Source organism: Euleptes europaea, chromosome 2 (assembly GCF_029931775.1).
Source record: "Euleptes europaea isolate rEulEur1 chromosome 2, rEulEur1.hap1, whole genome shotgun sequence".
In the NCBI taxonomy this organism is placed as follows: domain Eukaryota; kingdom Metazoa; phylum Chordata; class Lepidosauria; order Squamata; family Sphaerodactylidae; genus Euleptes; species Euleptes europaea.
The window spans coordinates 118,263,592-118,406,250 of record NC_079313.1 but is presented as its reverse complement, the minus strand read 5'-3'; the positions used below and the strand labels follow the sequence as shown (position 1 = coordinate 118,406,250).

At 43.9% G+C, this 142,659-nt stretch overlaps 1 protein-coding gene and 1 non-coding gene across 2 annotated transcripts; both read left to right on the top strand.

Moving 5' to 3' along the window:
- Positions 1-62,026: 62,026 nt before the first annotated feature.
- On the top strand, positions 62,027-128,008 carry B4GALT5 (beta-1,4-galactosyltransferase 5). The gene is made up of 9 exons (XM_056844338.1): positions 62,027-62,160; positions 110,288-110,422; positions 114,851-114,964; positions 116,264-116,388; positions 117,844-117,960; positions 121,471-121,658; positions 121,895-122,017; positions 122,701-122,802; positions 127,690-128,008. Exons 1-9 carry the CDS (start codon positions 62,037-62,039, stop codon positions 127,835-127,837), a joined length of 1,176 nt encoding a protein of 391 aa, XP_056700316.1. The 5' UTR covers positions 62,027-62,036; the 3' UTR covers positions 127,838-128,008.
- Positions 128,009-138,037: 10,029 nt separating this feature from the next.
- On the top strand, positions 138,038-138,109 carry TRNAS-UGA (transfer RNA serine (anticodon UGA)). The gene has a single exon. It is a non-coding gene; the product is annotated as a tRNA-Ser (tRNA).
- Positions 138,110-142,659: the final 4,550 nt, after the last annotated feature.

Genomic DNA, 142,659 nt, shown 5'->3' with positions numbered 1-142,659 from the left:
TAAAGTAAATGCTCTCCTCTGGCTTCCTCCTTCCAACTGAAACAGATAGGATGAGGGGGCTACTTTGTACCTATTATTCTCTGTTGATATGAAGGCAGGACACCTCCCCACATCCTCCTGTCTTTCTATGTCCCAGATCCTCTGTTTAATTAGACTTTTGGCCTGTTCGTATCCCATCTGAGACACAACCTGTGGGTCCAGTCCTATTCTGACCAGCTTTCTAAAGACTGCCTGAAGCCATGATGATTTGAAATTATCCTTTAGAATCAGGGCGGAAAATCCCATTGGGTTGGTGATCATTTTAAGCCACATTAAGATAGATGCCAGGCTCACTCTGGCCTCCACCCTCACCATCCCTGTCTCCAGGCGGAAGTTAGCGTTTGACACAGAACTAGGGACTTGAAGGACTGTTCTTAGAAATTTAGATTGTACCCTTTCTAGAGGTACAAATTGTGATGAAGGGGCACCCACCCATACAGGAGTTGTGTCTGGGATTTCGCCCTAAACAGTTTGAGAGCTGCGGGGACGTAATGACCACCTTTTACTGATCAGTTACCAGGTTCAGCTGAATTTTCTGGTAATCACCTACAAAACCTTTCATGGCCTTGGGACCCACATACTTACAGGGCCGCTGTCCTACTGTGCCTTTGCAAGGACAGCTTCATTTACTTGAGCAGAGTTTGCTAAAGGTGCATCCCTGCAAATGGGTAAAACCAGCAACTGTTCATTCACGGACATTCTCTATGATAGCTTCCACCTGGAACTGCCTGAGGAGGTCAGGAAGGCTCCCACACTTCTCACAGAATATGCAAACCAGAGATGTTCAAGAGGGCATTTTCGTAAGGTGATTAGAACTTTAGCACAATGGTATAACTCCAGAGGTTGCTTTTATAAGGGAATAGGGTTATAGTCTCTTGTAATGTGTGTTATCACCTTCATTTCACTGCATTTTCTTCTTCTTTGTACCTCCCTTTTTGCATTTTGGCATGGTATGCCTTAAGACAATTTTTGTTTGCATTGTTTTCCGCTCATGTAACCCTAGTTCTGTTGCATTGTTTATTGGCTATCTTATGCTGTGTGTTTGAATTGGTTTCTACATTTTGTAATCCACCATGAGTCTCAGCAATGGAAATAAATAATCAAGCAGAAAATAAAGGGCAGGATTTGCAGAGACAAGTTCTGCCAAAGGTGACTTATTTTCAAATAGATTTATTGTAGTATCTCATTCAATAAATGCTGAGATTGTTTCCTCGGTCTCTCTGTTCTTCTGCTAGTCTGGGAATCCCTGTCTTATTATTCTTTTTAGGCTCCTTCCTAACAGGGTACAAGAGGGCAGCAATGGGTGTTCCACCACAGTGCCCCATCTGGGGTGATCTTCTGCCTTCATAAAGTGTCAAAAGGGGCCATAGAGGTCCCACTCAATGCAGGAGCAGCTTACATAGGATTCCTCTGTAGGCTCCCGTCCAAATCAAGACCTACTTAATTTCAGCAAGGTTGCTGCATCATCCAGCCAATGTTTTCCTGGGATCCGATACTTAAAATATAAGTACAGGGGAACAGTGTGGTGTCATGGTGCGACTTTCTAGACTAGGATCTGGGAGACCCAGGTTTGAATCCCTACTTTGCCATGGAAGGTTGCTTGGTATCTGAATCTGTAAAACTCAGACACCCAATGGCAATAGCATTTAAATGACATTAGCAGGTGTGATTGGATCAGGTGTGATATGTAGAAGAGGAGTAGGTGTAGAGAAATCAGCATTGGTAATAAGACATGAATACCAGGTGTTTATTCAGTCCAGGAGAATGCATTGTCTTGAGTTTCATTATTAGTTGCAGTTCAGCATGCTCTTTTTCTAATCTCCCTTTTAAAGGGACAACTATATGGACTAGTGTAAAAGTTGGCAACTTTACTGGTGTTGCTAAGGCAGGGATCCTCAACCTTTTTGAACCTGTGAGCACCTTTGCAGTTCTAACAGAGGGTGGTGGGCACAACCATACAATGACTGCTGTAGGAGATGGAGCCATCCACAAAATGGAGGAGGTAGAGCCAAGCACAAACTGTCAGGGAGTAAGTCCATGCATAACTCTAATACTAACTCTTCAGTATTTCAGGCAGAGGCTCTGTTTAACAGGATGTCTTTTAAAATGAACATGTTATTTAAAAATATTTTCTGGCATGTACACAACTTGCCTTCAGTAACACAGTGAAGATCCTTGTGCCTTGGGGTAGCTGCTGCCCAAGCAACTTTTCAAAAATCTGTACAGCCAATCAAATATCCAGGGGCCATTGAGAAGCCCCGCTGAGCAAAAGCCCCACCTGCCCCCCCTTTCTAAAAATATTTGGCTGACACCAAGTATTCACAAGGGACCTCTGTTAGAATCGTAGAATAACAGAATCATGGAGTTGGAAGGGACCACCAGGGTCATCTAGTCCAACCCCCTGCACAATGCAGGAAATTCACAACTACCTCCCCCACACACACACACAAACCCCTAGTGACCCCTACTCCATGCCCAGAAGATGGCCAAGATGCCCTCCCTCTCATCATCTGCTTAAGGTCATAGAATCAGCATTGCTGACAGATGGCCACCTAGCCTCTGCATAAGGGAAGGAGAGCTCCCCACCTCCCAAGAAAGCCTGTTCCACTGAGGAACCGCTCTAACTGTTATAAAATCCTTCCTAATGTCTGTACAACCAATCAAATATCCAGGGGCCAATGAGAAGCCCCGCTGAGCAAAAGCGCCTCCCGGACCCACCCCCTTTCTAAAAATACTTGGCAGGCACCAAGTATTCGCGAGGGACCTTTGTGCCAGGGAGACCAGTCACTGTAACTTCCTTGCTTATGTTTGAATTTGTAAAGTTGTTACACCTTGAACATTTTGCATTTCATGGCCTTTTAAGCCTGCTATTGTGAACTTCTCTCTCCCTATAGTATACCAACATACATATGTATACTAAAGACCAGAGAGAGAGGGACTGCCAACTAAGGATCTGCATCATGAGTCTGAGGAATTGAGTTCTAGTACAACAACAAAAACTGCTTAACGCTAGAACAAAAATTGGCACCACAAGATTCCTGTTTGTTTTTGCTGCAACAGACTAACAGGGCTACCCCTCCAGAATTTGCAGTACCGGAGGTGTGAAAGATGGAGCATGATTAACTGGAGCAGCGGGGAGTTGTCTTGAAAAGTGTTTATTATGCTTCTGGCTGAAAGGAGTCTCGTGCAACCTTAAAGAAACAGAAATGAATGTGGCTATTCCCATCCCCCCCCCCCAATTTACGCCACTAGTGACTGCTAGAGAGCCAGTGTGTTGTAGCGGTTAAGAGCGTTGGAGTCTAATCTGGAGAACCAGGTTCGATGCCCCACTCCTCCACATGAAGCCTGCTGGGTGACCTTGGGCCAGTCACAGTTCTCTCAGAACTCTCTCAGCACACACAGAGGCAGGCAGTGGCAAACCACCTCCAAACATCTCTCACCTCGAAAACCCTACAGGGTCGCCATAAGTCAGCTATGACTTGATGGCACACACACAAACACACACACACACACAGTGACTGCTAGGAGCATTGGGCGGGATAGGGAAGACTTTCCGAGCCCCCCTCCGGCTGTCCCAGGCAGGCAGCTGTTCAGCCCTCCAACAAACGGGAACGTTTTAATGTTTGATTCTTACAATGTTTCAAGAATGTTGGAATCCTATTAATTCATAATATGGTAAAAAGTGGGGAGTCTTCCCATTCGTGCAATAACTCCTCATACACATTCAGTTTATCTTCCGGGCTAACCGCAGATGAGGAAGCTGCGGTTTGCTACATTTGAAAGAAGAGATCATACCAGTTCGTGTAAAAAAAAAATACTTTACTATATAAAGCAATTACAAACCAATTTTTCCTTGAAGGCAAGCTTTCCAGTGCTTAAATCTAATTAGCAACAACAGAGGAAGACTTAAATCATGCCAAATTTGTGTAGCATGTTATTGCAAAGCACCAGTACAACTACTGAGTTGTTTTTTACACTGGCTGACCATCTAGCCTCTTTTTCATTTCCCCGCATTGTTTTATTGCCACTTAGGAAATATTCAGTCTCGAAACAACATCATGTTGGGGTTAGGGTTGCCAACCTCCAGGTGGTTAGCAAACAAAGAAACAGCTTCAAACTGCAAAACAATACAAGTTTGTATTAAACAACAAATAATCATGCACCATACATATGGTACAACAAACATGGACAATGTCCAGCCAAGTAAATTCTATATACAATTGAAGCCACCGCAGGGAATATTTACAGTCCTTGGCTTGAGAGCATCTCTTCTCTTCAAGAGGTAAGGTAATAAGTCAATGCTACAGAAGTCCAGTTTACTTTCTGTTTCGGCTTATGTCAGCCTTCCTCAGGGGCTCACTAAATATAAGGCAAAAATAAACATGCAGTACAGAACGGCATAAACAAAGAATCAACAATATCATATATACAATCATATACTCACACGCTAGCTGTATTCACACTGCTTATGCGTTGTGCCCAACCTCCAGGTGGTGGCTGGAGATCTCCCGCTATTACAACTGATCTCCAAGAGATTGAAATGAGTTCCCCTGGAGAAAATGGCCACGTTGGCAATTGGACTCGATGGCATTGAGGTCCCTCCCCTTTCCAAACCCCGCCCTCCTCAGACTCCACCCCCAAAGTCTCCAGGTATTTCCCAACCTGGAGCTGGCAACCCTAGTTGGGGTGGAGCTCTAGGAGTCACCCAGAATTTGCATGTTGGTGCATTCCCCCCCCACACACTTTGTACATGTTGGCCTGTAAAGCAGCAGCGGGAAATGGTTATAGCAAGAAACTTGACACACACATGAAAATGTTCCACCAAAGGGCTGTCAACCCTACAGTTATTCTGGTCCTCTTGTAGCATGGCTGGCATAGGAGGGGGTGGGGAGGATCCTGCTAGCTGGCTAGCAGCAGCTGAGGGAGATCTGGCTGAGTTTGTCTCTCCCCAGCACTTAGGCATGGCCAACAATGTGAGGTAAAGGGGTCTTGGTCTGAGAGTCCTAGCTTAGAGCTGGTAGGAAAAGCTGGCTGCAGAAACCTGCTTTGCAGTTAGAAGCTATTTGCCCCCCATCTCACCTGTCTTGTCTGTTTCTGGCTTTGTGTGTCTGTTTTGCAATTTGTTTTTTATCGTTCGCTGCTTTGGGTTCCCATTGGGGAGAACAGTGGGCTAATGAAGGGTGGGGGGAAGATTCACAACAGTTGTTGTCTTCCAGGCTGCCCTGATCCCCTTGCTAAAAAGGTTGGGTTTCAACTTCCAACAGGATCACATTGGATATAGGCAGGGTTTAGGGTTGCCAGGCCCCCCCTCCTGGCCACCAGTGGGGGATGGGGTGGGTAGGATTGCCTGATCCAGGTTGGGAAACTCCTGGAGATTTGGGGATGGAGCCTGGGGAGGAGAGAGCCCTCAGTGGGCTACAATGCCAGAGTCCACCCTCCAAAGCAGCCATTTTAACCAGGGGAGTCTGTAGTCTGGAGATGAGCTATAATTGCGGGGGATTTCCAGGTCCCACCCTGGAAGCTGGCATCCCTAGTAGGGTTACCAATTCTGGTTTGAGGAGGGGAGAGAGTTTAGCAGGGATATGATGTTTTAAAACCTCATCCAGGTCAGGCTTGGTGGTACTGATGGGTGACAGAACCCCCCCACCCAATTAATGTGCAATGCCCTTTTTAAGTTCTTGGGATCACCTTGGCCTTCATATTACTGTTCAATTAAAAAGGAGAAAGATCAAAAGGGATTCCACACTGTGAAAAAAGTACACCGAAGCTTGTTAACAATAGCTTGAGACATACAGTGCATTTAGCTATGGCCAGGAAATAGGGTTGCCAGGTCCCTTTTTGCCACTGGCGGGAGGTTTTTGGGGCAGAGCCTGCTGAAGTGGGGAGGGACTTCAACACCATAGAGTTCCATTGCCAAAGCGGCCATTTTCTTCAGGTGAAGTGATCTCTATCGGCTGGAGATCACTTGTAATAGCAGGAGATCTCTAGCTAGTACCTGGAGATTGGCAGCCTTACCAGGAAAGTGTTTTGCAGTGCCATCTGCACCAGACTGAACACTCTTCTAAATACGCTGATTTCGATTGACTTAGAAAAGTGTAACTGTGTTTAGATTGCACTGCAAACCACATAATCAGTCTATATACTCAGTGAGCCAGAGACCAGTCCTGAGCAGGTCGTCTCAGAATCCAGTCAAGTTTATTCAGTGCTGCTTACTCCCAGGAAAATGTTCTTTGGATGGCACTGATTGTCACATGTAATGTATGTATGCAACCTTTTGTCACTAGGGATGCCAACCACCAGGTACTAGCTGGAGATCTGCTTTTTACAACTGATCTCCAGCCGACAGAGATAAGTTCACATGGAGAAAATGGCCGTGTTGGCAATTGGACTCTATGGCACCGAAGTCCCTCCCCTCCTCAAACCCCGCCCTCTGCAGGCTCCATCCCAAAAACCTCCCCGCCAGTGGCAAAGAGGGACCTGACAACCCTATTTGTCACACTGCCCAGACACATGATAAAAAGTAGGAGTACAAGGAATGCTCAGTGTCTGATTCGTGCATGAGCCTTGATGCAGAAGGTCAGCTGAAGAACATTATCTGCAGGCCTGACTCCCATCAGCAAATGATATTTTTATGGCCATGTGTTTGGGTTGGCTTGAGCATTGCTCATAAATTGAGTGTATTTATGCTGATAACTCTCAGCTGCTCTTTGGGAGAGTCGTTACAAACCCACCCAGACATGCATCACAATTTGGCTGCGGTAGGGTAACATGGCGGAAGTTATCACAATACCTACACATCGTGGTTTTGAATGTCCTTCCTTTTTAAAGAATTTTTCCCCCAAGTGGAAACTTTAATTAAGTGCACATGCTTCTGCATCTCTGTATGCGTGCATGGCTTTGCATGCCTGAGCATTATTCATGGTCTTTGGACCAGAGGTTTTCTTCAGAAGTTGTATTTCTAACATTGCAATCCTATGCAGAGTTACTCCCGTCTAAGCCCGTTGAAATCAATGAGCTTAGAATGGAGGGATTCATTTTAGGATTGCACTGTAAGCGACATAAATTAATACTGTACAGTTATGACTCCTCCTTCCAGTCATATTTGTCTGTGGTCCCCTTCCCCCCTTATGCTTTTCAGTTGGCTCCCTCTGTTCAAATACCATCTGCTTGATAACTCTATTGATTCAGAACCCATTCCAGTTTAATGAGCTATCATCTATCTACCTAGTACATTTTAACCATGCCCTTCCTTCCAGAAGCACAGGCTGGCACACCTGGTTTTCCCCATTTTATCTTTGCAACAACTCTGTGTAGTGGGTTAGGCTCCAAGATGTCATCAGGCCAAGATCATCCACTGAGCTTCATGGAAGAGTGGGGATTAGAACCTGGGTATCCCAGAGCCTACTCTGGCATTCTAGCCACTACACCACACTGTTATAAGTCTTGCTTCCATTTCTTTTTTTACTTTGGTCTTCCTTTAAAAAAAAACCCATTCCATGCAAGCAAAAAAAAGAGCAGTGGTCAGTAGCGATATAGTGGTTTTCACCTGGGATCAGGCTTGTGAGGCTTCCCTGTTGCTAGTTCAGCTGCTGATAAAGGGCCAATGGGGTTTCCACATGGCAGGTTTCAGTGCAGTTTCCCTACCCCAGTTCCCCAGCAGCGGCCAACCTACCTCCTAGGGTTGCCAGTCAACAGCTGGCAACTAGCAGAAATCCAGAGGGTCAGGGACAGGGCGGGGGCATCAGGCAAAAGCAGTATGACACTTCCAGGGAAAACCTGGAAGTGATGTCACACCTTTCTAGGAATTGTTGGATACTCTATGGTAAAACAAAAGAGTTTCCCAACTGTTCCTAGAAGGGTGTGATGTCACTTCCAGATTCCCCCCAGAAGTGATGCAGTTCTGTCTCCTGATGGGAATTATTTTCCCTCCCACTGGTTGCTGACTGCTGCAGGGCAATGGGAACTGGGGGGTGGGAAATCTCCAACCCCCAGTAGGCAAATGGCAAGCCTGCTGCCTCTCTTGGGCCACCAGGGCTTTTGCAGTTTTTTAACCTCAGCATTAGAATATCGTTATATCGAGATACATTTTTAACAGTAGGTGTAAGAGGTTCTGTGACTCAAGTCTTTAGCCCCTTATGTTGCCTTTTGCTGAAGTTGTCATAAGCCGGCTGCGTCTTTGCAGCTCTTTACACACACACACATGAACCTGCCTTATTTTGAATCAGACCCTTGGTCCATCAGAGTCACTCAGACTGGCAGTGGCTCTCCAGGGTCTCAGGCAGGGTTCTTTCACATCACCTACTTGCCTAGTCCCTTTAACTGGAGATGCTGGGGATTGAATCTGGGACCTTCTGCATGCCAAGCAGATGCTCTACCACTGAGCCATGCCCCCTCCTCCCCCCACACAAAGAGTTCTGAGAAACTTGTTTCATGGGTACAGTGATGTAATGTCCTAGCCCAGCTTAGCCCAAGCTAGTCGGAACTTGGGTGCTAAGCAAGGTTGGCCATGGTCATTACTGGGATGGGAGACCACCAAGGACAAGTAAGTTGTTATGCAGAGGAAGGCAACAGCAAACCACCTCTGCTTGTATCTTGCCTGGAACACCCTGTGGATGAGTCGCCGTGATCTGAGTGCAACTTGACAGCACATTCTTCTGCTCGCAAAGGCATTTTGGTCTGTGCACAGTGTTATGCCAGTGAGTGCAAACTTCTTGCTTTAGCTTGTGTTCTGGCATCCTCTTCACTGGATCCTCATTTTATTTGCTTAATCGATACCCTGCCTTTCTCCACAACGGGGACCCAAAGCAGCTTAAGAACATAAGAAGAGCCATGCTGGATCAGACCAAAGGCCCATCTAGTCCAGCATTCTGTTCATACAGCGACCAACCAGCTACCTCTAGGGAGCCCACAAACTGGAAGACAGCAACAGCATTATCCTGCCGTGCTCCCCAGAGGCATTTAAAGAGGCACACTACCTCTGGTACTAGGGGGAGTAGATATCAATCATGATTAGTGGCCAGTGACAGCCCAGGCCTCCATGAATTATTCCACCCCCCTTTTAAAGCCTTCCATACCACATCCTGTGGCAGTGAGTTCCACAAATAAACTATACGCTGTGTGAATAAATATTTCCTTTTGTCTGTCCTGAATCTCCCACCTTTCAGCTTCAGTGGCTGATTCTGGGTTCTAGCTTGCATTGTTGCCCTCTCCTCCATTTTATCCTCACAACAACCCAAGAGGTAGGCTAAGCTGAGAGTGTGTGACTGGCCCAGAGTCACCCAGTGAGCTTCTATATCAGAGTGGGGATTCGAATCCAGATCTCCCAGATCCTAATCTGACACACTGGCCACTGCACCTCACTGTCATGCTCAAGTGGGCGTGTATTGCATATGCTGACTCAAGTGCTTCTTTGATAAGAGAGCACAGTACACTGAAACTGTGCCGTGCATGGGACATGGCTCAGCTCACTTTCGCGGACAGCCTTTAGACAGCTTGGCCTGTGGTAGATAGTCATGCTTTCTCAATGCAGCCCCAAAGGCCCCAGCAACTCATCAACCACTCATCCAAGGCGATGCCCAACACTCCTAGAAGAGCATTCCTTATCAAAGGGAGGAATTCAGTGTGTCATTTTTCTTTTAATAGATCCATCCTCACATGACTCACAGACCTGTCACACCGTCTGCAGAAACCTTGCTTGACCACAGGTCCATGTTTCACTTGTAAAAATTCATTACAGTGGCTACTGTGAGCCACAATGCTTCTTTGGTGTTTCTTACAAGAGCAAGAACAGCTGCCTGTGAGAAATAATGGTGGGAATCTTCCACCTAGGAATTAGTTCTGCACAAAGCAATCTATGCTCTACGACGCAGCAGGGCACTATTGAATAAGCGACTCAATGAGCAACACGGCAGCTGAAGTATGGCATTTTTTGGTCTCAGGAGGCTGCCTGTGTTCTCCTATGTCCATTAGCAGCGAAGTGGGTAGAGGACAGATTCTTTCTTTGTGAACAGGAGAATCAGATGATGTTCAGTGTGAACTGGATTTCCATGTGCTGTGCTTGCCCACTGACTTGAAGGTTTAGCTGTCCCCTTTATTGGAGATAAGCAATGCTTGGTGGCACTGCATGTGGTGTAGTGGTTAAGAGCGGCGGTTTGGAACGGTGGACTCTAATCTGAAGAAGCTGGTTTGATTCCCCACTCCGCCACATGAGCAGCAGACGCTAATCTGGTGAACTGGATTTGTTCCCCACTCCTACACACGAAGCCAGCTAAGTGACCTTGAGCAAGTTGCAGCTCTCTTAGAGCTCTCTCAGCCCCACCTACCTCACAGGTAGGGTTGCCAACCTCCAGGTACTAGCTGGAGATCTGCTATTACAACTAATCTCCAGCCGATAGAGATCAGTTCCCCTGGAGAAAATGGCCGCTTTGGCAATTGAACTCTATGGCATTGAAGTCCCTCCCCTCCCCAAATTCCCCCCTCCTCAGGCTCCACCCCAAAAACATCCCAACAGTGGTGAAGAGGGACTTGGCAATTCTATTCGCAGGGTGTCTGTTGTGGGGAGGAGAAGGGAAGGTGATTGTAAGCCAGTTTGATTCTTCCTTAAGTGGTAGAGAAAGCTGACATATAAAAACCAACTCCTCCTCCTCTTCTATGCTTATGCATTGCTGATGGGCTGAGCCTCTGGCCTTCATCCTCCTTCCTACGCCATACTGTGCTAAGGTATCACCACACTGTCCATACACAAGGCAACTTTCTTACTGAACTTTGTGTATCATTTGCATTCAAGAGGGGGAGAATCAGGCAGAATACTGAGAGCGCCGTATGCCTCCTCTAAAGGACATGTTCCACTATTATCAAATTTATCTTTCTCAAGAACAAATCTGGTCATGGTTGATGATCTTTGGGACATAACTTTGTCTACTCAAAACTGCAACTCACGCTGGAAATTACCAAATAACATCCTACGTAGGGTACTGAAACGCCTGTTTCCTGTAGCAGGAGGGAAGGCGGCATGATATAGCCTCATCCTGGAAGTGAATCAGGGACAGAACTTGGAAGGGAGACCATCAAGAAAGTCTTTGCAGAGGAAGGCAATGGCAAATCCCCCCCCCCTTCTTCCCATATTCCTTGAAAGACCCTTGCTGGGGTCACCACATGCCGGCTATGACTTGACGACACTTTACACACACACAGTTCCGGCAGCCTTGTGGTTTGCAAGTGCAGGAGGTCCAGTATTTGCTACCACATCCTTTTTAGCAAGGACTGAGGTTTTCTGTCTGTAAATGATTCACTTAAGCCATATTCCATCATCTCCTCTGCAATGTGAAATCTTTAGAACCTTCGTCTTTTTTACTTCCCTTTTTACATTTGGATTGGAAATTTGAGCTAAGGACACTACTGTTTGCCTGGTCACCTGTGCTTAGTTTTCTGCCGAGACACACAAAGCTACGTTGTCTACTGTGACTGGAGCAACTGTCCAGCATTTCAGATTGAGATCTTTCACATCACCTCCTACCACCTCCTACCACCTGATCACTTTAACCAGAGATGCTGGTAGAGTTGCCAACCAACAGGTACTAGCTGGAGATCTCCTGCTATTACAACTCATCTCCCACCAATAGAGATCAGTTCACCAGGAGAAAATGGCCACTTTGGCCATTGGACTCTATGGCATTGAAGTCTCTCTGCTCCCCAAACCCCACCCTCCTCAGGCTCCACCCCAAAAACCTCCCGGGACCTGGCAACCCTAGATGCTGGAGGGTCGTACTAGAGACCTTCTGCATGCAAAGCTGAGGCTCTGTCACTGAGGTACAGCCCCTTAGGGATATATTTTCTCAAATTTCTCTGGTGTGCATGTTGTTCTGCCACATCCAAAAGAGAACTGTGCTGTAGGGATGAAGAATAACTTGCCACCCACATTTCCCTTTCTAATAATTACATTTGCGTTTGTCAATTCAAAACATAACAGCACTTGCAATTCACCATGACCACAGTACACTTCAATATTACGTGTTATTTAGAAAATGTATAAGCCGCCTCTCTAGAGTCCTGCTAAAGGTGGCTAACAAAAAAAAAATCACGAATAAAACAAAGCCATAAAACTAGTGGGTAAAAAAGCAGCACAAAACACCATTCAGCAGCCCAAAATGATGTCCATAATATAGGTCTCAGAATAGAAGCAGACCCCAGAAACAGTAAAAAACATGGAACCACTCAGTTAAAGCTTGAGTAAAAACCAGGGTTGCCAACCTCCAGGTGGCACCTGGAGATCTCCTGCTATTACAATTGATCTCCAGATGACCAAAGTCAGTTCCCCTGGAGAAAATGGTTGCTTTGGAGGGTGGATTCTATGGCATTATATCCTGCTTCCTTCCCCAAAGACCCTCCCCTTGCCACACCACCCAAATCTCCAGGTATTTCCCAACCCAGAGCTGGCAACCCTCATAAAAACAAATGTTTTGGGCTAGGACCTAACATATAGTAAATCAGATGCCAGATAAGACTCGAGGAAATCATTCCACAGGCAAGGTACCATCGCCAAAAAACGTCCAGTCTCTGGTTGCCATTCGCCTTGCTCTGGCCGGTCATATTTGGCTTATTTGTTTAATTTATACCCCAGTTTTGTCCCCAACGGTTACGCAAAGCCTCTTACAATGATCTCCTCTCCTCTTTTTTTCTCTTCAAAGCAATTGTGTGAGGTAGGTTAGCCTGAGAATGTGTGACTGGCCCAAGGTGTTCAGAGTGGGTATTCAGACCTGGGTCTCCCAGATCTAGGCCTGACCCTCAAACTATAATTGACATAAAGCCACACAGAATAAAAGGCTTTTAAAATCTTGAACAATGTTTGTGTATATGTCAGGATGTGTATTGTGAAATTGTGTATGTATGATCACTGAGGAAGGCTCTAGAAGTCCAAAATGCATCCGGTCAGATTTTGGTCATTATATGTATAAGCATCAACTGTGTGTTTGTAATATTTGTAAACATTTATTCTTTGTGCTTTTTAGGAAGCCTGCATTTTAGGCCCTGTGTTTTTAAATACAATTGTGCACTATACAATAAAAGTTTATCTATTTGTTGTTACATTAGATAGTCTTTAGTTCAACCCCTTTGGTTTCCCCCTACTTAGGGTTGCCAACCTGCAGGTAATCTCAAAAACTCACAGAAATGGACTCACATGCAAATAACCCAAAATATAATGGGAATCAAAATACAAAAGTGCCATAGGTTCAACATCAGAATTCCAAAAATGGTGTTTCACTGTTACAATCAAATATGTTGACAAGGTAAGTATACATTCAATCATAGGTTCTTATATTAATGTCATTAAACAACTTTTAACTTTTTTAAAACTTTTTTTACAGGAACAACATTCCTTGTATTCAACACATGTCAGGTTGAAGGGAAAACATGTCAGGTTGAAGGGGAAGACAGCCGTTTCTATTCTTATGTCTTCATCAGTTCCTCTCCAATTACATATATTCATGGACTATCATCAATGGCCTGCAGCCTATAGGTTGGTACAGTCTCCTATTAGGTAGGTACTGATCCTACTGCCTCAAAAGGCTAGTTTCATGCAATATACACCATACTGGTTCCTAGCCCTCTGGTCCCTCTTCACCACTGGCGGGAGGTTTTTGGGGCGGAGCCTGAGGAGGGCAGGGTTTGGAGAGGGGAGACACTTCAGTGCCATAGAGTCCAATTGCCAAAGCAGCCATTTTCTCCAGGTGAACAGATCTCTATCGACTGGAGATCAGTTGTAACAGCAGGAGATCTCCAGCTAGTACCTGGAGGTTGGCAACCCTAGCCCTGGCAAGTGTTTAGATGGGGGACCTCCAAGGAATACCAGGGTTGTGACAGGTAACAGCAAGCCACTTCTGTTTGTCTCTTGCCTGGAAAACCCTATAGAGTCACCTTAAGTTGGCTGCCACTTGATGGTGGTTTCCACTGTCAGACAATTGGAAACAACATCAGAACTAAAAAGAGGAAGGAGGAAGTGTGTAAAGAAGAAAGTTGAGCCAGCTGGGTGGAAAGGGGGGAGGAATCTGAGAAGGTGGCAGTGAGGAGTGGAGGAAAGGGGGGCATTACAAGGACAGGGTGAAGGTAAAACCAGAAAGGGAACAAAACAGGTCACAGGACAAGGAGGTAGGCAAGCTGGAGGAAGGAGTTAGATCTATGTGGGAAAGGAGTAGGACAGGCAAAAAGACTGGGCTGGAGATAGGGTTGCCAACCTCCAGGTAGTAGCTGGAGATCTCCTGCTATTACAACTGACCTCCAGCCGATAGAGAGCAGTTCACCTGGAGAAAATGGCCACTTTTGCAATTGGACTCTATGGCATTGAAGTCCCTCCCCTCCTCAAACCCCACCCTCCTCAGGCTCCGCTAGGGTTGCCAGGACCCTCTTCACCACTGGTGGGAGGTTTTTGGGGCAGAGCCTGAGGAGGGCAGGGTTTGTGGAGGGGAGGGACTTCAATGCCATAGAGTCCAATTGCCAAAGCGGCCATTTTCTCCAGATGAACTGATCTCTATCGGCTGGAGATGAGTTGTAATAGCAGGAGATCTCCAGCTAGTATCTGGAGGGTGGCAACCCAACCTATGTAGGAAAGGAGTAGGACAGGCAAAAAGACTGGGTTGGGGATAGGGCTGCCAACCTCCAGGTACTAACTGGAGATCTCCTGATATTACAACTGATCTCCAGCCAATCGAGATCAGTTCGCCTGGAGAAAATGGCCGCTTTGGCCATTGGACTCTATGGCATTGAAGTCCCTCCCGTCCCCAAACCCTGCCCTCCTAGGCTCCACCCCAAAAATCTCCCGCCGTTTGTCAAGAGGGACCTGGCAACCCTAGCTAGGGACCGAGTGAAGCATGGGGAAAGGGGGGGGGAGAATAGGGGGAGCTGGCAGCAGGAGGACAATGGGAGTTCCCTCCCAAACAGGTTTGCTTCTTTTAAAATATGGAAGTCAAAACCACAGGTTTTTTTCCACCTAGTCGGGAAGTGGGAAAGATTCAGATGACTGGCAGTTTTACAGCCCCTGCCGGGTTGGCATGGGGTCACATCAGTCCCACATCACAGGAATGCGTCCCTGAGGTAAATGTCTGGCCTGTCTGTGCGTGTGGGAGGAGGAAGCCTGAAACCCGTAGGCTGGGCTGGAAAAAACCTGACACTTTTTCAGTGGTTAAATCCTGCATGGGAAACGAAACCCTCAACCGACTTTCAATGGAGCGAGAACAGAAAGTCAAGAGAGGAAAAGGCAATGTGACGGCGCCTGCATAGGCAGACTTTTCATGTTCGGTGCACAGAGGCACGGCAGGAAGAAAGCTGCTTCTCTCTCTCTCTCCCTCCCCAGAAGGACTCCACAAAGCTTTCATTTGTGGGTTTCTGATGCTTGACTAATAAGCATCTCTTTGTGAATGTGTTTATTGATTGTTTCCTTGAATATAGCTTACGAATTTCATCATGACCTTAAAACTCCCCAGCTGTTCACCAGCGATGTGGCACTAAAGGCCCCTCTGTTTTTGCTTAAGGTTTTCTGCAGGTTACAGGATAATTCTAGACAGACGATATTTTTTCTGACCCAATAAAGTGGTGAACAAGGAGCTGAAGATACGTACTGGGGGGGAAACACGGACAATTGTCAGTCTGCTTTTGTATATTTCATATATATTTGGGGGGTGAAGCCTGGGGAGGGCGGGGTTTGGAGAGGGGAGGGACTTCAATGCCATAGAGTCCAGTTGCCAAAGCGGCCATTTTCTCCAGGGGAACTGATCTCTGTAATCTAGAGATGAATTGTAACAGCGGGCGATCTCTAGGTGCCACCTGGAAATTGGCAACCCTAGCAAGGACTGAAGTGTTACCTTGAGAGCTAGGACAGATGGAGGGTTTTAGACTTAAGGGGCATTCTGACAAAAGCCAAGCGATGAAAACTAGGGGCTGCCTTTCAATGAGGGTGATCTTGGCCAAATAACTGGTAACTGCTGTCCCACAAACTCAGAGTTGCCATTTTTTTACAAATCATGACCAGTTGGAGGAGCAATGACTCCCCTCTGTCTTGGGTTATGCTTCTCTTAACTGCTGTTTTGAGCAGTTGATGTGGGGGGAGATTTGGAGCACCTCCTTAGCAGGGGGGGATCAGTGGGTTCTAGGCATCCTTCGAGGTTCCCTACTTTCCCTCCCCATCACCTAAGCACTAATGAGGAAGACAACAGGTACAAAATGCCAAACGGTGCACTCATTCATTATAAAGGGAAGGTAGCCCACCATTCTTTACATTACACAATCAGATTTTTGTATGAATCCTTGTGTATAGGGTTGCCAACTTCCAGGTACTAGCTGGAGATCTCCTGCTCTTACAACTGATCTCCAGCCGATAGAGATCAGTTCACCTGGAGAAAATGGCCACTTTGGCAGTTGGACTCTATGGCATTGAAGTCCCACCCCTCCTTAAACCCCACCCTCCTCAGGCTCTGCCCCAAAAACCTCCCACCAGTGGCAAAGAGGGACCTGGCAACCCTACATGTGTGCCATATGATACCTCCACTGAAATGGGCTTTTTACAAGAATGGGTGGCTTTATATAATGAGGAAATGCTTATTTCTCTATCAGATTTATGTCCATGTACTTCCTTCAGGGTTGTTCTGTTTGACCAAAGTGGATTGCCTATGAACATTTTAGGCAAGAACTTTTATACAGGGGATAAGCCCTGGATGTGATGGATGACTCCTTGTGGTCTTGTAACTAGGCTACATTTTGATTATGCACCTGAGTCTCTGTTGCAGGGGCTGGTTCTTTGGTACAGGTGTGTTAGTATTACTGTGTGCTTATAGTTCCCACTGCCAGGACCTGGATGGCCCAGGCTAGCCTGATCTCATCAGAGGGAGAGGCTGTGGCTCAGTGGAAGAGCCTCTGCTTGGCATGCAGAAGATCCCAGGTTCAATCCCCAGCATCTCCAACTAGAAGGACCAGGCAGTAGTCGATGGGGAACATCTCTGCCTGAGACCCTGGAGAGCCGCTGCCAGCCTGAGTAGACAGTACTGACCTTGATGGACCAATGGTCTGGTTCAGCATCAGGCAGCTTACAAGTGTGTCCATCAGATCTCAGAAGCTAAGCAGGGTCGGCCCTGGCTAGTACTTGGATGGGAGACCACCAAGGAATACCGGGGTCACTATGGAGAGGAAGCCAATGGCAAACCACCTCTGTTGGTCTCTTGCCTTGAAAATCCTACTGGGTTGCCGTAAGTCAGCTGCCTCTCAACAGCACTGTACACACACATAGTTCCTATTGTCGAGTCCCTGCTTACTGCTGTGTCTTGATCATATGATAGGATCAGGCAGTCATGCAGGGTGACAAAATTGCAGGGTCATCAACACACATATGTGATGCTACTTTAGGGTTGCCAGGTTCCCCTTAGCCACCAGCGGGGGATTGGGGGGGGGTAGGGCTGCCAGATCCAGGTTGTGAAATTCCTGGATATTTGGGGGTGGAGCCTGGAGAGGACAGTAGGGTACAATGCCATAGAGTTCACCCTCCAAAGCATCCATTTTCTCCATTGGAAGTGATCTCTGCAGTCTGGAGATGATCCCCAGGTCCCACCTGGAGGCTGGAATTCCTATGCCTGTGAGTCTGGAAATTTGAGCTGCTTCTAGTATGGCCATCACACTGTGTCCCCCAAGCACAAGTCTCAGAATCTTCTGTAACATCACTGTCAGAAAAGAAACTAATCTGTCATGTTTCTGTGCCTCCCCAGAAGGTGTGATGTGCAGAAAGTTCTGAATGCATGGAATGAAACTTTGCAAATAGGTGTTGCTCAAACTGTCCTTACAAAGGCAGCCCGGGGGGGGGGGGGAGCCCAGAAGTGGGTCACTCCAACTGGCCCAACCTGCCTGCCCCTTGAAAAGCCGGTGTGAAGTTCTCAGTAGCAGCAACGGGGTTCCTCTCAGCTTGGAAAAAAGGCGGCCGAGGGGAGACATGATAGAGGTCTATAAAATTATACATGGTTTGGAGAGAGTGGACAGGGAGATGTTTTTCTCCCTCTCCCATAATACTAGAACGTAAGGTCATCTGTTGAAGCTGGAGGGTGAGAGATTCAAAACAGATAAAAGGAAGTATTTTTTCACACAACATATAGTTAAATTGTGGAACTCCCTGCCCCAAAATGTGGTGATGGCTGCCAACTTGGAAGGCTTTAAGAGGGGAGTGGACATGTTCATGGAGGAAAGGGGTATTCATGGCTACTAGTTAAAATGGATACTGTTCATGATGCATGCCTATTCTCTCCAGGATCAGAGGAGCATGCCTATTATCTTGGGTGCTGTGGAACACAGGCAGGATGGTGCTGCTGCAGTCGTCTTGTTTGGGGGCTATCTAGAGGCACCTGGTTGGCCACTGTGTGAACAGACTGCTGGACTTGATGGGCCTTGGTCTGATCCAGCAGGGCTTTTCTTATGTTCTTATGTTCTTCACACCCCTCTCTCCTTTGTGCATCGAGGCGCAGAAAAGAACCTTCCCAGCTCCGTCGTGAACCAGTGAGCAGTTCACATGAGAAGGATTACCGTGTGTGTATATTTCCTACAAATGTGTTTGCTTAAGGGATGTGCACCACACCCTTCTCCAGGCAGTGCTGAGTGACTAAGGTAACATACATAAAAAGTAAAACCATAGCCCATAATCATACAATAGAACCGCAGAACTGAGACAGCAATGCAGAACTTGTCGCTTTGCAGACTACTTGTTCTCCCACATGCCTTTTCTTTGTTTGAGTTTCCTTAGCTCCAGTCTTAAGAACATTTACCTGAGGGTAAGCTCCTTGGAATAAAATGAGACTGATCTTCTGAGTAGGCCTGCATAGGATTGCTTCTTCATGTGCCCTGGCAAGCCCTACAGCTGGGCGGTTTCAGAAAGTCTAAGAGCACTTCCCTTTCTAGTGAATCAGCCCTAGGCCAGGTTTCATGTCACAGGAATTGCTGTGCTTCTTCAGAAGAACTTCTTCACAGCGTCAAAGCATTCACTGGAACTATGACAAAAAATGTAAGCTCAGCCAGGCTGGATAAGACAAACATTAGGGTTGCCAACCTCCAGGTGGTACCTGGAGATTTCCCACTATTACAATTTACCTCCAGGCACCCAAGATCAGTTCCTCTGGAGAAAATGGCTGCTTTGGAGGGTAGACTCTATGGCATTATACCCCGCTGAGTAGGGTTGCCAGACCTCTGTGGGGGGTGGGAGATCCCCCATCTTGGGGCCCCTCCCCCGATGCCATTCAGCCAGCAGGGTGGACTCTATGGCACTGTACCCCACTGAGGTCCCTGTCCTCCCCAGTGGGGGATGGGGGGGGAGGATTGCCAGATCCAGGTTGGGAAACTCCTGGAAATTTGGGGCTGGAGCCTGGGGACGACACGGGCCTCTGTGGGGTACAATGCCAGAGAGTCCACCCTCCAAAGCATCCACTTCTCCACAGGAATTAGGGTTTCCAGGTCCCTCTTCGTCATCAGCAGGATGTTTTTGGGGCTGAGATTGAGGAAGGCAGGGTTTGGGGGGGGGACTTCAATGCCATGGAGTCCAATTGCCGAAGTGGCCATTTTCTCCAGGTGAACTGTTCTCTATTGGCTGGAGATGAGTTGTAATAGCAGGAGATTTCCAGCTAGTACCTGGAGGTTGGCAACCCTAGCAGGAACTGATTTCTGTAGTCTGGAGTTGTGCTGCAATTCCGGGGGGATCCCCAGGTCCCACCTGGAGGCTGGCATCCCTAGTTAGAAAATGGGGAAATTCTCTCTGCCTTTTCTTTGCACTATGCATGGTTTTGTATGCTTGTGCCACACCCCCTCTTTCATTCTTTTAGGAGCACAGGTAAGCCAAATAGTATATGTGCTTTCAGACAATTTTCCATTAGCCCAGATCTGCCGTCCCCACTTTAAATCATTCATGCCCATTTCCTTTAAGTGAATTTTTGGATTAGATAAGGTGCTGTATAAAATTCTTTTAAAACTTTTTTTAAAGATTAATGTAACTGATAGGGTTGCCACCTCTATGTTGGGAAATTCCTGGAGATTTTGGGGGTGGCGTTTAGGGAGGTTGGAAAGGGGAGGGACTTCAGTGACGTATAACGGCATAGAGTCCATCTTCCAAAGCAGCCATGTTCTCCAGGGGAATGGATCTCGCTCACCTGGAGACCAGTTGTAATTCCGGGAGAGCTCCAGCCACCTGGAGGTTGGCAACCCTAGGTACCAGGATGTTTTCAGACACAGAAAGAGAAGTAAATCAAGTTTATTTTTCAGAAACTTGATTGTCATGTTTAATAAGAGGAAGTAGAGGCTAAACTACCTCAAAGAGTTCTTGTGTCCTAGGAATCCTACGTAAGCCTCTTGAGTTCCATGACGGAAGAAAGGCAGGACAGAAATAAAATAAATGCATAAAAATAATTGGCAGTCCCTGTTCACTCTTCACCATCTGCCTTAAGTTAAGAGGTAGGAGTTATTTATCACTTCTGTTTTTTGGGAGGAGCCAAGGACTTGATTTTTTTTCTTTACTGGCAAAGCCATTGCTGTTTTTTTTAATGTTGTGATTTAACATTTGGATTTGTGTGTGTGTGTGTGATTGAACTGACTTCAGGACTAAAGGCAGTATTTTAGCCTTACCCCCCCCCCACACCCGCACACGGAAAAAGAACAGATATTTCTCTAAATGCCACAGCCACCCAGGATGTAAGTAATTAAGCTTTAGCTCCAGGCTAGCTTGAGCTCCTCAGATCTCAGAAGATATGCAGGGCCGGCCCTAGTTAGAATTTGGATGGACAACCTCCAGGGACTACAAGTGTTCTGACGCAGAGGCAGGCAATGGCAAAACACCTCCGAATGTGTCTTACCTTGAAAACCCTACAGGGTCACCATAAATCAGGTATGACTTGATGGCACACACACACACAAGGCCAAAAGGGAATCTGCAGGGACACTTTTGCCAAATAGTTACTTCCAAGTGTATGTGTACTTCCAAGTGTATCTGTACTGGGATCTTGCCAGTGTTGCTGGGAATTCATAGGGGAGTGTAGCACTTTATTAAGTGCTGTGTCAAACCACAATGGCAGTTCTACTTTTGCTTATTACAGAAAAGGAATTACCAAGCTAAGCAGCACCAAAGTGCCCAGGCATGGAAGCAGCCCTGGAAAACATGCGGTACTCAAAAAGATAGGAGGCTGAAGTTGGTTCCCAGTTCGTTCCCAGCTCATTCACATTTCCTAGTTCCTGAATGATATTGAGGACAATTTGTAGGCTTACCAAATGCCCAGTGGGGGCGGGCAAAAGCCCGCCAATCCACCAGGCTGCGTTCCAACCAGCTGAGGGTCAATGGGCAAAAGAGAGCTAGGTAGAGGGGGAGGTGTGCAATGTGCATGTGCACAACCCCTGTGCTGCACCGACATTGCTTCCAGGTTTACCCGGAAGCGACACGGACACTCTAGCAACCTCTGGCGAAACTCATAGAGTTTTGGTGGAGATTGCTTGAGCGTCAGTGTCACTTCTGGGTAAACCCGGAAGTGACGTTGGCACATCATGTAGGGTGTGCGTGCCCATTGGGCAGGGTGTATGCACATATCATGCTCCCCCAGCCATGCCCCTGCAAAGCTCCCACAGGTGGAGGAAAGGGACCTGGCAACCCCAACAATTTTGGGTGCCGCTGAACCTCAGTGTCTGTATGTGCATTTGTCCTGAGGGCACCCCACTTGGGAGCAGCTGGCACAAGAACGGTCTTTGGACCAGGACCCAGCATGCACCCCCTCGGAGGGCACAGTCCCTGAATGTGGGGGTGTATATGTGGTGGTCCAAACTTTATTTTGGGATGCAGAGCTTTTAAATTGTCCTCAATATCATTCATGAACTAGGAAATGTGAATAAGGAACTGGGAACCAACTTCAGCCTCCTCAAAATGATGTTGTTTTATCCAGTTGGAGGATTTGACAGGTTGGAACTACTAGGAGCCGCAGGGCAACTCTGAAGTTTATTACTATGAGTCCATTGCAAGGCAAAGTGTCCTTGTTTCAGGGCAACCTGCTGGGTAGCCTCCAGCTTTTAGTGCAGCTCATAGCTGTGAGTGCAAATTGGTGTTGCATAATGCTGCAAGCTGTGATTCAGTGGGTGTTGGCTTTTCCTACCCAAAGGATGGAACTATTGTTATTAATAGAATGGCAGAAAGGAGTTGGCTCCCAGGTCTCGATTCTAAAGTAATGGTTTTTTAAATAACAGTCATGGCTTTGTTCTGGGCCATCAAGAGAGAAGCCACCTTAAAGGAATTTTCCAGCTTAGTTGACTATTCCCCCACTCTCTGAAGGTGTTAGCTGCCCCCACACTTTCATAAGTATAGGAATTGTTCTGCATAGATAGCATTCATTTGTACACAATGAATAATAATAATTGTTGTTGTTGTTTTGAATGTGAGGACTGTTATATATGTGTGTGTGTAAAGTGCCGTCAAGTCGCAGCCGACCTATGGCGACCCCTTTTGGGGTTTTCATGGCAAGAGACTAACAGAGGTGGTTTGCCAGTGCCTTCCTCTGGACAGCAACCCTGGTATTCCTTGGTGGTCTCCCATCCAAATACTAACCAGGGCTAACCCTGCTTATCTTCTGAGATCTGACGAGATCAGGCTAGCCTGGGCCAACCAGGTCAGGGCCTGTTACATATAGCTGGCGAATATGTAAAGGCTGACAAAGCCATGATATGGTGAATACGCTGAACAATTCCGGAAGACGTGTTTAAAACTGACTGATTGGACAAAGTTCTTTTGCCTTCAAGCTTCAATTGAATGAGATTTATTTGCACATCTACAAACGGACTATACTATATTTTATTTCTTCACCTTAAGCTGACTGCTTGGCTTAGACTGTTTGGTACTACACTACAGCAGCGTGAAGCGCAATAGAAGTGATATAGGATATAGGGGCTTTTTGTATTTTGTATTGAAATTATAGGATAGAAGGATTATTTTGTCCTGTATATTGTTATCTTGTATTATTGTATAGTAGATGATAGTATTTGTGTTAAGGTATAAGTTTTCACTCCACTGGTGTAAAGTTCACACTGTGCACTGAGCAATTACATTGTGGTTTTATTTCTCACTAAGTGAGTGGTTGCTTATTTTTGATTCAGACTTGAGCTTAGGTGCTGCTTATTTGTTTTTTTCTTATCTGCCCCCACACTGGTGGCTACTCCTCAGGGACATCTTCTCAGGCCTGTTCATTAGCACACACAATTCAGCTGTGAACCTGGTAGGGGAGTAGGGATGCCAGCCTCCAGGTGGGACCTGGGGATCCCCTGGAATCACAGCCCATCTCCAGACTACAGAGATCAGTTCCTCTGGAGAAAATGGATGGACACCACCCTCTATGGAGAGTGGACTTTATGGCACTGTATGCCACTGAGGTCCCTGTCCTCTCCAGGCTTCATCCCCAAATCTCCAGGAGTTTTCCAACCTGGATCTGGCAACCCTACCCCTCCATCACCCACCAGTGGTCGGGGAGACCTGGCAACCCTGATGGGAGGGGGAACTCACTCTTGCCTTGGAAAGTTCCATGGATACTGCCTAATGATTGGTTGAAGAGGTCAGGAGATTATGGTCAAGAATTTTCTGTAAGTGTAGCTAGAGAAAAGAATCCTTATCCCTTTACCCTTTCCTTCCTACCCCTCCTTGCTGCCAAGAAGATATTTGTACTGTGCTCTGGAATCTCTTTGCCTTAACAATCAGCTGCACTTTGTTAGGATTCCAGTAAGTAAGATATTGGCAAGCTTTGTTATTTCTGTGCATTTCACTGCCACTGAACTCTATGTCTTTGTTTTAATCTCTTTCCTTAAATTTCTTCAATAAAGCCTTTGTTTCCTTTATGGTGTGTGTTACTCAGAGAGTTACTGGAACCAAACCCAGGTAAACATGGTGACGTTACTGCACCAAGGCAGGGTCAGCCTTGACATGAGTGTCAAGACCAAACCCCAGTTCCAGTCATTGCATGTTCACAAGTTACCACCCTATTTGACAGTTAAGGAGTTTATCATTAACTGTCATTATCCCAGTGGGGTGGGCTAATCTAAGCACTTCCAAAAAATATGAAACCAGGTCTGCAAAAGTTAAAGAGACTAAAGGCAAAGGCAGGAGGTGTTGCCCCTGTACCTTTAATGTGGCATACATTTAATTCAGAGCTCCCCACGCTTTTCCCTTCACGTGCTCCAAGGCCCTTACCTTCAGAACACATTTGAGGGATGAATTAAGAGGAGTTAGTTTTTTATAGGCCAACTTTCTCTACCACTTAAGGCAGAATCAAACTGGCTTACAATCACCTTCCCTTTCCTTCCCCACAACAGACACCCTGTGAGGTAGGTGAGGCTGAGAGTGTGTGACTAGCCCAAGGTCACCCAGCTGGCTTCATGTGTAGGAGTGGGGAAACAAATCCAGTTCACCAGATTAGTGTCCGCCGCTCATGTGGAGGAGTGGGGAATCAAACCCGGTTCTCCAGATCAGACTCCACTGTTCCAAACCACTGCTCTTAACCACTACACCACGCTGGCTCTCCTGTCCCTCCTTACTTCATATGGGTTGTTTGGGGAGCAGCTGTGGCTCAGTGGTAGAGCATCTGCTTGGTATGCAGAAGTTCCCAGATTCAATCCCCGGCATCGCCAGTTAAAGACTAGGCAAGTAGGTGATGTGAAAGACCTCTGCCGGAGACCCTGGAGAGCCATTGCTAGTCTGAGTAGACAATACTGACTTTGATGGACTGAGGGTCTGATTCAGTATAAGGCAACTTCATGTGTTCATGTACGTGTAGGGTTTCTAGTTGGTGTGGAGAGAAATGTCCTCTTCCATTAATACCAACTTTATGTGTGGAAATGGACAGCTGAAGCTTTTCACGGCATGGAGGTAAATAACATCATCTGGTAAATGACATCCTATTAAAAGTCTATTAAAGGGATAGGAAATTTTTCTCCAGCTGTGTTGGCAACCTTGTTCTTAATCTGGATAGCCCAGGCTAGCCTGATTTCATCCGATCTCAGAAGCTGAGCAGGGTCAGCCCTGGTCAGTATTTGGATAGGAGACTACCAAGGAAGGCTAGGGTTGCGATGCAGAGGCAAGCAATGACAAACCCCCTCTGAACACTTTTGCCTTGAAAACTCTATGGCAGGGGTGTCAAACATAAGGCCCAAGGGGCAGGTTCGGTCCCTTGAGAGCTTTTATCTGGCCCACGAGCCATCCAAGGCAGCAACTTCCACCCCCCCACACACTCTAAATCTGGGATGGCGAGTCATGGCCCGGCCAGACCAAGTGACATTTATGCCATATCCAGCTAGGGTTGCCAGCTCCGAGTTGGGAAATACCTGGAGATTTTTGGGGCAGAGCCTGAGGAGGGTGGGGTTTGGGTTCACCTGGAGAAAATGGCTGCTTTGGCAATTGGACTCTACGGCATTGATCTCGATTGGCTGGAGATCAGTTGTAATAGCGGGAGATCTCCAACTAGTACCTGGAGGTTGGCAACCCTAACTTCAGTGCTTAAGATACGTTTAAAGCTAGAGAGAAACTGTTGGAGTAAAAGATCTAATCATATCACAAGTAGGGTTGCCAACCTCCAGGTATTAGCTGGAGATCTCCTGCTATTACAACTGATCTCCAGCTGATAGAGATGAGTGAAAAATGGCCTCTCTGGCCATTGGACGTTATAGCACTGAAGTCCCTCCCCTCCCCAAACCCAGGGACTTCAGTGCTAAAACGTCCAATGGCAGAGAGGGCCATTTCACACATCTCTATCAGCTGGAGGATCATTGTAGATAGCAGAGATCTCCAGCTAATACCTGGAGGTTGGCAACCCTATATACTAGAAACTCGACCTTTTTACAAAGGTCTCATGAGTTCTCACTAAAATCTTAGACTCTGGGATCATTGCTTTCAGACTTTTATGTACTGTTTCTCCTCCAAACTGGGGATACCTTTAAAGAAAGGTAAGCCCTAGACCCGGTTCTGTGATCCAATCACCCAGTCTCCTGACCTTCTTAGGCCAACATTTAAAGCAAAGAAAGTGTGTTCTTGGTGGTCAATACAGAGAGACTGAAGCACCACAAACACAGGCAACTTAGAAAAGAAATATAACTTCTTGTTGGAAACTTGCTGAGCCAACCTTAGAAATTTACTAGGCTAATATCTGTAATACTCAGATTTCACTGTTATAACCAACTTTTCACCAAGGTAAAGGAGTTCCACCATTGTCTTGTCTTTTTTCTCAAAAACTCCTTTTGGAGACAGGATTTACTTTCAGACTCTTGGCTAAATGAAGGTGCAAGGTGTGGTTTGTAGACCTGGGTCCAAACAATGGGGACATTTCCTTTGAAGCTAGCCCCTTCCAAGTGCTTTCTTAATTACAAAAGGTAAACAGGATGGAAATAGAATAACTTCCCTTAATAATCAATCACCACTTAGCTGGGAATGTATCAGATGGGTATGGCATGTACTGCACTTGAAGAGGCGATGTAATGATAGCTGAGAACTTATTGGGTGGATAGGACATGCTCTCCTTTGCAAGACACAAAGAGTGTGAGACAGCTCCTGAGGGTGCCCTCGTTTTATGAGAATCCATCATCTTTTCATTAGACGTTTTGGGGCTGGTTTATTCACAGATAGTAGGGCTACCAAAATGAAATCCTGAAGATGTTTCTTCACAACAGTTTGTGAGAAGGAAGTAAAAGCTTCACTTGCTGAGAATGATGAAGGAGCCAGAGCCCTTTCTTCCTTTGCATCTGGAAACTAGGGTTGCCAACACAGCTGGCGAAAAAATCTCTTCTCCCTTTACTGGAGGCTTAATGGAATGTCATTTTCCAGATGAGGTTGTTACCTCCAGACCACAAAAACCTTCAGCTGTCCATTTCCACACATGAAGCCTGTATTAAGAGGACATTTCTCTCCACCCCAACTGGAAACCCTACCTGAAACCCTACCAAGATCTCATCTCTTGGCTTGCGGGCACCCTGAAATTGTGGTGATCAGTGGCTGTACCGCTTCCATTTCCGCCAGCAACCCAGGTCCATGTGTCAGTTGGCTCAGAGAAAAAAAGATTGTGTGTGTGTTTGGGGTGTTGCCCAGTGGCCTGTTTAATTTTGACTGTTGACCAAAGTTATTGTGGGGTCAGAGGCAGTCCCAGGTTAACAAGAGCCCATCTGAAATTAACCATTGATGCTGAAGCGTTGGGTCTGTTGCTCAGTGCAACAGCATCTGCTTAGCGTGAAGAAGGCCCCAGAGGTCTAGTGATGGGCTACTTTTCTGGTGCTCTATGATGCAGAGTGGTGGTGGAAAGTGCTGTCAAGTCACAGCTGACTTTTGGCGACCCCATAAGGTTTTCAAAGCAAGAGACACTTGGAGGTGGTTTGCCATCGCCTGCTTCTGCATGGGCTGAGGGAGTTCTGAGTGACTGGCCCAAGGTCACTCAGCAGGCTTCAAGTGGAGGAGTGGGGAACTGAACCCGATTCTCCAGATTAGAGTCTGCCACTATTAACCACTTACACCACACTGGCTCTGATGCAGAGTGGTTTTTTCTAAATCCAGGGCGGGTTCCAAAGGCATGGTGTATTTTCACTATCTAGAATCTGGAGGAATGCAGGTTGAGATTCTTCTGGAAGTGGCGCAAAGGACTCAGACATGTGACTGTAAAGCAGCCTGTTTCTCTAAGAGGATCCCCAACACCCAGAACACAGCGGTGCACTGTAAAGTGAGGAAGTGGGACTGTGCTGGCGTGATGAAAACCGATAGGATGATATGGAGCTTCCCTTCATACAGACTATTTCTCCCAAGGAGCATCCAATGCATGTTTGTGACCAGCGGTCTGCCACACAGCTCCCATGCATGTGCAAAAGTTCTTCATAGTCTGTTCCCATGGCCTCTGTGTATGTGAGCTCATACATAAATCCTATCTCATGGCCTCTATTTACGTGAGCAATTCGTAAGATCTCTGACCAGATAAAATAAAGCACTGGTCTACAGTGGGGCAAGGTATATTAGAGTACGATGCAATGACCCACCCTTTTCCACATGTGACCAGGCACATGCATCAGGCATTTCTGTTGCATATGATTGTATTATCCCTAGGATTGCCAACCTCCAGGTACTAGCTGGAGATCTCCTGCTATTACAACTGATCTCCAGCCGATAGAGACTAGTTCCCCTGGAGAAAATGGCTGCTTTGGTAATTGGACTCTCGTCCCCAAACTCCACCCTCCTCAGGCTCCACCCCAAAAACCTCCCACCAATGGTGAAGAGAGACCTGGCAACCCTATCCCTTAATGTGGTGCAAGAGAGCTCATTTGACCAGTCTGTGTGAGGGAGGGGCTGCAGAGGTCCATATCCTTAATACTGGTCAGTTCTAAACTACTAATGCAGCTTCTGAGAGCCAGTGTGGTGTAGTGATTGGTTAAGGTGTTGGACTAGAATCTGGGAAACCCAGGTTCAAATCCCCACTCTGCAATGGAAACTTGCTGGGTGACGTTGGGCCAGTCACACACTCTCACCCTCGACCCTGGCAAGTATTTGGATGGGAGGCCTCCAAGGAATACCAGGGGTGTGATGCAGAGGCAGGCAATGGCAAACCACCTCTGAACGTCTTTTGCCTTGAAAACCCTATGGGGTTGCCATAAATTAGCTGTGATTTGATGACAAAAAATGCAGCTTCTAAGGTAACAGCAACCGAAACAATGGGGCTCCAGCCCCATGACAAGTATAGAAGAGGATGCCCTACATTTTTATTGATGTAATACATACATACATTAAACTGAGCCAGAGTGGTGTAGTGGTTAAGAGTGGTGGTTTGGAGATGTGGACTCTGATCTGTAGAACCAGGTTTGATTCCCCCACTCCTCCACATGAGCAGCGGAGGTTAATCTGGTGAACTGGATTTGTTTCCCCACTCCTACACACAAAGCCAACTGGATGACCTTGGGCAAGTTACAGCTCTGTTAGAGATCTCTCAACCCCACTTACCTCACAGGGTGTCTGTTGTGGGGAGGGGAAAGGAAGGTGATTGTAAGCTGGTTTGATTCTCCCTTAAGTGGTAGAGAATGTCAGCATATAAAAACCTCCTTCTCCTCTTCTTCTTCTTCTGTCAGCTCACTATCATCTACTCTGATTGGCGGCAGCTCTTCATGATCTCAGGCAGAGGTCTTTCTATCCACCAACTATCTGATCCTTTTTTTTTCTTCAGCTGGAGATTCCATGGACTGAACCTGTGGGGTTCTGCCTGCAAAGCAGATGCCCTACCACTGAGCCATGGCCACAACCCTAGGAACTCTCCCAGGATCTCAGGGGGAGGTCAGCTATTACCTGCCATTGGATCTTTTTCTTGACTGGAGATGCCATAGATTTCAGCCCGGGACTTTCTGCATGCAAAGCGGATGCTGACCATGGCAAGCGGTGTTCCATCTTGGGGTTGTGTGAGGACACTCGGTTGCGTTGCTCAGGGGTTCTGTATTTTTATTGAGCTACATCGCCCACTGTGTGGGTTTTTTTTCCTGCTGGTTAATTTTCTTCGGCGTAATGTGGTGCCAAGGAATCCAATGGATGAGCATCAGTCTACTTAAGTATAGACCTGGGGAGGGAGAAGAGTTGCTTGTTTTATTTTCCTGAAAACGTATGCAAATAGCTCTCCAAAAACATTGTTTTCTCCATCCAGATTAAAAGCAATTAACTTCTTCCGTGTTACGTGTCCCTGCAAAGAAGGCTGCCTTGCCAAATCCAAATGCAGCCAAATAAATCATAAGCGGCTGCAACTCCACTCTGCCCTGTTGTTCTCTAGACAAGGTATAAATCACTGGCAATGGAAGCTGCTGCAGCAGCTGTGCTCAGACAAGGCCTCTCCAGTTAATTTTTACTTTTCATACAGAACTTGGATACAATTTAAAGCTTTTAGACTGGGTCAGATAGCTAGAGAAGACGGGGTTGCCAGTAAGCCTGGAGGGTGAAAAAAGTCTTGTCCCTTCAACAGAGGCTTAATAGGATGTTGTTTACCAGGTGATCCTATTTCGCTCTATGCCATGAAAAACTTCAGCTGCCCATTTCCACCTTAAGCCACGACTGGGGGCAGGACTGTTTTTTTCTCCAGGCCTGTTGCCAAACCTAATAGATAAGGTTACCAGGTCCCTCTTTGCTACTGGTGGGAGGTTTTGGGGGTGGAGTCTGAGGAGGGCGGGGTTTGGGGAGGGTGGACTTCAGTGCTATAGAGCTAGGGTTGCCAACCTCCAGGTACTGGAGGAGAAAATAGACACCACTGTACTAGTATCAAAGGATAAGAAATTCAGTACAGGAGCGAAGAATACTTATAAGTGCAAACAAATATTTATATGCCACCGTGTCTAATACAATACGCACTTCATAAATATACAAAAAGAACCATTCATACAGTTGTAACACACATACACAAAATCATCTCTAGGATGGTGGTGAATGGAAAAAGTTCAATAAAAGGTGCAGTTTCTCTCAAGATATGCTCAACAGTCTTCTGTATTCATCCCATGCAGGTAAGTAGAGGTAATAAATATTAATTCAGGAGGAATAACTTCATGGAGGATACGGCCGTTTCAAATTCTTGACAATTTGAATTCTTCATCAGTCCTTCAAGCATTTTCCTCTTATATTGCACATCTTGATAATAAATTACAAGGTGCTGGATATAGTTCAATTCCCACGAAGGGTAACATTCACAAGTGTAACATTCTCTTGAGAGAAACTGCACCTTTTATTGAACTTTTTCCATTCACCACCATATGAAGTGCGTATTGTATTAGACACGGTAGCATATAAATATTTGTTTGCACTTATAAGTATTCTTCGCTCCTGTACTGAACCTCCAGGTACTAGCTGGAGATCTGCTATTATAACTGATCTCCAGCCGATAGAGATCAGTTCACCTGAAGAAAATGGCCGCTTTTGGCAATTGGAGTCTATGGCATTGAAGTCCCTCCCCAAGCCACGCCCTCCTCAGGCTCCACCCCAAAAAGAGACTTGGCAGCCCTACATAGAGCCCAATTGCCAAAGTGGCCATTTTGTCCAGGGGAACGGCTCCCTATCGGCTGGAGATCAGTTGTAATAGCAGGAGATCTCCAGCTAGTACCTGGAGGTTACAATAAGTGAAAACACCTGTGCCAGAATTAACGGTTAAAGAAAATGGCGGCACGGAGGCTCAAAAACACAACACCACACTGGAGAATCACAAAAATCAATATATAATAATACCAGGCATTAATTCATGCCAAATCAGAAAGTACAAGCATCTTACAAACATAATAATATACACACATCTCAAATAAACCGAACAAATATTGCTGAATCGGGCGGGATACACCCGTCCCAGAGAATCAAATAGTCTACTACTTGACTATGAGAGATTGATAATTGTATTTATGAAAACAATGCACACATAGTCATAAAGATTTTTTAATATATCTGTGTATATCTTTGAGTCTGGAATGTTGATTGCTTAGACCACCAAAGAAGGCTGTATGGCCGAAATGCATATGGTCAGAGTCTAATGGTATGATTTTATGTCTGATTGTTTTATATGAGCATGTCAATTTGGTAGGCTTTTGCAGGGCCCTATATGTGATATTAGATTTAATTCTGAAATCAATATATACATATTTTGTACTTACATAATTTTTAGATTGTATAACCTTTGCCCTTGGATGTTTGTTTATTTTTCTTGACATTTTGGGTACTTAATTCATTTTGGGTACAATTCATACAGCAACTCCAACATTTGCCTAACAATTTTGATTATCCAAATCACTGTGAGGAAGAAGAAAGAGAAAGAAGGTTTGCCATATAATGCTACTGCCCCTCCTCTTAATCCTGCCTCCTCTCAAACTGATACCAAACAAGATGAATTCAAGCCTACCTCCAACTGAACCACATGAACAAAAAAAACCACGTAACAAGATACTATACTAAACATACAAGCAGGGACAAGTTTTTAAGACGTGAGGTATGAGGAAGAAACATTTCTCCTTCACCATCTCATCCTCAGAGGTGAAATATGTCAAACCCAGAGAAAACTCCCCAGAGCATGTACAGCTATAATATAAACCCACCCTCCCTACGACTTAAGGCCTTTACACACATTCCTTTAGAGATTCATTCATCTAGGATAGTGTAGAAGATCCTCCTAGAACTACTGAAACACTGTTTGTTTGCATAACTAGATTTTAGGACAGCAGCCTTCAATTGCCATAGAGGGCATAATGTTATTGCGGCGGGACCAGCTTTGCCACCACGTAAATGCGAGGGCACATTCTCCCCAGCCTTCCCCTGCCAGCTCACAGCCCAGTCAGAAGGTGGGGCAGGCAGCATCCCAGGTGAAAATCAGTCTCTCTCTCTCTCTCTCTCTCTCTCTCTCTCTCTCTCTCTCTCTCTCTCTCTCTCTCTCTCTCTCTCTCTCTCTCTCTCGGTGTCACTTGAAGTCGACACCACAGGGGGTATGTTTCTTTAGCCAGCTGAGTGACAAGGCAGTCAGTAAGGACATGAGTAGACTCTTCAGGTAAACTTTATTCCTACAAGGCACAAAGTCAGGGATTGACTCTAGCCTAAGGGCTGAGCTATAGAACTATTAAGCCGTCCACCAATGAAGGATTCGAGGATCCAGCTGCCAAAATATAGGCTATGAATAGATTCTGGCAAGCTCAGCGAGCCCATACTGCTGGGGGTTCGGGCACTGCAAGCCACCACGAAAAATCTGAAATTTGACCAATTACAGGGACATTTTGAGGCCATATGAAATGGGTATTAGAGCATATTCTAAGGTCAATGTTAAGTACTTCAATCCATTATCTTATAATTCTATTACTGAAATAGCCTTATTTTAATAACAAACACTTAAAAAAACTGCATCAATTTTGTTGGAAAATTCACTCATTAAAAAAAAAGTTGCTTCAGGTTGCTGGGTGACGCTGGATTAGTTGCTTTAGGATTAGGGCCCCTGAAGCTTAAGCTTCATTAGTTTCATAGTGGATCTGCCACTGACTGGCTAGGTACTCTGGCCCATGTTGGTTGCGTGGTGCTGCACTCCAGGTGCACCTGCAAGAATCTTCTAGCGGCATTCCTCTTTTTCATCCTTCATCACAGCATGGACACAATTAAGTGTGCTGCTCTTAACAATAGCCAAAAACGCAATGACATTTTCTCACAAAAGACCCCAAACACTCCCCTTTCCAGATCCTTTCCCATGCGGACCTTAGCCAAGCAGGCAGCCAGGTCCTGCGGCTCGAGCCCGCCAGAACATGGACCCTCCAATTGAGAGGTATTAACCCATTAAAGAGCTAGCATGTTTCCCCTTTAGGTTGTAAATGGTGCTTTCTGTCTGGAGAAGTGCAGCTTTCTCAAATTCTGCCCATCACAGGGGTGCCAGTGCCCCTTTCCTTCATGGCATATCTTGCCCATCTGCCCCTCATCCCACAACAGTTACTTGACTAAAAGTCAACATCATTAAAAAAAAAAATCACAGAAGGCTTTTGTTCCTGAAGATTCAACCTTGGTTCATGGATAAATGCATTTACTTCAATTCAATTCAAAAACCTTTATTGGCATATAAGATCGTTCCAGAATTAGTCAAAAGCCATTTACTTGTAAGAGGATATGTTTCTTTTTGTATGGGTGCTGCCTGTAATGAGATTGTACAATGTAGGCTTTAACATTCCAGCCAGCTAAAATATCTTCTGCATTCTCTTGGGCATTAGTCTGTGTATACGATGCAAACAGCTCGAGACATGCTCAACGGTCTGTCTCACATGGAAACACTATTGTGTTGTTTGAAAGAGAGAAAGATAATCCGGAGTTACCATGTTACTATACTTTGCACATTCTGTAGGGGTAGTGCTATTTAAATATTGTCTTCATTTGTGTGTGTTAAGTGCCATCAAGTCACTTTCAGCTTATGGCGGCCCTGTGAATGAATGACCACCAAAAAGTCCTATAGTTAACAGCCTTGCTCAGGTCTTGCAAACTGAGAACCGTAGCTTCTTTTACTGAGTCAATCTCATGTTGGGTCTCTTTTCCTGCTGCCTTCAATCTCTTTTCCTGTTGCCTTCAACTTTACCTACCATTATTGTCTTTTCCAATGACTCTTGTCTTCTCATAATGTGAAAGCGAAGAAACAATTAGTGCAAGGGAAATAATATTTTTTAATAAGTCCTGTAACCCCAACGCATTTCGCATAAGCTTCTTCAAGGGGGGTCTTTTTCTACTTCAGCATCCTATGCAAGCAATAAAGAAAATGTATTGCATGCTTTATTGCTTGCACAGGATGCTGAAGTAGAAAAAGATTCCCCCTGAATAAGCTTACACATAATGTGTCAGGGGCCAGGGCTACAGAACTTATTAAAATATTATTTCCCTTGCACCAGTTGTTTCTTTGCTTTCATTTTGTTTGGTGCGGCCCCCTCTTTTTCTTGAACACTTTGGCGCGGCCCCCTCTTTTTCTTGAACGCTTTGGTAATTGGACTCTATGGCATTGAAGTTCCTCCCCTCCCACATTGGGGACCCCTGTGCAATAAGAAGGAGGAGGAGGAGTTGGTTTTTATATGCTGACTTTCTCTACCTTTTAAGGAGAATCAAACTGGCTTACAATCTCCTTCCCTTCCTCTCCCCACAACAGACACCTTGTGAGGTAGGTGGGGCTGAGACAGTTCTGAGAGATCTGTGGCTAGCCCAGGGTCTCCCAGCTGGCTTCATGTATAGGAGTGGGGAAACCAACCCAGTTTACCAGATTGCCGCTTCTAACTACTACACCATGCTGGCCCAGTGTTCCAAAAGAGTAGTGGTGGTGGAAATATGAGAGGGGAGCATATTTAAGGACTATTCTCTTGTTCCTTTCCTCATTCCATTGAAAGAAGCATGGTCCTTCCCTCATCCCCAAAGACTGATTAGCTGCTTTGCATTGGTGGCAGCCTCTTTTAAATGCTGCCAACACATGAAGCTGCCTTATACTGAATCAGAACCTTGGTCCACCAAAGTCTGTATTGTCTACTCAGTCTGGCAGCGGTTCTCCAAGGTCAAAGGCAGAGGTCTTTCACATCACCTACTTGCCTAGTCCCTTTAACTGGAAATGCCGGGGATTGAACTTGGGACCTTCTGCATGCCAAGCAAATGCTCTGAGCCATAGCCCCTCCCCAAAACTGCTCTTGGAACTGAGAGAGAAGTCTCCCTGGTGGGTGGGTAAGCAATTGGCACCATGAACACATGAAGCTGACTTATACTGAATCAGACCCTTGGGTCCATCAAATTCAGCATAGTGTACTTTAACTGGAGATGCCAGATGGGACCTTCTGCATGCCAAGCAGATGCTCTACCACTGAGCCACAGTCCCTTCCTTCTCATAATGTGGCAGAGTGGTCACTCCACTTTTGTGAGGTTTCCCAGCCAGAATAAAGGTAAATAACTTCCATTTAAAAATAAAAATAGGAAAATTGCCTTTAGCGAGGCTACACCAGCAAAATAGCTGGCATAGCAATACCGCAGTGTGAGAGGCATTCCTGGGGCGAAAGGGATTACAAAGCTGCCTAAAGGCAGCTCCACCCCAGGAACACCCCCCATGGCACCGGTGCAGGGAGATATACCAGGGAAATGCCAACGAGAGCCCGCTTGGCATCCAAGAGCCGCTGCTGCCACGGTCCTGGTGGGATGGCGTAAGTCGACCTACACTGGGATCCATGCCAGTTTGCACGGTGCAAGTGGCACGGATGCAGGCATAGGGGTCACACCGGCTCCTACAGGCATTCACTTCAGGATTGCATGGGTTAATCTCCTTCTGATATCTTCCTTAAAGTCTCCATTTTGTTTGATGATGGAGCCAAGGAACATTTTTTTAACCATTTTAATTTATCCATTGTGAACCTTGTGGTGGTGGTGGTGGAAAGTCACAACCAATTTATGGCGACCCCTTGGGGTTTTCAAGGCAAGAGACATTTTGAGGTGGTTTGTCATTGCCTTCCTCTGGTTTTTTTTTTTTTTTTTTTTTTGGTCTTCGTTACTTTTGTCTTCTTGATCTTCAGCTGTAATCCTTCTTTGGCACTTTCTGCTTTAACCTTGATCAGTAGTCTTTTCATGTCTTTCATTTAGGCATGGGAAATTTTTACTTTCTTTTATCTTTGTCATTTCTTTTGGGATCTTTGTAATTCAGGTATACATTTGTGGTCCATTAAACTATAGCCCTCCAGCCAGTGCAAAAAAAAAAAAAAATGGAGAAAAACACATTGAACAAAATTTTGAGTTGCAATATCCCTCCTGATCACTGTGGATAAACCCCTTGCACTAAAAAAAATTGTTGCTGCTGTCTGGAGAAAACCAGATCTTCTGTCCATCTCTGGTTCAACTGTATATGACAAAACGGCTGTATTAACTAAGCTAACTTATTTTTTAAGAGTCAAAACAATTCTTCCTCTTATACAGATCAGTAGAAAGGTGGATATTGTTTACTGTATTCCAGAATAACAAAGTAAGTGATGCATAGGGTTGCCAACCTACAGGTAGTAGCTGGAGATCTCCTGCTATTGCAACTGATCTCCAGCCGATAGAGATCAGTTCACCTGGAGAAAATGGCCGCTTTGGTAATTGGACTCTATGGCATTGAAGTTCCTCCCCTCCCCAAACCCCGCCCTCTGCAGGCTCCACCCCAAAAAACTCCCATCGGTGGTGAAGAGGGTCCTGGAAACCCCAGTGATGTACTTGGTAGTTTTCTGGACTCTGTAAAAAATGTCATTTCCGGGCGCACAGGGAGTGACATCCATGCAGCTCTGGCAACATCATTACTAGGGTTGCCAACCTCCAGGTAGTAGCCTGCTATTACAACTGACCTCCAGCTGATAGAGATCAGTTCACCTGGAGAAAATGGCAGCTTTGGCAATTGGACTGTATGGCATTGAAGACCCTCCCCTCCCCAAACCCTGCCCTCCTCAGGCTCTGCCCCAAAAATCTCCAGGTATTTTCCAAACTGGAGCTGGGAACCCTAATCATTACATCGCCAGCAAGGGCCCCCTCTGGCAGTAAGTCCCCCCACCGGTTGCCAGGCCCTGTCTGGAAACCCTAAGCTGTTCTGCATCATGCTAGTGTTTTATTCTCAATAGAATATTGAGTTACACAAACACAACCTTCTGCATGTGTTGCTGAGTTTGTTATATGATTATCAGCAAATAACTCACATCTTGGCAACAGAGTGGCTCATGTTTTCAAGAACTGGCTTTTGTGAATCAGTCACAAACACCATCAAGAGGAGACTCAAATTAATGCTTTCGAAATAATCTTTTTACCTGCTGAGAAGCAGCCAGTGGCCGCAAGGTAAATAATTAAGAGGTTATTGTTAGTTTTACCCCTTTAAAGACTGAGGTCATCTCTGGGCTTCTGATGATGTGTTCCTCTTTCAAGCTCTTTTGCCAGAGAGGACAACCTAGCATTCATTCAAGAATGCCTCTGAGACTCAAAGTTTCCTTGCTGTAGAAGGGGCCAGATGCCAGGTGCTTTCCTGAAATTTCCCCTGGGAAGGAGCTCACAAAAGAAAAACTGGCAGCTATAAAGGGTCTTATCCACAACCTTTTGTTTTTCACTGTAGTTGCTTTTTGCCTTCTGTCAAAGTCCCTGGCAGGAGGCAATTATGGAAACTAAGTAGATATGTAAATGATAACGCTATCACGGATTGGTTACTGGTTAATTCCAGGAAAAGCCATGGGGAAAACAGTCAGTATAAAGGGTAGCATGAAGCAGCTGAGACAAGAAGGCATTAGTGGCCCCAGTATGGGAGGGGGCTTAATCCATCCTCTCACATGACTCTTGGACCCAAGAGCTGGTGCAGTAGTGGATTGCAAAGTGAAAATGTCAACAGGTTTTGTCAAGCCGGGGGAAGAAAAGACGGCCTCTCCTCTGCAATTTATTAACCAGAAAGACAAGAACAATGCCGCTTTGCACTGCCTTTGGGACAGCAAGGAGCATGTGATCTTTTCAGCACGCTTGAGTTACCCTTGATTTCAATCCACAAGCGTCGGATTAGGTTTGGGCAGGGTCTGCTCTGCCCCTTGGGCTCCAGAGCCCAAACTAATATGTGCCCTGTGCCAGCTGAGGTTGATCCATAGGACCAAATTCTCTGGCCCTTTTGGGTATCCCCCTGATTTGCTGTAGTGTCATGGGAACTCAATCACGCAGCATTTTTGAAGGAAGCAGGGTTAGTTTTAGAAGAAGAGTTGGTTTTTATATGCCAACTTTTTCTACCTTTGAAGGAAAATCAAATCAGCCTTCCCTTCCTCTCCCCACAACAGACACCTTGTGAGGTAGGTGGGGCTGAGAGAGTTCAGAGAGAACTGTGGCTAGCCCAAGGTCACCCAGGTCCTGCATGTGGAGGAGTGGGGAAACCAACCCAGTTCACCAAATTAGAGTCTGCCGCTCATGTGGAGGAGTGGGGAATCAACCCTGGTTCTCCAGATTAGAGTCCATCGCTCTTAACCACTACACCATGCTGGCTTTTAGATCTTGTCATAGTCCTTGGGGGCCCTATTTTGGTAGAAAGGTGGCATATAAATATTTTAAATAAATAAACAGAAGAAAGCCTCCCCATTGAATAGCAACATATCCTTTAAGGCACATAAATTAAACTCCTATTCATTCATTGCATTTTCCTCTCCTTGGGTACTGTTTGTAGTTCTCTCCCCTCCCCTCTTACCCTAACTGCAACCTGTGAATGCATACACACATGAAGCTATCTTCTGGTGAGCCAGACTCGTGGGTTTTCAAGGTCGGTCTTATCTACTCTGCTTAGCAGCAGCTCCCCAGGGTCTCAGGTAGGGGGTCCTTCTCCTCACCTACTTCCTGGAGATTCCAGAGACTGAACCCAAGCACCTGTGGCATACCAGGGAGAAGAGCCACAGCCCCACCCCCTGTGTCATAAAATTTGGCTGACAAAGGGACTCCCTCAAGCTTCCTGGATCCTGGTTCAGAAACTAACCTTGACGCCGCAACGTTCAGTTTTCATTAGCGTTCCTTATCAGATGGTGTGATGGACAGGAGGCTGTCCTGCCCTTGAAGGGAAAAATCAGCCATTTAGAGGAGCCCATAGGAGTGCCAATCCAGCCTCCAATCGCCTTTCAGGAGGGAAGGTTGGAATGTCGGACGGAAGGACAGGAGAAGGAGTTCTGCCTTCGGAGAGAGAAGGCAGTGAAGGCTCAGGTCTGGCTCAGGAAGAAAGGAGCAGAAAGGGAGGGGATAGTCCTGCCTGGTAGAGTGGCAGAGTGGTTCAGCTCTATCTGTAGCCTTTGTTAGTCTGGAGGTTTTTCAGGGCAGGAAGCCAAGCCTTGAATAACCTCCAGACTAACAAAGGCTACAGTCAACAATAGCCATGCAGATTTCACACATTACCAGATCATTTCAGGATACAATGCTTCCATATTAACATACCACACTCTCATTAGTACATTATCTTGATACTTACAGGACAATGATTAGCACATTATGTCTGCAGGACAGTACTCAGCTCAAACCCAACCCCTCTCTGACTCTTCCTACACACTTGACACTGAGAGACACTGTCCTTCAGTGTTACTACTCTGAAGATGCCTGCCACAGCTGCTGGCGGAACGTCAGGAAAGAAAATTCCAAGACCACGGTTACACAGCCCGGATAACCTACAAGAACCAATCATTTCTAAGTTTCAGGATTACATTATATACTTAATTTTTATACCTTCTTCATTGTTAGAACAATACGCATTAAATGAGACTACTTAGAAGTCTGTAGCACAATATTTAACTGTGTAACTCATAAAACACAATTATTGCTTACATTGCCACTTTGTAATCATTTAGTTACTGATAGTTGGTCAGTACATAGCTTTGAGCAAGGTTTACAGAAAGCAAGAAAGGACTGCAGGTATCCTTCAAGGTTCAGCTGGCAGTTGACATGTAATTGTAATTACATCATACTGAATATGGTAAATAAATGTGCACTGCTTGTTTTCTTCAAGGACAAATTAATTTAAGTTAGTGCTGCTGTTGAAGAATTCTAATCTTGAGAGAATACTGTCAGCAGTTTGCAAGCTGTTCTGAGGACATTTACACAGGCTTTTATTACAAACCTCTGTAGTTTTGTAATATGTTCAAGCTTTACATATGGAATTATATGGAATTAATTCTGCACATGTACACAAAATACCATAATTATGTCAGAGACCGTGACAATGTGTGAGAGGATCCAACCTAGTGGCTAATCAGTAATAGCTTGTTTGTGTCTGAAAGCACTAAAGAGGATTCTAACTACTCTCTAAAGCCATAACTTGATTTAAGTTTATGTCCCTCGGCCAGGTTTCTCCTTTGTCTGCCTGGAGACCTGTGCTGCTGATCTGTTCCTTGAGACTAACCTGTAAATGCCATTGTATTCCCTATTACTATGTGTGGGTGTGAAAGCTGGACAATGAAGAAAGCTGATAGGAAGAAAGTAGATTCCTTTGAAATGTGGTGCTGGAGGAGAGTGTTACGGACACCGTGGACTGCCAAAAAACAAGTCAGTGGGTTAAAGATCAAATTAAGCTTGAACTAACCCTAGAAGCTAAAATGAATAAACTGAGGCTGTTGTCCTTTGGTCACATTATGAGAAGACAAGAGTCACTGGAGAATACAATCATGCTAGGAAAAGTTGAAAGCATCAGGAAAAGAGGAAGACCCAACAAGAGATGGATTGACTATAAAAGAAGCCATGGCTCTCAGTTTGCAAGACCTGAGCAAGGCTATTAAAACATAGGACATTTGAGAGGACATTGATTCATAGGGTCACCATGAGTCGGAAGCGACTTGACGGCACTTAACAGACACTCAAACCTGACAATAAATAAATCTTCTTTGTTGTTTCTATTCATATCCTGCCTCAGTGATCTTCATAAACAACTTGTGCACTACAATACCTCAACTAGGTTCAAACAACCCTAGATCTCAAAAAATCTTAGGAGGCTTTGTGCATCCCCTCAGTAGGGAAATAGACTTGTCACAGTTGGTTTCTCAGCCCAACTCATAGAACTGATTTTGGGCCGATAGGCTAGCAGTACTTGTCCTTTTGGTGATCTCAATTAGCTGGAGGCAGAGTTGGACCCTAATTTGGGGCATCTTTGCTTTTGCCATCCTCTGCAAAAGCATGACCATTAATTCCCCGCACATCTATTATGTTTGGTTCCTTTTCATTTTCTGCAATTTCCAGCCTCACAATTACTCTAATAACACTGGGAGGTGCTTGACTGTTGTTTGGTCTTTGCCTCTACCACCACCACCCTGCTCTATTTTCTTTAAAAAACTTCACTGTGTATTCTATAAAAGAGGTCTGTGCAACCCTGAAGCAGCAGCAACAGCTATTGTTACCAACCGTAATAAACCTGGAACAAAAATGCAGCCAAACAATGGAACATAAGCATACCAAAAGAGAATGCACTGAACCATAGCAACACTGTAAACAATTAAGCACAAGTGATCTGCATGCATGCTTGAGGGCAAAAGGAAATGGTTTAAAAATAAGTAAAATGGGGCTGATGGTTAAATCAGGCAAGGACAAAGGGGCAGGTTATAGAGAGAGACAGCGTTTCACACTTTCACCTATCATGTTGTGCAGAGGTTGGACTAGATGACCTTTGAGGTATCTTCCAGCTCTGTGTTTCTATGTGGTCAACTACATATAGCAACCAAGAAGTACAATAGCAGTCCATCAGTCCTCAGATCAGAGTGCAACAACAGAAGTTCCAACACTGCTAATACAACAGCAACTACAACAACAAAACAGGAATAGCATAAACCATGTCCTCCAACATTTCACAGGCCATTTATGCAGGGTCGATTTTGATGTTCACTCAAAGCTGCTTTTTAAATTCGCCCTTTAAAATGATGGTTCACGGTCACGATGCAAGAGGAGAAAGTCAAACAAATTCCACCCCCCACTCCTTTGTTCCTTTATTTGCATAGCCATTAGCAATGGTCATTTGTATAGCTAAGCCCGGCTGTGATTTTTCATGGTTCCTTCAGTAAATGCTTTGATGCAGGGGCGGAGCAAAAACAAAAGGTTGCGTTAAAGGGGCTCTTAAGAAATGCAAAACAGGAATGCACCGGCTTGGCTTCGCAGTGATGGCTGGAATGAACACATGAAGCTGCCTTATACTGAACCAGACCCTTGGTCCATCAAAGTCAGTATTGTTTACTCAGACCGGCAGTGGCTCTCCAGGGTCTCAGGCAGACGTCTTTCACATCACCTACCTAATAAAATATGGAATAAAATATGCAGGGCACTTCAGCCTGGAACGCGCTGCTAATGACCAAGCAGAAATGGCCACAGATTAACAGTACCATCCTAAACAGACTTACACCCTTCCAAGCCCACTGACTTCAGTGGGCTGAGAAGGGTATAACTTTGCTTAGGCTGACACGATTCACTAGGGACAGGCTCACAACTGAAGGATCATTGCCTGAGCATTTTCCCATCCCCTATTAAACAGTGCAGAAGGCTTTTCGCTGTCTGTTATGCAAGAGCATGTCCTGCAGTGATAAGACTTTCCGGGGGTGTCTGTTTTTGGTACGAGATAATATAATTGTCCTCCATTAAGTAATCACCCATTCAAAATACATTTTGTCAGCTGCAGCAACAGAACGGTAGGCTGTGCACTGTATGATGCCTTAGTGTTCATGCACGAGCATTTCCATGGCTATGCACTAGAGACAAGAGGCATCCATTTGCTACACCTGGGATTGATTTCTGGGGTTCCTGGGGAGGAGGGGAGAAATAAAACAATACTAGCAACTCATGCTCATGAAATTTTAACATGGCATTCCCAAAAGACGAAAATGTGAACAAAATAAGGACAGTGATTTAGTGAGGACGTGGACCAAGTAATAGGGATTGTCCCTAGTAAACAGAGACAGCTGGAGCATATGAAAAACTAGGACAGTGCTTGCAAAAAATTAGGATGCCAATTATTACAATGGCCGTGGAGAAAGTTAAATAGGTAGACAGGCAGACACAAATAACATCTGGCACTTTAATAGTCAATTGTCTTGTAGTGCAATCCCAAGCAGAGTTATCTGAATGCTGGCAACCAGTGGGAACATCTGGTGGGCGGGGAATGATGTTGTGTGATGAAGTGTGACATCATGACGCCACTTCTGGTGTGTACTGGAAGTGACGTCAACACTCTAGAAATTTGCTCAACTCTATATTGTTGATTTCTAAACCTGGTTCTTAGAGCATTGTGATATCATTTCTGGGTTCAACCCATAAGTGACACCTCAGTGTTGCGCGTCATTGCGTGACGTCACTCCCTGCTAGGACTCCTAGAATTACAACTGATCTCCAGACTGCAGAGATCAGTTCCCTAGAGAAAATGGTGGCTTTGGAGAGTGGACTGTATGGGATTATGGCCCACTGAGGTCTCACTCATCCTCAGACCCTGCCTTCCCCATCCACCCCCAAATTCCAAGGAATTTCCCAACTCAAAGTTGGCCACCCTATTCTGCCCTAGTGCTGCAACCCAGTCCAAAGTATGACCCCCTCCCCAAGTAGTCAAATTTTTAAAGAAAACATCAGTAGATCCAGTCACAGACTTCTCACATAAGGTCATTCGATCCTCCTAAACATATATGGATTACCTAAAGCAGGGTGGTCAGCTGATGGCCCGTAGGCAGAATCTGGCCCTCCTGTTCCCTTGGAAGCAGGGGCCACATCTTCTTAGTTCGCTGTGGAACTGTTAAAAAATACCATTGTGGTCTCTGGATTGCAGCATGGCAATCCTCCTTGTTGGGGTTGCCAACCTCCAGGTGGGGCCTGGAGTTCTCCCTTCTTTGGAGGTCTCACCTTCTTTGGAGGTTTTTAAGCAGAGGCTAGATGGCCATCTGACAGCAGTGTTGATTCTGTTGACTTAGGCAGATCATGAGAGGGAGGGTAGGAAGGGATGAGCCAGTGTTCGGCTCTCATGACCCTTTCTTACATGCCCAGGGTAATGCAGATAGCCACTTAGGGGTCAGGAAGGAATTTTCCTCCAGGCCAGATTGGCCAAGGATCCTGGACATTGTTTTATTTTTTTTGCCTTCCTCTGGGCATAGAGCAGGGGGTCACTGGGGGAATGAGGGGGAGGTAATTGTGAACTTCCTGCGTTGTGGAGGGGGTAGGACTACATGACCCTTGAGGTCCCTTCCAGCTCTGTTTCTTCCAGAATTACAACTGATCTCCAGATTACAAAGATCAGTTCCCCTGGAGAAAATGACAGCTTTTGCAGGTGGACTTATGGCATCGCATCTCTACTGAGTTCACTCCCCTCCCCAAACTCCACCCTCCCCAGGCTCCAACCCCAAAATCTCCAGGAGTTTTCCAACCCATAGGTAGCTACTCCTTATTCACACGGGTATTGTCCTCATTCATTTAACAGGGGAGTGGGGAGTATTCCTGTTTTCTTGGGTCAAACATTGGAAGTTCAAATATTGGAGATCAAATATTTGGAGACCAAATACAATATCGGAGCTGTCTGACTGGTCAGACCCTTTATTTTCTGGTGTGGCCTGGCCTGGCCTGTTGCATGTTCATGAGCCAAGGACTTGCTTCTGGTTTTAGTTCTTTCTCACCCACGTAACTGTTATCAATCCAATTTATGCCTGTTGTCTGTCCAGCCTTCCAGTTCCTGGAATTCTTCTGTCGCTGTCAGTTCTTACTTCCTGTTCCCCATCTTGCATCATTCCTGGCTTTCACCCTGATAGTGCTGGCTAATGGCTTCACAGGACTGAGTTCCTGGATTAATCACCAGCCTAGATTCTTCTCAACTCTTTCACCCCTTAAGTTTGGCCCAGGCCAATCTTCTGGTTTCTGCCTTCACCATCATCACCTATGGGCCTTTACATCATAAACTAATGGTGTTGATGGAGATATTTATATGCTTAGTTTAACTCTTTGTCATGTTGTCAGTAATAAAGTACTCAAAGGTTAATTATTTCCAGTTGATTCTGATTTTTCTTAAAGTTCACCAAACAGAGTTTCAAGGTATCTTTGAGTCATTCTGTTAGAACAGTAGCACATGGGCTTCAGGTTGCCATCTATGGGTTGGGAAACTACTGGAGATTTGGGGGTGGAGCCTGGGGAAGGGAGGATATAATGCTATATAGTCCACCCTTTAAAGTAGCCATTTTCTTAATGGGAAGTGATCTCTATAGTGAGTAGATCAGTTGTTATTCCAGGAGATCACTAGGTACCACCTGGAGGTTGGCAACCCTATGATGAGCTGTTGCACCTCCGATGTCCAGTCCATACCCATATTTAATATATCCAATTGCCAAAGCAGCCATTTTCTCCAGGGGAACTGATCTCTATTGGCTGGAGATCAGTTATAATCCCAGGAGATCTCCAGCTACTAACTGAAGGTTGGCAACCCTACCTGGGCCATCCAGGTCAGGGCTATGAGAACGATACCCATTTCCATTTCACAGTGGACACTGCTTAGCTTCTGAGATCTGATAAGATCAGGTTGCTAAGCAGAAGCGATGGCAAACTGCCTCCGTTCGTCTCTTGCCTTGAAGGCTATAACTTGGCAACACTTTCCACTGCCACAGATGCCCGTTTGCTGGCAGTTCTTTTTTGCTTTGCTGTTCTTCTTTGCGTGCAGTTCTGTGTTGGTGCAGCACTTCCTCGCCCTTGGCCATATCCGTCCCTTTTGGACACAGCGCTTGGCATTTGCCCCTCATTAGAGCCCTCTATTTAACAAGGCTACCAGAGGCATTCAACGTTTGTTCAGGGCTATTAGCACTGAGTCACGGCTACCTTCACTTCACTTGTGGGAAGGGGGCATGCAGTAAAAGAAGGTTATTACACCCATAGGCTATTGAGGTTGATGAAGGAGGACTGCATGGTTCTCTTGTTTTAATTCTCTGTTCAGAGGCAGATGGGAAGGCCGTGAGTGTCACGGCGACCAAGGCTGGCAGCTTGCTCTTAGAGAGAGCACAATGAACAATTATACTAAACAGCTCTGGAAAAGCCGTGTTCCTTTCCCTGCACTGCGCACTTTTGAAAAGGGAAGTGCCAAGACCATCTGGGAATCACGTCCTCAGCCCTGCAAACCTTACCCGCTAGTGCGGTTTATTTATTTCCAGCATGATTGTCTCCACACTGGGGACTCAAAAGTGGCTTACAGAGAAACACAAAAATATAACTTAGTCAAACAAAAAATATCTACACAACTTAGGGTTGCCACTGCATTAATTGGGCTTAGAGGCTCCCCCTCCCTTCCCCACCTCCTGGGATTCCCTCCCTGCCCTTCTATTTGGTTTATTGATTTATTACTTCATTAATTTCCTGCCTTTCCGCCACTGTAGACCCAAGGCACTTTAAAACACCATTCTTCCCTCCTCTGTTTTATTCCCACTACCATCTTGTGAGGGAGGTTAGGCTGAAAGTGTGTGACTGGCCCAAGGTCACCCACCAAACTTCCATGGCAGAGTGGGGATTCGAACCTGGGCCTCCCAGATCCTGCTCCAACACTCTAACCACTACATTTAGATATGAACTGGGCAGGCTGTGGTCAGTGCAAATTATATTCTGTTTAGAAACAAGAATGGTAAAACCATGGATTTGACCATGGGTTGCTGCTCTGGTCGATAGACAAGGTATGGTTCGTTTGTGTAAACTTTACTTTGCCTGGTTTGTTTATATCCATAGTTGATGCCAAGAAAGAAGGGAAGGAGGAATCTGTAAGGAAAGAGGGAGGAAAGGGGGAGGAAAGGAGAGAATACACGAGCCAGTAGCACATTCCTGATTCTTAATTCTCTTGATCCTCTAAATAAACCATAGGTTAAAGCAGGGCTTCTTAAACTTTTTCCACTCATGACCTCTTTTTCCTGAGAAATTTTTATGCAACCCCAGGTTTATAGGTATACAAAATAGGTCCAAGGTGTTTCTGGCAGTGTTCATTGGAGTTGCGTGGTGTGAAGGCATGCGCAGTGCAAAGTGTGCGTGATGTGTGTTCAGAACCAAGGCTGCAGTGAAGTTGTGTGATGCAACACAGGCAAGCACTGCCAGAAACACCTCGGATTCATTACACGTTTGAATTAATGTTCAGAAACCATTCATTGTTGCCAAATTTTTCGTGGCCTCTACATTCAGTTATGCAAGTTATGCAACCCCATATAGGGTCACGACCCACAGTATAAGAAGCTTTGGGTTAGAGGATCCCCAAAAGCAAACCCATATTTCCCACTGAATGTACACTCAGCTGCATGCAGCTATTGTGCTCTCAGTGTGCTATAGCAATCATTTGCACATGGATTTCCGCATGTGGATAGACCTATCTGAGTGCAAATGAATTGCTAAAGTACAATGGCTGTGGAATACCCAAGGAAGTGTGGATGCTACAACGAGCGGCAACCAATCCAGAGTGTTAGCCTTTTTCATATGTTCTATTTCATAACACAGAATGGGGGGAGGGAGCCCTCAGTATCAGCAAGGTGGCCCCCGAAACTCAAGCCTTTCTTCCTTTCTCTATAGGCTTCCACTGGCTTCATCAAATTCTGAGATGTCAGCTAAAGCGAGCATGTAGTTTCCCATTGCCATCTAATAAAGAGGACTTCTATGGATGCTCAACAAGAATGGCACAGAGGGCAAGGAAGAAGAAAAGTTGGTTTTTATACCCCACTTTTCTCTACCTTTAAGGAGTCTCAAAGTGGCTTACTGTCGCCTTCCCTTCCCCTCCCCAGAACAGGCACCTTGTGAGGTAGGTGGGGCTGAGAGCATTGTGAGAGCTGTGACTGGCCTAAGGTCACCCATCAGGCATCATGTGGAGGAGTGGGGAATTGAACCCGGTTCTCCAGATTAGAGTCTGTTGCTCTTAACCACTATACCAAGCTGGCTCTTACTGGAAACCATGCTGGAAACCAAATCATAGTGCTGAAAGCATTAAAGGTGAGTAGAGTAAAAAGGAAACCAGGGAAAGTCCACGGTCTCTACCAATATTAATGTGTGTGTGAAGTGCCATCAAGTTACAGCTGACTTATGGTGACCCCATAGGGTTTTCAAGGCAAGTGATTAAGCAAAGGTAATTTGCCACTCCCTTCCTTTACAAAGCCTTCCTTGGTGGTCTCCCATCCTAATACCAACCTTGCTTAGCTTCTGAGATCTGACAAGATCAGGCTGTACTATACCATTCCACATCCCCACCAATACTAATATGCCCTTCCACTTGCTTCATTTTCCAGCCTTGCTGCATCTGCATTTCTGTCTTTTCTACTGGCTTTCTGTTTTTCCACCTCTCAGACAGCCACTACACATTTAAAAAACAGGGCATGTTGAAATTGGTAAGAGGGATGTGCACCATTTTTTTCAGATTCAGGTATATCGGACCTGAAAATTCTCAGAAAAGTCTAAAAGAGCCAAATACCGTACTTGTAAACGGATTTTTCAGCTTTTTTCGAATATCCGAAAACATTTGGCTTTATTAAAGTCTACTGGGAATTTGGGGGGGAGGGCTCTGGAGGGCTGTTTTTCAAGGTAGAGGCACCAATTGTGCAGCATAGCTGCAGTTGACTCTCCTTAGAAGAACCCCCAAATTTAGTGAAGTTTGGGTTGTGGGGGGTTCCAATTTTATGGGCCCTCAAAGGGGTGCCCCGTCTATCCAATGCAGTTTTCAATTGTTTCCAATGTCAGCAGCTAAGAAATGCATGACAGAGACTCTTACGACTACCTGCAGAACAATTCCGGTGCACCCAGCTCTGAGCCAAGAAGAGAGAGAGAAAATAAAGCAAAACACAGCACTGGCAAGGCAGGGAGCGTTGCATCCCAGATGGAGGCTTGGCAGCTGACGCCGACCTCCTTCAGGGTAAGCGATCACTGCAAGAGCAGATCTGAGTCCTCAGCATTTTCAAAAAGCTTGTTGGCGGCCTCATAGTTTGTTTTTGCTTATTTCCTCTAAAAAGTGATGTGCAGCTTGAGTCGGGTTGCCAGCCTCCAGGTACTAGCTGGAGATCTCCTGCTATTACAACTGATCTCCAGCCGATAGAGATCAGTTCACCTGGAGAAAATGGCCACTTTGGCAATTGGACTCTAGGGCACTGAAGTCTCTCCCCTCCCCAAACCCTGCCCTCCTCAGGCTCTGCTCCAAAAACCTCCCGCCGGTGGCAAAGAGGGACCTCGCAACCCTAAACTTGAGCCCAGCCTGTTTACCAAATATCTTATTGAGTTCAGTGGACTTAATCCCAGTTAACGGTGCCTAATAACCCTGACCTGGATGATTGAGGCTAGCCCAATCTTGTCAGATCTCTGAAGCTAAGTAATGTCGGCCATGGTTAGTACTTGAATGGGAGACCACCAAGGAAGTCCAGGGTTGCTATGCGGAAGCAGGCAATGACAAAACACATCTGTTTGTCTCTTGCTTTGAAAACCCTACAAGGTCACCATAAGCGGGATGCGACTTGATGGCATTTTCTACCAGCAGCTCTGTGGAGGATTGCTCCCTTTAGGTACTCTGAGTTTGGCCTGAAAAAGAGAACCAATTGCAATGTTTTGGGGCTGGTCAACAGAAGCTGCAGCTCTGCTGCGGTTGCTTCGGTGCTGACGTTGCTGCGATTCTCGTATACTCAGCTGTGTGTTTTGCTTCTGCACCTCCCAACCCCAATATTTGTTCACCTGTACATTTTTTTAAAAAAATGCCACAGGTTTCCAATACTTTGTAACATTGCTCTGGAACTTGCTGCTGTGGAAGGCATTGAGCTAGCATGGAGTAGTGGTTAGAGTATCTAACTAGTATCTGGAAGTCCCAAGTTCAAATCTCCTCTTAGCTATAGAAGCTTTCTGGCTGACCTTGGGCCAATCACACACTCTCAGCCTAACCTACTTGACAGGATTGTTGTGAGCATTAAGGAAAGGGAAAACCATACACATTAGTTTTGTGAATTTTGTTTCTTAACACAATTCATTGCATTAATTGCAGGAAGTGTGGGATAATTATGTGCTTAGACAAATAAATGTAAAACCATATATTGCAAATTTGTTTACTTCATTTATACCCCGTCTTTCTCTCCAATGGAGTCCCAAAATGGTTTGCATTGTTTTCCTCTCCTCTGTTTTATCCTCGCAACAATCCTGTGGGGTAGGTTAGGCTAAGAATGTATGACTGGCCCAAGGTCATCCAGCAAGTTTCCCTGGCAGAGTAGGGATTTGAACCTGGGTCTCTCATAGGGTTGCCAACCTCCTGGTACTAGCTGGAGTGCTATTACAACTGATCTCCAGCCGATAGAGATCAGTTCACCTGGAGAAAATGGCCGCTTTGGAAATTGGGCTCAATGGCATTGAAGTCCCTCCCCTCCCCAACCCCTGCCCTCCTCAGGCTCTACCCCAAAAACCTCTGTGGCAAAGAGGGACCTGGCAACCCTAGTTTCACAGATCTTTGTTTGACACTCTAATCACTACATTTGAATTGTTATGAAAATGAAATAGCCCCTATTCCACTAAGAAGTAAATAAAGGAATCCCCCTCCTTGAGGGAAAATCCTTAGTTTCTTTGCTGCATGTTTTTGCTAGATAAGCTGATCATCTCAAAAGGCTCTAACACAAGCCATGCATCCAGGCTTGTAGAGAAAATGGCCTTTAAGTAAGGTTGGGGGTTACTGCGTGTGGGTGTGTTGAGGTGTTAACCATAGCAAAATAGTTATGTAAATTTTATTTCTTAACATGATTCATTATATACTTTCCCTCCTCCTGTCACGTTCCACTTGAAAGCAAGCTGAAATCTCTGAAGCTCTTGGTTGAATAAGGTCACAGTGAACCAAGTATGAAAGCAAGACTTCAGAGATTCACAGTTTTCAATTCAGGTCAAAACAGGATGTGAACTGAAATCTTTGCCTGTTTTTATTTCCACAGCTCTTATGACAAACACTGGCTGGATTTATTACCTTGAAGAAAACACACTCACACATAACTTTGTTTTGTTTAGAGGCAGTCACTGCATCCACCACTCTGGATCTTGAACCTATCTGAACACATTATGAAGTTTTATAAGGGTGTGAACGTTGGACAATGAAGAAAGCTGACAGGAAGAAAGTTGATTCCTTTGAAATGTGGTGTTGGAGGAGAGTTTTACGGATACCACGGGCTGCCAAAAAGACCAAGAAGTGGGTTCTAGATCAAATCAAGCATGAATTCTCCCTAGAAGCTAAAACGACTAAACTTTGGTCATATAACAAAAAGACAAGAGACACTGGAAAAGATAATAATGCTAGGAAAAATGAAGGCAACAGTAAAAGAGGAAGACCCAACATGAGATGGATTGACTCAGTCAAGGAAACACAGCCCTCAGTTTGCAAGACCTGATCAAGGCTGTTCACGATAGGAAATTTAGAGGTCATTAATTGATAGGATTGTCATAAGTCAGAAGCGACTTGACGGCACTGCACACACACACATTAATATATTTGAGCCTTTTTTTCAAGAAATATAAACCAAGGAAAGAAGGGGCATGATAGGAGTACGTACATTTCTTTGGCAAGCTAACAGATCCTTCCTAATTACACCCGCATCGCTAGACAATCTGATTAGTTAAGCTCTTGAGAGTATTACACAGAGTTCCAAGGCTACTCCCTTGACTCCTTTACTGTTCTCCAAGTCACAGAAATAAACAAGAGCACAAGGTTGAGAAAGAGGCCTGATCTACAGGCATTGTAGTTACTTTTATTTTTGGCTTCAGCCAAATTCAAGCCTCCGCAGAATCCCTTCATCCTTTTCCAACCAAGGGAAACTAGCCCAACTTAGAAGCTACTGATGCGATGATCTGATATGTGTGTGGGTGTATGAGAACATGAGGCAACTGTGCCAGCCAACAGTCATGTGACACATGGCTACTTTCTGGTCAAAGTGGGTCATTTCCAATGCTTTCTTAATTTGTACAAAGGGCATCCATAAGGCAAGGAGTCGCCATAAGTGACTTGACAGCACTTAACACACATACACACACACACACACACATCATAAGTGTCCAGCTAATCCAGATGCATGTGTGTGGATGAGTATGTGTCTGCGCATGTCCCTAGCATGGTCTCACGGGAGAGAGCTGTAGAAACATCTTGCCTATTGTAAGACCAAGAGGAAAGAGAAAACACAAAAGACACAAGAAGAGTAGGAGTCAAAGGCCATTTATGCTTAGCAATTAGCAGCGCAAGCCAGGCTGAAGTGCCCTGTATATTTTTTTTATTTATCCAAACTGAACCGTCATTCCAGACGTCACTGCAAAGCCGGCGCATCCCTGCTTCACATTTCTTAAGAGCCCCTTTAACGCGACCTTTTGTATTTGCTCCACCCCTGCATTGAAGCATTCACTGAAGGAAGCATGCAGAATCACAGCTGGGGCTTAGCTATGCAAATGACTATTGCTAATAGCTATGCAAATGAAGGAACAAAGGAGCAGGCAAGTGTGTGTGTGGGTGAAATTTGTTTGACTTTCTCCTCTTGCATCGGGACCATAAATAGTCACTTTAAAGGTCGGATTTAAAAAATCAGCATTGAGCAAGGAGCAGAATCGACCCTGCATAAATGGCCAGAGAGAAGCTCCCAGCTCAGACAAGGAGAGGCATCCTATTCAGTAAGATGAGAACACATACTAGGGTTGCAACCTCCAGGTGGTGGCTGGAGATCTCCTGCTATTATAACTGATGGCCAGGTGAAAGAGATCAGGTCACCTGGAGAAAATGGCTGCTTTGCAAGGTGGACTCTATGGCATTATATCCCAATGAAGTCCCTCCCCTCCCCAAACCCCTCCCTCCTCAGGCTCCAAGTATTTTCCAACCTGGAGCTGGCAACCCTAACACATTCACACAGTCTGTAACACCCCTGCCCCCAGTGTCCAGGCATGCCGAGTCACCTTTTATTCCAACACAATGTCACATCTGTCTGAGTGCTAGTGCAATGTATACATTGCATTTACCATACAGAAGCCTCTGAAAACAATGTCTTCCTGGCCAATCTTGTTGTGCAAGACTTGCAGTGGAGAAGCTGCTAAAGATGGCCTCCCTGTTGTACCAGCTTCAGCATCCACGGGGCTTTGCTACTTGCTCTGTCTCTCTATACTGCTGCCATATGCCTAAACTTGTGTCTTCATTCTCAGGTTTTACAGTGAATGAAAAACTAATCATGATGCCAAGAACCCCGTCCAGTCTGGAAGGCAGCCACTGTGAACGCTGCTAATGTAGGATGGAAGGCGGTGGAGTGTCATGTTTATATGGAATGTAAATTTAGATGGAATGTAAGTATCAGTTTAATAGTTGCATTAATGAGAAGTAACAAGAATATGAAGCCTGTGCTGTGATGGAGCCAAGGACTGGGCAGGGAAGGCAGGATTGAGCACACAGTCTAGCAACAAAAGCAAGTGAAGCAATACGCATGGGGCAATAGTAACTACAGCAGCTTGCACTGCCACGTGGCTCCCCTGAGCCAACATCTATACCAGTTTGAACGGCGTAAGTAGCACTTATCCCACTGTACGGCTCACGCCGCCTCTTCGTCCATTTTGTTCCCCCCCCACTTTCAGGATTGCATATTTACTGACTGACTGGTCAAATGTTGTGAAGAATTTTAGACTAATTTACATACGTACAAGCTGCCAAGTCACAATCAACATATGGCAACTGCAGCAAAGAGCTTTCAAGGCAAGTAAAAAGCAGAGGTGGCTTGCCATTGCCTTCCTTCACAGAGTCTCCCTTGGTGGTCTCCCATCCAAGTACTGACTCTGCTTAAGTTCTGAGATTGAGCTATACCATACTCCTTTCCCTTCCGGATGTTCACTTTACTGTGTGTGTTAAGTGTCGTCATGTTGCTTCCAAATCATGACAACCCCATGAATCAACGTCCTCCAAAATGTCCTACTGTTAACAGCCTTGCTCAGGTCTTGTAAAGTGAGGGCCAAGGCTTCCTTTAAAGAGTCAATCCATCTCATGTTGGGTCTTCCTCTTTTTCTTCTGCCTTCCACTTTTCCTAGTATTATTGTCTTTTTCAGTGACTTGTCTTCTCATAATTTGACGAAAGTACAATAGCCTCAGTTTAGTTATTTTAGCTTCTAGAGAGAGTCATTTAGTCATTTTAGCTTCTAGGGAGAGTTCAGGCATGATTTGATCTCGAATCTGCTGATTTGTCTTTTTGGCACTCCCCAGTATCTGTAAAATTCTCCTCCAACACCACATTTCAAAGGAATCAACTTTCTTCCTGTTAGCTTCCTGTTTACTCTACTAGCTCAGCAAATAAAGTCAACAGGCTTATCAACACACCCGGAAGAAAACTTATTATCCCTTAAATAAATGCTTAATATATGGTAATAGACATTGAACCTTCTTATGGCATAAGCAGGGGTGGGGAACGTCAGGCCCGGGGGCGGTTTAAGGCCCACGAAATCATGGGTCCTGGCAGATCTCTAGCTCAGAAGGATCTAAGACTGGTGATACACCCCCTCCTGCGGACAGGAATAGCCTCTATAATAGCAGATGACACCAAGTTAGGAGGGGTAGTTAATACCCCAGAGGATAGGGTCAGAGTTCAGAATGACCTTGATAGACTGGAGAGCTGGGCCATAAGTAATAAAATGGATTTCAGTAGGGAGAAGTGTAAGGTACTTCACCTAGGCAGAAACAACGTAAGGCACAGGTACAGGATGGGAGAGAGTTGGCTTGACAACAGCACATGTGAAAGAGATCTGGGAGTCTTAGTGGACCACAAACTGAACATGAGTCAACAGTGTAATATGGCGGCTAAGAAGGCCAATGCAATTCTGGGCTGCATCAACAGGAGTATTGTGTCTAGATCAAGGGAAGTAATACTACCACTGTATTCTGCATTGGTCAGACCTCACTTGGAATACTGTGTCCAGTTTTGGGCTCCACAATTTAAGAAGGATGTTGACAAGTTGGAGCGTGTCCAGAGGAGGGCAACCAGAATGGTCAAAGGTCTGGAATCCATGCCCTATGAGGAGAGACTTAGGGAGTTGGGTTTGTTTAGTTTGGAGAAGAGAAGGTTGAGGAGAGACATGATAGCCATGTTTAAATATTTGAAGGGATGTCATGTTGATGAGGGAACTAGCTTGTTCTCTGTTGCTCCAGAGACTAGGGCATGGAGTAATGGATTTAAACTAATAGAAAAGTGATTCCACCAAAACATTAGGAAGAGCTTCCTGACGGTGAGGGCTGTTCGATGGTGGAATGCGCTGCCTCGGAGGGTGGTGGAGTCCCCGTCTTTGGAGGTCTTTAAGCAGAGGCTGGATGGCCAACTGTCAGGAGTGCTTTGATTGTGGGATCCTGCATGGTGGGAGGAAGGTTGGTGTCACTGGGGATGTGGTGGGGAGGTAGTTGTTAATTTCCTGCATTGGGCAGGGGGTTGGACTAGATGACCCTGGTGGTCCCTTCCAACTCTATGATTCTATGATTCTATTCAAGGCAGATGTGAGTTTGTTTTGATCTTGGTGGCCAATGACACATCCTTACACTTAAGAAACATTTCTAGCTCTTTCATGGCTGCCCTTCCCAGTCTCAATTTCCTTCTGATTTCTTGGCCGCAGTCTCCCTTTTGGTTGATGATGGAGCCAAGGAATAGAAAGTCTTCAACAATTTCAATGTCCTCATTGTCAATCTTAAAGTTGTGTAAGTCTCCTGTAGTCATTACTTTTGTCTTCTTGATGTTCAGCTGTAGTCCTGCTATCCCCAATGAGGACCCAAAGCTTTCCCCATCATTCTCCTCTCTTCTATTTTATCCTCACAACAACTCTGTGATATAGGCTGAGACTGTGTGACTGGCTCGAAGTCACCCAACAAACTTCCATGGCTAAGAAGGGATTCAAATCTGTGTCCCCAAATCCTAGTCCAGCACTCTAAACACTATACCATACTGGTTTTATTTATTTTAAATGTTTTTATGCTGCCTTTCCACCCAATCAGGGTCTACAAGGCAGTGAACATAAAAATAATAAAAATACATTTAAAATTTAAAATTCAATGTAAAAAAATCATTCTGGGTCTGCAGCACCAATGTACAGGTCATGGTCATAATATTACACCCCTTCATGCAATTAATGCCAAGAATAGGATCCAGCCCTTCAAGGCATCTCCACACTGAATCCTATGTACACTTGCTCAGAATTAGAATTATGTTAATTGAAGCCAGCATGGTATAATAGTTGAGAGCAGCAGACTCTAATCTGGAGAACCAGGTTCGATTCCCCCCTCCTCCACATGAAGCCTGCTGGGTGACCTTGGGCCAGTCATAGTTCTCTCAGAACTCTCTCAGCCCACACAGAGGCATGAAATAGCAAACCATCTGAATGTCTCTTGCTTTGAAAACGCTACAGGGTCACCATAAGTCAACTGTGACTTGACAGCACTTTCTACCACCAAATAGGCTGTAAGTATGGTTGCCAACCTCCAGGTGAAGCCTGACGTTCTCCCAGAATTACTGATCTCCAGACAACTGAGATCAATCCCCATAGAGAAAATGGCTGCTTTGGTGGGTGAACCCCATTGAGCTCCCTCCCCTACCAAAACTCCATCCTCCAGGTCCCAAGTTCCACCTCTAAAATCTCCAGGAATTTCCCAATCTGGAGTTGGCAACCCTAGCTGAAACCCAAGCCCTATGGAGTAACATGCACATGATTCTGCACAAGAACCTTTGTAATTCTCTGTCCCTGTTTGAGTGCATGCCTAAATGCCTCTACTATACAATCTAGCCAACAAACAAAACAGTCTTGTGTCAACATGTGTGTGTGAAAAGTGCCATCAAGTTACAGCTGACTTATGGCAATCCCTTATGGGGTTTTCAATGCAAGAGAATGTCAGAGGTGGTTTGACAGAGCCTGTTTCTGCATAGCAACCCTGATATTCCTTGGTGGTGTCCCATACAAATATTAACCAGGGCTGACCCTGTTTAGCTTCCGAGATCTGACAAGATTGGGCTATACCATGTTGTCTTCCCTCCTCGTGTCAACATAAAGCATAACAAATTATAGCTAATGGTTTCTTTCTACATAGTTTGTAGGAATTATGGAGTCAGTGGAATTTACTTCTTGAGGAAACAGGTTTAGGCTGATGCTGCATGAGGTCACCTTGCTTAGCCTAGTAATAATTAGGGCTATAATGTTTACCTAGTTAATCTATTAAATTGAACAGCTGACAACATTTTGATGAACTAAAACAGTACAACATTTTGATGAACTAAAGGAGCCCCGTGGCGCAGAGTGTTAAACTGCAGTACTGCAGTCAAAAGCTCTGCTCACGACCTGAGTTCGATCCCAACGGAAGTTGGTTTCAGGTAGCCGGCTCAAGGTTGACTCAGCCTTCCATCCTTCCGAGGTCGGTGAAATGAGTACCCAGCTTGCTGGGGGTAAAGGGAAGATGACTGGGGAAGGCACTGGCAAACCACCCCGCAAACAAAGTCTGCCTTGGAAACGTCGGGATGTGACGTCACCCCATGGGTCAGGAATGACCCGGTGCTTGCACAGGGGACCTTTACCTTTTATAAAACAGTGCTTCATGTTGTATTTAATTAAGCAGCAATAAAAAAAAAACACTTATAGAAACTGCAGATGGCAAGTGCCATATTAATTCCCTCCTGTGCATGAGAAAAGAGGGGGTGCTGATTTAATGTCTGCTGCATTACTTATACAAGCCATCTTAAAACACACACACACTTCTTTAGGATGACTGCTTTTGCCAATGTTTGCAAATAACAATCACAATACAATGTTGCAACCAACCAACCAACCCCCCCCAACAAACCTAGGTTAACTGGAGATGAGAACACAAAAGATTTATGGGGAGTGGCATGTATGCATGGAAACATTAACTTACAGGTAAGCCCAAAAACGAAATCCTAAGGACACGTAAACCATGGATTCTGATGTCTCTACACTAATGCACAGAGTATGGGAAACCAGCAGGAGGAACTTGAAGTCCTTATATTGGAAGGGGACTATGACTTAATAGGCATTACTGAAACTTGGTGGGATGACACTCACAATTGGAATATTAGGACTGAGGGGATACAACTTGTTTTAAAAAGATAGACAAATAAGGAAGGGGGGAGGAGTAACATTATATGTCAAGGACGTTTATACTTGTGAGGAGATACATGAATCTGAGTTTGGAAGTTCAGTCAAGAGTCTCTGGGTAAAAATAAAAGGAGTAAGAAATAATAGTGATATTATGGAGTGGGTCTGCTATAGACTACCAACCCAGGCAGAGGGCTTGGATGAGACACTCCTAGACCAGTTACAAAGTTCTCAAAGAGATAGGGCACTGTGGTCATGGGAGATTTCAATTACTTGGACATCTGCTGGATGTCCAACTCTGCTAAAAGTGGAAAGTCAAATAAATTCCTGACTTGTCTTGCTGACAACTTCATTTTCCAGAAAGTGGAGAGGGAAACCTGATTCTCATCAACAGGGAAGAACTGGTTGACCAGGTGAAAGTAGTGGGCACCCTGGGTATAGTGACCATGTAATTTTGGAATTTACAATCTTAGGCAAGGGAAAAGCTGTACATAGTCAGACATATAGGTTGGACTTTAGGAAAGCAAATTTTAACAAATTTGAAGTCATGCTGGGTAGAATCCCATGGTCACAAATACTTAAGGAGAAGGGAATTCAAGAGTTTCTTAAAAGTGAAATATTGAAGGCACAATCGCAAACGATTCTTATGAGAAGAAAAACTGGGAGGAGCCTAAAGAAGACAGGATGGCTCCATAAACATCTTTCTAAAGATTTGAAAAATAAAAAAGAATAATTTAGGAAATGGAAGGGGCTTTATATCCAAGGATGAATATAAACAAATAACCAGTGCTTGTCGGGAGAGTGTTATAAAAGCTAAAGCTCAGTATGATCTCAGGCTAGCGAGAGATGCTAAACATGATTAAAAAGGCTTATTTTGTTATGTTCAGAGTAAGAAAAAGAACAAGGACATGGTAGACCCATTGTGGGGACAGGATAGAATTGTAACAGATGATGAATAGAGGCCAGAACTCCCCAATTCCTACTTTTCCTCAGTCTTCTCTTGCAAGGAAAATGGTGGTCAACATGGTAAAAACAGATACTAAATTGGGAGGGGTAACAAATACAGTAGAAGACAGAGCCAGGATGCAGGGTCATCTTGACAGGTTGTAAATCTATAAAGCCCCATAAAGCTGACCGCTCACCTCGCTGTGGCCCCGCCCAATGCTCCCTGGTGGCTGTGAAATCTGACCAAGTGCTTGGCCAATGGGAATGGGCCAGAAACGGCCATGCTCCCAAGGAGGAAGCCCTAGGCTGGCTGGGTAATCCTGCATAAGCACCACTTCACTCAAGCACCACTTCTGACAGGTAATGCCTAAGCAGCTCGGGATGCTGCAGGAAAGCTCTTTGGAGGTTTTAAAGCAGAGGCTAGATGGTCACCCATCAGCAATGCTGATTCTATGACCTTGGGCAGTTCATGGGAGGGAGGGCAGGAAGTGTTGTGTCAGTGTTTGGCTCTCATGGCCCCTTCTGGGTCAGGAAGCAATTTCGCCCCAGGCCAGATTGCCAGGGATCCTGGAGGGTTTTTGTTGCCATCATGTGAATTTCCTGCATTGTGCAGGGTGTGGGACTAGATAATCCTGGTGGCCCCTTCCGACTGTATGATTCTAGTGTAGTGGTTAGCGTCTACTGGGGAAAGCAGGGTGCAATCCTGAACTGGCTTTTTTGTGAAAGCACCAGCAACTTTTGGGGGGCTCTCCTAAGTCCTGGTCCTCATGTGCCAGCCAACCCAACTCAGCCAGTGGACAACAGAGTGGACCCTCAGGAACATCCTAGTGAGGATCTGCAGAGGGAGGTGAAAAATGGTGGCAATCGGCACAGTCTTATATATGGCTTCTGGCCACTAATTTTTAACCAAAAAAGAACAGATCCTAAGCATGTTTAGGTCTATTCTGTTCAATGGGGCATACCAGCTAGTAAGTATGCTTAGGCTTGCAGCCTAGGTGACCCTGGACCAATCACTTTCTCTCAGGCTATCCTACCTCATAGGGTTATTGTGAATGCAGGAAGCCACTATGAGCCCAACCTTTGGGTTGGGGAGGGCAGGGCAAAAATGCAACAAATAAATAAAACTGTACATCCTGTTGGTTCTTGTAGGTTATCCGGGCGAAACGTCAGGAAAGAAAATACCAAGACCACGGTTACACAGCCCGGATAACCTACAAGAACCAATGAACTCTGACCGTGAAAGCCTTCGACAACACTGTACATCCTGTCATGAGCATTTTGGAGGAAGCATAAGATAAAAATTAAGACAGGAGTCCAGCAGCACCTTAAAGCCTAACAAAATTTATTCCAGCAAAGAGCTTACTTGATTAGATTAGAATAATAGAATCACAGAGTTGGAAGGGGCCATACAGGCCATCTAGTCCAACCCCCCTGCTTAATGTAGGATCAGCCAAGAGCAGTGGTTCTCAACCATTTTTTGCACCATTCCCCCTTTCACCATTGTTCAGAATATAATTCCCCCTTCCCAAGATAGTCATAAACTTTATTGAATGTCGCAGATTAAATTAAAAAACAAACTACAATTTTACAGATTGTACATAATCTACAGGACATCACACTTGGCTGAATAGTGGTCCCAATTCCCCCCCCCCCATGAACCCTAAAATTCCCCCCCCGGGGGGATTCCTGTTGTTGAGAACCTCTGGCCTAGAGCATCCCTGACAAGTGTTTGTCCAGCCGCTGGCTGAAGACTGCCAGTGAGGAGGACCTCGGCACCTCCCTAGGCAGCCGATTCCGCTGCTGAACTACTCTCACATTAAAAGACATAATAAATCCTAATATCCATCCGGTACCTTTCTGCCCGTAATTTAAACCCGTTATTGTGAGTCCTCTGCTGCTAAGAAGAGCAGCTGTTTGAGGCCTCTGTTTGATTTTGGGGCTAACAGATTCCCAGGGCTCCCTTGTTAGAACTAGGATTTTTTTTTTAATGACTATTAATGACAGAGGAAGACCCAACAAGCGATGGATGGACTCAATAAAGGAAGCCACAGCCTTCAATTGGCAAGATCTGAGCAAGGATGTCAAAGATAGGACATAAGTCAAAAAGGGCAAGAGTCCAGTAGCACCTTAAAGACTAACAAAAATATTTTCTGGTAGGGTATGAGCTTTCGTGAGCCACAGCTCACTTCTTCAGATACAGCTAGAATGTGAATCCATCGGTCTTTAAGTAGAGGAACAGTATGTAAATGTGAATAGCAGGCTTGATGGAATTAGGTGTGATATGCAGAAGAGTCTGTGATGTCCAGGGGAGAGATGGGTGTGGAGAAATCAGCATTGGTAATGGGCCATGAATGCAAGGTCTTTATTCAGCCCAGGTAAGCTCATACCCTACCAGAAAATATTTTTGTTAGTCTTTAAGGTGCTACTGGACTCTTGCCCTTTTTGACTACTGCAAACAGACTAACACGGCTACCCACTGTGAAAAGATAGGACATGTTGGAGGACTTTCATTCATAGGGTCGCCATGAGTCGGAAGCGACTTGACGGCACTTAACACACACTAACACACACACACAATGACAGAGGATTAAAAAAAAAAAAGGCGAGGTGCAGAACGAGGAGTTGTCCGACGGTCCCTTATTGCCAGCCCCCGAGCATGCGCGCTGGAGACACCGCACGCTGACGGCTGCGGCGAGGAGAGTTTGGAGACAGACCCCTCCTCTGGCCCCGCCCCCCGGCGGCCCCGCCCCCTCGCCGCTCCGCCGGCGTTTGCAGGGCGGAGGGAAAAGATAAGGGGAGGGGGGGGGGAGAGGAGGATCCTCCTCCAGCAGCGCCGGCCTCTCATTCATGCGGCGGCGGGGCCGGCGACGGGACCTGAGGGAAAGTGGGAGGCGGCAGCGGCGCTGAGCGAGGCGCCCACAGCGGCAGGGGGAGGAGCCGCCGCCGCCTCAGCCGACTTCCCTCTGTCGGATCACCTCAGAATCGTCGTCGTCCCCAGCAGCAGAGGAGGGGCCGGACCATGCGGTGGCCGCGGAGCCCTCGGAGGCCCTGGCGGCTTCCCCGGCGCTCGCTGCTGGCCGCCCTTTTCTTCTTCTCGCTCTCCTCCTCCTTCCTCTACTTCGTCTATGTGGCGCCCGGCATCGGTGAGCGGAGGGAGGGAGGGGCGGCTGACTGACTGACTGAGGCGAGGGAAGAACTGGTATATGAAGCGAGGGAAAGCGGGGGGGGGGCGTTTGCCGCCGCCGCTCCCAGCATGACGAGGGGGCGCGCGGGCCGTGTGCGCGCGCAGCCCTTCTGAGGGGGAGCGCGTGCCGCGCTCCCCCTCAGAAGGGCTGCGCGCGCACACGGCCCGCGCGCCTAACGGTCGGCGGTGGGGGGAGGGGGAAGCCCCCTCCTCAGTTTTTGGCTCCCGCTGGGGCTGAAGGGAAAGAGGCGGCCGAGCCGCGCGTGTCTCTCCCCCCCCTCCTTCTCGTCCTCCTCCTCCGCCCATCTCCCGCCAGCCCTCATTGCCGCAGCCTCGGCTCCCCTTTCCACACACACACGCTCGCCTCTTCCTCCTCCCTCCTCCTCCTCCAAGGCTGCGTCGGGAGGCTCTCTCCTACGCCTTCCCCCCCCCCACCCCGTCCTCTCCCCGTAATGTTTATCAATGGGGACTCTTCCAGAGAGGCCTCCCCCCTCTGCTGCTTCCCTTCTCCCCCCCCCCCCCAGAGAATATACTGTTATACTGACATATATGCTGACATATGGCCCTGACCTGGACGGCCCAGGCTAGCCTGATCTCGTCAGATCTCAGAAGGTAAGCAGGGTCAGCCCTGGTTAGTATTTGGATGGGAGACCCCCAAGGAAGACCAGGGCTGCTGTCCAGAGGAAGGCACTGGCAAACCACCTCTCTTAGTCTCTTGCCATGAAAACCCCAAAAAGGGGTCGCCGTAAGTCGGCTGCGACTTGACGGCACTTGACACACATACTGACATATATACTGTCATACTGTTGACATTTACCTACTAATGCTTGTCTGAATCCACTCTCTACTTAAAGACAGATGGAGTCACATTCTAAGCTCTATCTGAAGAAGTGAGCTGTGGTTCGCGAAAGCTCATCCCCCTACCAGAAAATATTCTTGTTAAGTCTTTAAGGTGCTACTGGACTCTTGCCCTTTTCTGCAGACAGACTAACACGGCTACCCGCTGTGAATTATCTTCATGGAAGGGGCCACATTTAGCCGTACAGAATGGAAATCCATCAACCTTGTGACATACTAATGCTTGTCTGAATTCGCTCTCCTCTACTTAAAGGCAGATGGAGTCACATTCTAAGCTGTCTCTGAAGAAGTGAGCTGTGGCTCACGAAAGCTCATACCCTGCCAGAAAATATTCTTGTTAGTCTTTAAGGTGCTACTGGACTCTTGCCCTTTTCTACCACCCCGCAGAGAAGATTGTCTTCTCTCTCTCCCCCACCCCAGCCTTGGATGATAGGGGCACAGAGTAGCATAGCCTTGAATTACGAACAGGTACTTATAGTTATTTGCTGTGTCTCCAATGTCCGCTTTTCTTCTTCTTCAGTACCCCCCCCTCGAAAAGTCCCATTGGTGCACGTCTGAATTTTATTTTATTTTTTGGTCATCTGTTATCCCCCTTTGAAAAATTGCTGTGTGTCTCCATTATAATTTTTCTTCCTTCTGTGCCCCTCTAAAACATGGGTTCTCAACAAGGGGGGGATTCCCCCCTGGGGGGGTTAGGGTTGGGGGTGTAAATAGGGACCGCTATTCAGCAAAGTGTGACGTCCTGTAGATTATGTACAATCTGTAAAATTGTAGTTTGTTTTTAATAACTTAGACTATCTTGGGAAGGGGGGAATTATATTCTGAACAATGGTGAAGGAGAATGGAGCAAAAAAGTTGAGAACCACTGCTCTAAAAAATTGCTGTATGTCTCAACTGTAATTTTCTTCTTTCTGTGTCTTACCTGCATATGGTTACCTGCAGATACTTGATTTTTTAAAGCTATTCTTCAAATGTATGCGCCCTGTTTGGATGAAGTGGGGGGGAATCTTATGTGTTGGGGGTTCTGTAGAGCTGTATGGTTTTTAATCTTTGCATCTGCAGGGCTCAGTACTCCAAGGCTTGATTTCTCTTTTCTCCATCTTTTCTGTGTTGTCTCCCACACCCTATGTGTCCGTGACCTTGACTGACACACCACTTTACCCTCGCTGTTTCTGCTCCAAAGCTGAAGGGAAAGATTAGTTGTGTGCATGAGGTGAAGGGGAAGACGCATGAGGGTGTAAATTCTCCTGGCAGTAGTTGGGCAATGGTGCTTCTTTCACAAAGGCCTGAAAGAAGGAGATTTTTCTGCACTGGCTGTTCTTGTAACTTATGCTAGTTAGGGGTGATAGTAGGGGACGAAGTAATTTTCAAGTGTGCACTTGAGGAAGGCCATTGGTTGCCAGTTATTGGCAAAAAGGAGTCAGAGGAAATTTGATGGTGAAGGTATGGTGCAAATACACACTCATCACATGCCAGTATTTTATAGTTAACTGGGATGTTCTGTTGCTTGTTACATTTCTTTCGCAAGGCGCATTTTTTTCTCCAAGATGCGATCCTCTGACAGGTGGTAATTGCTGTGCTTTCACTTTACATATCGTTGAGTGTGAAATCTCTTGATATGCTTTCTCGTTTTCACATGCTGTGTTAGTGTTATTCAGGGTGGTTTAGGGCTGCAGACTTCTAGATGAGAATAGCAGCATTCAGTGGTTTTGGAAGTTGAAAATGCTTTGGGTTATTCACAGAGGGCCTTCATTCAGGAGATCAGCAATTGTCATGGCGACTTGAGTATGTGGCTGAGGCTGTAAAATAGGATAAAAATTGGTATTTTTTTTCTAGACTAGTATCTCCAGGCAGCTACATAAGTCCTTGCTCAATACCTTTTGAACTTTGGTTGGTAAAAAGCATATCTCGGTAGGGAAGTTGACTAAAAATGATTTCTAATTCTGGTAATATGCTTTTTAATGCCTTTTCATTCTGTTAAAATAGTGCTTCTCCAGGAATAGGTAGGTGTTATCCTTAGAACAGTGGGTACAAGCTTCGCCAACGTAGAATTGTTGCACTCAAAGTAGCACTTAATACCATGTGCTATTTAATGCTAATATCAGTGCCTTCCTTGCAGTACCCAGCCTGCATTTATAACATGCAATATTGATTATTTGACTTACCTCGTGTTGGAGCATTTTAGCCATAAAATCCATTAAATCTAGTCATTAAACCTAAAGCCTTGGATGATAGGGACATAGGGTAATGCCACACAGAGTAGCATGGACTTGAATTGCAAACAGGTACTGTAGTTATTTGCTGTGTTTGCACATGTAATATTACTGCAGTGGTAAAATTAAAGATGTGTTCATTTCCCAAAATTACACAAGAATAGCTGTCAGTGCAACATGAACCCATTAATATCATACTTTGTTTCCTTGGTCTGTCATATGGTACACTGTGGCAAGCAGTGTAACTTGGCAAGGTCATGGAATGTGTTTTCAGTTTGTCTGGCTACATACTATTTTCCAATTATATGAAACAAACTATCTGTTTTGTATTAAAAGTTACTGAAGAGGTTTGCTTCTCATTCAGCTAAATTCTCAATGCAGAGAGCAATCCGAATACTATGGCAAGGCATTTCCCAAGTGCTGGGCCGCAAGGGTTAGTATGTGGAAGCTAATCGAACCTCTGAGAGAGAGGTATCATATGCAATAGGATGTTATCACTATCCTTCAGTGAGGAGGATTATAGATACTTGCAGAAGCACTCCTTCAATCTTGCATGTTTGCAGGTTGCTGCATTTTCCTCTGAGTTCTTAAGTCTTGTTGGGCCTTGGTCATCTGTCTGTGGCCATATGCTCACTGGGAAAAAGCAAAACTTGGTTCTGAGAGAGGCTGTTATGCAAAGGATATCTCCAAATATGTAATGTATCTATACTCTTATGACAGGGTGACTTCTTTAATAGTGCTAGTGCATTATACTCATTAATTACTTGGTCTTTATTGGAGTAATTTCATTCACTTTTCTTGGGAAATAAGGTAAAATGCAGAAGTAGCACTTGTTTTGACTCCACTGTTCACTGGTTTCTCATTTCCCATCTGAATATTGCTTTCTAACATTTGCTGAATGAATGAAAGTATGGAGGACACTGTGATGTGTGTGTTGAATGCTTTTAGGAGCATTCAGATCTTGGAACCTTCTGTATTGTCTGTCTGAAAAACACCATCCTTTCCACTTTTCATTTATGCAAAAAGGTCTCTAGTAGTTGCAAGATCTTAATGGCATTTGTGTAAAGACTGGCTGTACATTTTCATTTTTTTTTAAATTGGTTCTGCTTGTGTTGAATATATTCTGCTTTGAGCTCTTTGGAGAAAAGGCACAATAAAAATGTACTAAATGCAAGTGTACAAATGTGAAATGGATAGTGTAGATTTTTCTGTGATTAAAGCCAGGGTGCAGCAAGGTAAAGCAAAAACATCTCAATGGTTCTTGTACTGTTGCTGGTATTTGAGTCCTGAACTGGATAGGCAAGAAACACCAAAAATTTAAAATCTCTCACTGCATCTAAAGCTAGGGGTTATAATATGAATTTTCATGTGGTAAATTCATAATTCCCTTATAGATGTATTGTTTGAAAGAAGCAAAGCAGACATAAAGTTCAATCATTTTCTCTAAGGCAGGGTATGCTAACAGTGGGCCTGCATAGTCTGACTCATCAAACCTAATACTGTTTACCAACCACCTATTGTAACATACTAAGTGCGTGAAATCACTCTTTGTACTTTCTTGGATATTGGGAAAAGTGGAAACTTCATAGGTGCCTTAGTGGGCTGTGTATAGCTGGGTAGGTCATCAAAGTTGCTGTAGTATTGTTGGGAGTACATTCTATTTCTGTGGCTTTAGTGGATAATCCCTGGCAGGTAGAGTCAGCTCGAAGTGGCACATCAAAGACACTTGCTGGTTTGAAATGGGTACCAGGAATTAGAAGAAACAGAGAATGTCCAAGGGTTACTGTTAACAAGCCAAAAGATCACAGATGGATAATCTGTGGCATGTCACAGGTGACCATGGGGATTGAGGGAAAGCAGATTCTTATTGTTATAAAACCCTGACTCCCACCTAGACTGCTTCTTCATGCCACTATTGGGACAGGTACCAAGGTGGTTAAGTGGTTAAGAACCACTGTTGTAAGAGTCAGCACCTTGAATTGAACCCAGAAACTAATCAATAACCAGCGGAGTGACTGCAGAATTTGTGTAAAATGTATACTCCACCTACTTCCAGGTAGCAGTTGAGCATTTGGTATCAGCTGGCTTTACAGTAGTTCAGTAGTAAGGTTACCGCATCATAGACCCACATGACCAGATTGGCCAAGTCAAGGTAGGGAACTGTCTTGCAGTTAGAAGAATCCTGTGGACCACATCTTCCTTATCTCATAAACCTTTAATGTTCTGTGTATTGCATTTTCAAAGTTTCTGCAGTTGTGAGGGCTGAAAATAAAAACTAATTTAAAAGGAAGAAAAATCAGTGCTGATACTCACATGTATGCTAGCTCTTGTTCTAAACCAGTGGGTCGGCAAACCACGGGCTCTTTGGCCCCTTGAGTGCGGCTCTGGGCTGCAGGATCACGGCCGCCCACCCGAGAGAAGCCACCTTTGCGGGGTGGGGGGGGGGCTGGCTTCCTTTGGCGGAGGATGGGGCGGCGCGGTGGAGGAGACCCTGGCGTCCCTTCCCTGCCCGGGCTCTGTGCTCACGCAGAAGTCCCGCAAAAGTTCTCTGCCTTTCCGCCAGCCCAGAGCCACCGCGCCTGGGGGGGGGGGGTCTTTGCAACGTGCTGGCCGGAGCACCGGGGGGAGGGAGGGAGGCCCCGATCCAGCACACACACACCCTCCCCCACCTTCCTCACCTGCAAACTCTAGCGCGTCGCCCTCGTGGCCTGCCCTTCCCTTCCGCCGCTGGAGAATGCCGGGGAGGGGGGAGGACGCCCCTCCGCCTTCCTCCTTCTCTTCCTCCTCTTCCTCGGAGGCCGAGGCGCTGAGGACGGGCGGATGGCCGGCCGGGGAGGGAAGGAAGGAAGGAGCCCAGGCGGCGGCAGCAAGGAGGAGGTCGGGGCCGGGTGAGGGGGGAGCCATGTTTGATTCATGCACATTTTCCCCATCCAGATTCTCAAAACTCAAAAATAAGCCCCCCTGCAGAGTTTTGAGAATGCAGATGGGGAAAATGTACAGTGTTTGTCAGTCATTGTCATGATTTAATTTTATGGATACCTTACTTACAATTTAATTTTTATCAATAAATAAGATCACTATTAAGTATGATATCAAGTTTATTCAGTGTACCTATAGTTTAATTAAGACTTAAAACTTTAATTAAAGTTTATTAAGTTAATAAACTATATAGGTAGGTACACTGTTTAAGTTTAAGAAATTTGGCTCTCAAAATAAATGTCAATCGTTGTACTGTTGATATTTGGCTCTGTTGACTAATGAGTTTGCCGACCACTGTTCTAAACAATAAATAGCACATTGGGCGTTGCCATGGTTCCCTAGACAGTCCAATGACCATCCTGTCTTGGGATGTCAAGGCCAGTAGCTCTTCAGTGTGCTTGCTTTATGTGAATGCAGGAGATGCCAAATAGACTGATATCCTCATTTCACTGTAGAAGTCAGCTACACTTTTTCCTTTTCAACTTCACTTTAATTTGGATTCGCTTCTTTATATATGGAGAAACATAATAGTTCTGTTCTCACCAGGTGTAGGTCTCTTTCCCAAGACCCAGTAATGAAGAAATGGCTTCAAAAAAAAAATGAGGACAGAGAGATGCAGCTGCAAAATGCATGAAAATGGAGCTGTTTGCTGTGATCTAATGTCATATTCATGCAAACACATTATGCAAACTGTCTGTAGTTCCTGTATACTTAGTTATGATAAGTGGTAAACAGCTTGCAAATGTAAAATGTATTCCTACTATGTGGTGGTCTTGACCCTGCACTGCTTCCAGACCAGTTCTTGCTCTTTAGCGGAATAACAGAGAATACAGGCTTTTTTGCCAAGTGAACCTGGAGTTTGCATGTACTGTAGCAACTGGCTGTACCTCTTCAGCGAGGCTTACCTTGCATTTTGAAAACTCTAGGCCAAAGTAATCCTTCAGTGGCTAGAGAGGAGCAGTTTCAATAGCTGCACCCAAATCCTCATAAACAGTTTTCTTGTTTCTTTAATTATTAATTCCTGTACTTTTTTAGTTCCTGTACTTTTTTAGTTCCCGTACTTTTTTATTAGTTCCTGTATCTGAAAACCATAAATTGATAAGAACATAGGATGAGCCTTGCTGGATCCAACCAGTGGTCTATTACACCATCCTGTCTCACACAGTGGCCAACCAGTTACTCTGAAAGACCAGCAACGGCATAGAGGCAGAGGCCTTCCCCTGATGTTTTCTCCTGGCACTGGCATTCAGAGGTTTGTTGCCTCTGTCATGGAAGTTCCCTTTACTCACTATGGCTAGTAGCAACTCCTGGACCTCTCCTCCATGAATTTGTCTAATCTCCTTTTAAAGCCTTCCGTGTTTGTGACCATCACTACATCCTTTGGCAGTGAATTCCACATGTTCTTCAGTCATTCAGTAAAAAAGTACTTCCTTTGTATGTCCTGAAACTTTTGGCTGTCAACTTCATTGGGTGTCCTTGAGATCTAGTATTTTGGGAGAAGGACAAGTTGTCTCTATCAGGTGTCTGCCCCATGCATAATTTTATAAATGTCGAATCATGTTTCCCCTCAGTCTTTTTTTCTTTTCTTTTTTCTAAACTGAAAGTTTGAGTTTCATTAGCTTTTCCTCACAGGAAAGGTGCTTTAACCCCTTAACCATCTAGGTTGCCCTTTTTTCTACTCTTTCCAGCTCTGGAATGTCCTTTTCGAGATAAAGCAAGCAAAACTGCACACAGTATTCCACAGAGTAGCATAGTTGTTTACAGTAGATGAATCCATGGATTAATTTACCATCCTTGTGTTCTAGTACAGTAATCTTAAAAAACAGTGTGTTAAAATGATGTTTGAATTTTGGGCTTTTTGTACTATTAGCTACCTTATGAGGAAGAACTGTATCAATTTTACAATTGCAAGTATATAATTTGCAGTTAAGGGTTCTCAATTATTTTTGATGCAGAAGACATAATCGTCTGTCTTCAAAGTTCTCTAAGTATACAACTATTTTTAGTCAGTCCTAGCATTTCTATTTACTGAATAATGTGTGACCTGCTATAATCTTGAGAACAGTCTTTACACAGAGTATTACTTTGTACCGTGTTCCTGAGCTTTAATAGATTTATTGCTCATAAAACACTGTTGTAGTGATAATTCAGTGACACACAATTTTTCTGGGTTTAATAAAGTTGAGGAAATGGCTAGCCCCACCCACTTCATTAAATACCCTTCAAGTTACAAATTAGGGCACAACAAGCAGCACTTGGGACAACATAGTTATATGATGTCCAGATCATGTGAACTGATGGTATCTCTAGAGTATTTTGTTCAGTTTTGGGCACCACGATTTTAAAAAGATGTAGATAAGCTGGAATGTATCCAGAGGAGGGCAACAAAGATGGTGAGGGGTCTGGAGACCAAGTCCTATGAGGAAAGGTTGTAGGAGTTGGGTATGTTTAGCCTGAAAAGGAGAAGACTGAGAGGGGATATGATAACCATCTTCAAGTACTTGAAGGGCTGTCATGTAGAGGATGGTGTCGAGTTGTTTTTGGTTGCCCCAGAAGGTTGCTCCAGAACCAATGGGTTAAAATTAAATCAGAAGAATTTCTATCTAGACATTAGGAAGAATTTTCTAGCAGAGCAATTCCTCAGTGAAACAGGCTTCCTCGGGAGGTGGTAAGCTCTCCTTCCCTGGAGGTTTTTAAGCAGAGGCTGGATGGTTATCTGTCAGCAATGCTGATTCTATGAACTTGGGAAGTTTATGGGAGGGAGGCATCTTGGCCATCTTCTGGGCACTGTGTGTGTGTGGGGGAAGTAGTTGTGAGTTTCCTGCATTGTGCAGGGGGTTGGACTAGATGACCCTGGTGATCCCTTCCAACTCTATGATTTTATTCTATGATTCTGTGTGTGTGTTAAGTGCCGGTAAGTCGCTTCCGACTCATGGTGACCCTATGAATCTAAGTCCTCCAAAATGTCCTATCTTTGGCAGCCTTGCTCAGGTTTTGCAAATTGAGGGCTGTGGTTTCCTTTATAGAGTCAATCCATCTTTTGTTGGGTCTTCCTCTTTTCCTGCTGCCCTCAACTTTCCTAGCATGACTGTCTTTTCCAGTGACTCTTGTCTTCTCATAATGTGACCAAAATGCGATAGCCTCAGTTTAGTCATTTCAGCTTTTAGGGTCAGTTTGATCTATAACCCTCTGATTTGTCTTTTTGGCAGTGTATGGTATCCGTAACACAACTCCAACACCACATTTCAAAGGAATCTACTTTCTTCCTATCAGCTTTCTTCAATGTCCAGCTTTCACACCCATACATATATATCTGTATATTTATGATATAAGATCTGAGGGATACATATGAGACCCTTCAACCTCTATCTGTTGGCCAACTCTTCAATATCAGGTTTGATTTCTACTTTCTTAAGGGCCTGAGGGAAGAATCTGGTGGATTATTCTTTGGGCAGAGTGAGCAGTATAAAACTGCTTTCCGCTGCTGTGTGTCAAAAGCAATTACAAGTGGGTATAAGTAGCTGCCTAAAATTCCATATGTCCCTCCTGTTTTACCCCCCCCCCAAAAAAAAGTTCTGAATGCTCCTCAAGATTTGGAGCTTGCCCCTTGAGGATGCCACGTGGCCCCAGGTAAGAATGACTAGGGTAGTCTTTCCTGGACCAAGTTTTAAAGGTTGTCACCTCTTGTCAATGTAGTAAAAAAGACTAAATTTGATAATACTGAAAAGGCCTCCTTTTTTTTTTTTTTTGGCATACTAGCAACTACAGTTTTTTTAAAAAAATTTAACACTAGGACTCCAGTCCTCAAACACAGGGTGAATGATATCCATGCCCTTCTTCCAGAAAGGGAATTTTTTCTTTTGGGAAGCATTTGGTTCCTTATTGGAATACTCACACTGGTAGCATGAATGCTCAGTAGAATGCATGCAGATGTATTTTAGAATATTTAACAGGTATAATCATTTGAATTCAAAATGAAGCAATATCCAGAAACTTCTTTTACAGTCTCATTTGCTCTTTCTGTATTTTTTTGTTCATGTCCTGAGCAGTTTTCCCTTCCTTTTTTAATGCTACCTGTTTTCATAATGATTATGGCAGAGGCATATAATCATCTATTGCTAACATTTTCCTGAAATGGACTAGCAATATTCAGCCCTGTGAAAGGCACTTCTGATTTCCCAATTTCAATATTTTTCTCCTAAGAAATATCAGGATTGGGTTCAGGGGAGGCTTTTCTCTGTTCACCGCTGGTCTGTGGCACATTAGTGTTTACACTGGAAAGGGCTGTTATTTCAGTGGTGGTAGACCTGTCCTCTGTGGAGTCTGAAGATCAGGGCCATTTATGCAGGGTCAATTCTGCTGCTAGCTTAATGCTGATTTTTTAAAAAATCAGACCTTTAAAATGACTATTCACGGTCCTGATGCAAGAGGAGGAAGTCAAACAAATTCCACCCCCCCACTCTCCTGCTCCTTCATTTGCATAGCTATTAGCAATAGTTGTTTGCATAGCTAAGCTGACTTGGGATTCTGCATGATACCTTCAGTGAATGCTTTAATGTGGAGATGGAGCAAATACAAAAGGAATGTGAAGCAGGTATGCGCAGGCTTCACAGTGATAAATTAAAAAAATATGTGGGGTACTTTAGCCTGGAACATGCTGCTAATTACCAAGCATAAACGGTCCAGGTTTTCTCATTGAAAAGTTTAGAGGGCCTGTGTACCACAGACCAGTGGGGGGCAGGGTGCACTTCCTCTCCCCATCTCCTTCCCTGTTCCTGCTGCCTCTTGGGGGGGGGGAGGGGCACTTCAACTGCTATTTTAATTTCCTTTTGAAAGTTCAGAAAGGGCATGATTATCATTTTCAGTGAACTGGGAGTATTGTCCCAATATTTATTAAAATGGAAAATTTTCCCAACATGATTGACCAGAACATTAATGAAAATGATCAGTCCTTCCTGACATAACAGTACAGAATTAAAGTAGTAATTTTTGAAGTACACACCCCTAGACCATTCTTTTACATTGTCGTTTTATTTAGATACTCTCTACTCTTTCTTTATAAGCCCCGTGACACAGAGTGGTAAGCTGCATTACTGCAGTCAAAGCTCTGCTCACGACCTGAGTTCGATCCCAACAGAAGTTGGTTTCAGGTAGCCGGCTCAAGGTTGACTCAGCCTCCAACCTTCTGAGGTCAGTAAAATGAGTTCCCAGCTTGCTTGGGGGTAAAGTGTAGATGACTGGAAAAGGCAATTGCAAACCACCCTGTAAACATTGTCTGCCTAGTAAACGTTGCTATGTGATATCACCCCATGGGCTAGAAATGACCCAATGTTTGCACAGGGGATTAACTTTATCTACTCTTTCTTTCCCACTTTTGATTTGCAGTTTCTAAGTTCCAAATTCTTCAGGGGGGGGGGGAACCAGAATTATCTTTCCAAGTATTATCTTCCACCTTTTTGCTAGTAGTGAGAAGGTCGGGGGAGGGGAGGAACAACTCTGCCCTAGATCAAACTACATACCCACTGCACTTAGTTAATTGCACCAGACTTAGGTCTCATTACTAATCTTTAAGAGCTGGTTTTGGGCTCTTCAGGGCAGAGGAGGTTATGGACTTTTAAAGCCTTATTCAATAAGGGCCTTCCCTCCATTGAGTAATTGATATCAATGGGGCCTAAAAGTCTTGGCAGGTGAGAGAGAAAGGGTTCATAGTAATATATGAAAAAATGTATTGGATGTCTCTGAAAGGATCGTTGAATGCATGCTGAACTCTTAACCCTCATAAGCTCAGTGCAGCATAGAGCATCCAGTATCATCTTCATATTATGTTAAATAAAATGTGTATGCTAGAGGTCTCAAGTGGTTTCTCTTGACATCTTCCAAATATGGGAAGGATCTGTTTGTCTGCAGAACAGTTAACTGTTTTGGGATTGGTCAGGATAAAACCCCAAAACTTTAAAGGAAATATCATATCCTGAAATGTAGAGTATTTCCTGAGTATTTCCCGACTATCTTAAGCAATCTAGACACCCTCATTTCTTAACTCCCCCCCCCCTTTTTTTTAGAACAGTTGATGAAAATAACTGAAATTTTGGGATGAAATGGCAAATGTTGTCCTCAGCCTTGAGTCTTATCTATATATATGTGTGTGTGTGTGTGTGTAATCTGTTACAAAGGTGGCTATTTCAAATGTGCATCTTCACATAGCAAGCAGCAATTACATTTATGTTAGAATTATGTCTGAAATCACTGCACCTGCCTATGCAAAAAGTTACTAGGTTGGGTCCAGTCCCTTTTTTCCCCCAGTCAGCCTTACCCAGTTCCCCTTCTCACTGCAGATCATGTTCCACAAGGTTTTGTCCATACAGGTCCTGTGACCCCTAGCATAGCCTATTTAGTGATCAAAGGAGACCCCCCCCCCCCGGCTTCATTAGTAGAAAACCTGGATCCAACTCATGATGTGGAGCTATACCTTCAAAGCGGCTTGTGTGCATGAACTGGCCTGTTGACTGCAGTCCTTTCATTGTGGGCTTTAAGGCTACTTCAGAGGCAACAAGGATCTTTAAAGCCTTATTTCTGCTTGGACTTCATACTGGATAAGCTTTGTCTGCATGTGATCCTCAAGGCTTATTTGCTATGCAGTAGCTTGCAAAGCTGCTCTTAAATGCCTGAAATGAGTGGAGAGCTATACCTTGGCTACCACAAAGTACTATCCAATGAGGCAGCTTAAAGTGGCTTGTGCATTTTTTTGATGATTAGGATCTGTTTCATGCTTTTTTTATATCCAGTTATGGAGCAGTGCCTAGTTAATTTTAAGTATGCAGACACTGACTGGCTTGATACTTTTGTACAGCTTGACAAAAGACTCACATCTGTTGGAGCAGGGGGTATCTTAAGCTGTGGGTTTGGGAAGGAGCAAGGATCATGGCTGTGAAGGTAATCTTAGAGTGCTTTGTCAATTAGGTCTGCTCTGATAAGATTTAAATGAGACAATAGTGAGAACTGCTGTTGAAACACAAAGCTTATAAACATTCTTGGCATAGGACAGATTTGATCTTATCACCTTGGGATTTCAGTTTTTATATTCTCCTGAGATAATGGGTTGATTCACACATCCTTGGTGCTATTTTAGCCTGTCAGTGCCAGTTTGCTTGTTGACAGTTCAACTCCATCAGCAGCCAGGCTAGATAGCATGTGATGATTGTACCTTCCTGTTTGAAGAATGGCTCATCACTGTTCTTCTCCTGCAGGTGGTAGAGCAGATGGTGGCCATTCTGACCACCATATTGCATATAGCTCAAATCCAAGTATTGGTGGTAACAGGCATCCAGATGTTTGCAAATTCAGTCTTGGGATTTAGGAGTCAATTTATGCACTTACGTTGCATGCTGTATAGTTTGAGGGATTTTGATGAGATAAGAACTTGATTGTTTGAGTAATGGCAAGCTCTTCTAGACACTGAATAATTTCTGCCACCTTGAGAACAGGTTGAGAGTTTGAACCTTTGGTTTGGAGCAACATCTGGATTTGTTGTATAGGACCTATTCCTTGCATTGTAACATAATATGCATGCTTCCAGAGCCTTTGGTAACAGTCTATATTGCAGCTTTGGTGCCTACATTTTTATTTCATCTTTCTTCAAAGACTTCAGGGTGAGGCTTGCCTTCAAATTTATTCCCATAACAACCCTGTGAAAATGTCATACTTTCAACTTGCTCTCACCCAATCTTACTCAGTGAGCTTCACATATGTGCAGGTATTTAATCCCAGGTCTTAGTCCAACGCTCTAACACTGCACTGTGTGTTAAGTGCCTTCAAGTCACTTCCAACTCAGGGCGACCCTATGAATCAATGTCCTCTGAAACATTCTATCATTAACAGCCTTGCTCAGGTCTTACACTGGCTTTCTATTTTTGGTGGAGAATCCTCTGATGCTGACTGCTAGAGCTGGTCTAGTGGTGAAGAACATTGAGTTGCTCAGGGAACTCCACAGTGTTCAGTCTGATTTGTATGGGAAGGGAAAGGTATCAATTTGGACAGGAGCTCTGAATCAAGGATGTACGATATAATGGACTGAGGAAAAAAATAACCTGAAGATTGGGCCAAGGCAAAATGAGTATTCTGGGAAAGAGCAAAGGAGGCATAAAATCAAGAGAAGGGGACTAATTTAGTACACACTCACAGCACCTAAAGCTTGTGAAGGGTCATCAATTGCTAGAGGAGGGAGAGAATTCTGTGGAGGGTGAACAAGAGGCATAGTGGCTAATGTAAGTGGTACAAAATAAGCAGTGGACTGAAAAGTGGGAACTCAAGGAAGCCAAGAATAACAGAAATGGAGCTGAAGAATAGAGGACTGGGCCCTATGAACAAGAAAAATTTGGGCATGTGAGGGGGGCTATTAGGCCAGAGGAGGCATAGTATTGCCTCCTTGATGGAGAATTCTGTCAGTTGTGGCTTCTACCATCACAGCAGTATTGTGACTTGACAACAAGGGAAGACTAATTTTCTCATTTATTACAAATTGACAGTTAATTTTTTAACTAGATTTCTAGTCCATTGGATTTATTACCACTGTAAAGTTGGACTAATATGATACTTCAGTTTAGTTTGGCTTAGCTGTTATTCAAATTAATTGGGGGGGATTGCTAAAACTTCAAATTAATGCTCTCAAAAAGAGCCCTTCCAAATGCCTTTTGACCGCTGCTTGTACTTTCTTTGAACACCAGCCTTCAGTCAAATATCCAGGCATATAGTTCTCTGTGTGCTTTAATTATACTTTACAAGCTACAACCTGTACAGGGGAAAACTGTAAACACAAACCTACAATTTAGTTGTGCAGGTTACTTGTTGTGCCTATTTTCCACAATCCTTGTTTCCAAATAATACAAGAACTGTATTTGCTTTTTCATCGCTGTCCTGCTCATAAACAGTACTGCTTTACTCCCTTTCCCCATCATGACCCCAGGATAAAAAAACATTCATTGTTCAACATCTTGTTTCCAAAATCCATTTCTCCTCTGCTTTGAAAGGAGTTTAGCCCTGTATGGTTCCCTAATGCAACTTTGTTGTATTGTTTCTCCAGCATAAATTATAGAAACACTGGTATATAGTCCATAAATTTTGACAAAATGGACTACGGGTTACATTTGGATTTTTAAGTACAACCAAATACTGTCTGTGGTCTTTTCCTACATTGGTTATGTAAACATTTCAAAAGAAGTTTGTAAAAGGGAACTGAGCTATTATTATGCAAGTAGTAGTAAAGATCTTTTGACATAGTACCAGTAATCAGAAGCACTAATCATAATCCCCTTTTCCATTGAATAAATGTGGGTTATGCTTAGCAATGCGTGTGAAAATCTTTCTACTAGTCATAGATGTATTAATATTTTCTTTTGCTTTTGTAGCTAGAGCAAATAAAAACCTTGGCAATAGATCATATGCTGGCATGAATATGATCCTACTCAATTTTGATTGGGTAAAATGTAAGAGCCCCTTGGCACAGAGTGGTAAGCTGCAGTACTGCAGTCCAACCTCTGCTCACGACCTGAGGTCGATGCCGACGGAAGTCGGTTTCAGGTAGCCGGCTCAAGGTTGACTCAGCCTTCCATCCTTTCGAGGTCGGTCAAATGAGTACCCAGCTTGCTGGGGGTAAAGAGAAGATGACTGGGGAAGGCAATGACAAACCACCCCATAAACAAAGTCTGCCTAGTAAACGTCGGGATGTGATGTCACCCCATGGGTCAGGAATGACCCGGTGCTTGCACAGGGGACCTTTACCTTTTTAAAATGTAAGTTCTGATAACTGTAGGGGAAGTTTGCCCCTTGGCAACTTATTTCAGTTTGTTTTGATGCTATAAGGGCTAATATTTGAAAAAAATGAAATCGTAGTCTGATTTGTCCTGATAAAAAGCCCCACATTCAGCACGTGCCTACCTTTATTTACTCCATCCTGTTTGCCTTCTCCCCCTACTTTCCCCTTTATTTAAAAAAAAAAAAAACGAAGTGAAGAAAATGATGCTAGTACAGCCCACTTTATTCCCGGGTACAGCACAGTTGATGGTTCTTACCTATCCATCTTCAAGGGTGTTTGAAGTAGTTTCTTTTCCTTTACAGAAATATATTTACAAACAGTATGGACAAAACCAAACCACTTATCAATTCATACAAGGTAAATAGAAAACTAATAATATCCACTATTCACAGAAATTATCTGAGCTATAAGAATTGTTTCTTTGACCATCTCTGATAATCAGTTTTGACTGCAGCACAATTTAACAAAAATGATTAAGCCAGTTGCTAATAGATGGGAGAATCATTCTTCTAATTTGCAGAAAGTTACAGGAAGCAGTTCCTGTTTCATGAAACACCAACACAAGAGTCATGAGGGGCTTGGAGGCACTGGACTGCTTTAGGGAGGGGCAGCCATAGAAATATGGCTGTATGGGGCCAAGTGGGGTACTGGAGTAGAGAAGGGGGGAGCTGAGCCCAGCAGCAGAAGCCTCCTCCTGGTTCCCAGGTGGAGGTGGGGCCTAGGACTCTAGGTTCCTCAAGCCTCAGCTATGGAGGGAAGGGGACTGTGCTCATCTGGGTCATTCTCCTACCCTCAGGGTGCTCCCTATTTGTCCCTTCTGGCCTTCTCTATGTGCCAGCTCTGGGACAAGAGCAGCCCCAACCACTTCCTCCTTGGCTAGGGCTGAGAGGGTTTAAATAGCCACTTGGAGCCTTTACATGCTCCACCCCTTATTGCTTGGGCCAATTGCCCTTTGGAGGCTTCCACCTCCCTCTAGCAGGTACTTCATTCTCTCCTGACCAATCAGCTTCCTAGCCATTTATCTGCCCTTTGGCTGTGTTGGGCCCTTGTTGTGCTGTGCCTGTGCGTTCTTGCTGGCAAGCTGAGTTGTGGGGGCATGACTGACATAACCCTGCCTTCCAGCCATACCCCTGCTGGCCAGCTGAGCTGTAGAAAGGGCGTCAGCCTCCAGCTGTCATCAGGCTGCGTCCATCCCTGCCACTCAGGGTCAGCTTGTTGGACCCTCCCTGGAGCTGCCAACTGCAGGAGACTTGCCATGGTAAGTGGAGGCAGGGCACCCTGCCTGCTTCTGAATGATAGTATGTATTGAAATACAGCTTGATCTATCATCTTCATACCTATGAATGTGACTTCCAAATAAAGAATACACAACTGTGTGGGTTCTTACAGATAGTCACTTGATGATGTGAGACTATTTCAGTTTTTATGGCATAGTTTGAAAGATGGGCGGGGGAGTACGGATGGGGTGTACCTACTGCAGTAACACGTTGACATGCATCAGTTGTAAAGTCAACTGCTTCTCTCCTATGTTTTTTCCTTTAGGCTGTAGGGTTCTAGTTTAGTTATTGTGATGTACTGTTTAAATTATGAATATTGGAGCTTTATACTTGTATTTCGCTAATCTTTGATGTGGTGTTCCTTTCCCAAAGTGTTCTTGTTTACAGGACGCTCTGCTCTGAGTTGTGTTCTTTTTTTCTGTACTTGTACTTAATGGTGACTCTTTCCGTGGCTATCAGCAGCTATGGAAAAAATGCCAGGGAATACCCATGGCTGTAAGTAGTCAGAGAAGATAGCACAGTAAGAACATAAGAAAGGCCCTGATGGATCAGACCAAGGCCCATCAAGTTCCACAGTGCCTAATATATTCGGCATGCTCCTCTGACCCTGGAGAGAATAGGTATGCCGCATGACTAGTATCCATTTTGACTAGTAGCCATGGATACCCCTTTCCTCCATGAATATGTCCACTCCCCTCTTAAAGCCTTCCAAGTTGGCGGCCATTGCCACATTTTGGGGCAGGGAGTTCCACAATTTAACTATGTGTTGTGTAAAAAATACTTCCTTTTATCTGTTTTGAATCTGTCATCCTCCAGCTTCAACAGATGACCTTGCATTCTAGTATTAGGAGCTGCCCCCCAGCTCCCAGAGGAGGCCAGCCCTGGCTCGATGCAGGACCAGCGGACCGCTCTAGCAGCGCCCGGGCCCGCGTCCTGCTCGCATGCCGAAGTGCTCTTTCTGGATTTAAGGATAAGCACAGCAGCGCTTAGAGCAGCCTGCTCAGCTTTTCCTTATCAGTACATCACAAAAGGCCCTTGAGGAGCTCTTGAGACTTAGTAGTTAAAGTAATACAGATGGAAGGTAGTATGGGAAACTGACATGTTATAAGGCTGAGGATGGACTGGAAAAGACTTAGGAGCCTGACTCGTGAATTAATTCCCTCCTTGAAAGGTGTATAAAGAGCATACATTTTAGTATACGCCTATTAATAGGAAAATTGAGGCCTTCGAGTGCTGGTGTATTAAAGATAAAAATGAGTTTCCAGAGGTTTTCTTGAATCTCCTAAAAATGACAGATGAATAGCAGTAAGGTTTGTCTCCTGTTTGTCTTTTGCTTATTGCCTTTTGGCAGCTGGAATTTATTTGTTTTTAACGGCTTGTTTGGAAATAATAGCTTAGTTCTGTGTGTGGGGGTTTAGAACAGAGATCCCCATTCAGAAATCCACATGCCATTATATATAAGCTCAGCCAAACTCTCTGATGATTAATTTTTTTTATGCTGTCCTGGACCCTATATTGTAGAGTTCTGTTGCAATGGCTATCTTTATAGGCACAGTATGCAAACCCTTGGGGCTGGCCATTTTGACTGGTCAGATAAATTGTCAGTTGACCATGTACTGGCCACATTTTAAAAGCCTTAAGGGGAAAAAACCTACTATGTGCTAATTACAAAAACTAATTTTATTCTACATTTTTAGATACTTAAAGCACACCTTTTAACAGTGCCAATGCTTCTATGTTCTGACTGAAAAAGCTGTCCATAATGCAGGGGCCGGCAACTTTTTTCTTAGTGATAGCTCTTTCCAGTGAGCTTTGGACTGAATGGGCCAGGCAATCTCATCAGGTCGTGGAAGCTAAGGGATGGCCCTGGTTAATACCTGGATGGGATATCACCAAGGAAGTCCGAGGTTGCTACGCAGAGGCAGGCAATGGCAAACTACCTCTCTTGCCTTGGAAACCCTATGGGGTTGCTGCTTGCCCACACAGCTTGTGATGTGGGCTCCTGTCCACTTAATGTTTGTGTCAGGAAGTTGTTCAACAGCTGTGGCTTCTCCAGTCACTGTGCTGCAGTAGCAAAAAAAAAAAAAGCCATAGTGGCCATTGTTTCTCCACTATGCACCTACTGATGTACTACCAGAATATTAGTCTGCTATGTTCAGCTGTTATATGACTTCTTGGCCTACCTAGAATAGTGGCTGACCTCACAGTTTCAGCTGTATCAGCCTTATGCATTGATAAAGGGCATGTTTGTGGACAAACCTTGAACTACTGAACTAGTACCAGTTGGTTTCTAACTACTGATGTTCCTCTATGGCCACAGGTTCTAATTATGTTTTGCTTGCTTTCTATTCCAAGATGCATGATTAAAGAAGAGGGTAACTAGAAATCGCATGATAAATGTGACATCCACAGGATTACTAAGAGTTCAGGTGACTAATGTCTGTCACACAGAAAGACAAAACTAGCAGCTACTCCCAAGGTCCTGAATGTATTTTACTACTCCTTTTGTATACTCTGCTGGAATAAGAGTCTCCTTGATATTAGTTAATGATGCACAACATGTAAGATGACATTGAACTCAAGCCCCCTCCCCTTTCATTGGCTGCAGAGGTGGCCCGGGGAAATTTGTAATGGGGTGACAAGATGTCACATGGGTTTGTCTCACTGAGGGTGTCATCCTATGCACAGTTGCTCCAGTCTAAGCCCATTCACTTCAGTGAGGTTAGAATGGAGGAAGTGTGCATAGGTTTGTACTGTGAATGTTACAAGGAAGGGAGTAGGAGCTGCTGTTTTGGCAACAGCCCTCTGTCTACTGTAACATCAAGTTTCAGGCAAACTGTGCTAATCAGGCAGTACCTGGACCACGTAAGGAAGTCTCAACTTGTAGAAATCAAGGGTCAGACTAAAACATAAAAATAATATGACATCTGTGCATGGAAAAGCATTACTATTGTTATATAAAAGTTGAATTATAAAACGGATTTTTGAAAGTGGCTATTTACAGGCCTGAATTAATGCGTTGTCTTTGAATAAAAATTACTTCCAGGTGACCAGGCAGAGAAGCTCTTCAGGTTGACATTTTTAAAAAGGCCATTAATTATTGTTACAAGTGCATGTGAGCTAACAAATATTTGAAGGCTCCTAACTGTACTTTTTTGCAAGACTGTTTACTGAGATGGGGGGAGTTACTTTCTGTCCTATATATCAAGGTACTCTGGTGGGAGTATTGTACACTGTCTAAATGCAACCAGATGTGATAGCTGTAATTTTGAAAAGTTTGCAGTAAGTTTTCATTGGCTGCTCTCAGCATGAATAAAAATCATTTCTTTTAAAAAAACAGAAATCAGATTTTTTAATAAAATACTTTTTGAGGAAAAATCTTTCTAGTTTTCTTTTTAAGATACATTATAGTCCATCATAAAATAACAATTAGCTTTTAATTATGTAGCATGAGGCTGTATATTCATGAAGTGTTTAATTTTTTTGGTAAATGAATTCCATTAATCCATTCATAATGTGATGCTCTTCCAGAGGTTTCTGTAAGATTATTTTTGGCAATTTTTCTGTCTTGAAGATATTACAGATACTTGGTTTTGCTGTTCTCAAAAACTGTGAATTTGTGTCGGCAGAGATAACATGCCTCCTCACAGCAAAAATGTTATAAAATAAACATACAGAGTTGAGAAAAAGACCTTAATCCCATTGTTATTTTGCAAATCTATGTACCCAGAATCAACCCCTTACCTCTGAAGTGCTAAGTTTCAAGAAGTTCAATGAATAGACGATTGTTTGGAGTGGAATAGATCTGCACAAAGAGCTAAGTGTGAGGAGGGAGGGGCAAGCAGTAAAAATGAAAGTGAAACCTTTTGAGCAGAATACTCGGCAAGTCTTGGGATCTTTGTGTGCATAGCCTGAGGTTTATCATACTATTATCTTCCTGGAGGAGAAAATCTATAATGGTAGTAAGTTGTAAAAGAGTCCCAGTTTGGGAATATTTTAATGAAGTTCCTCTACCTTTGGGTAAGGCTGGGAAATGTGCAAAATGCAAACACTGCAACAAAAATTGCAAGGCCTGGTTGCCCGAATGAAACTGGAGATAGTTCTCCTCACAATAATTTCATACTTACCTATCTATGTATTTCTAATAGTATAACCAAATCAGTATTTTTTATATTATTTTAAAACTAATTTGAAAAGTTATTCTAAAAATGAAACCTTCATCTGGTTGTAAATATTAAGATACCAGCAAGAATGAGTCTTCATGTCGAAAAAACATGATTTAAATCTAGTCTTACTGACTAGTGATTTAAATCCAATCGATTTAAATCACATCCAACCTAATTGCTCTGAATCTCACGTCAAATGTGTCTAAAAGCTTGTTACATACCATATTTTTCGCTCCATAGGACGCACCTGACCATAAGACGCACCTAGTTTTTAGAGGAGGAAAACAAGAAAAAATCTTGTTTTCCTCCTCTAAAAACTTGTCTTATGGAGTGAATGCCGGCTGGGCACGTGTGCGTCGGAACGGCACGAGCCTGCGTTCCCTGCACCGATGGCCAGCTGGGAGGCGGGCAGGGCCGCACAGAGCCGGCTGGGCGCGTGCGCGTAGGGATGGCGCAAGCCAGCGCACGCGCCCAGCTGGCTCTGCGGCCCCGCCCGCCTCCCAGCTGGCCGTCTGGGCGTGGAACGCCGGCTCGCGCTGTCTGGGCGTGCACGTGCCCAGTCGGCTCTGTGCGCCCCGCCCGCCTCCCAGCTGGCTGTTAAGGCGGGGAACGCCGGCTCGCGCCGTCCGCACGCGCACGCGCCCAGCTGGCTCTGTGCGCCTTGCCTGCCTCCCAGCTGGCCGTCGGGGCGGGGAACGCCGACTCACGCCGTCCCGACGCGCACACGCCCAGCCGGCATTCACTCCATAAGGCGCAGACATTTCCCTCCTCTTTTGAGGAGGGAAAAAGTGCGTCTTATGGAGCAAAAAATACGGTATGTTTTCTCCGCATGATTAGTGCTCAGTCATCTGCTTTTGCAAGAAGTTCTACTATACTTTCTGAATTTGAATTCGTCTTCCCAGCAGAAGTGTCTTTTGGGAAATGCAAGCATGATCGTCTTTACTGGCAGGCTCCCAGGAGCAATTAACTGCTCCCTTGTACCGCACGCTCCCAACAGTATAGACCTCTGGAGTATATAGATACTGCGAACTTAGCAGACTGAAAATAACATCTCTACTTGTAAATGGGGAGTGCAGGCTTTTCTTTTATCCAGTGGAACTGTAAATACTATAAAAGCCTTCTGAATTCATGGAAGAAATACCTATGTCATCTTCTCAAGAGCCTTTAATCTTCTGTTCATAGAGGAAGTAATGAGCTGTACTTTCAGTGGAATCTCAAGAGCCTTGGCTTTTTGCTCCCAAAGAGTTTTAAGCCCTCATATTGAACATATTGTTCAAAAGGGTTATTTTTGATGGGAGGGGGGTGAGATAAAAAGGTTGGGTCTTCACTTAGCAGAACCAGGTGTTACATCCCATGGTTCCTTTTTTATATCTTACCTGTCTTTTCCAACCTGTTTTTTCCATCTGATTTATCTCAAAATTGAGTACACTTATCACAAGTTATATGGAAAACTTTTCACCAGTAGTTAATTGTGCTGCTGTATAAGCTGTACCAAGAGCTTCCTTAACACTTGTATTTAATATATAAAAAGAAACTAACTTAAAACTTCTTTATAACTTATTTCTAGATACATAGCCTGCCTCCAGCTTATTAAATCTTGTTTTTATCATAGTTATATAATGTGCAAACCTATACAGAGGCTGCTTCTAATGCCAGCTAGTTGCACTCTTGTCAGGATGTCCAGCATCACACAGATCTCTTTTGGAGGGATGGGAATAATCATGCTGTGCCGAGTTTTGGAATAGGCAGAAGCAACACGAGTATTCTGTTTAACAGGATGCCTTTTAATCTGCACTAATCAATCAGAAGCCCTGCTGGGCAAATGTTCCATATGGCCCCTCCCGTTCTAGAAGCACTTGGCAGGCACCAGAAAAAGTGTCTGCGGGCACCATGATGCCCATGGGCACCACATTGGGGACCCCTGCCTTAGAACAAGATTATACTATGATGGAAAGACTAGCATGTAGTCTAGACATATGTAGGGAAAATTCAAATCTTTCTTCAGCTATGAATGGACTATGGCTTTATTCAAACCATTCTTTTCTCATCATCAGCCACCCTCCATCTGCCATGTGTGATACTGATTTACCTTGCAGGTTTGTAGGAATTACTGAGACAGTGGGTTTGAACTACTTCACAAACAAGTACTAAAGTCTTGTCAAATAAAAAACAAACAAGCTAGCTCAAGCGATTATAGGCTGCCTGAGGTGTGTCTCCTGATAGGAACAAGTCGAATATCTGTGGCTTTCAACCTGCACCTTGCTTCCACAAAAACATTTTGGGGATTTAATAATAAGGTCAGTAAGGGTGGGCAAAATTGCTTGAAAGGTAGATCACCTTTATTTTCTGCCACAATGTGCAGCCACTGGGGAATTATTAAGTGTGTTCTGGGATGTACAGAATAAGGCCCAAAAGTCCAGAATAGCATCAAGTGGATGTTGGAATGTTATCTTCAGTCTTCTGCATTTTACACAAGTTCAGCTGCAGATGAGACAGAGGCTTCTTGGCATACAAGATCATAATCAGAAGGTACACTGAAATTAGAAAATCTAAACAATTCTCTAAGTAGTGGTTCTTGCAGCATAGTGTGATTCTGGTATGTGTGGAAGCCTTGAAATGCCTTGTTTTTGTGTGACATGAGAATGTTGTCAGTTGAAAAAATGTTCTCAAAGATCAATTATCAAAATTGCTATCCTGCACCTGTCAGAACTGCTGACAAGTTACTACCATAGTTCAGCTTTGGTCCATTAATCAGAATCCTGACTTGACAGAGGCACATTGCAGATGTGGACATTGACAGATGTGGACTTGACAGAGGCACATTGCAGACCAGGGAAAGAAGCTCAGTCTGACTAAGGAAGAATCTGGTTTCACACACCTTTGGGCAATCTTAACAAAGGTAGTGGTCATGTGCAGTTCGGAGCATGCTGTCAGGAGCTTTAAAATCCAGGCAGTGCTGATATCCCTAAACCTTTTTGCTGAGGCTGGAGACAGAAATGTAAACTGCAGTCTGAATCCAAATGAGAAATGTAAACAGAGCATTGTGAGACACTTAACCAGGTAAAGGCTAGTTGCCTTAGTCCACAGTCCTGTTTTCCCCTCAGTGAGTGTTTTTCCAACTCACGGTCAGAGTCCACATTAATAATGCATGAGATTTTTTGTGTGTGGTGCTCTTTCCCAGCATCCCCTTCAGCTGCTGAGTCAGAGAAGACTGTTATAGCAGCAAACTCCAGAGCAGTAGAAAGCAGTCAGATCCCCCTGCAGTGCTAAACTGTTGTCTGTTATGCACATCTCTTCAAGAAAGTCTTTACCAGAGATTCAGGGTTTGGGAGCCAAAAGGATTGGAATGTTTCACCAGTTAGTGACTAGGGAACTTCTCACACATACTAGGCAGATTATCTCAGTTTTAAACCTTTACATCTAATATGTTGTCCATGCCATTGCTTATATCAGCTCCCCCTACCCCCACCTGGAAGGCAGTTCAAGGTCATTGAAATGGCACTTCACTTAACGGTTAAAAGTGACTAAGTTGAAGATTTCAAGAACGTTTTGCTAATGGCAGCAGCCATTATCTGTGACTGCACAACATTTTTACGTGTACCATGGCAGCTTGGATCTATTTCCCTCTTCGGACCATTTTCATGGAAGTGATGTAGGATAGATGGTATTAACTTTTAACATAAGACATTTGAAATATAGAAACATAGACCTGGAAGGGGCCTCAGGGGTCATCAAGTCTAAGCCCCTGCACAACACAGGAAATTCACAACTCCTCCCCCCATGGCTTTACTCTGTGCCCAGAAGAAGCCAAAAAATCTCCAGGATCCTGGCCAATCTGGCCTGGAGGAAAATTACTTTCTGACCCCCAGCATTATCTTGGTATGTAAAAATGGGCCACGAGAGGCGAGTACTGACTCATCCCGTTCTGCCCTCCCTCTCATTATCTGGCTGAAGATATTCCAGGCTGAGATTGTTTGTGCATCACAGGAGTATTTCAACAGCACACTGTTTGTGTCATAGGATAGCAGACTTAAAACTGGTTCCTTAATCTGAGCTGCTTCAGAATACACATGTACAGGCAGTACAAAGGCAGCTTTGACTCATTCCTTTAAATGATTCCCTTTAAATTATTCTCTTTCTGAGTTGCTTATTTCTGGGAGTTAGGGGAACATGGCACACTGCCACTTGATAGAATATCATGAGCCGAAACGTTAAGGTCAAAACTGTTGATTTGAACTTTGTATTGGATCCGATTAATCTGGGCTGTTACACTGTGGGTGGGATAATTTTTGCTATTATGTATTCAACGCTATCCATAAGATTGAGGAAGGACTGAAGTTTTAAATCTTAATAACCAACCTTCCTTCTGGCTGAATGGGACCCAAACCACCTTGCAACAGGCACTTAAAACCATACACCTTAATAAAATAACAGCCACAGAGAACAATACACCAGCAGCTACAGCATCACCATTATTCCCCTTCAAACGCCCTCCTGAATTTTTTTTTTACATAATAGCCATCAGGGTGAGTGCATTCCTCAGTATGTTTGACAGTAGAGGGTCGGTCAGCAACTGAAAAAGCACACGGCCCGGCAGTGGCAGTTCCCACCTACTTGCACAAAGAAATGGACATGACAAGCTGTTCAAGCAACCAGAGTTGCTGCACAGGTGCGTATTGAGAGAGTCCCAGGGTATGAAGGGCTTTAAAGGTAACTAGTACCAGGGCCATAGCTGGGGGGTGGGGGTGAAGAGGGCAGCTGCCCACCCCTGTGGCATACAGAGAGAACTGCCTCTCCTACAGAGAGCAGGCAGTTCTGCCTTCCTCTCTGCATGCCACGGGGCGACAGCTGTCCTCCTTGCCCCCCCCCCCCAGCTACAGCCCTGTCTAGCACCTTGCGTAGAACCTTGAAACAAATGGGTAGGGGAATAGTCATAAGGCAGTTAGTTCCTGCTAATGAATTAGCTATTAGATTTTGGACCAACTGGAGTTTGGGTTGTCTTCAAGGGCAGTCCCACACAGTGAGTAATAGTAGTCCAGCAATGAAGTTACTTTAGCACGAGACAAGAAGGCTGAATTCACAAAAGAGCAGTGTATTACAGCCGAAGCTGGCTGCCTGTTGTTGATAAATAGTAGTTTTTGTCCAGTTTTCAGAAATATCACACCGTTTAAAAATGTGTTTAATCTGCAGCACTAGAAAACCAGCACATTAACCAACCATTCTGTTTCTGTTTGGACCTTATCTTCTAGCTTCTGGCAGGAATTGGGTATTAAATTGCATGTTTCCTGCCAGGTTTGCTGAGTTGCCATAGCTAATTATATGCCTTTTGGTGGTGGTAAATATGTTTTGGTCAGTTATGCTTTTGTGAATTCTGTTGTGGTATTAAAAGGGTAGGGGAACTATAAAATATAATAATGGGAACTCTCCCTTATTCTGAGTCCCTTCTCATTATATATGTGGCTGGTATGATATAGCAATGCTCATGGTACAGCCATCATAAAGAGCTAAACATCTGATATAGAGCAATCCTGTATAAGTTTGTTGATGTGGTTCCCTTATATTGTATTTGGAGTCCATTAGTAAAAACACCGCATTTTTTGGTGTTTACTTGGCAAGAGAAACCACAAAGCTAGATTCTGAGATCACTGTTCATACATCCTTGGTCTTCTGTGCAGTTCCACGTTGGGATTGTGCATCAGCAGGCCTGCCCTGGCCTGCCCTGGCAAGAACTTCTTCTAGGTTAGAACTACTAGGGGGCACTGAGCCTCCATTGAAGCAGTTACAACCATTCCCACCTAAACAGTCACATGATCCAGTGGAACAGTGCCCCCTCCCAATGTGGGACCGCACAGAAGACTGAAGATGAAAATAGGGTTACCAATAACTGCTTTCTGCAAATTTGGCTATTTAAAGTTTCTGCAGATTTGGCCATTTAAAGAATTAAATATATTGATTAATAATGTTTGCTGGTCTTTTAAGTACTGTCTCCTTTATTGCCTCAAAATACACTTAACTTGCTCATGTGTAGATTTTACCATGGAAACTTAACTGTGTTTTACCCAGCAAAATAAAAGCACATACAACTAGAGTCAAGGGGTTTAACTCGTAGCTAACAAGATTTAGGTGGATTATGCTCCATTTAATGAAAGGATAAGCTTGCTATCTTGAGCTTACTACCTTACTTGAAATTACATCTTGCTGTTCATCAAGAGCAGTTTTTAAATAGTTACTGTGTGATGGATATAGCTTTGTTTTAACCAAGGGGGTAGGGAGGAAGTTGATCTAAAGGTTTTTAAAATAGTTGTTCCATTTAGTTTTAAGATAAGGAGTTGCCCTTATCTTGGCTATCTTCTGGGCATGAAGTATGGGTCACTGGGGGTGTGGGGGGGAGGTAGTTCAGAATTTCCCACATTGTGCAGGGGGTTGGACTAGATGACCCTGGTGGTCCCTTCCAACTCTATGATTCTAAATCATTGGTCCGTCTAATGTGATGGTGGCTAACATTCACGCATACACAAATACTTCAGTGTATAGGCGCTTTTTACTATTCTCTATGTTTTTGATTCTTGCCTGTAAGGAAGACTGGATTAAAATATACTATTTCACTTTGGATTCAAATTCAGAGAGTCTATATTGGCTACATCTCAGACTGTCAATTGTGAATCCTGTATGCCTTCTGTGCTACACAATTATATCTGCTTATATAAGGGAAGCTGCAGATTTGTTTGTTCCCAGTGCTGACACAGGTAGTTTAAGATCACTTAACATAAGGACTGCATTCCAGCATAGAGTTACCGGTAAGTGTTGTGAACTTCCAGAAATTTCTGGAACTAAGGGTTCGTATTACTGCCCGAAGCAGGATACATGCTGTTCAGTTATACAGTTGAACCCATCATCTTAATATAACACGTGGCCTATTGTATCATATGTTCAGTGCTTGCTTTGCAAGTCATTTTTTTCTTACACATAGAAGAGTTTTCAGTGCGTGAGAGAAAATACAATAAATGGCATTTTAAGAGAATATAGTTCTGCTTTATTCCACATTAATTTGACACTGTTTCTAAAAGCCACAATTGTTTTTTAGTAATCATTTTAACCTAAGGTGGCCTAAGAATGCTGACTAGCACAGGGGTGGGGGGTTAACATTATGGCATGGTTAGGCTGCAGTCGACTCTTTCCCTATCTAGTAGGATTGCTGCCTCTGTCGTGTAATATATCCCATCTCATGTGGCTTATAATGACAGTTAAGCACCACCTTTTAGTGTATGCATATTTTTGTTCCACTAGGTGGCCTTAGGCAAAACCACTATCTCTCAGACTTGACATCTCATCTTGAGTCCTGGGCTAATTCAGACACACATTTTGCAAAGTAGTCATGTGAAGCACTTTGTAATTCTGAAAGTATTATAGAGATGCTAAGTATCACTGTTTAAATTTACTGTAATTGCTACTCAGCTTTTCATAGGACTTTTCTGAAAAGGCTGTTGGGTTCTTGAATTTTTAATATTCATAGGGACACAAATACCAGCATTTTTAACATGGGCTTTTTCCTTGGAGGTTTTTCTGCTGTTTCCTCTTCACACTGAAATCTTGTAAAAACAAAAACTGGCAATATGGGCTTTGATGCAGATCCAGTGAACAATAAAAACAACCCAGCTGTAATTAAAGGATGTTTAAGAATAAGAAACCATTGATATTTCTTGGCAGATACCAGAAAACTATGTGGTGGTGGTGGAAAGTGCTGTCAAGTCGCACCCAACTTGGGGCGACCTCATAGGATTTTCAAGGAAAGAAATGTACAGAGGTGGGTTGCCATTGTTTGCCTCTGCGTAGAGACCCTAGTAGTCCTTAGTGATCTCTAATCCAGATATTAACTAGGGCTGACCCTGCTTAGCTTCTGAGATCTAACAAGATCGTGCTAGCCTGGGCCATCCAGGTCAGGGCCTAGAAAACAATACAGTTTTTAAAATCTGGAAAGCATTCTTCAATGCCTTGTCCCTAACAGGACAGCTTTAATTAGTTGCTCACTTGTCTTGACTGATTTTTTAAATTCTCCAGCTTGAACTGTCACTTTAAGTATTAAAATCAAAGTAGGTGTGTACGCCACAATTGAAATCCAGTCAAGCCAAAAGTACTCGAATTTAAGCTGATCTACTCTGAGGTTCATTGTACTTTGATAAGAGCCATTTAGTTTAACTGGTCTGGGTATTCAGTTTCATGTTTATAAGAATGCCATCAACACTGGCCATCTTTTCAGAGAAGATTGTTCCAATTAAATATCCTTGCTGATTATCCAGAGTTTGAAACTCATGGCTGGGTCAGGGCTTTCAGTCCTATTGCAAATGCTAGTTCACAGGTTGCTTTCTTTTCCTTAAGCTTATTGCAAGTGCATGATTCCTGCAAACAGGTGAAACATGAGTAAGCTGATATTTTATCGCGTTCATTATTATTACTGTGACATTCCAGAGAGGGGAACATTAAGGTTAGATATTTATCTTCAGACGTACAATTTGTCAGGACAGTAGTTCCACCGAGAGCGTCACTAAGAGATTTCTCATTTGACGTGGACTTGTTCAACTCACACAAAACAGAAAATGTTTATTCCAGCATGAGCTTTAGAGTCAAAGCTCACTTCCTCAGATGCAATGAAAAGTCTTACAAAACTAGTGCTGCTTATAGGAGGCTTGGCATGGTGCCTTTCTTTGCTTGGATCAGATGTCAGGGGATTTTGGGTGTGTGTGTGTGTGTAGCCTGATGTGATGTGCTATCAGGTGTTCTACTTTTACAAAATGGGGATTCACACAGCACTATTACCATTAACTGTTAAATAAACGTAGTTTTGAGAACTAATCTCACTTATTGTAGTGTTTTAGTTGTAAATAGTATCTGAAATAGACATTGCAAAGTACTCTGCCGCTTGCTGGCAGATTCAGTGTTAGCATTTTTTGAAAAAACGTAAATCTTACATGTGCATAAATATGCAAGGTATAGGGGTATAAATGAACTAATACACCATATTTCTGAAAAGATTATTCAAATGAGGCTTACAAAAATATTTTTAAAGGCAGTATAAAATGTTTTTGAAAGTATCAGAAATTCTCTAAAATAAGGCCAGCCACAGTAAGTTTGAAATTATAGATGGCACCTGCTGATGATGCCCTGACCTGGATATCTCTGGGATAGCTTGATCTTGTCAGATCTCAGAAACTTAAGCAGGGTCAGTCCTGGTTAGTATTCGGATGGGCAAGGAACACCAGAGTCATGATGTGGGCAATAGCAAACAGCCTCCAAACGTCTCTTGCCTTGAAAACCCTACAGGGTCAGCATAAGTCAGCTGTGATTTGACGGCACCAAAAACAACACACAAACCAACTGATTGATATGAATTTGCCCAGAATATTCTATGGTGGCAGAAGAGTAGACGGGATGGTATATTTGTTGCTGTAAAGGTTGGGGAGAAGAAGATGGAATTTGAGAGTATGTATGTCTAACGCTCATGCTCAACCAACAGGAAAGATAAGCTTTGATGAAGGGCGTTGAGGAAAACCTGGTTTTGGGAAAAAGTCTTGTCTGTTGTCCCTGATGAGCTCTGATGAGCTAATCTAAAAAGTGTGGGGGTGGCAAGTCCAGTGGCCCTGTTTCCTCTTAGAGTTGTTTCTTCTACTGCTTTGCCTGTTTGATCTCTTACTCTGATTTTTCATAAGAATTTCTTTGATCCTGTACATTCTCTGTTTCACCCTCCATGACAGCAGTGTGATCTGGTGAGATACTAATCTGTCAAAGGAAGGACTGTATTTGCAGGACACAGCTAGCTATGTGACTACCTAACCTTCTGCCTTCAGACTTACCTGTCCTTTGTGTTGGACGTTGTGTTCTGAACCTGCTCAAGATCTAAGGAGCTGCATTGTTCAGGTGCTGGTAAAGGTACTAGCATGGTGATCATCTTGAAACCTGAGACACCTGGCTGCTAGGGAGGTTGCTGTATATAAAGTGTAATCCCTTAAGAAAGGAAATGAAGAGTCCAATTAAGGTAGTCCCAAGTGAATAAAATAGAATAAAGGCTCACTAACGACTGGACAGATTAACATGTGCAATTCATGAGGTGAGAACAAGCTAGGTAAGGAGTGCAGAGAAATGTTAATGTATTTTGTAGCAGCTTGCACTTTGAGATTGAGGAGGAGCTATTGCAAATTTTCCTCTGTAATGACTGAAATGGATACTTCCTATCTATGCTTCCAAAGCATTGAAGAATGGGGCCTTTGAGCAAGAATTTTTCTGGAGATAGCTTGTTGCATTTTTTGTTCAGTTTTGATTTTATAAAACTTTCTGCTTGAAAGTCATGCTAACCATCTCTAGTTCTTGAGGTGGGCTAAGCTAGATGGCTTCAATTTGCTTGTTCCTGTAATGCACGTAGATGTCTTGTGTCTAGAAAGGCTTGAAGGGAACAGATAAAATGGTAGCATTCGTGCAGTAATTAATCTTTATCGAAAGATCACATGGATGTTTGGCGGAGTTGAATTGTCTGTATATATTTTGATTGGCAAGGCTGGGATTCAATTAGCATGATATTTGCCTGAAGGTACTAACTGCCAGATTGTAAGTGGTAGCACATTGCCCTTTCTTAAACCTCAGACTTCTGTATGCTTTCCTTTCTATTGCAGTTCATTTTCAGGAAAAAGTTTCTTGGCATGTTACAACTCTATTAAAATTGACTTTCTTGATAGGAATCTTTCTGTTAGCCTGTGAAGCAGTGGTCTCTGCCATTGCCAATCAAAGTCATAAATCCTAAATCCATTGTTAAAAATCATGAATTTCTAATAGGAATAATGGGACTTGAAAATGTGGCATGTTTGATTTGTGTTTTCTGATCCTTCTGAATGTGAGGTTATTAAAGTTCCAAGAGTCGTCCCCCCCCCCCCCGTCTTGAGGGCCAGAATCTTATTCCTTTTGACATGAATTTCAGCTTGTTTAAGCCATTGATAGATTAGATAACCCCCGAGAGAGATATTTTTGGATGTTGGTGGGATGGGGTTTTCAGATTGCCCCCCATTCCTTGCAAGCCTCCGTTCCTAAAAGTAACTTCTACCTTGGCCCTGTTAATTTCTAGAAAGCCAAACCCCTTTCAGAACAGTGCCACCCAGTAGCTTTTTCAAAGTGAAGAGAGCTGGCTGAGCAGGGAGTTTCATGACTATCAAGAGGACAGCAGAACATACACTCCATGGCACACTTGAAAACAGCAACCAGGCATGTTCTACAAAACGCTCTATGTGGTGGCCTGCGAGGAGCAGATAGGGACTTTATACTTCAAGCTATACAGAAAAAGGCATTTTTTTCACACATGGTGAAACACAAAGTTCTCTTTAAAAAACACCTCTATTTTGTCAGAAGCAGAACAAGCCCCCATTCTAGTGGCATGCACAATTTCAATGGAAATTGCTTTCCCCCCCCAAACCACCAAAACACATTTTTAATGAATAGCTCTCTTACATAGTAACAATGAGGTAGATCCTGAGAATGGAATGATTTGAAAGAACAGACCTCTTCCCCTTACAGTGTCTGCATGCAACCCAAGCTGTACTCAAGGGTCATGGGGATATAGCAGGATATGACATTGGGGATGCAACAAGAAGGGAGAAACTACATAAATGCCCAGCCCATTCACAGAAGCAAACCCCCAAGAGCAAACAGGATAATTTCTACACTACAGGCCACTGTGCTGTATCCTAGTCTAAGGGCCCCTCAATCCTTAAAAGCAGCTTTTTGAGCGCAGTGAGCTGCAGAGAGATGGGAGGTGCAGAGAGATCTATTCCATTAATTCATTCCAGACACAGGATCCAACCCATTATGCTGAAAAATCTTCACACATGTCAGGGTAGAAGACAGAAGTGGCTAAAATAGTTTAGTCAGGAAGGCAAAGCTACAATCATGAAACATTAATAACCTGATATTAATAGATTTGGGGATCATGGGTCAGAATGTGTCTGACTGCTGTGACTTGCTAGATACACAAGGGGATATATTCTCAGACTCTTCATAACATTCTTGCTTGCCAGTCTGTGCATGAGATATGGCTCCCTCTGAAAGGGTAAACATGAAGTTCTTCAGCCCAGGCACCAACTGCAGAAGCTATGCTAGAATCCTCCTGTTTACCTAAATTTCTGTAATTTTTTAAACAGAAGAGCTTTCAAACATGTGGTGGTACAGCTTAGGGTTGCCAACCTGCACGTGGCGGCTGAAGATCTCCTGCTATTACAACTGATCTCCAGATGATAGAGGTCAGTTCTCCAGTTCACCTGGAGAAAATGGCTGTTTTGGCAATTGGACTCTATGGCACTGAAGTCCCTCCCCTCCCCAAACCCCACCCTCCTCAGGCTCCGCCCAAAAAAACCTCCCACCGGTGGCGAAGAGGGACCTAACAACCCTAGTACAGCTCCACAGATTTCTCACCTCAATAACTATTAGACTTGATGAAAAATCTTTTGACATAGTAACTGCCTATAACTGCATGCTTTAAACTAGAAGACCAAAAATAGCCAGCTTCTCCCACCCTACCAAGGATCCATAAGTAGCTGAAATGCAGTGATATCCAGTTTGTGCGGTTAATAACTCTAAATGATAGATAGTGCACAGATAAAAAGGCAAGAGAGCTGCCAGATCAAACACACCGGAGTCCACTTGACAGAAATCACATGCTACTAGAATGTCAAGCTGTTTTCCAAATCACACAGAACTGAAACCTTCCATATAGAGAACGTAGCACAGATAAAGAATAGCCAGTTTAAATTGCTGGAGAGATGCCTCGAAGCATTCAAGGCTTCCTCATAAAATGCTCCTGGTAACTATACTTAATTTCTCTGCTCTTTAATTGTACGGTTCCAACATCCTTTAGAAGCAATGTAAGAACATTTGGGCTTCCTTCTGGAGGCCCGGTCGGTACAGATATTTTTTTCAGTTTTAGCTTGATAGTCCTTCAAACCTTGGTGATTGGTTGGCTTGAAAACTCAGGTTATATTTATAGTTCAAACCCTTTAGAGCTTTGCAGGGTGGTATGTTAACAGCCATGCAGATCAAGAAGAAAGAATTACTTCTAACAAACGAACATTGTCCTCAGTGTTACAACATAAGTGTTAATGTATAAGCCAAGAAGAATAGGGACTCCTGGTAACAGGCAATGCATAAGCACAGATACAATGATTCAGAAGCAAATACAATCCTATTAAACACACTACTTAGTAGACTGAAAGAGGAATATGCATTCCACTAAGCAGATTACAGTTTTAGAGGTATGCTTTTTTAATAACAGGTTTATTCCTTACCATTGTACTTCTATCATAACAGCATCCCCCCTAATTATTCATTAATCAAAATGACCCTATACTGTGTTAAAATTTGCAGCATAGAAGCATCAAGTAAATATCAAATTAGAGAACCTTCACTTACAATTAGGACAGCTGGAAAACAACTGTAGCAGTCTCTGACATGATCATGGTATCTTGTGAACATGTGCAGAATTAATTCCATATAGGGCTTAAACACATCATACACATACAGAGGTTTGTGTAATGTATAATGAAACTCTGTGTCATGCTGACAGGCAACTCTGTGTCATGCTGACAGGCAACTCAAGGTTAGCTCTAATCAAAGCTAACTACTAAAGTTACTCTGGCTTGCCCTTGAAGGGGCAGCGTAAAAATCATCTTTCTGCCTTAGCTGCCAGATGTCAGAATCTTAATCTACTAAGAGTGCATTAATAGTTGGAAGTGTGCTTAAAATATAGTTCTCTCAACGATAAGAATAATATGCTTCCTTGCTCTACTGTAATCTTGCCGGAATGCAAACCTGCTAAACTAATGTAAACAAAACACTTTGCAAAGTGACAATGTCAGCTAAAATTATGTTTCATGAGTTATATAGTTAAACGTTGTGCTACAGATTTCTAAGTAGTCTCATTTAATGCGTATAGTCTTAACGAAGAGGATGGTATAGAAATTAAATATGTAACTTGATCATGTAACTCAGAAATAAGGATTTATACTTTAGGCACAGAGGACTGAAAGGGAAGGATGTCCATATTTGGACAATAAGATATCAGAAGACAGGAAAAGAAGCCACCTAAGCTCCTGGTTTTGGATACGAAAGGGAAATAAAAGTACCCTTTCGAGGGCTAAGGAAGAGAAGTTCCTGAAGGAAAAGGAACATTCTTCACTCTTAATGGATCTAGAAATAGTATAAATACCAGCCACAGTCCAGCTTGCATTTTAGAGTTCTATGGCTGGCAGACTGCAGCTGTCTGGCATAGCACCTCCATCTCAAAAGGCTTGAGATGTAAAACATTGAAACTCTGATCCTTGCGTGGACAGAAGTTCTCAGATATCTTGAAATATCAAGATCTGGATATTTCAACATATCTTACTTACAGTCTTCTTGTGAGACTGCTCTATTCCTAGAAGAGGATAGAGACCCTTAGAATTACTATTCTTTGAATAGGAATCTAAGTGCAGTGATCTTTCCATGTATTGGAACACTGAGAGTCCATCAGATTTATGGATTCTTACAGACTAAGCCTATTTGGCTTACCAATGCTAAGAAGCATCCTGAATACAGGGATAATAGCTAGACCTCTGAGATTGTGTCAGAACGTCCTCTACTTAACAGAGGGACTTCTGAACCTCCTCAGAGCAAGAGACCAGAGAAGGGAAAGGAGACTCTCTGTACTCTGTGAGATATGCACAATGCACATACACAGATTGGCACAGTCAAAGAGACTGTAAATAGCTTTAAGCTAACACATAGTATTTATATATTCAGCATTGCTGTCTAAAACTAGAAAGAGCATGCATAGCATGAACATACACAATGCCTGATCTTAATGATGATCAGTTAAGAATATTAATAGAAGTCTTTAAAGGACTCCAGGTGACACAGATGACACAGCAAGGTATAGTGTGTCTTCTGTACAGAAATGTTATGATGTTTTGAATGATTTAAGTTAGGATGCTTCTAACCAAATCTTTCTCCAAAGAATTAACCATATTTTGACAGGATTTCTGTAACCTTATATTCTGAATGAAGGTGCATTGCACTAAGGATACTTTATGAGTATATTCTGACTAAAATACTCCTTTATGGAGGCATAGAGAATGTGAATGATTACTTGCTACATAAACATGTTTAAGACTAATGATGTCTATCCTTATATGATATTTTAAGGCTTTGCAACCAAAAAGCATATATTGTATAATGTAAATAAATGTGTTTTTTATATATACTTCTACTCTTGTCCATTATTATAAATTTATTGGCGTGTTCAAGAGATGTCCTAGAAGCAATAACAAGTTTCTAGGAACCGTTGATTCCGGTCTAGTGGTGTCTCACTGAATAAGATAACTCCATTTCTCAGTAAATGGTACATTCTAAGAGTGTAGGCACTTAACGGCCCGAACCGCGACACAACCATCAGCGGACAGGGTCTAAACATGATTTGTTAAAGATATCTAAATTAAAGAGAGAAATAGAAGGTCTTGAAATGGAAGAGATGCATAAAAAACTTAGGTTCACGAAACATACTGTATATACTCGTGTATAAACCGACCCGCGTATAAGCCGAGGTGCCTAATTTCACCCCCAAAATGGGGGGAAATTAGTCACCCGCGTATAAGCCGAGGGTCTGCCAATACAACCCCCAGGTCGCCCTCCCGCCCGGCCTCCCGGTGCCCTACAAACCCACCCCTAGGGGGGGAGGGGGAAGAGCTGCTGAACCCCCTACTTACCGGGAGAGGCGTCGATCAACTGGTGGCGGCGCCCCCCCCCTCCGGCGCGCAGGCCGCTCCTGCAGGCCGCTCCTGGGCCGGGGAAGCGCGCTGGAGGAGGCAGCGGCGGTGCCCCCCCCCCCGGCGCGCAGGCCGCTCCTGCAGGCCGTTCCTGGGCTGGGAAAGTGTGCTGGAAAAGGCGGCGGCGGCAGCACCTCCCCCCGGTGCGCAGGAGGCCTTGCAGGCCGCTCCTGGCCCGGGGAAGCGCACTGGAGGCGGTGGCGGCGCCTCCCCCCTGCGCGCAGGAGGCCTTGCAGGCTGCTCCTGGCCCAGGGAAGCGTGCTGGAGGAGGTGGCAGTGGGGGGGCCCCCGGCGCACAGGCCGCTCCTGGGCCGGGGAAGCGCGCTGTAAGCGGCGGCGGCGGCACCCCCCCGGCACGCAGGAGGCCCTGCAGGCCGCTCCTGGCCCGGGGGAAGCGTGCTGGAGGCAGCGGCAGCGTCGGGCCCCCCGGCACGCAGGCCGCTCCTGCAGACCACTCCTGGGCCGGGGAAGAGCGCTGGAGGTGGCGGCGGCGGCCCTGCAGGCCGCTCCTGGCCCGGGGGAAGCGTGCTGGACGCAGCGGCGGCCCCCCCGGCATGCAGGCCGCTCCTGGAGGCCGTTCCTGGGCCGGGGAAGCGCGCTGGAGGCGGAGGCGCCCCCTCCCCGGCGCGCAGGAGGCCTTGCAGGCTGCTCCTGGCCCGGGGGAAGCGCGCTGGAGGCGGCGGTGGTGGCAGCGGCCCCCCCTGGCTTGCAGGCCGCTCCTGGGCCAGGGAAGCACGCTGTAGGCGGCGCCCCCCGGCACACAGGAGGCCATGCAGGCCGCTCCTGGCCCGGGGGAAGCATGCTGGAGGCGGTGGCGGACCCCCCCGGCATGCAGGCCGCTCCTGCAGGCTGCTCCTGGGCAGGGGAAGCGCGCTGGAGGAGGCGGCGGCGGCCCAGCAGTCCGCTCCTGGGCCGGGGGAAGCGTGCTGGAGGTGGCGGCAGCACCCCCCGGCGCGCAGGAGGCCCTGCAGGCCGCTCCTGGCCTGGGGAAGCGCAATGGCGGTGGTGGCCCCCCCCCGGCTCGCAGGCTGCTCCTGCAGGCCACTCCTGGGCCAAGGAAGCACGCTGGAGGAGGAGGCAGCGGCGGCCCCCCTGGCGTGCAGGAGGCTGCACAGGCCGCTCCTGGCCCAAGGGAAGGCGTGCTGGAGGCGGAGGCAATAAGTTCCCCCCCTCCTTCCACCTACCGTATTGACCCGCTTATAAGCCGAGTTGGGATTTTTCAACCCTTTTTTTGGGCTGAAAAACTCGGCTTATACGCGAGTATATACGGTAAGTACTTTGAACAAGCTAACAAGCCAGGAAGGCTTTTGGCAAATGTCTTGAAAAAAGAATCAGCTAAAAGAAGAATTCCTGCGGTTTACAAGAATGGCCAACCCACCAGCAACAAAGAAGATATCCAAGAGGTTTTTGGACGGTTTTATAAAGAACTTTATCAAAATAATGATACCACACAAACAGACATGGAGACATATATTAGAACAGAAAACCTAAAAGAATTCACAGAAGGTGATCGGGAAATTTTAAATCAGAAAGTAGTGGTGCAAGAGATAACAGACTCTTTCAAGAGACTGAAAGCAGACAAGGTCCCGGGTCCAGACAAGAAGTTAGATAACATTGTGATACTTCATTTAACAAAAAATTTATAATGACTTATTACATGAAGGGAAAATTCCTGGAACATGGAAGAAAGCCCACATATCTCTAATCCCAAAAGAGGAAAAAGAAAAGAACCATCTGAAGGCGTACAGACCAATATCGCTTCTGAATGTGGATTACTAATTCTTTGCTTCAGTCTTAACTGAAAGGCTTAAAAGATGTATTCCGAGACTAATACATACAGACCAGACAGGGTTTATCCCTAAAAGACAACTCAAAGACAATGTTAGAGTGGTACTGGCAACAATTAACTATATCAAAAAAAAAGAAAGAAAAGGCAGCAATGATCTACTTGGATGCAGAAAAAGCTTTCGATAACGTTTCTTGGAACCTTTTATTGAAAACGCTCCAGTTGACAAACTGTGGATGCCAGTTTTTGAAAGCAATGAAAGCGATATATACCAACCAAAATACTAGGCTATTGATAAACGGCAATTTGAATAGAGATTCAAAAAGGCACCAGACAAGGCTGCCCACTATCACCTTTACTGCTAAACTTAGCAATGGAGATATTAGCCAATAAGATCAGAGCAGACCCTGAAATAAAAAGTTTAAAATATGAAGACCAAGAATACAAAATAAGGAGTTATGCGGATGATGTGGTGTTAATTTGTTCCAATCCAATACCTTCTCTGACTGCAATTGAACAACAGATAGACACTTTCAGTTATTTTTCCGGATACAAACTCAACCAAACCAAAACAAACTATATACTGTATAACATTGATGATTGGGAAAAACAAGTTATCCAACAAATACTTCAATGTAGCATACCTAAGACAAGTGTCAAATATCTTGGTATCAAAATACCTACTGGCTCAGATACGCTTTTTGATTTAAATTATAAAGCTGTATGGAGGACAATAGAGGAAGACCTGGCCAGATGGAGTAGACTACAAATATCATGGATGAGCCGAATGGCAGCCATTAAGATGAATATTATGCCAAGATTAAACTTTCTATTTCAAACCTTACCAATTTTTATTAACCTAAAAACAATTCACAAGTGGCAACAGAAAATTAACAAATTTATTTGGAATGGGAAAAAAACAAGAATAAGATTGGCAGTCCTACAAGACGACACGAGCAGGGGAGCTATGGGTCTCCCAAATCTCAAGCTATATCACCAAGCAGCAACTTTGGTATCGCTGGTGGATTGGATCCTACATCCAGAGGACTGGGTCATAAGATTGGAAAAAGCAGGGCTTGACGTTGGATTTCACCAACTTCTATGGCCAAACAAACAAATAAAAATACCACAAGATCAAAAAACTGAAGGTCTGGCCGGCCAAATTTTAAGAACTTGGAATACGCTGAAAAGACTAATTAGTCCCTCACCACCAGGCTTGATGTCACCAACTGAGGCTTATACCGATTTCACAAGCAGAATAAAAAATGACTATCTCACCTATAATGATCTGATTCAGAGATCGTCAGATAAAAACATTCCTAGAACTACAAGCTGAAAACATCAAGATTTCATGGTTCACTTACCATCAAGTAATACATGCACTAAAAACGGACTATCTATTAGAAGCAAAACAGAGGAAACTAACAGACTTTGAACAAATGATTACTGAAACACAAGACCACCTTCGGTCTAAAATATACAAAATGTTACTAAAAGTGGAATCATTGGAACAGGTTAAAACCTGCATGATTAAATGGATGCAGAACTTTGGGGAGATTATTCCAATGGAGACTTGGGAAAAACTTTGGAAAGTAGAGATCAAATTCTCTAAATCACAGGCAATCAAAGAGAACTGGTACAAAATGTTTTTCAGATGGTACTCTTCTCCTAAAGACTTGCAAAAGATGTTCAGGTCTAACCAAGCTAACTGTTGGAAGTGCTCAGATATGGAAGAAACATTCTTCCATCAATGGTGGATGTGTAAGAAAACCCAGAAATATTGGAAATTAATATCCAAAGAAATACAGGAGCTATTACAAGTCAACTTTGAGTTTCAAGCTAAATATTTTCTGTTAGGAATAATTCCAGAAAAAATCAGGCCGATGCAAAAAGAATTATATCAATATGCCACAACTGCCGCAAGAATAGTATTTGCATCCAAATGGAAGGAGAAGAAGGTTCAAAAAAATAAATCTTTGGATTATCAAAATGCATGAGTATGCTTCAATGTCTAGACTTTCAGCTCTGATACAATATAAGATGGCGGACGACCAAAAACAAAAATGGAAACCTTTCTATGACAAATACCAATAACTTAATTAAAAACCAAAAATAAAGTTGGAATGGAACTTGGGCTGATACCAAAGATTGCTAGTGACTAAACCGAACCATAAAATATATGGGGGATTACAAATTTTAACTCGTGGACTACAAACTGAACAGTATTTGGCTGCAAACCTGTGGATTACAAACTGGATGAAAATAAACCAAACACGTGGATTACAAATCAAACAATCTTGGATTATAAATTTGGGGAATACAAGATTGTGGCCGTGGCGAAATACCAAACCACAGTATGAATTACAAACCAAATATAAAGATTTTGACATAAATAAGGGTGACAATAGAAGACAATCTGGTCTATGATAAATGAACGTAGAATGTGGTGTATTAGAATGATGTCTTGGTTCTACTTTTACTCATTTATATTAACTATGTTAGACTTTATTGGAAGTTAATCAGTATTAATATCAATCTGTAGAGTATACATAAAGGCAATATAAAGGCAATTTTAGGTTTGAATATAGAATTGACCAGAACAATATGTAACCATGGTAGAATGCTATTAATGATGAAAATGGGGCCCCAAGAACAATGGGGCTCCAAGAACAATGGAGACGGGGGTTCTCGCGAGACAGTGTTATAAATCCTTTTTTGTTTTCCCTTTTATCTTTTGTACCCCCAAAACCCCTAATAAAAATAATTTTTAAAAAAATCTTAAAGTGGGCTTATATATGAGAGTGTACTCCATTATTGGCAATGGGTTCATCAAACAATATAAAAGGATGAAATTTGATCTCCAACTGCAAGCTCAACCATGGCATACCCCGTTATACAACTTTATGATACCCGTTTATTCCCCTACTTCAAGGATGGAATATGATTATTTCCATTACACAGAAGAAAAGGTGCTACAAAAGGGCTGTGTAGGACTAAGTCTCTTAATGGAATGGTTTTTACAACTGATTGCAGGAACCACTATAACTTAAACTGTTATAGATTGGGGATCAATTAAAATAGTTCTGTGTGTGTGTGTTAAGTGCTGTCAAGTTGCTTCCGACTCATGGCGACCCTATGAATGAAAATCCTCCAAAATGTCCTATCATTGACAGCCTTGCTCAGATCTTGCAAATTGAAGGCTGTGGCTTCCTTTATTGAGTCAATCCATCTCTTGGTGGGTCTTCCTCTTTTCCTGCTGCCCTCAACTTTTCCTAGCATGACTGTCTTTTCCAGTGACTCTTGCCTTCTCATAATGTGACCAAAATACAATCGCCTCAGTTTAGTCATTTTAGCTTCTAGTGTCAGTTCAGGCTTTATTTGATCTATAACCCAGTGATTTGTTTTTTGGGCAGTCCACGGTATCCGTAACACTCTCCTCCACATTTCAAAGGAGTCTACTTTCTTCCTGTCAGCTTTCTTCATTGTCCAGCTTTCACACCCACACATAGTAATAGGGAATACAATGGCATGAATCAACTTAATCTTGGTGGCCATTGACATATCCTTACACTTCAGAATCTTTTCTAGCTCCTTCATGGCTGCCCTTCCCAGTCTCAATCTCCTTCTGATTTCTTGGCTGCAGTCTCCCTTTTGGTTGATGGTGCAGCCAAGGAACAGAAAGTCTTGAACAATTTCAATTTCCTCATTGTCAACCTTAAAGTTGTGTAATTCTCCTGTAGTCATTACTTTTGTTTTTTGATGTTCAGCTGTAGTCCTGAAAAATAGTTCCTTGGCTTGCTCATAATAAAAAGGTTGAATAATTAGTAACACATTAGTCTTTGTAGTTGGTGGCATTTCTCTTCATTTGTTTCCTTGAATCCTGATGACAGTTTAACAACTTTCTCTGGCCATTGCATCTCCGGCCTATTTATTCAAATACCCTTTACTCTATTAATAACAGTGTTTAAGTTATTGACTCCTTCAGCCCACTGAAGAACTTCTGTAGTTGACCATTCTGTGTCAGGCCTAAAAATGATATTCCCTTATTAGCAGTCATGAAGATACTTAAGTACAGTATACACTAACAGCACTGATGAACAAAAAGTCTGAGTTAGCATAAAATAGATTTTATAGGTACATAAATATGACAAGGAACCAATGTGCGTGTTTGTACAGTTAGAAAAAGAATCTCACCACACTGCTAATAAAACTCAGTCACCTGGTATTCATCTAAAGAAAGGGAATGGTGGCTTCAGGAACATTGAGATACTTGATTCAAATTCACTGAAAAAAGGTGGGGAGACCCTATAGCTTATTAGAAAATGACAACTCAAATTCCAATATATTGAGGCACAAAACTTTGGTCTAGAGGACAACTCTGGCAGGGTGAAGCAGTGAGTTTTGAATCTACGTATCTAATTCTCAACTGTGACCTCTGCCTGCGGATACTTAAATCCGCAGATAGAAGGCACACTTTCCCCAACCGGTTTTTCGGCAGACTCGGGGGACATCCTGGGTCTCCAGAAAAATCAGATTTTTAAAAAATGGGGGTAAACCCCCCACCCCAACTTACCCAGTGGCATTGGTGGTGAAAGCAACACAGCAGATCTGGTGAGAAAATGGGGCAGGGGGAACGAGGACTCACTGCGGCTCCCAGCGAGCTGGCCAGAGTGGGGCTAGGGGGGAAGACGAGAGTGAAAGACAGAGCTGGGGAGGAAAGAGAGCAGGAGTAGGGAAAGAGAGAATAGGGGTAGTGGGGCAGAAAGACCTGGGGTGGGGGCAGAAAGAGAGAGCTGGGTAGGGGAGCAAAAAGAGAAAAGAGCAAGAGAAGGGATGGCAGAATGGATAGTGAGAGGAAGAGAAGAAGGGGAGAGGGGAGGAAAGTTTCTTGTGGGTCCCCACTTGTAACCTCTAATTAGAATCTTGGGACTCAAAAAGTAAGCAGCATGCATATTACAGCTAACTACCAGGGTGAGAAAAACCCTGTACCCCAGCAGTCAAAAGTAGTAAGGCAGTTAACTATAAATAGATGGCAGTGAAATCATTCTTCAAGAGCTTTCAGAATATGACGTAACATCCAGGAAAGTTTCTATTTCTGTATCTTCTACCAACAGCTGAACATTTTAATTCTATTTCACTTGAAAGAATTCTAATGCAGCATTTGCAAACAAATCTACAAAAGCTACTAGCCCATAAACATTTATCTAGCCCTGCCCCTCTAACCTTTGGACCTAGCACTGCATGCTATAGAGGAAAGAACTATTCCAATTTACAGAATGTTCTCTTCTTGGTCACCCATTAGCAATTCTTACTCTATAATGGGTACCAGGTGAGCAGTTGAAATGCTGAAGACATAAATATTCCCCAGTTAGGGAGAAAAGTAGATGTGTAAATGTTTTAAACAACTAAAGCCATTCATTTGTGACCATGTACAGATTTGTTCTTTCACTGTATGTACTAAGCACACAATGTGCAAAAATTAGCAGCTGACTCTCAGCATCTTAAAATGTAAAAATCCAAGGACCACAAGGGATGTGGTGGTGTAGACTTAGCAGAACATACTGGCAATGCTAGCTGTAAAAGGAAGAGTGGAAATGGTCATTGTTCAGTACCTGGTAGAAATTTGTTAGCACGAGTACTTGAAAGGCTGTCATATAGATGATGGTGCGGAGTTGTTTTCTGTTGCCCCAGAAGGTCAGGCCAGAACCAAAGGGTTGAAATTAAATCAAAACAGTTTTTGGCTCAACATTAGGAAGATTGGCATTTCCTTGGGCTTGTAAGAAAGGATCACAAGAGCAAAGCACTGACGCAACCCTTCCTAGCCTCCCTCTCATGATCTGCCTAAATTCACAGAATCAGCATTGCTGTCAGATGACCATCTAGCCTCTGCTTAAAAACCTCCAAAAAAGGAGAGCCCACCACCTCCCAAGGAAGACTGTTCCACTGAGGAACTGCTCTGTCAGGAAAATCTCCACTTTAGGGTCAGGAAAAAATTTCCCTCCAGGCCAGATTGGCCAGAGATCCTGGAGGGTGGTTTTTTGTTTGTTTGTTTTTTTGCCATCTTCTGGGCATGGAGTAGGGGTCACTGGGGTGTGTGGGGGGGAGGTAGTTGTGAATTTCCTGCATTATGCAGGGTGTTGGACTAGATGACCCTGGATGTACCTTCCAACTCTTAAGTTTCTATGATTTTGAGAACATATAACCTAAATCTGTGTTTTAGTTGCCTACTATTTAGGAGCTGTTATAACAAGGGGTAGAAGGGAGCTACAGTTTGTGTTGAAGCTGCTGGAGTGTGTGTTTAAAATTAGGATACTTTAGGTGCCTAAATCTAGTTTTTTTGGGGGGCCGAAAGCTTATCTTTTGTATATACTTAATAAGTTTAAAAGAGAACTACGTAATGGAATGTGAGACTTATAGCCTCGCATAACCTGTCTACCCTTTGTTCTTTCCAATTGAGTGTATACATAGTGGAGTTTAGCACTTCATAGTACCAGTAGGTACTAGGCAATCAATCTCTGTTGCCCAGGATACCAGGCTCTTACCAACATGTTACTTCACAAGATAACTGAGTTCTTGCTGCTGTGTTCTTTCTTCCTCTTTATATATCTTTTAGAGAATTCTGCTCTTAAATATTTCAGAGTAATGGTGAACATTTCCATTGCTCTTTAACAGTTTTTTATAAAAATAATTAATTATCTTCTGGGGTTGGCCCACTTATAGGTTTTTTCTGCCTTCAGTAATTCCATTACATTATTTCACCAAAGTATTTCTCAGTATCCTGAAAGCTTAGTAGGTGATATTTGCTTCTTAAAACCTGTAAACCAGCATTTCAGTTGGGAGATTTTGTGCCATATACTGCTGCAGTCAAGGTGAAACAAGGTGTTACAGGAAATGGACCTCTGCTGCTCAGGTATACTTTGGTACCTTAAGATACAGTAGCATGAAGCTCTGCCTCTAACACTGGACACAGGTTTGAATGAAACGAAGGCATTTATACCAAACAGTACCACTTATGATTATTTCATGTTAACATATTACTTTATGAAAGTTAAAGTGTTGTACATATGACTCTGCCCTTCCTATTACTACATTCATAGGGGGAAAACATATTTTCCCATGGCTTCAGAATTTCTGGAACCTTTACATTTCTAGTATATATCAGTGTGATGGCTACATTCAGTCATAACTTGTGAGCTTCCCATGGCTCAGATCAAACACTTTTGCATACCCAACAAACCACAGTTTGACATGATGCTCAAACCTGATGCAGTAACAAATGGTGGTTTTGTTCTATTGCTTACAAAACCAGGATTCCAAACCACAGTGGCTTGGAATCCTGGTTTGCTGGCAACAGAACAAATCATAGAGTATTTTATCCTACAGGATGTTTTTAGACTCAACTTCATGTGAAGGAAGCAGGGCATACAGGTGCCCGAGGAATTGCAAAGCCTGTTCCTGTAACAAACTGTTTTGTTACATCTGAAGATTTGTTTAGGTATTCTGCTTTTGTCTCCAATGGGAACCTGAAACACTTTATAGCACTGTTCTTCCTCCATATTATCCTCAACAACCTGATAAAAGTCGGTTAGACTTGAGAGAGTTTCTGGCCCCTAGTAGTGAGTCTCTATGGCAGAGTGAGGATTTGAACTTGGGTCTCCCAGGTCCTAGTCCAACCACTACATCATGCTGGCCTCCAGAGTACAAGTGATGTGCCATTGTCATACTTGATATTTTCCAAATTAATATAGTTTGCTGGCAGGAAAAGACAATGTGATAAGTGTTGTTATGGAGGGGAATAAGACATAGAGCAGCACCTCTGTGTCTTGTTTAATACTTACAAGTGTGCATTGCCTTCTTCCCTACCCATGGTTCATTAACTTTCTGTTGGTGAGATCATTAGCTGTTTAAGCAGCCTTAAAAGATGCAGTTATGTGTACAGATTTCTGCATTGTGCAAAATGACCTGCACTGTGGCATTTAAAGAAAAGCCACAATCTGCAACCTGAGCTAAGTTGCACAGACTTGCATGTGTTTGCGCTTGTGATGGACAGCTGCATTCTGAGGAATTGTCCCGGTCAACTTGATTGACATGGAGTTCGAATGGAATTCTAAGGATGGCAGTTAGAAAACTGGCTGTTGAAGGGGGTCTGTTGACGAACAAAGTTGGTGCTGAGTGAGTTGCAAGGATTGTGTAGAGGATTCTTCTCAGGAGCAAGAGGAACACTTTGGTTTAGGATCAAGGAGGATCCACAACCAGTTATAGAAGGAAATAGCTCTAATGCTGAGAGGGCGAGCCCTACGTGTTTAACGGGTAATAGCTGTAGTGATAAGAGTGATCCCAGGCCTGTTTAAAGAAGAAAACTAGGAAGTTGTGTATATGTTCCTAACTCCTCCAATGTAAGAACTAGTGTTTGAAGAAGCTTAGGTTTATGAAACAAAGCAGTGACTGCCAAGAGAACTCAATCTCAGTCCATAATAAAAGTATGAACACTTGTATGTGAACCACCTTAGAGACATCATGAATTACAAAATATCACTTGTATATAAACAACAGACGTTCCTCATCCCTGTTCTTTTCTGTTAAAAGCCACATTCATGTTATAACACTTCGTTAACTCCACCTTTACATTCCCCTCAAAGGAGACAAATAAAACTATTTTAATTTTTACTTCAAAAAGCCTCTTGTGTGCCAAATATTTCTGACCTTTATATAAACTAAAAAAGAGCATTCATCATAGTGCTTTTTATATATATATTTCTTTTAGCTGTTGAGACTAGTGTGTAGGTGAGGTTGCATTGAAACATCACCCCTGCTGACTACTAGAGGCCAGCTTTGACCTTGTGTTCAGTCTCAATTGTGCAGTTGTAATGCCTAGAAATCAGTATTTTTAAATGCTGGATTCCATCCCAAATGTGGGTTGTACATGCCCATGATAAAGTTGACTGGACGTTTTGGCAGCTGCTGAAGAATAAATTTTGTTCATTTAATTCGCTTCTCGGTTGCAGTACTGTTGTTGAGACTGTAGGCAACAAGTTTTTGTTTGGGGGAGGTATGGGCATCTTTCTAGTTGCCCTATAAAAGAAGCACTTCCTAAAAGAGTTCAGAATTTTTTTCCCACAGAAAAGTTGTGATTTACCTAATATTTTTTTTTTCTGGTTTCTTGCAGTGAACACCTACCTCTTCATGATGCAAGCCCAAGGCATCATGATTCGTGAAAACATGAGAACGATAGGAGCACAGGTTTATGAGCAGGTGGTCCGCAGTGCCTATGCCAAGAGGAACATCAGTGGGAATGATTCAGGTATGAATCTTTATATGTCTTAAGACCTGAGGGAGACAAGTTAGTCTGGAACTGTAGTCTCAACTGTTTGAATGCGCAGTGGGGAAACTGAAGAAATTTGCCATTCTGAGATGGCTCTGTCCCCAGAAGCATTGGGACAGCTTTCAGCTACTGCGAGATAGTGAATAGATGGTGACATGCATCATCTGGAGCAGGTATTTGTAAAAATACTGAAGTACTGCTTTCCTCTGAAGATGCAATACAAAACCAGAATCTTCGATTCCATCTCTGCTCACTCAGTGGCCACTGTGTGTATTGCAACCTGGCAAGGCTTTATACTGATTTAATGCGTCAGCTGGTCATGTTAGTACGAAGGAATAAGCCTGCATATAATTTAATTAGAAAAAACCAGTACTCAGCTCTATATGCAAAGGTATTAAACAGAGTATGCACAGACTTAAATCAGTTCGTAATTAAGTTAGTAATTAAGTCGTATTTAAATAACACGCACTTGTCAGGTTCTCCAGCCAACCTGGGCAATTCCCAAAAAGCCACTCGCTCAGAGAGTCAAGTCAGAAGCAGGTAAACTTTATTGTAGAAGCAACAGGTCAAGCTAAGGCAACTTGCAGTTTTAAAGCTGCTAATGAGGAGCCAGGCTACTAGGCATAACTTAAAAGCATGATTACATTGCAGGTGCAAATCAAACGGCCTGGGAAATGACTAGATATCGGCGCTTGGCAGGAAGGAGGAATACAGAGCCTAAACACGGCATTGCTCGTTAGCCGCTCAAGGCAGAGGCAAGGGAGGGGGAACGGACGGGGTGTGGGAATAACAGAGCTAAAGAACATCAAAGCAAGCACGCGCACACTGGCCTAACTCATGTCAGGAGCCTGACCGCTTATACGGGTCAGTCCCAGCATGGCTAGGCGAGAACTCAGAAGACATTCAGTGAAGAACCAAAGGCATCAAAAGGCAACCTCTGACATTCTGCCCCCCTTAAGACCCCCCTCCTCCATCTGAGCTAGGTTGGGGCTTTAGAGGGTAAGCACTGTGAAACTCACGAACCAGCCGAGGGGCCGCCACATGTGGAGCAGCTACCCACTCATCATGGGCCGGCCCCAGATGTTTCCACTGAACCAGATAAAACAGCTTTCCCCTTTTCAGTTTGGAATCCAGAATTTTAGACACTTCCAGATGTACGTCCCCCCCCCCCACGGTAGGCTCTTCAGGCTCAGGCTCGGGGTGAAAGTGGGGGGCTGCCGTATAGGGTTTGAGAAGACTGATATGAAACACTGGGTGGATCCCTCTGAGTGTTTTAGGAAGTGCTAATTCCACCGTGACCTTGTTGATCACCCGGGTAATGGGATAGGGACCTACATACTTCTCACTGAGTTTCTTACTAGGACGCAAAGACCGTAGATTTTTCGTGGACAGATATACTTGATCCCCCACTTTTAGATCCCACCCAGGTGAACGATGTTTATCCGCTTGCTCTTTGTACTTGTTTTTAGCTCGTTCCAATTTTTTCTGGAGCCAAGGCCAGGTGGTTTGTACAATGTGTACCCAATCTTTGATTTCTCCTGTCCCTTCCACCTCCGGGGTAAGGGTCGTGTTCCCAAAAGGCCCAAACTCTCTGCCATGCACCACCTGGAAAGGGCTGAACCCCGTAGACGAATGGGGAGCATTATTGTAAGCATATTCAGCAAAGGGCAACAATTCAACCCAATTATCCTGATGGTAATTCACATAACAGCGTAAATAACATTCAGTTACAGCATTGACTCTTTCAGTTGGTCCATCCGTTTGAGGATGGTAAGGTGAAGACAAACCTTGTTCCACCCCCATCAATTTCAGGAAGGCTCTCCAAAATTGCACTACAAATTGTGGCCCCCTGTCAGAAATTACCTTGCGTGGTAACCCGTGATATTTCATCATGTGTGTAACGAACATACGTGCTAACTTTGGGGCAGAAGGCAAACCTGAACAGGGAACGAAATGTACTTGCTTGGAAAATAAGTCCGTCACCACCCACAACACTGTTTTCCCCCGACTGGGAGGAAGGTCCGTAATAAAGTCCATGGCAATGACTTCCCAAGGAACAGACGGGACTTCCAGAGGTTTCAGGAGTCCAGGGGGCTTTCCCATAAGTTTTTTCGAGGTTGCGCTGGTGGGACAACTGCGCACAAACAGATCCACATCCGCCCTCATTCCCGGCCACCAAAACTGACACCGCAGCAAATGCAAAGACTTGACGAACCCAAAATGTCCGGCTGTTTTTGCCCCATGAACCAACTCCAAAACTTCCCTCCTAACAGTTTCAGGCACATAAAGCTGTTCTCCATGAAACCACAGGTCCCCTCGACCGGTGAGGGCTTGGGGGAGGACCTGGCTTCCCTCCTCCTGAAGTGTGGCTTCGTTCAATTTTACCCGGAAAGCCTCCGGGAGTCCGTTGGCCACGGCGGAGTCCTTCACCCGGCTTTGAGTCCGAGTGGTCACGGCCAAACCCGAAACCCGAAAAATTTTGAGTTATATTAGGAAGAGTATATGAAATAAGTTGGCATGAACTACTAAGCAGCAGAGGGGGTAGCCATAGAGTTCTTTGCTGCTGGAATGTACCATTCATTTTGCATTCTGGCATGGGCTGGTCTCTCATTTAACTAAACCACACAACATTCATCCTTTTTCTCCCTATGGAGAGAAGTGAAACAGGCCAAAACGTTTATAAATGGTGGGCTGGAACACAAGTTGATGATCGTCCTTCTGCATTCTAGTCTATAACAGCCATTCTGCTGCTTCTGTCCATTTCTGGCACTTTGTGATTTTCAAAGAGCTCTAGAATTCTTAACATACAGGCCTCCTGAACACCCATCATTGACTGCCTGAGACGTTGAACCTGGGGTTTCCATACCTATATTTCAGGTGTAGTTTTGCCTTTCCTTATAACTTTCTGAGCCCTCCCTGAACCTGTTCATTCTTATATACTGGGTTGTGAAGAATAAAAGAAATAGGACCCCCCCCCCCATGCATGCTGTCATGCAATCCTTGGGAGAAAGGCAGGATATAAAAACAAAAGAACTGAGAATGAATTATCATCACAAAGATCAATACACTGTCCTGTTGAATTATAATAACATAAGAAAAGCCATGCTGGATCAGACCAAGGCCCATCAAATCCAGCAGTCTGTTCACACAGTGGCCAACCAGGTGCCTCTAGGAAGGCCACAAACAAGATGGCTGCAGCAGCATTATGCCACCTGTGTTCCACAGCACCTAATACAATAGGCATGCTCCTCTGATACTAGAGAGAATAGTATGCATCATGACTAGTATTCATTTTGACTAGTAGCCATGGGATAGCCCTATCCTCCATGAACATGATCACTCCCCTCTTAAAGCCTTCCAAGTTGACATCCTGGGGCAGGGAGTTCCACAATTTAACTATGTGTTGTGTGAAGAAATACTTCTTTATCTGTTTTGAGTCTCTCACCCTCCAGCTTCAGCAGATGACCCCATGTTCTAGTATTATGAGAGAGGGAGAAAAACTTTTCTGTCTTCACTCTCTCCATATCATGCATAATTTTATACATCTCTATTATGCCTCCCCTTAATTATAACCCTTTGCTAGTGGTTGGCAATAGCGGCTTCTGGTGTCTGGGTTACAGGTGGACAGAGATTTGTAGCTTGTTCTCGTACTTGAAACAGTAGCTGTTACAGCAAGAAAGTGAAGTTGTTTAACTGAGATTCTCTTGGCGAAAAGATGTAAGACTCTTAAATCATAAGGCATGAAGATGCCTTCATTGCAAAAGCTTAGGACAAAATGGTGAAAGAATTCAGCTTGTACTATTTTCCTGATTTTAATAGGAATTTGTTTATTTAAATATAGCTTTGACAGTAACAAGTAGGCATAATAAACTTGCTCAGCCAGCCCCTAATGGGGCGCCGTGAGCTATCATCTATTTGCAATTCCATGTTGGCCTCCCTCGTGTATGAATAAGCGGCTGCAATTACTGCTCCTTATGACTGTTGAACTCAGTTAACAGCATGGTTTGGAGCAATTGGGAATCAGAATTCAATGTTGGACAAGAATAGTAATGCTTTCCTGTCTTTGGATTCTGTGTAGATTTAACAGGCTAGTTGGGGACCTGTGAATTCTACCTTGCAAATGCAAGAAGCCAATGTTACAAGCATCCTAATGTTCACTGTTCCCAGAATCCTAGTATTTTCTGTAGCAACTCTGCAGTATGATACAGCAATTTTCTGGATTATTTTTTTCTTTCTTTCACATAGGTTGAGACTTAATAGGGAATTAAATGGTGTGGAAATTCTTGTGGCCGATGGTTGTTCTGTATTGTACTATAGATAGATGTGAAGGAACTTGTTAAATGCAACAGGGTATAGCAAATTAAAAACCCATGGTCTAAAGTGCACGCATTATTCCTCCCAACCTAGATTATGCTGTTGATTTGAACCACAATGAAACCTTTCTGCAAACTACAACTTTTCTTCCTGAGGATTTTACTTACTTTCCAAACCATACCTGCCCTGAAAGACTCCCTTCTATGAGTGAGTACTGTTATGACTTACATTTCCATACAGCTTGCTTTCCCATCATTCCTTGTCCTTCACAATCCTTACTGATGTCCAGAGCTAGGAAGGTGAATAGAAGGGAGGTATCTTCTATCTTAAGGAGCCCCGTGGCGCAGAGTGTTAAGCTGCAGTTCTGCAGTCCAAAGCTCTGCTCACGACCTGAGTTTGATCCCGACGGAAGTCGGTTTCAGGTAGCCGGCTCAAGGTTGATTAAGCCTTCCATCCTTCCGAGGTCGGTCAAATGAGTACCCAGCTTGCTGGGGGTAAAGGGAAGATGACTGGGGAAGGCACTGGCAAACCACCCCGCAAAACAAAGTCTGCCTAGAAAACGTCGGGAGTGACATCTCCCCATGGGTCAGGAATGACCCGATGCTTGCACAGGGGACCTTTACCTTATCTTCTATCTTAGTGGTATATTGGAAGTCGTAGTAGTTGACAAAGATTCTCAGATTTGCTATTGGTAAAGTAGAGGTGGGAATTCATCACTATATGGGTGCTTTGTCACTATTTTGTATTTTAATGTTAGTACGGCTTGGTAAACTGTATAGCATTGAACTTGTCACTGAATTCAAATGCAGGCCTGCATTAGTTGCATTACATACAAATGCTGCTCATGCTAGATTTCTAGACATCAGGATAACTTTCAAGACAATTCATGAAATTGGCATGGTCCAGGAATGAAGCTCCATTGATTTCAGTGACAGTGTTTATCATTTGTTTCTGTCTGCATTCAGTTCATTTGGATTTGCTTCAGCTGAACTGTACCTTAAATATGACTTTTTGAAATGTTACTGTGACTTTTGAAGGGGGAAAAGGCTGCTTAAAATCCTCAAGAGGACTTTCCCCCTCACCTTGCTGCCTGAGGGATGGTATTCACAGGAACTGATTTCTCCTGCATATGCCTTGAACCTGTGAGTGGAACCACCATTCCTTGCTGGCTTCCAAGGCTTTGAACTAATTCCTATGTTTGGTTACATTTGTGGGACAGAAAATACACATGGGGCGTCGATATTTAAGCTACTTGCTGTAGACCTCTGAGTTCCCCAACTCTAAGGCAAGTAACAGTGGGAAATCAGCCTCTCATGTCTTATTTGTGGCGTCCCATAATAACCCATAGCATTTGTAAATCCTCTGCCTTTGTGTCCTGGCTTAGAAAGCAGTTGCTAAGATGATGGAGGGTTGAAGTACATCTAGAAATTCATCATTGACAAAGTAACTTACAAGCATATAAGATAGGGCATGTTTTTCACATTCTGCTGTCTGATTGCTGTGCAGAGGGCCCCACAGATATAAATATGAGTGAAATCAGCATGGAGGAGATCCACCAGTTCTTCTCTCAAGATCCCACTATCAAATTAGGAGGCCACTGGAAACCTAAAGACTGCGTGCCTCGGTGGAAGGTAAGCTAGAGAACAGGGATGCTGAAACTGGAGCTTCTCCAAACAATATTGACACCACAAGGACTAGAATATGTAACTAAGATATTTGGACCTCTTTTTTACAGTTGTGTCTAAAGACTGTTGGCTGTCAGTTTATCCAAGGATTAGCACTTGTGGACCACACATGGCCCATAATTCATCTCAATATCTGCATAGTAGTCTTAGAGTCACAGCCACCATAACTCATGAGCTTCACCCTTTTTAAGCCTAATACTTCCTGTCAGGTGCTCTGATTAAATGTCCCAACAAGTAAATAAAACTGGCATTTGGAGCCTTGACAGCAATGGTGGAAGCTACTATTAGTCCACAGAGAGAGAGATGGCAGGGAGGAAGTTATTCAGAGCAAGCATATGCTACATTTAGAAAGGTTAGTAGTATAGTACATTGTGTTAAGAGTAACTGGCCCCCTCAGCCAGTAAGCAGAGTCAAGATTTGAGCTTGAGTCTTTTAGATCCTAGCCTGGCATTCTCACACTGTGCTGCTGCTAAAATCTGCTTGCACATCCTAACATCAGTTTTATGAGTTCCCAGTTTAGCACTAATGCCAGATAGCTCTTCCTTAGGCTGTGACTTGCATAACCTGGCTTGGTCTGTGCCATGCAGTTGCAACCTGCTTGGGGAGAGGCATCTTGCTAGTGTATCAGAGACATTAGGGAAAACCTGTCCCATACATTATTGCTGTCCGTACCCTGGATATTCTGAAAACTCTATCAATAGAGTTCTGCAATTTCATTACGTAATTACCTCGAATTGCAGCAGAGACAAGATGTTAGAAAAATGCTCTATGAAACTGTCCTTGGTTTCTGAAATATTTCTACCATGAAATTGCCCATTTTGATAAATTTTATTCTTGGAGATAATGTTAATATGCTCATTGTACCCTCAATTATTGCACTAATTTCCTCTTGGAATTATTGAGCGGGTGGAAACACTGGTATAATGTACAATAGACGACACCAACTAATAATGATCAAAGTTTTGGGAGGGTTTTGAAAAATGTATTGGTACATCAGTAAAATCCATTGGGTCATCCATGAGCTTAACTTGAGTATGTTCTGGGTAGACTCCTAGGTTACTGTGTCCTGTGGATGTGGTTCTGGTGACTGCTTATTCAATGCCTTTGATTAATAGCATGCTGCTGTGTGTAAACAATATCTCTGAATGTGTTGTAAAATTATTGACAATTCAGTGAAGTATAGGTTGCTTCAGAGATCTGCTTGTACTTGAAGTACTGCCTGTCCCTCACATTCCCATGCATCATCTTTGTTCTTCTCAGCAAGGTCTATCTCTTATAATGTTGGTTTTATCAAATTGTTTTTATATTTTTACCTTGGGTCCTAAGATGCTCAGGAGAAAGACATGCATAAAACTCTTAAATAAACCTCGGACGAGCTAATCAAGATTTTTGTCCATCTAGGTGGCAATCCTCATTCCATTCCGCAACCGTTATGAGCATCTTCCAGTCCTCTTTAGACATCTCATTCCAATGCTGCAACGCCAACGTTTACAGTTTGCGTTTTATGTGATTGAGCAAGTAAGTTACCTTGTATGTGTATCGTTTTCCCAAGGCTAATTCCTCTCCAGTGTAAATGAGAGAAACTGGTGATGCTTTTCTCCCAGGATACATTGTGTAAGAGACACCATTAACTGCCTTCCCTCTGGGGTTCTTGCACAATGGTGTTAAATCTCTAGAGTGTGCCTGGAGTGTGGTGGCAGTGAATACTTGCCATGCTGCATACTGTGAAAGTTTTCCAGAGTTGATGCGTACTGTGGTGCCATGCTCCAAAAACTGTTGCAGTGACTGGCATTTTGTACCCAAACATTCCTCCTACATAAAGCTTCTAGGATACTCAAGTTAATATTGTAAGGTATATGTGTTGTAATTCCATAGGTTTTTAAAAGCTGAAGCCAGCAGGAAATTGTGTTTATGGCACGGGGCTTCTTGAAGAATAACAAAAAATGGCTTTGTTATGCTGTATGATGAACTAAAATCCAAACATACATCCCTTGCCTGAACACACAGTACTAATGTATGGACTCAAAATCAAATGTTTTACTAACATTGTTAACTTATTCCAGCACAATTTGCTGGAAGTAGGGAGGTTGAAGAATAGGAAAGGACTTGTCCAGATGTCTCCACTAGGGGTGTGCAAAAAATTTTCTTTTTGGTAAATTTCAGGTTTGGGTTTATTGGGCCCTATTTTTTTCCAGTAAACCCAAAATAAGCTGAATACCCATACTGGTAAATGTGTGTTTGGTTTTATTTCCAGGTACCCCCCCCCCCATTGTGTCTATTATAGTCTATGGAATTTATTTTGAAGGCTCGGGGGGTAGAGTCTTTTGGGGTAGTCACCAAATTTGCAGCATAGCTGCAAGGGACACTGAAGTTTGGTGACGTTTAGAACAGGGGGTCCAATTTTATGGGCCTGCAAGGGGATCGTCCCATCCTCCGGGCATTTGTGAGAGGTTAGAGCCAAGCTGTCAATCGGTTTTCAGGTCGAGAAGGTCAGCATCGCTGAGGACTGGCAGAAAGAGCTGATTGGCAGGCTGGCGCCTCTGAGTCTGGTGGCTCCGTTTGTATCTGGGGCGCATAGCATGATGTCCTTGCAAATTAGCTCCCACACTGAGGGAAACGGCTTACATGCAAGACAAATAAGGCACAGAAAACATTTCTTTTGGTGGCAAATGTAATCCCGTGAATAGGCTTTTATTATAGTCATCAAAAATCTGATTTCAAGTGATGGTCACAGTGTGGGGAAACGAAGCCACTACTCGGGGCGACCTTCCTTTCCTTTTATCCCTTAGAAGCTCCTTGATCAATTGATCTTGAGCACGGGGCAACCTTCAGTTTGAGAGCAGGTTTTCAAGGGGGTGGAGATATCGGGGTAGACTCCTAGGTTACTGTGTCCCGTGGATGTGGTTCTGGTGACTGCTTATTGATTAATAGCATGCTGCTGTGTGTAAACAATAAATCTGAATGTGTCGTAAAATTATTAACAATTCAGTGAAGTATAGGTTGCTTCAGAGATCTGCTGATTTAGTGGATTAACCTGGATAGCAGAAGCGTCATTTAAAAGGTGGGGCTCACCCAGTCCTGTGTGGAGGGACATACCCTCCAACTAAAAAGCATCAGCTTTAACAGCTGCTGAACAGGCTTCTGAAGAAGACTCCTCACGCGAATGGATGAGCAATCTCCTTCAGAAGAGCCGCCTTGGTGGTAACTTCAGCTGGCTCCAATATCTCCACCCCCTTGAAAACCTGCTCTCAAACTGAAGGTCGCCCCGAGTAGTGGCATCGTTTCCCCACACTGTGGGGTGATGGATAGTTTAGTTTGACCAAGTTGGCTCTGATTACACAACCCCTACCTCAAAAGGGCCCCAACTATGGGGTCCTAACAAAACCAGTAAAAGGTCGAAAAATGAGAGAATGCTGCCTTCTCCCATGCATATGAACAAAGGCAAATAGAAATCCAATTATTTATTCGGCTTTTTGGGAATCGCCTATTCGGCTTCGGGAAGATTCCCAGGTTTGGATATTCGGCCGAAACTAAACCCGAATATTGCTGAAACTGCTAATTTCGGGTTTATTTTTGGTTCGGGTTTATCAATATGCACAGCCCTTGCCTCCGTAATAGGGCAAGATGACAACTGTGGCCATTCTGTCAGTCCTGCTTTTGGACGAACAACAATACCAGGAGCTGTTCATTGTGTCTGAAAGTCCCCTTTGTATGTAGCTGTCTCCTGTAACATATTTGCAGTTGTGCGAGTCCTCTAAGGCTTGTAGCCTCCAGGCTACAGATGGTGATGAGGCCACAAACCCAAACTGATCTGTCTATGCACAGTATTGGGCAGATGGGATCTTGGAGAGGCCTAACCTGTTCAAGCAGTGTTGCAAGTAAAGCATGATTGCTCCTAATTCTTAGAAATTCTTATATTTGCCTTTTCAAAATCTCTCTGTCTTGGTTTAACATGAATGTTTCTTCTGACCTTTTCTGAAACTGATACAAAGCATTTACTCCTCAATGCCAGACACTTTACTTATACGTAGCTGCCTGAAGTTGTATTTTTTTAATGCTAATCTATGAAACCACCTTATAAAAAGTCAGACTATTTATTCCTCTAGTGTAATATTGCATGCTTTGAATTGCAACCGCTGTTCAGAGTCTTGAGAGCAAGTCTTTACCTGTGATCCTGTAATTGGAGAAATCGGGGGTTGAATCTGAAATTATCTGCATACCAAGCATATAGCTCCATGGAGCTAGAACCCCTTCACCAACAATTTATTGCTCACAGTTCTATGGTAGAATAAGTATTTTGTCCAGATTCAATACCTGACATCTCCAGATGAAGATATTAAGTCCAGGAAATAATCCATATGAACTGTTAGCAGTCAGTGGCCAGTATTGAGCTACATAGACCAGTAAATTGACTTGATATGAAACAGCTTAGTAAATTCATTTTAGAAAAAAATTGAGCGTTTGAGAGCTTCTGCCTATTCCAGAGATTGAGAGCTAGACTCTCCAGTAAATCCATAAATTGGCTTCCCTTGTCTCCTTCCACTGGGCCAAAACTACCTGTTCCTCTCGGAAGCCAGCAGTTGAGTATATAGCCATTTAATTTGTTGTGTATCCACTCATGAGTTAAGCTGATGGTGCCAAGAGCTACTATGGCAACCCCTCATCTCTGTGGCATAATTTGGAGTTGTCTCATTAGCTTCTAGGGCAATTTTAAAACATCATGGTGCTACTCATATGGCCCTGGTCTGTTTGACATATGTCCAAAACAAAGAAGCACTGCTAGCTCAATGGCCAGTTTAGCAGAATACAGCCTTTTAGTTTAGAAAGGCCTCAGACAGTGTGCTTCTCCTTAGAGAAGTGCCCAGACACAAAATATGTGTTTTGAACACATGCCCATACACATGTACCCTACCCCATTGCACCCCATTTCATTGAGACCAGGTTTCTTTGTGCAACACAGTACATAAGACATCTTGTGCCTTGTGGACAATTTTGAATGTAATCAGCATGTTTGGGTTCTCTTGCTAGGCTGGTAACCAGCCCTTCAACCGTGCCATGCTCTTCAATGTTGGCTTTCGGGAAGCAATGAAGGACTTCCACTGGGATTGTGTGATCTTTCATGATGTGGACCATATACCTGAAAGCGACCGTAACTACTATGGCTGTGGGCAGATGCCAAGACACTTTGCAGCAAAGCTGGATAAATACATGTACCTGTAAGTAACTGTGATTCCCTTTTTGTGCACTTAAAATACCTTTTTGAAAAAAAAAGGATAAGTGGAAAAATGAAGGCAGACCACTATAGCCCAAGGCTGACTTTGTCCATGTACCCTGGAAAGCGATGGCTTGTGACAGGCTGTGAACAGGCCACCGAGACTGCCTTGGTCTCTGAGTGATGTTCTGTTCACAGCAGGTTTGACTTAACATTATTTATTCTTTTTTTAAAATACAGCCTCCCTTACAATGAGTTCTTTGGAGGAGTGAGCGGCCTAACAGTGGAACAGTTTAAAAAAATCAATGGCTTTCCTAACGCCTTCTGGGGCTGGGGCGGGGAGGACGATGACCTTTGGAACAGGTACGTGGCATACAGGAGGTGGAAGGGTACACATTATGTGCAAGGTCTAACTTAGTTTGGTTTTCCCACAGGCTACCAGATCCTTAGTATCAGACAAGCACTGAGACATTCTCTGCATGATATAACATTGTGGTAGAATTATTCTGGGTGGCTTCTCTTCGGTAAGCTGGGGATGTAACTTCCTGAGCAAACCTTATGCGCCTATCTCTGCAGTACAAGTTGCCTGAGGGCTCTTTCCAGTTCCCTTTTGTTGTGATTGGCTCTGTTCCTGCATGCTTGTTGTCAGTCTTGCTGAATAGCATTTGGCTGTCGCATAACCTCAACATACTTTCTCTTTATCTTGTATATAACCTCAGTTGATTTTAGAATAATGCGTTTTGCTTGAGGAGAGGAACGCAGGTTGACTCTGCAAAAAATGTGCTCCTAAGTTTAATGCACAGTAAACACTAGCTGCAGCTGAAAGCAAACTTGTACTGCTGATCAGGCCTGGGGGCTTCCTGCTTGTCAGTTTTTAATTGTCTATGTTCTGACTGGTTTAAATATGGCTTCTTGGTTTTGAGCTAGCCTGATCAGAACAGTGCTTAGAAGGCACAGTGGGGAACTTATTGCTCATGTTGTAGAGTCTTAGAAAATGCTGAATTCAAACCACCTGAAAAGCTCCTTCCTTTTTATCTTTCCTTCAGGGTCCATTATGCAGGCTACTTGGTAACTCGGCCAGAAGGAGACACTGGGAAATATAAGTCAATTCCACATCATCATAGAGGCGAAGTACAGTTCTTAGGAAGGCAAGTTAATAGGTTTAAAGTCTAATTGTATTGATTTTTTTTACTGTAAAGAAAAAGGCAAACACCAAAACATCATTTTATATGTATTTTATCAGCAGAATTATATATGTATTTTATCATCATAAACTGCAAAGGACTTCCACAAAAACAGAAGGTACATTCCATTCTCAGGTTCTTAGGCCATCATTATTTGGTCCATGGGTTTGCACATTATGGCCCTATCCCAGCCTCTAGTGATCCTGTGCTTGAAGGAAGGAGAACTTCCACTGTAGAGTCACACAAAATCTGACTGTAGCTAGCAGAAATCTTATAAGCTTTTTGCAGGATAAGAAAATGCTCTGTTCCAGCCACTGTGCACCCTAATTATTTCCAAAAACATTTTGAAAGTGGCAGGTACTTGAGGCAGAACAAATTCCTCAGCCATGTGGCTTCCAGTTACTAGCATGCCTGGATCATAATCATGAAAGCCCTGCCAGCAAACAAATTCTGACTCTTAAAAGCTTATGGAAATGGGTACGTGCATGAGAAGGCTACCATTTGCAACCTCTGGTCATATGGTTGCAGCCAGCCACAGAGCCACATAGATCTTAACTGTGTGGTCACAGTGCTTACTGGGCATTTGAGTCCACCCTTGGTCATCCTGAATTGGTCTCGGCATGGGGCTGGCATGCTGTATGTAAACTGGAAATCCATGTGCATATGAGGGATGCTTGTGTATAGGAAGCTTGAATTGTGCCAGTTCCAGAAGGGTCTACCTACCCATTCATTCACAGTTTCCTTATTCCTTCAACCCAGGCCTATTTGTCCTCTTCTAGCTCAGGCGGTGCACAAACTTTCTGAATTCTGCAAAAATGCAATATTACAGTTGGGCAGCCATCATACTATGCCCATCTAAGAGCTAGCATAGTGTAACGGTTGGTGTATTGGACTAGGATCTGGGAGACATGGGTCAAAGTCCCTGTTTGCCATAAAGATCACTGAGGGATATTGTGAGGATGAAACGGAGAAGGAAGAACTGTGTGAGCTGCCCTGAGCATGCTGGAGGAAGGGTCAGATAGAAATTGAATGAATCATAATATTGTCGAAGGCTTTCACCGTCAGAGTTCATTGGTTCTTGTAGGTTATCCGGGCTGTGTAACCGTGGTCTTGGTATTTTCTTTCCTGACGTTTCGCCAGCAGCTGTGGCAGGCATCTTCAGAGGAGTAACATTACTCCTCTGAACCAATGAATGAATCATTTCTATAAGAACATAAGAAAGGCCATGCTGGATCAGACCAAGGCCCATGAAGTCCAGCAGTCTGTTCACACAGTGGCCAGCAAGGTGCCTCTAGCAAGCCCACAGACAAGATGACTGCAGCAGCATTAACCTCAAAGTTTTGACTAATTTTCAGTGCAGAGTTTTAGTTACGTGATGCAGGAACAGTTTTGTCCACCATATTTGTCACTGAGTTTACCTCCCTTTAGGGAAGCTCACAGCAGCCAGTGGCTTTGGGCCAGTAGAGTTTTATCCTTACTGATGGGCTTTCAGCAGTTCCTCTTGAATTGCCAGGTGGCAGCTTGAATTGCCCTCAAGGTTTTGAATAATTTGGTTTTTCACAGTTCAAAAGGAGAAGTCCCATTATGGTAGAAAAACCAAATGTGATCTCAATTGAGGAGAGAACTTGCAAGCCTTATTTTGCAGGTTGTGTACTTAAGCTCCAGATGTGAATTAGCTACACCACTGCTTGAACTCTGCTTTTTCTTCTTCTTCAACAAGGGGCTTGTAATGGCTTTGATCCTCTTGTGTAGCCCAGCTAGCCAGTTCTATAGTACAGACCATCATCTCTTATGGATTATTTTTAGATGGGTCTGCTTCTAGCCCAGTCTTTTACTTGCCTTTAACTTTCAGAAGTCCCATGTGGCCCACAGTACACATAGTAATTCAGATCCAGTTCCTGCAGTCTGGTTTACAGCATCCCAATGGTCAAGAATCTCTGCAGTGGTTACATTTCAGCCATGGTTCTCTGAGAGAGGCTGAAATTGTGCTTGATTTGGTGCTGCTCTGGAAGTGTGGTTAGGATATACAGATGTTGTCCTTGTATGAGCTTCTTTTCCCATCAATGAACATGGAACCTGGGGCATACCCGGTAGCCAGTGCATGTGTTTCGCTTGGGAGAGACGTGTGCAGTATTCCTTGTCTTAATGGATTCTTGCCACAAACAAGATTCTGGAAATGGAGCATAGTGAAAGCCTTGCTATCATACCCTTTCCTAAACTTCATAATCATAAAGTTTAGGGGGGGAAATTAAAGATGTTTTTGCAATTTTAAATGATGATACCTTCAGTATTCCTTGCTACTTGGCTAGGACTCTTCCCTTGCTCATAAGTAGACACCTGGGTATGTTTACATCTGCTTTAGATTACTTCTTCCTGGCATCTTCTGTAATTGCAATATAATTGCAATATAGTATGAATTGCTGTTAAACCCTAAAGGTGGGAACAAAGAATTAACTAGGAGGTTTTGCAATGTGCACTTTTAAGTAACTGCATACTGAAGTACAGATTGAGCCTGTAGTACATAAGAACATAAGAAAGGCCCTGCTGGATCAGACCAAGGCCCATCAAGTCCAGCAGTCTGTTCACACAGTGGCCAACCAGGTGCCTCTAGGAAGCCACTAACAAGACGAGTGCAGCAGCACCATCCTGCCTGTGTTCCACCGCACCCAAAATAATAGGCATGCTCCTCTGATACTAGAGAGAATAGGTATGCAGCATGACTGACAGCCATGAATACCCCTCTCCTCCATGTTAAAGTTAATGATAACATGATAACATAAAGTTCTCAGCAGATTTCCAAACTCCCCCCACCCTCCGGTTCCCTGAGCAGCCATTTGATACAATTAAAGAAACACCTCCCCTTCCATTCTACTGTTGATTAACAGCTATGGCAAGCAGGCAAGGATAAATGCTTCTCTTCTAAAATTAAAGAAACAACAGCTTCACCCTGCTCACAAGTTGAGTCCGAGTGGTTGGAAATTTCCCCCTTAACTCCAGAAGTGAGGGTAGCTTACAGCTGAATGGTGAAGGAGAGATATTCTGCACATGCACTGAGCTACTCTTTACTCCTTTGCAGAATCCAGAACAGAGCCCCGCTATTAATAACAATGTCTTCTTGAGCTGAGCCCTAGATCACATTTTTTAAAAACTCAAGGAGATTCATCCTTCACCTCCAACAAATCTACAGTATGCCCCCCTGAAATTGTTTTGGAAAACCACATCAAAATTGTTTGCTTTCTTTGAAGTGACAAAAGTCTAAAATGTCACAACATTAAGAGGCTGAGCTTTGCTTCCTCTGTCTCAAAAGATAGGAAGAACTGGCAGATGAAGGACTGCACACCTGAACTCTCCCTTCTTTAGAAGTCACAGGATCCAAGGGCCTGCAGATTGTGCTTTGAGCAGTTCCATTTATGTAACTAACTGGTAGCCCTGGGATGAGAAGAGCTCCATCCAGTGGAAATGCTTGAAGACCTGATTCTTTTTCCTGCTAGTAGTGAGAATCATTTCAGGCCTGTGAGCCCACAATGATGATTGTTAAATCTAAGCAGGTCTTGCCTGGATGGGGCAGTGCCTACTAGCTCCCCTGTGAAGAGCTCTGAGTCTCCTGAAAGGAGAGCGGGATTTATAGACAGATGGAATTAATAAGCCATCTGAAATGCCTGACTGAGTGGAGTGTTTTAATTTTATGCCTGACTATAATTTGCTGCAGTAGGGTCAGCTTCTGCCTGGTCCTATTTTGCTTGCAAATGTTCCCTCTTAGCTGATATCCAGTTCTTTGTTGGGGAGAGAGCTGGGTGTGACCTCTGCTGAAAATCTTGACAGCTTGTGTTGCCAGAGAGAATCCCCACCCTGCCAGTTTCTTCCACACATTGAGCCTCACAATATGCATCCACCTCTGACATTCCTACAAACCACCCTAGTCAGGCCAACAAATTGTTCCAAGTGGCTGCAATGACATTTCCTCCTCCCCCTTCTCCTGACTCATTGTTTTATCTAGCTCAGGTTCAAGTCCTGCATCCTCTACAGATCCAGCTCTTCCTGTTTTTCTTTTATTTCCAATCTGTTTTCTCATGTCCTTCCCATCGTTTTTCTTTTCGTGTTCTCTGTTTCTAGCCTGAAACAGGTAGGGTGTGCTGTGAGGTTTCATGCTACTTGGGAAAATGCCATAGCACCATTCTCCAGATTTTGTTTTTGCTCTGAAACCTATTTAATTTTTTTGAAAAACCGGATTAATCTTTCTTTGCACTTCAATCACTTAGTCTCTCTGCAATATTTAAACAACCCTCTTTTGGGTAAATGAGAAGGTGCCATATTTGCCTTCAAAATTATAGAGTGCAGTGTTCTTTTAATCATAGTTGAAGCTTCCAGATGAACAGGCCAATTTAAATCAGGCTTATATTTCAGACAGTTTTTTACAACTATGCAATTGCTTGCTTACAACCATTAAAGCTTACATACATACAGCTAAGTGGAACCTCTTTACCACCAACTAGGGATGCACTTTGTACCTTGAATATGTAACAGCGTTTATTTTGAAAAATGGGACATTACATGGAATATTAACTTAATGCTCATTGTCAAACTTAAAAACAACACCCCAATCACACAGGCATGCATAAAGTTGTTAGAAATGGGATTTAATGAAATATATCAATTGAAAGAGGGTGAAATTGGCTTCAGATAACGTTGAGGTCCTCTTCCCAAGCCCTGCTCTTTATGTTCCTACCTGTAGAGGTGAGGCAGGTGGTAGTCAGAGATGGTACTGTTTGAGTGGGAGTATATTTCTGTAAGAATGGGTCTCAGTGGCTCAATTTGGACTTAATGTCTCCACTTCTTTCTCTTTCAAAACAGGTATGCACTGCTGAGGAAGTCCAAAGAGAGGCAAGGATTGGATGGCCTCAACAACTTGAACTATTATCCAAATATTACGTACGACGCCTTGTATAAAAACATAACTGTCAACCTGATGCCGGAGCTGGCTCTGGTGACTGAGTACTAAGAGAAGAACAAAACATGTTGCTATCTTGTTTTGTAGGGTTCTCCTGGACAAGAAAAGTCTTATGTCTAATGAAGGATCACAGTATTTTGAAGAATAATACTGAAAGCACGCACACAGATGGTCTGTGACTATAGCCCTCCTCAAACTGGTGTTGTGCAGTGAGCTCGGACTTCACTTCCTGGTTTTGTTTTTGTTTGTTTTTTTTAAAAAGAACAGTGGCTTGACCTCCTGCTTTGCCCCTGCATTCCACCTCCTTAAACAATCTCCAACACCAAACTGTGATCAAATGTGCTTTTCCTGCTCATTGAATCAGTTTGGCCAAAAAGGACGTTGGCTTCTTGACTTTGGATGCCAGGAGCAATCCTGTAGGCAACAGCCCTAACGAGAGATGAACTGCAACTTACAATATCATTCTTCTACATCTGTGTCTTGTATTGGTTTTTGTTTTTGTTTTTGTTTTGTTTTTTCAAATTGACCTGCTTGAAGAGACTATATATATATGTACAACAGAATCGCTTCTTAAAGAAGTGTAGGTGTAAATAAGCTGTATAAATTGCTTTTGCTTTCTTTTAAAAATTATCTTACCATTTGAAATTGAAGGTTTACAACTTTAGATGATTCACATAACCACCACCACCCCACTTGTGCAGGCGCTTCAGCACATCATGATGGCGCTCATGTGAGTAAATTGGTTCAGGATTAGAAGCTTGTTAAACTGTGATGCTCAACACAATAAAAGTCACAGCAGAGCTTACTTTGGGTAGGGAAAAATGGGATTTTGTGGGGTGGAGGGAGAATAGGGATTACATTTATAAAAGAACAAAAGACCCATCTTGCACCATTTTGTAATCCATGTAACCTTTCCAGGTCTTTTTCTGACAGTTCAGCCTATTCTGCCATAAGTCCCGTAGTGGCAAATAACCACCTGAGAAATACACACCCACATCCCTTCTGCTTCACCTCTGCAGGGATGGTCTTTTCAGTAAATTGTCCTGGCTGTCGCTTAACTTTTAATCCCTTCACATTTTCAGTGCAGTCTGAGTTTGGACAGCCAACTGCAGATTGTTATATTTGCCTTGGGGATAAATGATCTATAGTGATTCCTGTAACTTAACTGTGGGGAAGGGAGGGGCCTTATGGATAGTATTTTGATATTTATTGTGTATACAAATCTGTACACTGAATTAATATAGGCTAAAGCTGTAGGTTAGAGCTCTTGGTTGTGGAAATTAACCAGAGGGAGCATTGCACAAAGGTTGGGATAAATTTATCCAGACTTCAAATTTATAAACAGAAGAATGAAGGGCATTGAGATTAGTTTGGGGAGGGGGGGGGAAATGTGAGCATTGGGCAGAAGTACTTGGTCCATATCTTCCATCCAGTCTGACAGATCCAGTTTTTTGTTTGAAGCTGTCATCTTAGATTTGTGCCTTTTTTTTGTTTTTTGTTGTGGTTTAAAACCAATCCATTTGTTTATACATTGTGTACAAACTTTTTTTAAAAAACTGGAGTCTATAACTCTGGTAAATGTGTCTTTTTTTGGATTGCTTTTTAATATATATTTATAGACAGATTGTGAGTACTTAACCTCAGAAGTACTTTAATTTCTTTTACTGCACTGTTGCCTTCGACTTCCTTAACTTTGCATAGTTTACATTTAGTTTCTTGGTTCGATGGCTGTGTGACCCCCCCATATACATCTGTTGTGGGTGTGAATGACCAGGCCTACTTTCTTGCATCTAAAAAAGTTATAAAACAGTGTCCTCCTTGTGCATGTACACACACATGCTTGAGTTTGGGGATGTGTGTAGAGCTTATCAGCCCATATGAAAGGACAGCGAGTCTGCCCATGAGAATGCTGGTAAGTGTGTAAATTAGGTTAAAAGTATTTGGAAGTAAGTGTGCTTTAAAATACTTCATAAGGGAACCCTTCATAGCTGCTGCAGAGCAGAGGTAAGGATTTGAGTGGGTTATTTGTTAATAACACACATAGCAATAAAGACTTCTAAATTTTGGTTTTTCTCATATGGATGATGCATATGTACCCTTCTCTTCCTTTTTCTCTCTTAAGACCTAGAAAATTAGCAAGAACCCACATTTTTGTTTAATGGTGCTTCAACCGAGGAATGTATTTCAAGCTGTCTGAATTTGCCATCACGTACATTTGAATGAATATATCTGTTCAACTAGACAGGCTGTCTAGCACTTCAGACGTCTCAAGCTTTTAACATATGTAGCCATCAACCCCACTTCCTTGAAAAACAAGACAAGGAATTACCTCTGCTCAGAAATGCACTTAACTAAAGATCGTCATGGAAGGGTCAATTAGACTTCCTAATCAACGGCACTCTTGGTTTATTTTGGTTTCTCCCCCCCCCAAATCACGTTGCTTTCTGTCCCTCTTTAAAAAATGTGGAATATTTTTTAAAAATGTGCACTGTTAATCTTATCAGCTAAGTCAACTACTGTATAGTAAATGTACTTGTTCAGAAGCATAACTGTCAAACGCATGTAATACTGTGTAAAAAAATCATCTGTAAAGTGTACATAACTTTGGCAGCTGAAATTCAACAAGGCCACTGCTCCCCATCCCCCAACTACATGTTTGCTAACACTGCTGGGGGTGGAACATGATAAATGCCTTTTTTTTTTGTATGAACCATGTACGTCTTCATTTGCTAAAATTGTTGAATATCCACCATTTTGTTTTTGTTTGTCCAAAAGAAAACTCCCCTTCAAAGAGTTTACCAGTTGAGCAACCACCACACATTTCCAAATGCCTCCTCTCACTGGGAGCATTAACCAAACCATACTTCTTTCCATCCTATTCTGTTTGAGCTTGCTCTTATGTTTTCTATGAGGTGCCAGGGGTACATTTTTGCACTGAAATCTAGTGTTTTAAAACACACACAATTTTCAGCAAAGCAATCCTTTGTGTCATTACATTTATTTACCCATGTGTTTGTACATTTTTGTATTTGTTAATTTATGAATGATTTTTTCAGTAAAAAGAATACATATTCAAGAACCAGGAGATTTGAGTAACGTTGCTTTATTTATTGAGGGAAAGATCTGAGGAGCAAAAAGGTAGGGTTGTAAAAGGACATTAACGCATGGCCAGTTTCTATAGTTTTTCTTCCTGTTTTGTTGCACGACTTTTTATTCTGATAACAAAAAATTACATGCATGAGTTGTGAGGGAGCTGCTGCCTCCGCTCTGCATTCCATTTCCTAGTGGAGGTGAGGGGCAGCCGGCGGCGGGGACTGGCGAAGCAGCCGCCCTGCTGTCCCCTGGGCAGAGCAGAAGGGAAGCCAGCGAGGGGAGAGTGAGGGCACGGGGTCTTGAGGTAGGAAGGTGCCGCTGCTGCCCTCAGACAAGGCAGGCTTCTTCCGGCGGGGGAGTCAACCCGGATGTTGAAACGCTCCAGGAAGCTCTTGCGGTTGTCGCAAACATTACATTAAAGTTGCAACAACTCTGCCCTTGGAGGACCCGGGAAAGTTCAGGGATAGGGAGTGTCGATTGCGCAGGTTGGAGACGGCCATTCATGTTGACTTGGCAGATTCTCAACATGCCAGGGAGATTTGCCAAACAAAATGACCATGCATTAATGGCCAGTGACTCAAATGTATGATCAGTTCACAGCAAACTCAGGCAGTTGGATTTTCAGGTAACCTTTGTTAGCTTCACTTTCTCCATACTCTCTCATTCCTTTAAGTAACAAATGATAAAGCCCAGATTTTAACCATCTAGCTCAAATGTTTGCTCGTGTGTGTGTGGGGGGGGGGAGCCATCCCTCATTGTTCAGGGAAGTTGCCTGAATTTGTGATAGAGGTAATGCTTATTGTTCTTGCATTTTGCTAATGGCTTGAGACAACAGAAGCCTAATAGTATAGATTCTGCTACCCAGCTAGAATAATGGGCAGCCCAATCCAAACCGGGGGTGGTGGTACTTACAACAGGCTCAGGGATGGTGTAGCTGCGGTGCCTCCTGAGCGGCTTGCAGCAGCACAGAAGCTAAAATAAAATTAAATCCCCCAAGCCCCGTGAAACTCCTCCATAGAGTTTCATGGGGCTATGCCTGCCTTTTTGCAGGTATAACTCAGCCCCTGCAAGAAGGGGCATTCCCAGGCTGAAAGTGCTTTGGGAGCTGACTAAAGTCCGCTCCACCCTCAGGAGCGCCCCCTTTGATACCAGCGCAAGCCCTTGAGCCAGGAAAATGCTGCCAGTGAGGCTGCACAGGTGCCTGCGGTTTGTGCTGCTGTGCTGCTCCCCGGAGCTGGCATTACTGGCCCTGCGCCAATGTTAGTACCAGTTTAGCCAGCGCTAGTGGCACCAATGCCAGTGCAGGGGTTACACCGGATCCGATCCCCTTTCAGCACCCCCCTATTAGGATTGTGCAGTAAATCTGTTAAGATTAATGGGACATGTGGGCAGGAAATGGGTTCCCAATTAGTCTTTTGCAAGGTGGATACTTGTGTGTGAGAACAGGGTGAAGCTTCTTCAGTAACGGCACTTTTCGAATGGTATGTCCTTCCTCCTCAGGCTGGCCTGTTAACCTGCTCTCTTTGAAGCCCCAGGCCAAAATATTTTGTTTATCCAGACTTTTACTTAAGGGGTTGGTATTTCAACACCACTTTAATACTGGTTTTTAACATGAAAATTGTTATTGATTTTAAACCTCTTAGTGATTTTGGTCTTATGCCCTGGCTATGTTTTAATAGGCAGCCTATAAGGGGTCCCCATTCATTTGTTGGGACTTGATGGCACTTCATTATTATGATTATTAGGTATTAATAACTTATTTTGTGTGTGTGTTTTGTTCTTGTTTTGGATTCCACCTCTGGCAGGTTCCCCTGCAGAGGCAACCTAAAATTTTTGTAATTATCTCAGCTCTTTGGGTTAGACAGTGCAGCTCCATTCTGTCACTAGTGATGCATTTCTCTGGCACAAGAAATCCTTTCCTGATAGAGCTTCTTGAATCATGGGAAGGGTTCTTGTGCCAGAGGAAGCCACCAAGGCTAGTGGAATGAATGTATGGGATCCAACCTCATATTTCTTTGCTCAAGCAAACAAGGTTTTTACTTTGAAGATTACTAATGCTCAGCGTCTTCTCCAGGACACTAGTAATTCTTCCTCTGCTGCCTCGTGTTTACCTGCCATCCTGCTTTAAATCCATTATTTGGCTAATTGCATATCAACGGTCAGTTCTAAAATATAAATGTTAATGGTGTAACGGAGGAATGTACATGTCTCTTAAAAGTAGTATGAACAACAAAACGAAGCCTACTAAGGAACCATTTCCCAGGAAAACTGTATCAATTAATAGTAATTACATTGCAATGTTCAAGAGTCCTCTGATGCTACACTATAATGTCCTTTGCATGGTTTCACCCTCCCTGTCTCCCAAAAGGGGTTGAGGGTATCAAGCTTTAGACAAAACTGCCTTAAACATGTATATAGAGTTTCAAGTGATCATATGTTCAAAAGTGGCAGTACACTGCATCCTGGATCTTTCCTGATCCCCTGTATATGTGTGGCAAGGAGTGTCAAACCAGTGTCTGGAATTCTTTACTGAATATGCCCGTTATCTTTCATTTTGATGTGTCTATAATTTAAATGAATACTTTTACTTCGTTCAGTCAGTTATGGTCCTAAAAGCCATTCAGTGGTTGGTAATGTGACCTCGCCTTATGGATGCCCTTTGTCCAAGTTAAGAAAGCATGGGAAATGCTTTGATCAGAAAGTGGCCATGTGACACATCTGTTGGCTGGCACAGTTGCCTCATGTTCTCATACACCCACACATGTCTCAGATCATTGCATCAATGGCTTCTAAATTGGGCTAGTTTCCCTTGGTTGGAAGGATAAAGGGATTCTGTGGTGGCTTCAATTTGGCTGAAGCCAAAAATAAAAGTAACTACGATGCCTGTAGATCAGGTCTCTTTCTCAATCTTGAGCTCATGTTAATTTCTTTCCTTTCCTTTGTCCCTTAGAAGCTCCTTGATCCATTGATCTTGAGCAGTGTAATTTTAAATCTAATGTTTTGAGGGATATAAGGACTGAAATAAAGCTTGCCACTGACAATGTAGCCTTGGGATACCTGTCACAATAAAAAAAGGCATTATGTCAGACACAGAGGCCTGTTCATTTCTGTGACTTGGAGAACTGTAAAGGAGTCAAGGGAGTATCCTTGGCGCTCTGTTTAACACTCAAAAGCTTGGCTAATCAGATTATCTAGTGATGCTGTTGTAATTAGAAAGGATCTGTTAGCTTGGCAAGGGAATGTATGCAGTTATAGAATCACAGAGTTGGAAGGAGCCATACAGGCCATCTAGTTCAATCCCCTGCTCAATGCAGGATCTTTGAATAAAAGCTCAAATATATTCTTGTGTGTGTTAAGAGCCATCAAGTTGCTTCTGATTTATGGCAATGCTGTGAATGAATGACCTTCAAAACGTCCTATCGTTAACAGCCTTCCTCAGGTCTTGCAAACCAAGGGCTGTGGCTTCCTTGATTGAGTCAATCCATCTTTCCTAGGGTCTTCCACTTTTCCTAGCATTATTATCTTTTCCTGTGAGTCTTGTCTTCTCATGATGTGACCAAAAGTACAATAGCTTAAATTTCATCAGCGGTCCACAGTATCTGTAAAAATCTTCTGCAACACCACATTTCAAATCGATCAACTTTCTTCTTGTCAATTTACTTCATTATCCAACATTGTCCATCCATACAAAGTAATGAGGAATAATATGGTATGAATGATCTTGCCCTTCCCATTCTCAATCTCTTTCTGATTTCTTGGTTGTAGGCTTCCTTTTGGCTGAGGAATGAGCCAAGGAATAGAAAATCTTTTAACCATTTCAATTGCTTCTTTGTCAACCTTAAAGTTGCAATTCCTCAGTGGTCATTACTTTTGTCTTCTTGATGTTAATCTGTAATCCTGCTTTGGCAGTTTCTACTTTAAACAGCTGCTTCAGCTGTTCACTGTTTTTTGCGAGTAATATTGTATTATCTGCATATCTCAAACTGTTAATGTTCCTTTCACCAATTTTCACTCCAACTTCATCTAAATCCAATACAGCTTTTCTTATGATATGTTCTGCAAATACATTGAACAGGTAGGGAGATGTCATGTCTTCCCCACCCATTCTTTAATCTGGATCCAAATTGAGGAGTTGTTCCATTCATTAAACTGGATTTTTGCAATTTAAAGAAAAGAATCAGACAAATGGTAAACAAGACTTAAGAAATCCATGAGCAGAATCTTTTGTATGCTCAATATCAAAGCAACTGGAGGAGGCAGGGAGAAAGAAAGAATAGGGTCAGGAAAGCAGTGTTCTGCAGAAGGGAGTTTAACTCTTTTTTGCTGGACCTTTTTCCCAATTGAAATTGCTCCCGAAAGCTATTTGCCCCATGGGGCAAACATGCACAATCATCCCTACATGGAGTCAGCTTTAAAAGAAATTGTCACCAATTATCACATTCATAAGTAGTCAGCCAACTTGGTGCTTCCATAAAGAGATGAAACAACTGTTAAGTCCCCCCTTCACTTGTCAAGTGGCAAGAACATCTTTTTGAGAATCAAGAAAAAGATGGTAGCATGAGCTCTGCTATAATATCTCAACAGCTCCTTTTCTTGTGACTAAATAGAGGCCAAAATACCAAAAAAAAAAAAAAAACCAATCCCCATAGAAGATTTCATCAAGTAATGACAGTGTTCACAGATCCTTGCTGCTTTTCGTCAGGCACACTATAGAAACTGTGAAGAGCTCCTTGTCCAGTACCTCACCCAAACATCTCTTGGTCCAGCCTCACTGGAGATCCTCTGGCCTTTTCTACATGGCAACACTGAAGAAGAGGAAGTGGTTTTTATATGCCGACTTTCTCTACTACTTAAGGAAGAATCAAACTGGCTTACAATCACCTTCCCTTTCCCTCCCCACAACAGACACCTTAGAATCATAGAGTTGGAAGGGACCACCTGGGTCATCTAGTCCAATCCCCTGCACAATGCAGAAAAATCCAAACTACCTCCCCCCACACACAGCCAGTGACCCCTACTCCATGCCCAGAAGATGGCCAAGGTGCCCTCCATCTCATTATCTGCCTAAGGTCATAGAATCAGCATTGCTGACAGATAGCCATCTAGCCTCTTAAAAACCTCCAGGGAAGGAGAGCTTACCATTCCCAGGGAAGCCTGTTCCACTGAGGAACCTCTTAACTGTTAGAAAATTCTTCCTAGTGTCTAGACGGAAACTCTTTTGTGAGGTAGGTGGGGCTGAGAGAGATCTGAGAGAACTGTGGCTAGCCCAAGGTCACCCAGCTGGCTTCTTGTGGAGGAGTGGGGAAACCAACCCAGTTCACCAGATTAGCGTTCGCCAGTCATGTGGAGGAGTGGGGAATCAAACCCAGTTCTCCAGAATCAGAGTCCACCACTCCAAACCACTGCTCTTAACCACTACACCATGTTAGCTCTCTTTACTATGGAAGCCCCAGTGTTGCTGCAGGTGCCAGTGCTCCACTATGGAAACAGCTTTCCCCACATTTCCCTTGCCTTATTTCCCCATGGCAGCCATTCTTCCACTCCCTCAACACACAGACTATGGAAGGGCATACCAACATACCAGTATATCAATTTGCCAATTTTTAAAAAACAAAAGTCTCGAAAGGAGAGCCAGCGTGGTGTAGTGGTTAGGAGTGGTGGACTCTAATCTGGTGGACCGGGCTGGTTTCCCCACTCCTACACATGAGGCCCGCTAGGTGACCTTGGGCTAGTCACAGTTCTCTCCAAACTCTCTCAGACCCACTTACCTCACAAGGTCTGTTGTGGGGAGAGGAAGGGAAGGCAATTGTAAGCCAGTTTGATTCTCCTTAAAAGGTAGATAAAATCGGCATATAAAAACCAACTCTTCTCCTGGTGACATGTGGGGCAGGGGTGGTGGCCATGGGGAGCGAGGCAGGGAAAATAGGTACTGTGTGGGTGGGATGGAAAAAAATCCAGACTTCTCCCCCCGCATGGCAGCCATCTTGGCTTTGCCATGGCCTTTCCTAAAACATCAGAGCAAAAGTAGGTCTGGGAAAAATCACAGAAAAGTAGAGGGAAACCCAGGTGATGTCTGGAAGTATCATGAAGGAAACAACTTCCCAACTGCATTGAATCTGGGCCAAATCACCCATGTGGAAATGGGTTATCATTCACAGGTTTGCCCCCCAAAAGTGTTTGAAATGTTTTCCCCTCTTTCCCAAACATTATTCAATGGCTGAGGGAGCCTGAATGAAGACACTGTGAAAAACGTTTGGCTTGGGTTGATGGTTTGGCATGCAGGCAACACAAGGCCTTGGTTACATTGCCTCATATGAGTGGCAGCCACTGACTGCATGAAACCTCAACGTTAATAGATAAACTGTTAGAACCTGCTGAGACTTAACTGCCTGCCAGGTCACGTCTGAGAATTAAATTTACGTAATTTTATGTTTTGTAAGTATCCTTTAAGTGTGTGTTCATGATGAAATGATGTAAAAAAACATTTTAAATAAGTAAATTGGACCTGATTTGTGGTCTTTTCTGGAAGAGGTGCTTGCTTTTATGCTTGCTTGTATTTGACATTTAAAAAAATCTTGCTACCTGAGCTGCTTTTCCCTGTGAGAATCCACAGAAAAAGGAAAACTTATGCCCATTGAATTCCTCCCATACCAGCTGCTGAGAGCACAGGAAAAAGGCTCCCATTTTGTGAAGCTCTGACCCCCAACCCATAGTTCCCAGTGTGATGTAGTGGTTAAGAGTGGTGGTTTGGAGCAGTGGAGTCTGATCTGGAGAACGGGGTTTGATTCCCCACTCCTCCACATGAGCGGCGGAGGCTAATCTGGTGAACTGGATTCGTTTCCCCACTCCTACACACGAAGCCAGCTGGGTGACCTTGGGAGCCGCTAGTCACTCTTTCTCAGTCCCACCTACCTTACAGGGTGTCTGTTGTGGGGAAGGGAAGATGATTGTAAGCCGGTTTGAGTCTCCCTTAACTGGTAGAGAAAGTCATCATATAAAAACCAACTCTTCTTCCTCCTCCTCTTCCTCCATGACAACCCTCCAACACCTGTGTGTTCCAGATATTCTGTGGCGCCATGGGCTGCTGGAAGGTTATGGAGTGCAAGCTTCTGTGTGCTCACCTTATAATCTACCCCAAAAACCTTTGCTACATGAGGCGGGGCTGTGGCTCAGTGGAAGAGCATCTGCCTTGAATGCAGAAGGGCCCAGGTTCAATCCCCGGCATCTCCAGGCATTTGATGATGTGAATGGCCTGTACCTGAGATCCTGGAGAGCCGCCACAGTCTGAGTAGACAATACTGACTTCGATGGACCTATGGTCTGATTCGGTATAAGGCAGCTTCATGTGTACAGGAGCAGGGACTTTGTGATTGATGCTCAGGGTTTTCTCAGTAGACAAAGCCAACATGCAGTGTGGTGATTAGAATAAGCTAGGAACTGGGAGATCTGAGTTGAGATCCCCACTCTGCTATGGAAGTTCCCTGGGTGATCTTGGGCCAATTGCACACTATTTCAGCCCATCATACCTCACAGGTTTACTGCGAGGATAAAGCGAGGCACAGACACCCACGTATCGCTGTCCTCTTCAAAGGAAGGGCAGACTAAAAATGTACTTCAAAGTTGCTGAGCACAGAATCCCATCTCTTTTCTGTGAGTGATGATGCTCTTAAAAGCATGACCTCATTCTTCTTAAAAAGCATGCCATCTACCATAATAGCACATAATTTCAAAGTCTCGGAGTTATACCACATTCTTGCCCACCCCTACAATATTCAGTGATCTGCTTGTGGTGCGTCTTGGCTTTTTTGGGGTGGGGTGGGGGTTCCTGTTGATTGCAAAACTGTCCTTTTAAAAATCACTTTCCCTAGCCCACTTCACTAGTTAATTATCACATGTACAGTACAGCAAGCCCCCTTGAGTGTTAACTGAAGGCCGGGTGAGGAAACGCAGCTGTGGGCGCATTGGCCCCCCTTCTTCAAAAACACCTGAAGGAAGCATCATGTGCTCCCTCCCCGTGCTCAGCAGTGGTGCTTTCTGAACATTGCTGATCCTGAGGAAGGGTGTGTGCATATGGACAGTTCTTCCACATGTACACACCGTGCTCACAAGCCAGCAAGTATGCAGAGGATGGAGTTTTCCCTCCTCACATGTTCAATTTGTGAGGGGGAAGTTGTTTGTACAGGTATTTGGGTTTTTTTTTGCCGTCAAGTCATATCTGACTTATGGCAAAGGGGAGAGACATTCAGAGGTGGTTTGCCATTGCCTGCCTCTGAGTCAACCACTGGTATTCCTTGGAGGTCTCCCATTCAAATACTTGCCAAGGTTTTGTCGAAGGCTTTCACAGTCAGAGTTCATTGGTTCTTGTGGGTTATCCGGGCTGTGTAACCGTGGTCTTGGTATTTTCTTTCCTGACGTTTCGCCAGCAGCTGTGGCAGGCATCTTCAGAGGAGTAACACTGAAGGACTGTGTCTCTCAGTGTCAAGTGTGTAGAAAGAGTAATATATAGTCAGAAAGGGGTTGGTTGAGCTGAATCATTGTCCTGCAAACTCTCATTAGCACATTATCTTGATACTTACAGGACAATGATTAGCACATTACTTGGATACTTTTTGCAGGACAATGATTCAGCTCAACCCAACCCCACACTGTCCTTCAGTGTTACTCCTCTGAAGATGCCGGCCACAGCTGCTGGCGAAACGTCAGGAAAGAAAATACCAAGACCACGGTTACACAGCCTGGATAACCCACAAGAACTTGCCAAGGTTGACCCTGCTTTGCTTCTGAGATCTGATCAGATTTGGCTAGCCTGGGCTAGCCAGGTCAGGGCCTGTACGGTGAACACTTGATTTTTTTGGAGCAGTGGACTCTGATCTGGAGAACCAGGTTTGATTCCCCACTCCTCCACATGAGTGGCGGACAATAATCTGGTGAACTGGATTTGTTTCCCCACTCCTACACGTAAAGCCAGCTGGGTGACCTTGGGCTAGTCATAGCTCTTATAGCGCTCCCTCAGCCCCACCCATCTCACAGGGTGTCTGTTGTGGTGAGGGGAAGGGAAGATGAATGTAAGCCGGTTTGAGTCTCCCTTAAGTGGTAGATAAAGTCAGCATATAAATACCAACCCTCCTCCTTCTCCTTCATGTGTTGATCGATTCCCATGTGACATCCAACATATGTGATTCAAATATATGTGATTTATCCAAGTACTGGTCCCCATTTTAATTTGTAAAGTGAACATGCTGTGTCCTCAATGCTAGGCATTAGAATAAGGTGTTTCAAATAGGAGCACAGTTTAATCAATCTGGTTCTTTTTCCATCTGGAGCTGCAGTGACAACAATGTCCTTTCTCCCCATTTCTGCCCACACAACGTCTTGGAGTGGACTAGGACATTCTAAAACATTGACCTGGATTAAACGAACAGAGCTGTCAAAACGCCACATGTGTTGGCTCTTCTTTGTGCAGGAAACACTGAGGAAAAGCATGAGACCAATATTTCCCATTCGCAATAAGCATATAGGAGTCTCAGTCAGGCTTGCGACGGGGGAACCTGCCCCAGTCATTGGGGCTGGAGAAAGGCATTTTGGTTACTAAAGCAAACAATTCAAGTATTGTCCTCGTCCACAGGAAGTGCATAAATAGGTCCCCTTTGATGGCACTAGAGGCAATGGCATTACTTTGTCCTTTCATGAAAATATTCCATTCACTCAAACAAAATCAGAAGGAGTTCAGTCTGGCATGAATCCTACTGGTTGAAGCATGTAAGCCCTTTGCTCACAAGCCCTTTCCTTGAGCTCCTCTTTGGTGGATTGGACATCACCATATTCTACTTGTAGCAGCCTGGGAGGAAAGGGGATAATTTCTATACTAACATGAGAGGTACACTGAGACAATTTTAATTTCAGAGATGAGAAAATTCAAATGACTCTCCTTCTGCTAATTTACTTGCAATAGTTCTAGATTGAGGTTTGCAAAAAAAACAAACCCTTTTTTTAATGAGAGCTACTTTTGTGTAGGAGCCCCGTGGCACAGAGTGGTAAGCTGCACAGTACTGCAGTCAAAAGCTCTGCTCACACATCTGCAAGACAGCATAAACAGCTGTTAAAACAACAGGAGCAGATGATAAAACAGATGGAACGGATGATGAATATGATGAACACCTTTACCCAGTCAACTACTCAAATATTGAACGAGGAAGACCTTAAAAACCTGATGCCTCTAGATGACAAGATACATGAAGAACAGAAGATCTCTCTAGAAATTGGGAAATTTCAATAAGCAATGTGCAATAACCCAGCTGTCAACAGGAGATTTGAATATGGCTGGCTTTGATCTTTGTCTCTTTAACCTGCATGATGAACTTTTTATTGTTTGTTTGGAGGATTTAAAGAACAGGAAAACTGGAGTTGACAGGATTCTCTTTTTTGAATTTGGGATGGAACAGACTGTGAAGTGGATTTACTATGAAGACCATCTATTTGCAGAAGGGACTTTACTAACAACCTCCAAGGATGATTTCCGATGCTTACTGCTAATGGAGAAAAGAAGGAGATGCTGGAAATTCCGGGCAAAGAGACTAATTTAAAAGAGTTTGATCTTTCTTGCTGATATGATTAAAAGGAACTGATTAAAAGGACTGGTTTAAACGGAAACATAACAACATTTGATATAGATTTATCAGAAGTATAAGATGTCTGAATTTATAAGAGTTTGATTTCTTTTGTGGACATGATTAAAATGAACTGGTTAAAAGGATTGACCTTAACGGAATCAGCATTACATATGATTATGATTTACTGAAATGAAAAGCTAGGGTGAAATGGAAAATGAAATAAAGCAACTAATTTTTAATGAGGAGGGAGGTGTAGGGGAAGTTAATACTTTCTTTAATTTTTTCTTGATGATATATAAATACTTTTTATTGGTTCCTCTTTGTTCTTAGTTTTATTGAATACTTTAATTCTTATCAATAGGACCATTTTGAGAATAATTTTTGATTTTCTCCCTTACTTATACCTTTTATTAATTTTATGTTAAGCATTGATTTAATGATGTTAGATAGGATAAGAGTATGTCAATTAAAATAGTAAAGGGATTAGCCCCGTTAGCAAAAGTTTATACAATTTATTTTTAGATGGAAGAGGGAGAGGGGGAAGTCAATTTATGTTTAATTTAGAAATTTTAAGTGTTTTTTTAATATTATTAGTATTGGATATTGTTTTATATGTTAACTTGTCAAATTAAGAAAATAAAAAATTATTATAATTAAAAAAAAGCTCTGCTCGCGACCTGAGTTCGATCCCAACAGAAGTTGGTTTCAGATAGCCGGCTCAAGGTTGACTCAGCCTTCCATCCTTCCAAGGTCGGTGAAATGAGTACCCAGCTTGCTGGGGGTAAAGGGAAGACGACTAGGGAAGGCACTGGCAAACCACCCCATAAACATAGTCTGCCTAGTAAACGTCGGGATGTGACGTCACCCCATGGGTCAGGAATGACCCTGTGCATGCACAGGGGACCTTTACCTTTTTACTTCTGAGTAATGAAAAATATCCCAAGCTAATTTCTTCCTCTGCCCCAGACTGGCATGTTATCAAGTATTATTCTGTCCTAGAAATAGAGCACGAATTAGAAAGAGCACCAGAAATGAAGCTACAATCTTTTCAATATTTTTCTCTGGATCTTCTAGGGCAGGGGTGGGGAACCTTTTTTCTGCCAAGGGCCATTTGGATATTTATACCATCATTCGGAAGCCATACAAAATTATCATCTTCAAAATTAGCCT

What these genes read in the sequence shown, in the direction of transcription:
- B4GALT5 (XM_056844338.1), top strand. Translation starts at nt 62,037, where the DNA reads ATGCGGTGGCCGCGGAGCCCTCGGAGGCCCTGGCGGCTTCCCCGGCGC. An exon ending in TGAAAGACTCCCTTCTATGA is followed by an intron (nt 114,965 to 116,263) that starts GTGAGTACTGTT and finishes ATTGCTGTGCAG; the next exon opens with AGGGCCCCACAGATATAAAT. An exon ending in CTGGATAAATACATGTACCT is followed by an intron (nt 121,659 to 121,894) that starts GTAAGTAACTGT and finishes TTTAAAATACAG; the next exon opens with CCTCCCTTACAATGAGTTCT.